At 40.6% G+C, this 144,179-nt stretch overlaps 7 protein-coding genes and 2 long non-coding RNA genes across 11 annotated transcripts in view; 4 read left to right on the forward strand and 5 right to left on the reverse strand.

Annotated features, from left to right (window-relative positions):
• Nucleotides 1–3,267: 3,267 nt before the first annotated feature.
• Nucleotides 3,268–13,625, reverse strand: LOC125018797 (cadherin-1-like). Its single transcript, XM_047603144.1, has 11 exons — nt 13,532–13,625; nt 9,318–9,429; nt 8,413–8,501; nt 7,833–8,045; nt 7,302–7,424; nt 6,310–6,465; nt 5,517–5,661; nt 4,681–4,853; nt 4,252–4,380; nt 3,716–3,901; nt 3,268–3,552 (listed from the first exon to the last, which is right to left on the reverse strand). Exons 1-11 carry the CDS (start codon nt 13,574–13,576, stop codon nt 3,283–3,285), a joined length of 1,641 nt encoding a protein of 546 aa, XP_047459100.1. The 5' UTR covers nt 13,577–13,625; the 3' UTR covers nt 3,268–3,282.
• Nucleotides 13,626–32,172: 18,547 nt separating this feature from the next.
• On the forward strand, nt 32,173–33,215 carry LOC125019198. Its single transcript, XR_007114043.1, has 7 exons — nt 32,173–32,187; nt 32,276–32,323; nt 32,463–32,510; nt 32,599–32,709; nt 32,782–32,901; nt 32,997–33,077; nt 33,168–33,215. It is a non-coding gene; the product is annotated as an uncharacterized LOC125019198 (long non-coding RNA).
• Nucleotides 33,216–59,459: 26,244 nt separating this feature from the next.
• fam98a (family with sequence similarity 98 member A) lies at nt 59,460–73,404 on the forward strand. Its single transcript, XM_047602782.1, has 8 exons — nt 59,460–59,615; nt 60,191–60,339; nt 60,550–60,684; nt 62,734–62,915; nt 65,999–66,079; nt 66,173–66,289; nt 68,074–68,241; nt 72,361–73,404. Exons 1-8 carry the CDS (start codon nt 59,578–59,580, stop codon nt 72,979–72,981), a joined length of 1,491 nt encoding a protein of 496 aa, XP_047458738.1. The 5' UTR covers nt 59,460–59,577; the 3' UTR covers nt 72,982–73,404.
• A 780-nt stretch (nt 73,405–74,184) lies between these two features.
• si:ch211-195b21.5 lies at nt 74,185–93,068 on the forward strand. Of its 3 annotated transcripts, none has more exons than XM_047602783.1 (8): nt 74,185–74,552; nt 83,662–83,807; nt 83,903–84,488; nt 85,415–85,994; nt 86,440–86,498; nt 86,580–86,676; nt 86,773–86,891; nt 90,589–93,068. In XM_047602783.1, exons 1-8 carry the CDS (start codon nt 74,358–74,360, stop codon nt 91,138–91,140), a joined length of 2,334 nt encoding a protein of 777 aa, XP_047458739.1. In that variant the 5' UTR covers nt 74,185–74,357; the 3' UTR covers nt 91,141–93,068. The 3 variants fall into 3 exon arrangements, with proteins under 3 accessions (XP_047458739.1, XP_047458740.1, XP_047458741.1); XM_047602784.1 differs by having other exon boundaries at nt 90,592–93,067; XM_047602785.1 differs by having other exon boundaries at nt 74,407–74,552; nt 82,310–83,807.
• Nucleotides 93,069–103,186: 10,118 nt separating this feature from the next.
• Nucleotides 103,187–104,119, reverse strand: LOC125018700. Its single transcript, XR_007113986.1, has 3 exons — nt 103,858–104,119; nt 103,661–103,754; nt 103,187–103,524 (listed from the first exon to the last, which is right to left on the reverse strand). It is a non-coding gene; the product is annotated as an uncharacterized LOC125018700 (long non-coding RNA).
• Nucleotides 104,120–124,161: 20,042 nt separating this feature from the next.
• Nucleotides 124,162–124,931, reverse strand: lhb (luteinizing hormone subunit beta; the record flags this gene model as incomplete). The annotated part of the gene is made up of 2 exons (XM_047603607.1): nt 124,162–124,470; nt 124,758–124,931. Coding segments are annotated over 2 exons (405 nt in total), but the record flags the coding sequence as incomplete, so codon positions are not given.
• Nucleotides 124,932–130,315: 5,384 nt separating this feature from the next.
• LOC125018399 lies at nt 130,316–131,926 on the reverse strand. Its single transcript, XM_047602232.1, has 2 exons — nt 130,765–131,926; nt 130,316–130,425 (listed from the first exon to the last, which is right to left on the reverse strand). Exons 1-2 carry the CDS (start codon nt 131,924–131,926, stop codon nt 130,316–130,318), a joined length of 1,272 nt encoding a protein of 423 aa, XP_047458188.1.
• Nucleotides 131,927–136,661: 4,735 nt separating this feature from the next.
• Nucleotides 136,662–138,567, forward strand: LOC125018680 (cytochrome c oxidase assembly protein COX20, mitochondrial-like). The gene is made up of 4 exons (XM_047602749.1): nt 136,662–136,824; nt 137,453–137,567; nt 137,660–137,723; nt 137,889–138,567. Exons 1-4 carry the CDS (start codon nt 136,792–136,794, stop codon nt 138,031–138,033), a joined length of 357 nt encoding a protein of 118 aa, XP_047458705.1. The 5' UTR covers nt 136,662–136,791; the 3' UTR covers nt 138,034–138,567.
• LOC125018679 (high-affinity choline transporter 1-like) overlaps nt 138,333–144,179 on the reverse strand; it is a 13,922-nt gene continuing 8,075 nt past the window's right edge. The window contains exons 6-8 of the mRNA XM_047602748.1: nt 143,680–143,833; nt 143,257–143,474; nt 138,333–143,133 (exon numbers count right to left, since the gene is read on the reverse strand). Coding sequence (XP_047458704.1) covers nt 142,582–143,133; nt 143,257–143,474; nt 143,680–143,833 — 924 coding nt within the window. The 3' untranslated portion in view covers nt 138,333–142,581. The remainder of the gene's footprint in view (nt 143,134–143,256; nt 143,475–143,679; nt 143,834–144,179) is intronic.

The following is a 144,179-nucleotide window of genomic DNA, read 5'->3' on the forward strand; positions in this document are numbered from 1 at the left end:
CTGAGGCCATGTTTCCTAATACCACAATGCAGTTTGTGTGCAATAGGTGCCTCAGGTGAGTCGATCAAATCCACCCGACTGTCATTTGAACTCCACTTCAGTGCATAGATACAACTAAAGGAAATGAGATTTTACTACAGCAATGTTTTTTCTTTTTTAAATTTTACATGACAGAACTTTGTGTTTTTAAATGTTTCTAAATATCTAATCTGTTCTGAGGATTTCATGATTATCATTAAAACCTTTTATTCAGACTTTTGGAACCAGCTTGGATAGGTTCTATGTGACAGTGAGTCCCAGACAGACCTACGCAAAGGGCAATAAAGTGTATGTTTTAGAATTTCAGCTTGTTGATACTCTGGTGCAGATGAACCAAAGGCTTGGCCGGTAGAAACAAGAACACTTTGACTAGAGTTAGAAACTGGTTTATCCTCTTCGTAGTGTTCAGAGCAATAATTTGTGTTCCTCAGCTGTATTCTTTACGTTGGTCAAGAAAGAAAAAAATTATTAATTTCAGCTGACTTGGAGCGGTTAAATAAATTGAAAGAATGAATGAATTCATTCATGCCTCCCATACCACAGACACTAAAAAACAACCTGAGAAAGAAAGACAACATAAACATTTTTGCAACCAAGAAGCTCCCTCTGGAAATCCCAAAAAAACAATCCGTACAGTTTAAAACCAACCCATCACAGCACAACAACATCAGTTAAACAGTTCCAACTTGCATTACAAATGCTCAGCACATGACAACGGTTCTTCTATTGGGAGCAAAATCACACCCTGGTCATGTGTTTCTCATTGTACCAGCTCTTGTTGGTAGGAAGTCACCTGGAGAAAAAACAGACACATACACATCAGAAGAGCAAAGATCAGTAAACAAAGCATGTTTACAAGTGTCATCACACTTATTCATCATTCATTGGAGCTGTACATGTGATAAGGCTGCAGCTCCCTCACCCTCAGTCCATTGTCCCTGTTTTAAAATTGTTTTTGTTTTGTTTTTTGACAAGCAAGTATAATTTTGCAGGAGGAGCAGCTCAGAGCTCCAGAGCATGAAACCCAAATAAACAAATGCTAGTATTTTATTTAACACACAAAAAATGGGTTGAGGAAATACAAACTTCACCAGACACGGCTCCTTATACATTAAAAAGATCACATGCTGGTGTATGAGGAGGTTCTCTTGGTTTTCTGTATGGCTTTTAAAGCTAGCTTGCAAAATTGCAAAACCTTGATTTGTTTGTGAAAATAACATATTCATGATAACATTTGGATAAATACAACCTTTTCAGTTTTGACCCAGACTACCTGTACTTGCAATTTTAAAATTACTCAGCACTAAAATTGCTCAAAAACATGCCAGGTATTTGGGAAAGTAGACACACCTTGACTGAAGGTTTCCTAATGGGGCACACTGACGTCTTCAAGTAGAATTATCAAAGTACCAGTTCCTGTTGCTGAGATTTCATCTGCTGGTAGACAGAGACATACAAACACCACAGGAGCAATTTATATTATTACATAAATACAATTTATGTATTGCAAGTTAAAGTCCATAATTAAGCTTTAGATACAGTTTATGGTGCTAAAACATTGCAGAAAACAAGATGAGCATGTGGCCTACTTACCATCATCATATGCACCAATGAGTGCTGTATATTTGTTGTCCTTGACAAAGGGGGACTCCCTGTCCATGAGGCTTTTCAGTGTAATCAAACCTGTTTCCATGGTCACACTCAGCCAGCCAGCAGGGTCACTGATTATATTATACCTGGACATTGAAAGGACAATAAGAGAAAAAAGTAAACGCTATGCAAGCCAGTCACTACCATTTTTCAAGTCATTTTTCTGTGTGTCACTCCATGTATACCTTAGGTCTTCACAAGCTCTTGTTAAATTCTACCAGCCATGATGTTCTAGGACTGAGATTCATAGTTATTTAACATCTTCAACAATTTGGACCTTCTGTTCAGCTAGAACGGAAGGTCCAAGCCACATCTGTAGACTAAAGTCTCAATCCTGGTCTGAGCTGTAAAAGAGGCTAAGGATCACTTCAAGAATAAAGTGGAGACCTCCTGTTTTCACAGTGAAAGGTCCTTCAGATATTTTGAACTCTATTAACACAAACAATAACACTTTTAGCTCCAGCAAAATGACCTCTAAGTCATTTTGCAGTGTAACAGGGGGTGATGAAATCAATGTGATCCTCAGCCAGCCTTTTACATGTCCCTAGCCCTTTCCATAGTTCCAACATGCTTTAAAAGATCCACCATTACAACAAGGAAGACCAACCCAGTCTGCTTAAATGGCTATCTACCTGTGGCACAGACATTAGTGGGGATGATGTGCTTCAAAAGACTGGTAAAAGACTTTATCTGCACATCACTGCCCAGTTCTTTTGATCTTGTTCAGTTTTTCTACTACTGACAATGCAATCAAATACATCCTCCACACCACACTTCCCTATCTGGACAAAGTCAAGGGCCATTATGCACTACTCTCCTTCTGGATCTTGAGCTCCTGTCTGACAGATGGTGAAGATTGTTCAACATACACTATATTGCCACCCATCCATTAACTGAATTCAGTTGTTCTAATGGTTTCCATGGTCACAGGTGTATAAAACCAAGCACCTAGGCATGCAGACTGCTTCTTCTGAGTCTTCTGAGTTGGTGTGTTCACTGTGTGGCCTCAAAAAGGAGATCTCTCTCAAACTCCACTGGAGTTTTCAATAATCCGTTACATGGTTTTACAGACTTTTACAGGCTGTTATGGCTTCATTACTGGCTTTACTTCATGGTTAGTGAGGCCCTAGTGGCTAGTGATCGCTGCGAAGGTATCAAGTGGCAATTTGTCGCCCTCTGTGAGTTTGCATTGTTCTACATCTGTTCCTTTCTGCCTCAGATGTGCTTATTTGAGCTGCTGCTGGGTCTGGGCTGCTAACTCATCTGCTTCTCATCATCCAAGAAAGCCTGGAACCATACTAGACTTTCAGCTGCCCCACTCTTTACCAATTCTTCCATTTACCCCTGTGGTGCAGCCCAAGCTCCAGTATTTGCCAGCCAGCTTCTCTACAGTAGATTCCTTTGTTTCTTTATAGAATGCAGTTTCAGCTTCCAGTTTCAGGCAAAAAAAAAGAAAAAAAAACTACTTTTCTCCACAGTCAGTACTCAGCCACCTTCCCAGCCCCCATCAACAGCTGCCTGTGATTGGCCTATTTGGCCAATCTTGAGCCTTTCCAAGGAGTCCTGGAGCAGTGTTGTGGATTTATGCAGTGCTCAAATATCTTTGCTTTCAAGCCACAAACCTTCCACACAGATAAGTCTAGAGTCCCGTCTCTTGTGGGGTTTGATCACCTCACTGTCGACAGCAAGGTCTTCCCGTTTTGCCACAAGCTTCTCTGTTGAATCAAATACTGGAGCTTCATTGACATCCTGCACATTCACCACCACTGTGGCAGTGGAAGTGGGCAGTGGAGTAGCAAAAGGAACCTCATTTTCCACTGCAACTAACAGAGTGTACTTGCTGGTCCTCTCAAAGTCAAGACCCTGGTAGGATGGAAGCAAAAACATCACAGCTCATTCTGCTGCACTACTAAAACTCAAATTCATTCACTTTTATTTGCAGTGAATTTTCAGAATATTTAATAAAAAAAATACATAAATACCTCTTAACGTTAATATTGTGGCTTATTTGTGATTTACTGCTTACCTTGGCAGTAGTAATGATTCCTTCATGTCCTTCACTTCCTGTTTTCACAGTGAAAAAACCTTGAGGATCACCACTAACAATCACGAACTTGGCTTTCCAGGCTGGGGTATTTGGCTCATCTTTATCTTCTACAGATAATTTCACAACCAAGGTGTCCACTTTATTTTCTTCAACTGTTGCCTCATACTGGAAAAATGGAAAGAACGAGATAAGGTGTTAGAGCAAAAAGATTAGAAAGTGGTTATTGTTCCCTTAATGAGGATTAAAAGAGTACATCTAAACAGAGCTGATTCTCAACTCTGTCATCATAAAGCTTAGTTCATCATTTCCCGCTAATGCTGTGGAATTGTGTTATTATGGTTCATGAACATATCTGATAAACATCCAGAGTGAAAACCCAACATCCAATCCCAACATCCAATCCCAACATCCAATCCCTCCCCCTCCCCCCCGATACACACACATGCACACTGTTTGTCAGCCAGTTTGCCAGACAGGGAATGTTTTTGGCCACGGTCTGTGGTGTATATACTTACAGAGGACTGAGTGAAGGTTGGAGCATTGTCGTTGCTATCAGTGACATCCAGGATTACTTTTGTTAGTCCAATTAAGCCATCTCCCTTCATATCTGCTGCTTGGATCCTTAGAGTGTATTGTGGGTATTTCTGCATTGGAAAAGACACAAAAGGAGCTTAAACTGAACATAGGTTGGAACATATGAGGCTTGAACATTCTTCCTAAATTTTATAGTGAGCATGTAGCAGATGATGAAACATTGATAAAATCCCATTGACAAGATTTTTTTTTTTTTTAAATCTGATATTAAACATTTGCACTGGCCTAACCATAACCTAAATAAGGAAAAACTATAACTGTTTGATTGCGTCATCGACAATGGAAATCGTGTGAATAATCAATTAATTACTCATTTATTTACAGATGTAATTTTAGCATTTTATCCTCACCTCTCTGTCCAGGCCACCAGCATTTACTCTTATGACTCCAGTTAATGGGTTGATCGCAAACAGGTTGTCAGCAGGCTGCTTTGGCTCCTGGTCCAAAATAATGTAGCGAATGTCTGAGTTGGCATTATTTGGCTCATCAAGATCTATGGCCAGAGCCTGTAATACCTCAAAACCTGCAGAGGAGAAAGTGGAAATTAAGCACAGAGACTCCTCAAAGTTTGAAAGTAAGTTTCATTAAAGACGTAAATAATGTCAAAACTATACTAATTGTCTCTCAAACAATGTAGCTGGTGACTGAAATGTGTGTATGGTAAGTGTTTTCTTATCTGTGGAAATTTTCCTACTCCAGACTCACCTCAAGTTAATGTAAAATAAATAAATAAATAACATGAATCATATAAAAGCTATTGTCTATGAAATGTAGAGATTTGTAGAGAGACTGTAGAGAATGTAGAGACTGACAACCAAGAAATATCAACATAGAAAACACCCTAATTCAAAAAAACATGTCAAATATTGTGGTAATCTCCTTTGTATGGCTCTCCTCAAGTACCCCTCTCAGATTTCCTTTCTTTTCTAATGAAGTCCTGTCTGGATTCTGGCAGGGCTCTTCCATCTTTCCCTTTTTTTGTTTGATTGATTTCGACATTTGCTTTTGATCACGGCCATGCTTAATGGTAAAAGTTACGGGATTGTCACATGTAATAAGCAAGAGCTTGTCAGAAGGAGCTGCAGCTCTGTTAAGCCTCCCTAAATAAGTTTTTATTTATCTTGTTAAAACACCACAAACAGAGATATGATTTGAATAAAATGCATAAAATCATCAGTAACATTACCAATTGGCGAGGCCTCAGCAACTGCTCCAGTGAAGGTCTCTTGAGTGAAAGTAGGCTTGTTATCATTCTGGTCAATTACGTTGACTATAATATCCATAGGGTCCTCAGCTGTTCCCGAACCTTCTGCCACAGCATGCGCTTTTAACTGTAAATAAAATCAAATACAGTTGTGTTATACCATATATGAAAAATAGAAAGAAATGCAGCCAAGAGTGTTTGTCAGACATCAAAGATACATTTGAAGAAATCTTTATAAAAATGTTTTATATTGCATGTGCACTACCAGTCAAGTTTTGACACACCTTCGCGTTCAATTCAATGAGAAGGCGTGTACACACTTTTGACTGGTAGTGTATATACAAAAAGTGAATGGTTCTTTGTCTTGGACAAAGTTCTCCTTGTAGAGATAAGCACTGATCTTTCAAGTTACATACTGACTGAAGAAAACTTTACCAAAAAAGAATATGAAACATTTGCTGTGATTGCCTAAAAATGAACATTAAAGATATTCAAAATCAGGATTCACGACAGGCCTGTTTTAATGGTCGTTGGCTTACACATGTCCAATCGGCCTTTGTCAGTTACATGAATGACATGCCCCTGTCGCCATTTTTGATGGTCACCGGAGGAAAAACAAAACGTGAGCAGTCAACAGGGGAGGTTTAACAAATGATGGAAAAACAGAAGAAAAACAAGTGGATACCGAGACAAACTGAGCAAAGATGCCAGGAACATGGCAAAGAGCAAGATATAAACAAGATATAAAAATAAAACAACAAGAGAGGATGCTTACCATGTAGTTCGTCTGTGTCTCTCTGTCAAGTGGTTGTGTGAGATACAGAACACCACTGATTCTGTCCATAGTGAAAAGACCAATAGGAGTCTCATCAGCTCCTGGGCCAGTGATGCTGTAAAAGATCTTCTTTTTTGCATCTTCACTAGAACGGATCTGGATAAAACACACCAGGAACATGTTAAAGCACATTGACTACAACGACCATTACATTATAACACAGCTTCAATAAAGGTACAGTGCAGAGGTACTCATGCTGCATTTAAAGGGGAAATTAAACACTAAACATAGTTATGATAATTTTAAGAAGGTCTCTCACACTAAAAAGATCAGTTTTAACCAATGATGGCGTTAAAATAAACAACGTTACTAACGGTGTTATTTTTTTCAGTAACGGGTAATCTAACTAATTACTATTTCCATCATTATAACGTAATTTCGTTACAACTTGGTTCTCAGACAGATACTTAAATCAAACAAATGTGTTGTTACACGATCGTTAATGGAAGAGCATAGGTGAACAGCGACTGTGTTTATATACAGCTTGTACAGCAATCTCCCAAACTTTAACAATCATGGCAGCGCTCTGCATGCAAGAAAAGGGGGGATTGGGCGGCAGATATCGGGCTCTGTGCAGGACACAGTGATTTATTCTAATATTAGCAGCCTTTTGAGAAAGCAGGGGTTTGACCTGTCCATTCTTCAGGTCGTCCATTATTTCAGAAAAACAACCTTTTGACTTCTTATGTTAACAACTATTCAGCTCTTGTTATAAGATATCAAGTACAGTGACCAAAGAATAAAGGTAATTAACGTTGACAATCTCTAATTAACTAGATTAATAAAAACAGTGAGTGTAGCTTTAAGGGGGTCGGAACACACAAGAAAACAAACAAACAAAAAATAAAACTGTCTTGGAATATAGATTCATTAGAAAGACAAATTTAATCCAATAATAAAACTGTAGTGAGACCAACATGGAGACATGTTACCTGAGACACATATAAAGGATAGGGTCCTCCAGCATTCTCAGAAACAGAGATTGGAGGAATAACCCAGTCTCTCTTTCTCCTCCTTAGTCCTTCACCAGACTTCGGGAAATACAGAATGGGTACCTGAGGAAAACATGTAAACACTTCTTCAGTAAGGGCATGAAGAGTAGGACACCACTAGACAAAGTCTGATACAAGTTCCTTCCCAGGGACCCTGAAGATTTCCCTTGTATTGTGAAATGTCTTGTGCCGTCTGTGCAGGCAGCTGTTCACAACACATACGTGGAGACTGAGTCACAAAATTATTTTCAATAGTGTTTTCAGAGTCAGAGTCCTTTTCACAATATTTAACTTGTATTTGTTCATACATTTCATATTTTTTAAACAATAAATATTTTCTATAGTCCTGGGCCTTGATAAACAAAAATATGAAATATTTTATAAATTCAAACAGAAATAATAAATAAATAAGTAGAACTATAAACTTGTTTATCACATTCAACAGTCTCTAAAAGTTGCCTCTAAATCCACCTCTGTGTTACTAGCAGAGCCTGTTTCAGTAAGGTGGTGCTGATGGTTGTGACGTGTGTGGTCCCCATGTTGATGTTCAACCTCTTGGGGGTAGTTCACGTGATGCCCATCGTATAATACCCTGACAGGAACAGTCATTTTGCGACCTTGTGAGTCCCAGGACTGGATGAAGAAGTCTCTATGCCCTTCATGGAGAACAACCTGTCTCTTTACCTGAAGGAAGAAAAATAAAATAAAATGACTCATCAGGAGAAGGGAACATGCTGCTAAACATGATGATACCCTGGTGATACTGATCATCCTCAGTGGCCAACAGTGATCACATCTCCTTTTGTTGCTGTTCTACTAACTCTGTAGTATCTAGGTGGGTTCAGGTCAGCATGTTGTATGCATAACATAACCAGACATGTAGATGTTTCTCAACATAAATATCACCCACATTTGCCCTTTCTAAGAGTCCCGTGTTACATGTTAATGTTTACACTTGCACATTGCAGTGGTTACCAAATCAGCATAATAACATTAACATACAAGCATTAAATCCTTGGGGTTTAGTCACCCCAAACCCTACTCTACTCACCGTTAGTGTTCCATCAGGCTGGACCATAAAACGGCTGTCATAACTTCTGAACAGGAATCTCGTGCGGTCTGTGCAGTCAGTGAAACTCACTGTTAATAACCAGAGAAAGAGTAAAGTTATAAACCACCTCTTGCAACACCAAACTTAACAAGTCCTATCATAAGTAGTTCTTCAAAGCAGTGCTTTCAGCAAATGGATACAAGTGGTTATTAGATGACTTGTTTCTTGTTTCTGGTCCCACTTATAGTTGGTAGGTAAGGTGTACTCTCACTGGAATAAGATCTTTATCTGGTTGTCTGTGAAGCTGGTTGTGTCAGGTCCCAATTGTAGCATAAAGAGGCAAAGAATCGGTGTGAATTCATTCATTTATTCAAGATGATGCTGGCAAACAGGAACCAGGAGAGCAAAGGCAAAACTCTTGGTCAGGAACAGAAGGCTGACACTGTTTAGCCTTCTGGCAGGTGAATCAGGAACAGGCAGAGTCAGTACCTGGAAGTCGGGTCTCACATGGCAGTGAACAATGTGGTAGAGGAGTAAGTGTGGAATTGAAGCCTGATCAGAGGATGGGGAGCAGTTGTGTGCAGAAGTAAATTGAGTTTACTGATGAGGTGGGAGTGGCTGACAGTGTGTCAGTGGAAAAGTACTCAGGATGAGATGGATGACTGAACTGTGTGGGGCACTACACCACACCAGTGGATAGCTTGTAACACATGAAGATGAACTGTTTATCTTGTTGAAGATATAATTCTGACTCATCTGCCAGGTACCCAAGTTCTTTATGTACAGTCTACACTTGTAGTAAAATGGTGAGAGGGTGTCTTCTCCCATCAGTGTGAGGTAGCCTATGGGCCAGTAAACAAAAAGACCAATTCCCTGCTCGCTGAACATATGTGGATTGTTTTCACCTTTGCCAATATTCATGCCCAGCCAAAGGTGTTTTCTGGTCACGTTGAAAATCAGCATGTCTGACTCAAATCCAGGTGCACATGGCTCCTCAGCAGTCACTAAATGTGAAGCCTATGAGAAGAAAAAAAAATATTTTAATATAGTATAGAGATCTGTACCACAGGACAACATTTGCAGATAATTGTTGGCTTAAAAATGTATTTGCCTTGGCCCGTTCTAAGACAGTCACACCCAGCTGGAGGTAAACTACCTCAGTAGTCACAGTTGCCCTGGGACAGACTGTCAGCCTGATCACCAAACAACACTCAATCACAATCATACACAGGAGCACACACGTGGGGGCTAGGTGGGGTAAGTGTCTTGCCCAAGTACACAACAGACAGACTAGGGATAGGGTGGACCTGAACCGCCAACCTTTTGGTTAATGGACGACCCCTACCTCCTGCACTACTGCCACCCGAATTCATTAGTAATTCGTCTCTCAGTATTTCTTTCATTTGTGAAAAAGTGCACCTTGTGGCGATTTCACATACTCACCAAAGTATTCACTAAATATTGGACTGTGCATTCCTTTTGTTTTTTACTTTCTGAAGGCTTGGTACCTCAACACAAGAAGGGCATCTGACTTATATGTTCTTTTGATTCACGATGAACCTTGGACTATCAAAATCATGATAAATGTGTCACTGTTGGACTTTGCCATAAATTGGCTAAATATATTTCAACTGGCTTATAAACTGATTTATGTGGTAGTGCCTTTGGATGCTTCAGCGTGAAAGCAAAGCTGTTCCCTACAATGGATTTGAGGAAGGAACTTCGTGAAACATTTTGAGCAAAGTAACATCTGTAACATTCAGCTTTATTCTGTTAACAATACTGCAGCTCTACACATAACACAACACAGATTACAAGCCATATCCCATATTCTCAGGGTAGAACGCTGCCTCCACAGATAGCAGCAGAACAACTATTATTATACGCAGGTAGACCTGGGTTTTGTGAAAATACAGTTCACTCTGAGTTAAATGAAACTCTGGTTTTTCGGTTTCAGAAAGCCGGTTCAAGCCGACACTGAGTCAGTTGACATTATAGCACAGATACTCCGTAGGATATTTAGACCTTGATTGGATGTTTTATCATTTCCTGATGAGTACCTGTCTGAGCGTTACCGTTTCACTGTCCAATCAGTAATTTTTATTAACAATATTCTCAGAAGACTTGACACATCATGGAAATGCTTCTGAGGAAATTCTATTAACATATATTTGTTGAAAATCTTGTATCAGAATACACAGATAGAAAGTGAACATAAACATACAATATGAACCCCAATCCCAACCTACTACCCCACTTTATTACAAAATTACAATATTAAATGTGTAGTGTATTGTCATTCAAATGTCTCCAGACAACAGAGCAACACTACTTAAGGGACTGTTAAGCCAATGTAGAACATTGCATAGAAGTCCAATACACCCAATTGCAGAAACGTTTATGGCACAAAAAAGTATTCATAATGAAAGAGTTGTTCAAGTTAACACTGAGTACCCTTACAGAATGGGTTGGCAGGTAGAAGGTCCCAGATTTCATAAAATTCACTAAGGTTATGTTTAAGACTGTAAGTCAACTTTTGTAATGGCAGACATGAGGATAAATCTTTAAACCAGTGACTAATAAGTGGAGATAATATATTCTTCCAGTACATGACAATGAGGAAGAAAGATTTATCAATTTGATTACATACTGTTTTAGGGAAAGCTTTTAAGATACAGCTAGCCCTAAAGATGCCCTCACTAATAGGTCGCCCACTGTTCTGACTGAGGGGCATCGCTTCAGCCCCTGTGAATGCTGCTGGTGGTGGACCGCCACCTGCTTTGCGGGCCTTTGCCTTTTTCTGTTAGCTATAATGAAGGTCAGATTTGAGCATATCCATAAAACACTAATTTGGAGACATGCATGTATGACAGTCATATTTAAGAAATTTGGAAAATCCCCGAAACTAACATGTTAAATACAACCACTAAATGCTGTTTAATGAGGCTAAACAATATCACGATTGCTTGCAATTGCTTACAATACCTTACCTGTTTGGACTATATGCTTGTATATATTACATATTTAGTTGCTGCCAAGTCTGTTTTGTACCTGTTGCATTACACCTGTGAGCTCACACACATACATACAATATAAATGTGGAATCAGTGGAACACTCAAAATGAAACATTTCTTTTTCTGCTCTAGTTCTTTTGCTGCACGTGTATAAACAATGTTGTTATAATGTGTATGTTTAGTATGTATATCAGCACTTATGTTATGATGTTCAAAAAGTGTGTTTTAATGTTATAAAATACATGTACAAGCCATGTGTTTTTCTTGTATTTCTTATACATAAACTTTTGGTCTTAATCTTACCAATGCACTTTCTTCTACAGTGTTGTTTTTTTTTTTCTTTTTTTCCAAAAATATGTTTGCCTTCCACATATGCTGCCATCAATATTTCCACCTCAAGTCAACCCAGAGTTCATGTTAAACAGTTTGTTAAACCTGCTTTCTGAAGGACCCATTGGTGCAGGCCTCAAAGAAGTGGTGCTGGGCACAGAGCCCTGGTTTTTACCACTGCATATGCCCAAGGAGATAAATCTGTTGAAACAGCTCTCGGAGGGCAATGCCTATACTTGTAGAATCTGGGGTTACTTCGTTGGCCAAGAGAGATCAATGTACTCTACTTAAGAAAAACACAAGCAAACAGCAAATATACACAACACAACCAAAAACAAAAACACATTTAAAAAATCACAACACCAGCAAACTCTCACAACATCTGCCAACACTCACAATGTTTCTTCATTACTTATCACATCAATCCATTTTTTATTGTTATTATCAGTTAAATAAGTTTAAGTTTCAATTCTTACAGTCACTAATTTCCAGGTATAAGTGTTTGCTGGTGTTTTTGTAGCACATTTCTGTTTTCGGATGTGTTTGTTGCAGAATGTGCGCATTTCTGACTGAAAGATACAGTAACATCCTCTGCTTCCATTTATCCATTCACCATGATATGTTATATTAATATTAATGTGTACTTTGAGGCATTTAAATTTGAAAATATATATAACATACAATTGAAAACTGTCTAATCAACCAAAAATTTCACAACTTCCTGCAACCCCCTACCTGTGTGGACTCCTGTTTTGGGGCTATGGTAATATATGCAAATATCTTTCCACATATCAATTATCAAAAGTAACAAGTTACATATCCCATTTAAGTTGATATAAAACTGGAGTCTACCCCAGCTGTCATCTACGAGATGCGGGGAACACACTGGACCGGTCTCCAGTCTATCACAGGGACCAATCACACACCTACGGCCAATTTAGAATCACCAATAACCTAACAAGCATGTCTTTGGACTATGGGTGGAAGACCCGGAGAGAGAGGCCCCAGTTAATCGAACCCAGACCTTCTTGCTGTGAGGCTACCATTTTTCCTAAAATAAATAAATCTTTCTCTTTAGCTCTGAAAACTTCTAACTCCCACATATTGTAATACACTTATCATCGTAGAATCAAAAATTTTATTTTCATGTTATTACGATATAACCTTTATGAAGCAATGGTATAACAATGAAGATCAAGAATTAAGAAAAAAGTAAGTACATCACAACATTTACCATACGTTCAAATCTGTAGGTAAAGTAAAGGTATAGGTAAAGTGGCAATGATTAAAACCTCTATCAAAAGTGTGACAAGTGGAACTTGACTTATATAAACCTCTGAAGTCTTTTCCTTTGCTGCTGAAGTGCATGGTGTCATCATGCTAAAATTGAAAGAATCCGCTACGTCTTCAGAAAAAAGGGTATGGAGAAATCTAATGGCCAGCAGCTATATTGATATCTTGTCAGAGAGCCAGTGCCATCAGTAACAGACTAACTTTATATTTTATAATAAGTGATAAGTGATTATACCCACAAGTGCATTTTATTTATTTCTAAAAGATATTTTCCATTTCCTTACATACTTAGATACATAGTGTGTTGTGAAGTAGTTAAACCTCACAGTCAACTTTGATAATGTATAAACACTGTCACACATTACATTTTACAGTCTTTTCTCTGGAGTGCAGTCACATTTTCCTTAAATTTAAGCTCTGAATATTGAGAGAAATGAGTGCATGCTGTTTGTGGAATTGGATAAACAAAAAGAAGTCTCACCTGTAACAGGAAGATGCCCCAAACTGCAACCCAAGTGGTCGCCATCTGTCTGTAAGTCTTCTCTTCTTAAGCAATATTGTGAAATTCTCAAACAATTCCCTCTAGTCTTCGAAAAGAAGTTTCAACAAGGGAGTCTGTTCAGATGGGCAAGTTGCTGCAAATATTTATATGTAGCTGCATATGACATCACCTCAAGGGTGCTTCTGTACTCCTGATATGGTAATACAAGCTCAACACACCTGAAGAGACGAGCTGAAGTCATTTGTGTTACCTTTTGCTCATGAACAGTAATGAACTGTAAAGCATAGCAGCAGTTAATAATCAGCAATGAGCTTTATCCGAGCTTAGTGGACTGCAGTAACCTACTTTGTAATGCCATATACTTAAAAGTCTCTATACAAAAACCAACATCTGTCACACATATGCACAGAGATATTAAAAAAAAAAAAAAAAAAAGTTTAACCCAAGAATCACATTACAGTCTTTACTCACAAAGCTCTGCACACAGATTTTTGCAAAATAAACCAATTCAAGTCCCAAAGCAATAGAAGGCCAATTAGTGTTTATCAGTGAAACCTTGACTACCTCCTTATAGGCACACTTGCCTTTTTTCTGAGTGGTTACTTTTGTCATACTTAGCTTTCTATTTATTTATTTTGCTGGTCCAGTTAGGGTTACACACTAGCATTAATGATTAAGCTGATGATTTTTAACAAAATAGATACGGGCTGTGAGCCACACTAGCAAATCAGTCAAATATGTCTTCCTGATTGTTTTTTGTCATTTATGAAAGTGTATAAAACAGGTGTGATTGAGATGTGCTCTTAATTAAACAATAAAAGTATTTCTGTTCAGGAATTGTACATACGATTTCTAGAAATGTATGTCTCATTAACAGTGTGATGTGTTGATCTCTATTTCAAAGCACAAAATGAGCTTAACCTTTACATTGTGTTAGGGTCAAAAGTTAAAATATGTAAAAAGTATACCTTTTCTTTGTTTTGTTTTTTATTGGAGCAAGGCTTTGTGATATCCTCAGGAACAGCTATTTTAATACAACAAAATAATTGTTCACTATTTAACTAATTTGAAAGTACACTTATGGCCAATTCACCAGCATTAGATCAACAACACAGTAAGTAGCCCCAGTGTTCTGCTTTCACAGCACTGTGATTTCCCCACACAAGCATGTAATCTCTGAAGACAAATGAATAAGTGTTTGTTGCTTGAAGTATATCCACTTCATAAAAGGTGTCTCTATCCTATTTCTTTAAACAAATTATTGCCAACATGGGTTCATGTTTCTGTAGTCAGAATAAATTCCACATCTGGAAACAAATTAAAATTTTCACTAAAATCAAGCTAAATGAGTGATGTGTTAAACAGGGGTTTAGGGCTGGTTTGAGATTTGTGACAAGATGAACAGGATCCACAAACAGCTGTCATTAGCTTCTAGCAAGCTGACTGCAACAGATTCACAATGTTTCTTTATCTTTCATTTCATTGTGCTCTGATTGATAAGTAGTGTTAACCAAACAAGCATGGGCATTTTTCTGAAATATGACTAATATTTAAGCCTGTTAAGTCATGTATGACTTTATAACTCACAAAGGTTTTAGTTGCTCCACATGCATGTCTCTGGTCTGTAGCACAGTATGACGAGGCAGCGGCATGCTCGCTGTACGTACATGTGAGAGAGCCATGGAGTATATACAGTTAATGGGATGTATGGAGAGAGCATGCAGCGCGGTGAGCAAGGGACAGCCCCGCCCCTCAGTGAGAGACAGAGGAGCAGCAGCGGCGTTCAGTGTGGAAGAGTCACCATCACAAATCGGTCAGTGAGAATTAGAACAGGACTGAGTACGTCCCGGTACGCCTAAAAAGTCCCGGTACACCAGTAGTCAAAATATAGAAGTGCCATAGAAGATATAGAAGTCCATACCAAAGTCAAGGCATGACAAGTGCCATACATTGCCATACCCAAACGATACCACTGCATGATAGTGAAGACAGAAACCAAAGTGACATGGAGGGAGATGTGTGTGAGGATGAGGTTGGATGGTTGGATGAGATCAACAAAACACACCTGGTTACTTAAATAGGTCTGTTACTTCTTGCTGGAGCTACAGCCAGCTTGTGGGATGCTGGGACAGGCTGAAGTATTTTCCATGCTACTGTGTCACTTTACATCTTTCTCTATAACAAATATAATGAGTGAACTTAAATAATTTTTTAGATTAAAATGAGTTGTAAGATTGTAAAATCAAATGTCTGTTTGGCCAAAAAATAACTAATATAATTTTGGGATGTCTCTTTTTTGTGCGAACGCAAAAGACATGGGTAACTTTCTAAAACAATACAAGGGTTGCAGTGAATACACTATGAACTACACTGCCTGGCTAAAAAAGTCCACTGATGGAATAATCGGGTCATTCAGTATATTCAGGTAGTCGTCTGACCTCACTATCTGGGCACATAATGTTGCTGCACTTAGACCTGGCAAACTTCAGCAACCCCAGATTATAGCACTGCCCCAAAAGGCGTGGGTCGTTGGCTTTGGCATTTGGCGGAGCAGCCATTGTGGTGTGTTAATTTACACCACAATAGTTACGCTGTTCGAGTCCCCTGAGCTGCTCGGAGTGAGGCTTGAGATTCCAAGTGAACTTCAGAAGAAGTGCTGGGGATGTCAGGCTGGAGCTGGAGGTGGAGTGGAGAAGGAGGTTCAGGTTGGCGGTGCCATCTGTCCTCATGGGGAATGTGAGGTCTTTGGCGGCAGAATGAATGGACTGTGTGCGCCTGATGGGACCCACAGGGAGTGTGTCATGAGAAGTGCATGGATACCTGGTTACATCTGTGTCCGGCTACTCATTGCATCAGTTGGGGTTAAATAAATTGTTGCTTATCGCCCATGCAGTTATTATCCAATAGGAGGCTCGTACCTACTTCTGTAGTTGAATCCAGACGGCCACTTTTGTTTCTTTTTGGTCAGGCACTGTAATAAACAGAGGGACCTAAAGGACCTTTGTAGTAATGCAGTAAATGATCATAATGCTACAGCTTGTAAGCTAAATGTACAACTAATCTAGCAATTACTAATCATTTATATAGAAAATAACCACTCTGTGCGTCAAAACTGATCTGACTGGGAAACATGAAGTTCAGGTGTGCCCAGAAATGGGCACACAAGAGGCGGGACCTAAGTTTTTGCATCTCAACCCCATGGTCACCACTGCACAGCCTCATTGTAGTAAAATTACATCTATCTGTATACACAGTCTGTGTAAATTAGCAAATTAGCAATAAGCCCAACTAACAAACTGATCATCAGTAGATATTGTCTACTGGATAAAAGTGTAAATAATTTACCGTTTTAAAATGTGATCTGTCATTTGAAATAGTAATCCAATGAGGTTGGTTAACTAAAAGTTAGTAAAAGAGTACAGCAAGGACTCAGGTTCCCCTTAGAGTTGTAACTTATCACCACTGCGTTTCTTTGGAAATAATTAACAACCTGTATCACAACATTAACTAATATCTCTTTAAATAAAGGCTAGATAACTATACCCACATTGCTGAGCAGTGTTACGGAAGAACTGGGCTCCCAGATTCTGCTTACCAAATTCTCATCCCAGTGGGGTTAAAGGAAAAGACACACAGAAACAATGGTGGCACTTAGCTGACAACAACATAAAAGCACTTGGCTACACCTCGTCATGCTGCACATTAATATTTAATTCCCATCATGTCTTCATGGGAAAGAAGCCACTACACTTCATAATTAGAGCTTCACATTAATCTAGTCATATGAAACCTGCACTTAAGGTGTAAACAACTGCGGCTCTCCTGTGTAGTGCAACAAGTTGAGGCATCTCAGACCTCAGATCTCGTTCCAAGTTCAGATGATATCAGTGTGTGTGGGAGTTGAACAGGCTGTAACGTTCAATATTAAATTAAATTGATGATGTGATATAGTGCAGGGGAGGGCTATTTATTTATTTTTTGACATGGTCTACTTCTTAGTAAGAAGGTATACTATTACCTGCTATTCTTACACAGCCTTTTTTTTACCAACAGTTACAGCAAACAGCTGTACATGTAAAGTTGTGCCAAAAGATAACTCATCCAACCCTATGCTACATTAGACCAGTACAGAATGCTAGGTGGGAGATGTTCACTGTTGGTAAACATTGTGAACCATTCATTGCTGCTTCAGCAAAGAGCTTCATATGTTGCATTTTCTCCCCCCTGTACAGACATACACTTATCCTAGTTAATTGTTGTTGCTGTTTAATTTTTTCATATTGGAGTAAGTACTTACTCAAACTGATTCAGGATTATGTTCACACAGAGGTGGAAGAGGAACCCCACAGCAAGACAGTGGCCATGCACCAGCAAGGCGCTTGGACAAAATGGGACTATGCATCTACCCAGAAGATCCCCTGGACAGAACTGTGGAAGTCAGAACCAGCTAGACTCAAGTTCTTGATGCAGGCAGTGTATGATGTACTCCCAAGCCCGTCCAACCTTCCCCTGGGAAGAACAGATGGACAAGACCAATGAGTGAAAGAAGGCCAAATACCTGGAGCTGGTGGAAGCCTGTCAGGAACGGGCTGAAGGGCCCGTTGTGAGCCTTTTGAGGTGGGTTACAGGGGTTTCCCAGGGCGATCTCTGGACCTACAGCCTCCAACTGCTGCAAATTGAAGTCTTTTTTCAGGTTAGCCTCACTGATTAGTGGTATTCTTAAAGCCACACAGCTGTTCAGTCACAATCCCTTGAGTTTCCTTTGCATTGTACACATGGAAATGCATTTACTTTCACTACTAAATACTCATATATCTATTTCTTCCTTGAAGACTATGGTTGCTCACTATCCCTCCAGTTTTTAATGATGTGTTAGGCAGTCCTTAACCTAATTGTAGTAGTTTTTGCTTCAATCTCCTTAGATGTTTCCTTTGCTCGATGCATGCCAATGACGTGTCCTTTGACACAATTGTTTTAGAAATGAGAAGCTACTCATTGCATCAGTTGGGGTTAAATAACCTGTTGCCAGCTGAAAGATAATCGCCCATGCAGTTATTATCCAATAGGAGGCTTGTACCCACTTCTGTAGTTGAATCCAGACGGCCACATTTGTTTCCAGGCACTGTAATAAACAGAGGGACCTAAGGGACCTTTGTAGTTAATGCAGTAAATGATCCAAATGCTACAGCGAGTAAGCTAAATGCGCAACCAATCTAGCAATTACTAACCATTTATATAGAAAATAACCACTATGTGAATCAAAACTAATGTGACTGTGATACATGAAGTTCAAGTGTGTACAGAAATAGGCACACAGTTTTGCATCTCAACCCCATGGTCACCACTGCACAGCCTCATTGTAGTGACACTATGTCTATCTGTCTACACAGTCTGTGTAAATTAGCAAATTACCAATAAGCCCAACTAACAAACAAACTTAGTGATCATCAGTAGATATTGTCTACTGGATACAAGTGTAAATAATTTACCGTTTTAAAATGTATACATCTGATCTGTCATTTGAAATGGCAATTCAATGAAGTGTGATTAACTAATAGTTAGTAAAAAAGTATAATAAGGACTCAGGTTCCCTTTATAGTTATAATGGGATCATCCCTATGTTCCCTGGGTCCTATGTTCCTCGGGTCCTATGTTCCCAGCTTTGTATGTGACCGGGGAACATAGGACCCTTTTTTAAAATATAGGGTTAGGAGGAGGGTAAGGGTTGTGGACACACTAAGATCTCTTTAAATGAAGGCTAGATAACTATACCCACATCGCTGAGCAGTGTTACGGAAGAACTGGGCTCCCAGATTCTGCTTATCAAATTCTCATCCCAGTGGGGTTAAAGGAAAAGACACACAGAAACAATGGTGGCACTTAGCTGACAACAACATAAAAGCACTTGGCTACACCTCGTCATGCTGCACATTAATATTTAGTTCCCATCATGTCTTCATGGGAAAGAAGCCACTACACTTCATAATTAGAGCTTCACATTAATCTAGTCATATGAAACCTGCACTTAAGGTGTAAACAACTGCGGCTCTCCTGTGTAGTGCAACAAGTTGAGGCATCTCAGACCTCAGATCTCGTTCCGAGTTCAGATGATATCAGTGTGCGTGGGAGTTGAACAGGCTGTTTGTCCTGGAACATTCAATATTCAGTTAAATAGATGGTGTGACAGAATACAGGGTAGGCTGCTATTTTCACTTCTTAGTAAGAAGGTATACTATTACCTGCTATTCTTACACAGCCATTTTTTACCAACAGTTACAGCCAACAGCTGTAAATGTAAAGTTATGCAAAAAGATAACTCATCTTTCCCTAGGCTACATTAGACCAGTACAGAATGCTAGGTGAGAGATGTTCACTGTTGGTAAACATGGTGAACCATTCATCACTCAGTGTGTTTACATAAAGAGCTTAATCGAGCTACTGTATGCTCAAAATTTAACTTTCTGACTACAGTCCTTGTCCCAGTTTACATGCAGCACAAGAAAATCGAATAACTGTTCTCTTCTTCCACACTAGGTGGCGATACGTGTCTTTTCAGCGGGATAATACCACGTTAATACGGCCTGGTTGACCTATTGCGTGATATAATAAACAAGAGTCGTTCATGCAGTGGACCGGCATTTCAAACAACAACCAGACGGATAATAGTTCATTTTTTAATCTTATGCGTAATGTTCGCACTACTTCTGATGCAGGTACGATCCACGCTATCCCTCAGACAGCTCCGTTTCTCTTCTTCTTCTTCTGCGACTGGCTTTCTTGGACATGTTTGTTCCGGGGTCACACGCCAGCGCAGCAGTGGTGGCGCATGCGCACACGCACACGCACACGCATTATCCGATGAAAACTCCGATTCCAATCGCATTATCTGGGTGTCTAAATTGGACAATGAGAACTCCAATTTTAATCGGAGTAATGTGTTTACGTGCACTTAAGTTCTCCTGTTATTGTCAGATTAAGGCAATAATTCTTTTTTTTTCATGTGCATGTAAACACACTGATAGAGGCATACTCTTATCCTAGTTAATTGCTGTTGCTGTCGAACACGTCCTGAGCTGATGCACCAAGGCACTGAGTGAGGGGAGGCACACCTAGCATCATGACCAGGACCTGAGGCTGACACTATCTGTACAGCAATCCAGCAGAGCAACTATCAGTTCCCAGCAAAGCGCAACATCATCTTTCTCAGGGCAGGAGAGAAACCTCAAGTAGTGTGCAAGGTTTCAACCAGGTTCCTAGCTTCAGCTTGCGACTGCCAACTGAAAGCGGACCTGGGGATTAAGCTGGTTTCCACAGTACATTGCTAGGATGTCACTTAGGCCAGACCTGGTTTTAACATCTGACTACATGAAGAGTCAACGATCTTTATCAGGGCAGGAGCAGAGACTTACTTGAGACTTCCACCAACAGTGGGCCCTTTTCTGGGCCCTCCCCTGTGAGTCTCCTTTCCTTGTTGTTTATCTGCTCCCCACCGCTGTGGGCTCCAGGTTGGAGCCCTAGCGTGTAAGTGTCCTACAAGGCACAGGAAGGATCTCCACAGTCTACCAGATCCAAGAAGCTGAAAAGCTCCTGGACACCATCATCTTCATAACACCACACCCTGACTACAACGGCACATCAGAGCCTGATACCATTGCTCCCTGATACCACTACTGCAACCACCTCTCCTCTGGAGCCTGCCGTCACCACTCACTGTCCCATCGGGAGACCTCCTTCACACCCTGTGTCTGACTCTGTTCACCATCCTCTGATGGCTGCTCCTTCTTCCTACGTCTCCAATGTCTCCAGGCTGCGGCTCGGAGCTAAACTTAAGGCTCCAATAAGTTCTAATCCATCCCAACAGGAGGAATGGTCACAGCTTAGTGCCTGCACCATTAAAAGCATAATTTCACCACAGGCACCACTTTCATCTTCACCTGGTGAACAAGTATCATATCCTCGACCTGCACGATTTTGTCCCATGGATCCCGTAACTCTCCATCATCACTTCCTTATCCATCTGCTGCAACAGAACACAACAGCACCAGGACCTACCGATTCATGCCGTGCTTTACATGTGCCCCCCGGCTGGCCCGTGACCCACCCCCCTCTCATTCCTGGAAAAGTCCCCTCCATCAACTTCTCCCCCTCCATGCAGACCCCACGCCCATTTTTCCCTGCGACAACTTAGCGACTCCATCGCAAGAAACATCTAGTTTTTCAATGCAGTTACACAGTTTTTCCCTGGTGCGAAGGTCCTCGACATCTTATCTCAGCTCCCCACTCTGCTAAAAGCCCTGCCTCCATCCAGAAAATTATATCCACGTTGGCTCTAACGATACATCCCTTTGATAGCCTGAGCTCACTAAGATCCACTCTAACCATCTTTTTGATTTCTTGACAACCTGTGTACTGCCTGCATTTATCAGTGGTCCTATTGCTACTGCTGTACATAGAAGTGGCCATATCCTCAGCCTGCACACCTGGCTTCAGTCCGCCTGCCGACCTCACAGCGTCACCTTTGTGTACAACTTCAATCAATTTTGGAACCGCTTCTACTTCTTTAAATTGGATGGAATACACCCTAATAGTCTAGGTAGCCGCATGCTAGCAGCTAACTTGCAGCACACTGTACACTCCCTCCCGTTTGACTGACTGTTCACTATTGCCTCACACACACACCCCTCTCCGTCTGAGCTACACTTACTATCAACGGTTCATCCTAACAGCTCTTCCTGCTGGCCTCACCTGTCATCATCATCAGTTCCTTCAACCGCTGGTCTCCCCAGCCGTCCCATCACAGTATTATTTAGCCGCTTCATATTCCTGTCCATTATTTAACATGGTATTATCCAGCCTATCCACCAAACCTCTCTGTCAACTTTGGACTCCTTAACATCCACTCACACACAAATAATTCAATTCCATTCAAGTTTGTTTATATAGCATCAATAACAATACAAATTGTCTCATGACGCTTTACAAAAACTGACCTGAAACTTCCAGAGCAAGCCTGAAGCCGGTGACAAGGAAGAAACCTTGAGCAGAACCCAGCTCATATGAAGGGACCCATCTGCTGAAGGCGAGCCAGGTAGAAACAGAGAAGATAAAGAGAAAGGAAGAGCAGGAGAAACAAGATAAACAAACTTCTGTCATAGATACTTTGGCCTGGAGTGCCGTGACGCTCCATAAACTACATCTGCCCCAGTCTTCATGGCCTCCTGCAGTTGTCCACTCCTAACTAGATGAACAATTCACCAAACTGCTGTATAACTGATTCTGTTATACTCACACACTGTCACATAAGATCATCAGCTATGTGTTATATTATTAGATTCTACGTGTTTCCTTCAGCTTCCCTTAGCCAGGCCAAAGACAGAAGACAGACGTTTGTTTGTCTGTTTCTCCTGTTTTCTTTTCTCTACATTGACAACATTAATCTACCTGACACCAGAGATTTTTTTTCATGCCCTAAGTAAATTGTGTTCAAACATTTAGTAATCGTGTATGTTTTATTTGGTCGACTTGAAGGCGTTTTGTAAATTGTTTCCGGTCCAGGCTGGGGCGTGCGGTTTGCCTGCTTGCTGCCTTTGTTGGTGTTTTCCCGTGCGGTAAAACATTTTCCTCTCCTTCAGCTCAGGATCTTTATACCTTTTGGAAAGGATAGTCCATCTATGCACAAATCACGTGACAATTTCTCATGTTTAGGTTATTTATTTGGTACACAGAGAATAGGTATTGATTCACTGCTGAGACTTCAGCCTAATCACCTTAAGGGTAGGAGAGGGCCAAAAAGCCACAAAGCTTACACAATGATCTTCTCTAGCTTGGCTTCACCTGTAGAGAAGGGAGGAGCGCTGCCTCTCATGTGTCTGTGAATTTCCATGTCTAGCCTTATCTGGTTTCCACCTAGTGAAATATTGCGGTGCGATGTACCCTAGTCTGTGAACAAGCTGCAGCAAAGCGGAAAACAACTCCTTATATGGTGAGATAGCAGAAGTAACATTCTTCTTGTTTTTCCCAGTGTTATACACAGGCTGAAGGCCTTACTTAACCCCTTAAACCCCAACAGTAATGACTGAAGGTCATTTTGCAGTGCGTTTGTCTGACTGGTCAGAGTGATTATTTATGTTGATTGATGTGAAGACTTTTGTGTATTGTTTGTTTTGATGTATCGTGAGTGTGAGTTTAATTCTGGTTTAATCCAGTCTCTGTTGTAGGTTCCAGGGTCAGGTGGCCAGGTGGCAGGTGTGGTTCCTCCAGGTGTGTGGAGGTGAGTAACGGTGTGGGGTTCCCCTTGTAGGCTTAGCGGCGTTCCCCTTTGGGTTCGTGATAGTGTTGTGGTGACATAGTGGTTGAAGCTTTGTCTTGGGGGCTTGTCCAAGGCTTTGGGACAGTTACTAGCTTGCTAGTAGCTCCCCTATGTGTGACTGGTCTTCAAGATAGTTGAAATGGCTGATTGCGAGACATTAATTGCTGCTCCGTCAAAGGTGTTAGAAAAATTTACAAAGGAGAAATTGGTTAAATTGGCTCAGCGTCATGCAGTGGCTGGGGGAGACCACAAACATAAGGATGAAATTAACAGTGCACTTAAGTTAAGTCTGATTCGGCCCCGTTGTCTGCATCTGCCATGTCCGTGCCTGCCCATGCGCAGGGGCTAACTTTTTAACAACAAGGGGAGCGCAGGGGCCCAAAACGGTCTTTAGAAAAAGTGCCCCCCCCCCCAAATTACATCCGTGCTTCACACTATATCACTCCCATCCTATAGGAACTTCACTGGCTCCCCATCAGACAAAGAATTTGTTCAAAACCCTTCTGTACACCTTCAAAGCTATCCACAACCTCACTCCCTCAGATCCTCCTCCTCCCTCCACCTCACTGTCCCCTCTGTCCCCCCGTTTTCAATTTCCACTTCGTTCGTCCGCTGAGGCCAATCGGAATCAGCGGCAAAGGCGCCATAGGCTTTAATTATCTTTATATTTATTTCTACATTTCATAGAAAACATAAAAACAAATAAATTAAACAACACACTTCTGTAGATGGTTGGTGACAATGGTGACAATTGTTCCAACCATTGTCAGCTTTCTTTTGAAAAGCTCCTGTCCCAGGCTGTACAATGTAAAAACATTGTCACAGGTAATGTTGTGGCCACTGAGGCCTTGTGACGTATCTAGCACCACTCTTGTCCCCTGGTTTCTTTCAGCAGCTCCTCCTTCCAGTTTCCCTGTATAAATTTGCATGTTCCATGCATAAGATGAAACAGTATCACAGGCAGCCCAGATTTTGATGCCATACCTTGCTGGTTTTGAGGGCATATACTGCCTGAAAGGGCAGCGGCCTCTAAACCCCACAGGCCGTTCATCCAGTTACACTGGGCCCAGGGTTATAAAGACAGGGATGTCAGTCCACTCACTGGTCCCACACATTGCGGATTGCTGCCAACTTGTCCCCCCACCGACTAACAGGTCTTGATTCCCGGTTGTCAAATCTGAATACATGGAAGCTCTTCAGAGACATTGTGGCTCTAAAAATTGCTCTGTGTGGTGTGTGTGTATGTGTGTTTGTGTGTGTGTGTTTGTGTCTCTGTGTAAGACCATATGAAGGATGTAAATGTGTGGGGTATAGTAGCATGTGTGCTATTTTGCTTTTGTTTCTTTATACATGTTTATCACCGAAAATAAGCTAAGGCCATTGAGTTTCAGGTAGAATAAATGTGTACTTGTACCATTCTACTTCTTGTAAAAATCTGAAACAGGTCAATTTGACTGAAAACCATATAATGGTTATGTAGCTGTGTGATGTTGCTGATATTATATGAACACGGCATTATACATTTTGGAAGAATTGATATGGATCGAAGGCAAGACTTTATATGCTGGATTCGGGTTAGCATTTCGGCTTCGCTATTGCGAAAATACGTACAATGGGTTTTATGTTAACATAAAACCCATTGTACTTATGTTAACATAAAACCCGATGGACAAGATGGCGGCGCATGTAGTTGCAGCGGCTCATTGCTCTCTCGGTCGGTGCTATGTTTGGGTGTTAGTGTACGTGTTGATTTGTGTTCCGTACTCTTCATGTTGGACAAACAACATATACAGTCGGGACTATCTCCTGACGATCGGAGCCCGCTACGAACAAGATGTTACAGCTGATTTTCAACGCTTGTTCAACATACCGGGGGACATAGCGAGGACCCCCGGCGCGCCGTAGATTACCTTCCCAGCAGGGAGGAAGCGTCGGCGGCGTAGAGAGAGAAGGCAGAAGCGGGGCTGCAGGGCCGGCGCGCTAGCAAGGCTACGGAGACAACCACACAAACCACCGCTCCCCAGCCTGTTTGTCTCCAACGCCAGATCCCTTGCAAACAAGATGGATGAACTGAGACTACGGGCTGCATCTCACAGCGCAGTGAAGGACAGCTGTATTCTTCTGATCACGGAGACCTGGCTGCATCCAGATGTACCGGACTCTGCCATCGAGCTAGCAGGCTACACAGTACAGCGCCACGACAGAACGGAAGACTGCGGTAAGAGCAGAGGAGGGGGGCTCTGTGTGTACGTGAACAACACCTGGTGTACCAACACAGCGACTGCCATCAGCCACTGCTCCCCAGACCTGGAGTATGTGACTGTTAGATGCAGACCAACATACCTCCCCAGAGAGTTCACCGTAGTCATGGTAACCGCTGTTTACATACCACCGGATGCTAATGCTAAAACAGCTATTGGACTTTTGCATGGCAGCATTAGCCATCTGCAGAGCATCTATCCAGATGCTGTGCACATCATAGCGGGGGACTTCAACCATGCAGACTTGAAGACAGCGCTCCCCAAATTCCACCAGCATGTAAAGTGTGCTACAAGAGAGGCTAACACCCTGGACAAAGTCTACTCCAACATCAAGCTAGGCTACAGGGCTAGACCACTCCCACACCTGGGTCAGTCCGATCACTTGTCCCTGCATTTAATTCCTGCTTATGCCCCCCTCAGGAAAACTGCTCCAACCATCACCAAAACCATCAAATCCTGGCCCGAGGATGCGACACAGCAGCTGCAGGACTGTTTCCACAGGACAAACTGGGATGTTTTTGAACATCAGGACTTGGAGGTTTTTACAGACAGTGTAATGTGCTACATCAAGAACTGTATAGACACTGTAGCTGTGGATAAACGCATCCGGGTCTTCCCAAACCAGAAGCCCTGGATGACTCGGGAGGTCCAACAACTGCTAAAGATCAGGAACACCGCCTTCAGGTCTGGGGACTGGACCGTCTACAGCACAGCCTGAGCTAACCTGAAGAGAGGCATCAGAATGGCTAAGTCTGACTACAGGAGGAGGATAGAGGGCTATCTTGACAGCAACAACAGCAGGCAGGTGTGGCAGGGAATCCAGCATCTCACCAACTACAGGACCAACCTCGCAGCTGCGGAAGACAACGCCACGCTGGCAGAGGAGCTGAACCTCTTCTTTGCCCGCTTTGAGGTGAAACCAACACAGGCAGCCACACTACATCAAGCGACCCATAACACCATACTCCTCGTTGTAGAGGAACACGAGGTGAGGCGCACACTGCGGGCCGTCAACCCAAGGAAGGCTGCTGGACCTGATGGCGTCCCTGGACGTGTCCTGAAAGACTGCGCCGATCAGCTGGCTGGGGTCTTTACCAGGATCTTCAACCAGTCCCTAGCCCTGTCTACAGTCCCATCCTGCCTGAAATCTTCCACCATAGTCCCCATACCCAAGAAACCACACATTTCTTGCCTCAACGATTACCGGCCAGTGGCACTAACCCCTGTGGTGATGAAGTGTTTTGAAAAACTGGTCCGGGGTCACATCACAGCACTTCTTCCTCCTGGCTCTGACCCCCATCAGTTTGCCTACAGAGCTAACAGATCCACAGAAGACGCCGTGACCACAGCCCTCCATGCTGCTCTGTCACATCTGGAGCAGCAGGGGAGCCACGTGCGGATGCTCTTTGTGGACTACAGCTCTGCTTTTAATACCATTCTCCCTCACAGACTGGTGGACAAATTGGGGGACCTGGGTCTCCCTCACTCCACCTGCATGTGGATTCTGAGCTTCCTGACCAACCGACAGCAGAGAGTTAGGGTGGGAAAACATACATCCACTGCCCTCAGCCTTAGTACTGGCTCTCCACAGGGCTGTGTGCTGAGTCCCCTGCTCTATTGTCTGTACACATACGACTGCACCTCTGCCCACCACAGCAACACCATCATCAAGTTTGCTGATGACACCACAGTGGTGGGGCTCATCTCAGGAGGCGACGAGTCCGCCTACAGAGATGAGGTGGAGCGGCTGTCAGTGTGGTGCAGGGAGAACAATCTGCTCCTCAACAACTCAAAGACAAAAGAACTCATAATAGACTACAGGAGGAAAAAAACGGACATTACATCACTAACCATCGGGGGAAAATGTGTGGAGAGGGTAGTTGACTTCCGTTTCCTGGGGGTCCACATTGAACAGGGCCTCACATGGAACGCAAACACCTTTGAGCTGATAAAAAAGGCCCAGCAAAGACTGTACTTCCTGAGGGTTCTCAGGAAGAACAATATCAAGGAGAAACTGCTGGTGTCCTTTTACAAGTGCTCCATAGAGAGCATACTGACTTACTGCATCTGTGTATGGTACAACAGCAGCACTGTGGCTCAAAGGAAAGCTCTCCAAAGGGTCGTGAATACAGCCCAAAAAATCATTGGCTGCCCTCTCCCCTCACTGGAGGACTTGTACAGCGACCGCTGTTTCAAAAAAGCACAACACATCACAAAGGACACTTCTCACCCCGGACACTCTCTGTTTGCACTGCTGCCTTCAGGCAGACGATACAGAGCAATAAGAACAAGAACTAACCGTCTCAGAGACAGTTTTTACCCAACAGCTATAACAAAACTCAATGCAATCAAAACAACCCTCAATCAATATGAATGATGTGATGTGTGAGAATGTGGCTATTCTTATTTATTAGTTTTGTTTGTTTATTTATTTATTTATTTTATTATTTTTATTTTGCACTGGCTGATGGCACTTTTAATTTCGTTGTACTCGTGACAATGACAATAAAGATCTATCTATCTATCTATCTATCTATCTATCTATCTATCTATCTATCTATCTATCTATCTATCTATCTATCTATCTATCTATCTATCTATCTATCTATCTATCTAAACCCGTCAAATTTTTGGACAATCAGAAGTTCTGTTCAAACTTTTGACCATACAACTCCTAATACATACATGTACATACATGCAAATTTTATATTTTAAATTCACTTTCCAGTGATATGGAGAACAACTTTAAACTAAAATCCAGCTGCAATATTCCTGAGACTCTCATCAAAAACCTGCAGCTATATAGAACTTTATACATGTTTTCAGTGTTTTCTTCAAGTCCACTTACAGACTTTGCGGTTGACAGTTCCACAAAAAAGACATGAACCTGAAAGTATAATCTTCAAACAACAAGATCAGACAGGTTGACACTAAAGTAAAAATGAAGTAAACAAGTTGTCAGTGAAAGGAGTTGAGCAACTGGCAAGCTGTGAAAACTCCCAGGATATTGTTATTGTTGTGTCTCCAAATAAAGTAGTGTGAAACCATCTACAGAAGTGTGTTGTTTAATTTATTTGTTTTTATGTTTTCTATGAAATGTAGAAATAAATATAAAGATAATTAAAGCCTATGGCGCCTTTGCCGCTGATTCCGATTGGCCTCAGCGGACGAACGAAGTGGAAATTGAAAACAGGTAGAGAGTCAATATTACGGACATCAGAGGGTAAAGAGTTCCAGAGCTTGGGAGCAGAGTGGCTGAATGCTCTGCTCCCCATGGTGCTGAGGTGAACAGAGGGGACAGTGAGGTGGAGGGAGGAGGAGGATCTGAGGGAGTGAGGTTGTGGATAGCTTTGAAGGTGTACAGAAGGGTTTTGAACAAATTCTTTGTCTGATGGGGAGCCAGTGAAGTTCCTATAGGATGGGAGTGATATAGTGTGAAGCACGGACGTAATTTGTGGGGGGGGCACTTTTTCTAAAGACCGTTTTGGGCCCCTGCAGTTTTTACCGTCCAAAAACAATGTTACACTACGGGTCCCCCCCACTTCTGAAATCAAAATTTCATCCTTGGTGTGAAGAAAGGGTTTTGGTGATGATTTGAGCAGCAGTTTCTCAGTCTGCTGGCGGACCATTGCTCAACTTGTGTTGTGGCCTGTATCTCACATTTAAATTTCTCATGCTCCATTTGCAACAATAGAAGCTCCCCTTGTTGTTAAAAAGTTAGCCCCTGCGCATGGGCAGGCACGGACATGGCAGATGCAGACAACGGGGCCGGAACAGACTTAACCCTAACCCAGACTTAACTGACCTTCAGTCATTACTGTTGGGGCTTAAGGGGTTAAGTAAGGCCTTCAGCCTGTGTATAATACTGGGAAGGTGGGGGTAGGGCCAGAGATGTGGAAGTTGCAGTGGAACTGTTTAATTGAGTGGAAAAGAAGAAGGAAGTCCTGTTTTAATATTTCAGACTGTTGTTTTGAGATATCGTTTGTGCCAACATGTATAATTATTTTATGGGCTTCGAGATGAGATTGTATGATGTCCGGGAGTTTGTCCAAGATGTCCAGAACGGTCGCACCTTAAAATGATAATATGAGCCCTCCCCTCAATCTTACATTCCTCACGATGGAGTCTCCAATTAACAGTGTAGTTGGAGGGGGCCTGATCAGCGGTGGAGACGTTACCAGAGGTGGTGGAGATGATGGAAAGACGCGGACAGGACGGAAGCAACTTGATGACATTTTTAAAATAAAGTAACGATAGGAGCCACTGTTTGATTCGACAACTATGTCGTGGGTAAATGTGCAGTTAAATATAATGCAAAAATACAAATTTAAATGACTAGCTAACAATCCGTTCATCAGTCAACTTTTTATGTCAAATGGCCATTTTTCCAGTTTTTCGGCGGCCGGCTCACAAAACTCCAACTATCAAACTTAACACCGCTAAATAGATAGGAAACAGTAAACTTCTTTAAAACTGTACTTTTTAGCTGTAAAAGGAGAAAGTTTGTGCCATGTGTTTCTCTTTTCTACAAAGCACATTCTGTTTTATTCTGTATGGAACCTCATGAAGCAGTTGCTGGTGGATGTGATGGATGTGGTTTTGTTCCAAAACATGTGGGTGCCTGGTAATCCAAACAACGACATGTACACTGCTGTACCCATGAATTGCTCCAGTTCTTTAGTAGTGAGGTTAAGGGGCTTGTTGGTGTCACACTAAATGGCATATAAATTTGACTACTCTACAACTACTTCTAGAATGTCTTCAGAAAAAAACATCTTGAAGTATTCATAGGGGGACTTGATATGGTCTGATTTTGGAAAGCTGGCCTGCCATTCTGGGTAATCAGTGATGTTGGCACTGTGGAGTGTTCTCCAATGGGGTGAGCGTAGAACATCTCCCTGTGATACTTCATCATCTTCATTTTCCTCTTCATCCACAGAAGAAACCAGTTAGCATCAAAAGAAGCTAGTAAGCATAAAAATAGAATAGGTCATATATACCTCTCTTCACCCACTGATGCACGCATGCACAAGAAAAATAAAGAAAAACACCATCTGTCACTTTTTAATCGAATGAATTTGATGGATCAAAGTGGGCGTGACCGATCAAGTGGGCGTGACCGATCAAGTGGGCGTGACTGAGGAAGTGGGCGTGACTGAGGAAGTGGGCGTGGCTGAGGAAGTGTGCGTCACCAACTTTCAAGGTGGGCGTGACTGAGGAAGTAGGCGTCAGCAACTTTCAAGGTGGGCGTAACCAACGTTGATTGGATGTTGTGGCATTTCACTTTCCTTGGGGGTAGGAAGTCGGGGTCTGTGTGAGAATCTTTTTAAGATGAGTCAGCGGGGTCACGACCCCCGAGGTAGGAAGTCGGGGGGTATGTGAAAGCATTTTTATTACCTGAAACAGCGGTGCCACGACCCCCGAGGTAGGAAGTCGGGGATTATGCGAGAATCTTTTTATTAGGTGAAAAAGCGGTGTCACGACCCCCGAGGTAGGAAGTCGGGGATTATGTGCAAGTATTTTGATCAGGTAAACACAGCGGTGTCAAGACCCCCGAGGTAGAAAGTTGGGGGGTATGTGAAAGTATTTTTATTACCTGAAACAGCGGTTTCAAGACCCCCCGAGGTAGAAAGTCGGGGGGTATGTGAAAGTATTTTTGTTAGGTGAAACAGCGGTGTCGCGTATAATACCGCTGGTCAGTCGATGTCATACGCGCATTTCATCACGGCCTGCCGCTGAAGACATCACATCAGTCCTGCCTGAGAGTCTCCAAAGAAGCTAATTATCTTTTTTCTGGGGAGGGTAAGTAATCTCTGTACCTTTATTAGCGGGTGATTCCTTTTACTACACCTAACATAGTTTTTCCGAACCTGTTTTTCAGAATAAAGATATCTTTTCGTGAAAGCATCAAAAATGGATTCTTGTATGTAACATTTTAAGACTTACATGATTTTATACATGTTTCATTGTTACGGTATAAGGATAACACAGGGCCTTTCTTCCAGACACTGAGAAAGCGGCCTTCTTTTGCCGTGCATATGATGAGGACAGCCAGGGCATCTTATGTAAGGCAGTTATTTCATTCAAATGAGGCTATACATTTTACAGAAATTTACAAGAATTACTCTTGTATTTTTTTTTTTTTTTTTGTAGGCACCCCTGAAGTAGTCCCATCCACCGCATCTGTATCAGTTCAGAATGGTTAGTTACTTTCCTTTAACAAAAAAAAAACAAAACAAAAAAAAAAAACAAAAACAAAACTGCATGTGTGAATATATTTATATGTGTGTGTGTGTGTTTCACTAAAGTATTATAATAATAAATTGTTTTCTGGTTATAGTATATCCTTCTCAGACCGTAATCTGGCCAGGGAGCGGACTGTTTGAAGGTAGAAGCACTAACACTCTTCCGCTTTCCTTTGACTGTGTATCCCAGAATGTATGTGATAGATTCTATTGACTTGTATTATACTTTAGCAGGTGACGAAGCAATACTAGACAGCGTTTTGGATTACGAGAACGAGAGTGGACTTCTATCTCTATCTGAAATTCATGCAACAGACAGGCCCGAGACACCTCCGACTAACGGTAAGAAGAAGAAATATAAATTTTAAATAAATAAGTAAAATAAATCTAAACCCGTCTCTCTCCATTTTGTAGAGTGCAGACCAGAACCCGCTCACAAGGTGGACAAGGCTACTTGTACCAACGAAGACGGTGTCTACCCGCTACTCGTCATACCCGACACGCCAGAAAAGCAAGTCAGACAACCGGCTAACAGTAAGAATTATTATTTATTTATTTTTTTTTAAGAAACTAAATGATTATAAGTAAGCCATGTCACTCATTGTGATATTTTAACATGATTCTGATAGCTAAAGAAGCTGACACTGACGGAGGACCATCTGGATCCGAAATTAGCATACCAGAAGCGCCAGAGAAAGCCGTGACTGACGGTAAAAATAAAATACAAATTTTATACAAACTTAAAATAAATAATAGCTAATCAGCTAAATAAAATAAATACTTCTTTATCTATTCTGTAGACTCCAGGCCATACCCCAGACTGAAGCATTCCACTAGAAGAAGCGGCAGGAGGAATACGAGGAGATCAGCTTCAGGACGTCGGGGTCTATCGAGAGGGAAGGTTGTGAAAACTTTTTGGAAAATACTGACTTCTGTTTGTGAACTGACCTCAGCGTTGACTAGGTAGAGTCGTGTGTGTTGTAATGATGAATGATCAAGGGGAAAATTCGGTCTCGCAGTCAGCTCTGTTATCTTTACAGTCTTCGGTCTCGCAGTCAGCTCTGTTATCTTTACAGTCTATGGTTGAAGTGTTAAGCGATATCCCTCACCCGCAAACTTTACCTCCACTGGTTGAAATACAACAACAATTAGAGATTTCAAACGAGCCTCAGGCTCGCCACGAACCTTCGGATTTACAGAATTTGGAAAGTATCGATGTAGCCCTTCAGCGTTTAAGAGAAGCTCCGTCCAGTCCTCCATCCCCCGAGCTTTTACCTCCGCCGCTTGAATTACAGCCTTTAGAGATTTCAAACGAGCCTCAGGCTCGCAACGAACCTTCTGATTTTCAAAATTTGGAAAGTATCGATGTAGCCCTTCAACGTTTAAGAGAAGCTTTGTCCAGTCCTCCACTCCCGGAGCTCTTACCTCCTCCCTCCCAACCCCGCGTCGTTTGTCCGTCTAATGTACCATTACCTCGGCCGACGCAGGTTCCCTCTGTTCGTCCAACCGAAGATTCCGTGCCTGGTCCGTCTAACCTTTTACCCGTAAACGATCCGTTACCCGGTCCGTCCTCGTACTTCCCACCTACAACACCAGCCGCTCAGAGGGGTGCGGGTCAAAATCCTGAATCCCCCGGGAGGGTCTCCAGAGATAGGTTTAATAACATTGAAATAAGACAGATGCTAAATTTCAACTTTCCCAATCCTGTGAGTAATTACGCAGAGTTTTATCTTAATGTGATGGAGACTCTCCAAGCAGCGGTTGAACGGGCTGTATCCTATGCCAGACAGGGGGATGTGCTGCAACTAGAATTAAGGGGGGAAAGATCAAACAGCGCCTCTGTCATAGTCACACACAACGGCAGTCTACCTCTAAACCATGTTCAAGAGGCTCTCGACCGCCTTGTGCAATCAAACATGGCCATTATGCCGGAAGATGAGATGGAGTTACTTGTGCAGGTGGTACGTAGTCCTAGAGGGGGTGTTAAAAGAAAACTGCAAACCATTTTTGACGATGAAATCTGCAGGAAAAAAGCCCATTGCCTGAACATTGTCATCAATCCTGGCAACCAGCTCTGCTTTGCCATTAACCTCGCTCAGCTTTTAAACCGTGAATTAACCACGCGTCAGGCCACTGAGCACGCTAAAGTGCTACAGAATCATGCGGGGTTAGCGGACGACACGCCTGTGACTTTTAATGATATTATCAAATTTGAACAGGCTTTAGATTGCAAAATCGTCGTCTTCTTCAGAGCAGACGGTGAGCGGGCCCTGTCTAAATTCCAAACATCTGAAGGAATGCATCCTAAAACCCTCTATCTCTTCCTCCATCAGAACCATTACTATGGTATCACCAACCTGAAAACATTTCTAGGTGCACGGTACGTCTGCGGTTACTGCCACACAGGTTTTACTAACTTATGGCAGCATCAGTGCCCGGGCCGTTGTTCTGTATGCTTCACCTCAGACTGCACAAAAACCGAGACTAAACTGATTAATTGCCCCGATTGTAATATGACGTGTCGATCCGACACGTGTTATTTAAAACATAAAATACCTCGTCACCGCCCCACCGCCGGTACAGCCGCCAGCAACTGCGGTACAATTAAAAAGTGCAATACCTGCAAAGTGGTGTATTACTCAGCCATCAGCGGCAGCACCCAGCACAAATGTCGAGCTAAGACATGTCCGGTCTGTTCCGTAAAGGACCCGGGCGAGGATCATCTGTGTTACATGACTCCTTTGAAGGTCGAGACTGATTATTCGAACCGCATAGTGTTTTATGATTTTGAAACATTTGTAGATGGAACAGGCAGACACATCCCATTTTACATCAGTACACAGTCTATGCTTGGAAAGAAGTGGGGTTCCTGGGGCATGAGTTGCACAGCTAGCTTCTTTAAACACTTCAGAAAACAGAAATACAGAGGCTGCATCTTCATAGCTCACAACGCTAAGGGTTTCGACAGTTACCTGCTTCTCAATCATATAATTCAGCAAGGTATGGCACCCCGTATAATCATGCAGGGCAGCAAGGTGTTGCAGATGGTGGATGAGGCGTTCCGTCAAACATACATTGACTCGCTTTCCTTTTTAACCATGCGCCTAGCAGATATGCCCGCAGCCATGGGCCTCGATGCTGTGAATGCTCCACGCGACCAGGAACTAAGCAAAGGTTTCTTCCCCCACCTTTTCAGTTCAGAGGCTCACTTAAATTATGTAGGCCCTTACCCTCCCCCAGACACTTACGGCGTAGACAGGATGCCTTCGGACACGCTGAAAAAGTTCAATGCCTGGTACGCCACCAAAGCTGGCTGTACATTTGATTTCAAAAAAGAGGCGGTGCTTTACTGCAATCTCGATACTGAAATCCTGGCAGCATCATGCTTAAAGTTTCGCGAAGAATTCATTCGAGAGACACGCGTTGACCCCTTTACGTGCATTACAATCGCTTCCGCCTGTATGAAAGTCTTTAAGACAAATTTCCTCCCTCCAAACACTCTGGCTCTACCGCCCGCCGATAACTACAACCGGCAATTCAAAAACTACTCCGACTCTGGCATCCAGTGGTTAGAGTGGGTCTCGCAGAACGAAAACGTCGCTATTCGACACGCTCTGAACGGAGGAGAGAAAAAACTGGGGAAATACTTTGTGGACGGCTATGCAGAGACTGACGGTGTTAAAAAAAGCATGGGAGTTTCTCGGGTGTTTTTTTCACGGCTGTCCAAAGTGTTACTCGCCTACTGAAGTGAATCGTTTGTTGCAGACTCCCTTTGAGCAGCTCCACTCAGCCTGGCAGGCCAAGCTGCTGACCCTGCGATCGGAGCTACACGTCTCGGTACAGTTCATATGGGAGCATGACTGGATCCGAATGAAAAAATCTCATGACGGAGTGAAACAGTTCCTCCTTCAGTATAGTGCACCGCAGCCCTTAAAACCTCGCGATGCGCTGTTTGGAGGTAGAACTTGTCCCATCCGTCTGAGGTACACGACAAGTGACACAGAGCAGGTTCGTTACGTCGATGTTACATCCTTGTATCCGTACGTTAACGCGCACTTTCACTACCCCCTTGGCCACCCCGAAATTATCCGTCAGGGTTTTAAAGATCCGCGTGAGTACTTCGCCTGATTAAAGCTGTCGTGTATCCCCCTCGGAAGCTATTTCTACCTGTTCTACCGCATAAAACTGAGCGAGGTAAACTGGTGTTTACTCTCTGCCGCGTGTGCGCTGAGATCAACCATCAAGCCGGTTCGTGCATGCATAGTGACGGAGAAAGAGCTCTATCCGGTACCTGGACGACGCCTGAATTCACGAAAGCCCTAGACAGTGGATACCGTGTAGCCCAGATAACAGAAGTCTGGCATTTCAAGCAAAAGAGTGACTCCATTTTTAGGGGCTACATCAACACCTTTCTGAAGGGTAAACAGGAGGCTTCTGGTTTCCCCCCGAAGCATCGGATGAGGCTAGCAGAGATAATTACATCAGAGACTACGCAGCCAACCAAGGTATTGAATTAGACCCCAGTAAAAATCGCACCTAATCCTGCAAAAAGACAGATTGCCAAACTTTGTCTCAACAGCTTTTGGGGAAAGTTTGCCCAGAGAACCAACTTAGGTCAGACCACCCTCGTCAGAAAACCTGAAGAGTTTTTCAAGTTTCTGTTTTCAGAGCAGTACGATGTAAAGTATTTTGGCTTTCTGAACGATGAGGTGGCTATGGTGCAGTGGCAGTACGGTAACGGGTACATCCTCCCTCCCGGGAAAAGCAATAACATCTTTATCGCAGCGTTTACCACATCCTATGCTCGACTGACTCTTTACAGGTATATGGAGATGGTACATGATCCCGAAAGGATTCTGTACTATGACACTGACAGCTTGATTTATGTCGTCAGAGAGGGGGAGATGCCTCTTCCCACAGGTAACTACCTGGGGCAGCTGACGGACGAGCTGGGCGGGGACTACATTCAAGAGTTTGCAGCAGCAGGTCCTAAAAGTTATGCATATCAGACCAGAGGGGGTAAAGTGTCACTGCGCGTGAAGGGTATCACACTGAACCGTCAGAGTGGTGAAGAAATTAACTTCAACAGTATTAAACAGTTGGTAGAGGGTTACATTGAGAATCCTCTCAGCGACGCCGTCATTACAGTGTCTCAGCAGAACATCGTGCGAGATAAAAAAGGCTTCACCCTGAAAAATTCTTCATTCCAAAAGAGGTTCAGGGTGGTGTATGACAAAAGGCGTCTTTTAGCTGGCGGGCGAACCGAACCCTTTGGTTATTAATCAGAAAATGTCACACTCTCTAGGAGAAGAGATTGAGTTTGACCCCAGATTGCAGCTTCCTTTTTCGTGTCTGGTGGTGGGTCCGAGTGGATGTGGAAAAACTGTTTTTGTAAAAAATGTTCTGGAAAACTGTGAACATGTCATGAATGATGTACCTAATAATATTGTATGGATTTATACTTCTTTTCAACCTTTGTATACTGAACTGCAAAAGAAAAATAAAAAGATAAGATTTATTAAAGGTTTACCGGATTCTTTTGAAGATGAGTCTCTTTTTCCAGCCGACCAAACACACTTGGTTATTTTGGATGATGTCATCTTTCAAGCGTCTGATCACCCAGAGGTGGTAAGGATTTTTACCCAATACCGGCATCACCGAAATATGAGCGTCATAATGCTCACTCAGAATGTGTTTCATCAAGGGAAATTCAGTCGAACCATCGGTCTAAACACCAATTATCTGGTGCTGTTCAAAAATCCCAGAGACAAACTGCAGATGAATATACTAGCTCAACAGATGTTTCCCTCCAGAAAAAAATATTTTTTAGAAAGCCTCGAAGATGCCACTAGTCAACCGCACTCCTATTTATTACTGGATTTAACTCACCGTTGTCCAGACAGGTTCAGACTGAGAACGGGGCTACTACCCTATGAGTGGCCTGTTGTGTACATTCAGAAAGAATCATGACCAGCGCTCGTCTGAAAAGAAACGCACCCTTGCTTAAAGTTCTGGCCAAGGCCACACCAAAGAGACGGAAGGATATATTAAGGGGGTGCTCCCCAGATCTTCTCCAGACGTTGTGTGAGATCGCGCTGAATCTTTTGAAGGGGAATATACCCCTTTCACCGCAACAATATCAGAAGTTAAAAAGATATAAGAAAAATATCAGACTCATTGCCGATAAGAAAGCCAGCGTGAAGAGTAAACGCAGGGTGTTACAAACAGGAGGCTTCCTTTTCCCTCTGCTTACAGCGGCCATTCCTATTATCGGGGAATTAATAGGAGGACTCGCTAGACGATAATCCTCCCTCCTACTCCCATGGCTCTGAAGACGACGCAGAAAATGTTTTTGGTGTCCCCGCATCAGTTAAACCGCCTGAGTCAACCCACGGCTGCTACAGGTAGCACCATCAGGCAAACAGCCCAGCAAGATTTGGATGTAAAGATGCGTGAGATATTAGAGGAGAGAGGTTTAAATCCTTATGAAAAAATTAAAAAGTACAACGCTTTGCTCCAACGCTATCTCAGCCTCAGCAGACAAGGGGAGAATGAACTTCAACCCATAACTCTGAGTCTACCGCAAGAAGAGGTACATCAGGCAGAGAACGCAGAGGTGAAAGGTCGGGAAGTGGGGGAGGAGGAAGATGTTTTAAAAAGTCTTCCGACACGCAGTCGAAAAAACGCAGAGTATGTGATGAAAAAACTATCCAAGAGCCCCAGTAGCTGGACGCCGAGAGGTGAATTTATCTACAGGGGTAAAGCCGTGAGAGGCTCTCATATGCTTGATCTGGTAAAACATCTGACCTCTTCCTATAAGAAAGTGAATGATCAGCCACCGGAAGGATGGATAGAATTTCTAAGTACTCTGTCAGAGCTCAATATTCCCGAGAGCTCTGTGACTAACCCCCAGGCCCGTGAGCAGTTCAGGAGACTCAAAAACTCTGGCCCCCTGCAGACGCACGCTGCTGCTGCTGCTGCTGTTGCAGAGTCCCCCTCTGTTCATCGAATGAGGGGGAGAAAAAAGAAAAAACGTCCGACTATGGAGTGGACGGATTTCTCTCCTTAAGATCACCAAAAAAATAAATAAATGATTGCGATAATTGTACGACAATAAAGACTCTGTAAATCAGTCATTGAATAATAATAAAGCTTTATTGAATCCGTTCAACGCTGCAGACTTTTTCCTTTCACAAACGGTAACAATCTTTAAACATTTGCAGAGAACAGGCTAGCTGGTTAGAATTCCCGCCGCAGGGGTATGCTAGACATTTTTGATATTTTTTAACAAATTCAGATACCATGGCATCGTTGCGGACAGGATCGTCTTTATAGTGAGATAGCACGTCGGCGTACGATAGGCCGCTTCCTCTCAGACACAAATAATATGCACAGTGCTGACCACAGACATCCGATAATTCATGCTGGAGCTGACGATTGTGATGCAGGATCTGTTTTATTCCACGTTGACGTTCCAGGAAACGCAGGATGCTTGTAGGATAATATTCAAATTCAGGGCTGAGTCCGAAAGAGTCAAAGAATGTGGCTTTTCCATGTTTTTCCACAGTGAGCGCTAGCCAGTGCTCTCCTGGCAGATGACGAGGGTGGGTGTTCACGATATAGTATGCGGGCAGCGAGGGTTGTAGGGAGGGTAATTCATCCGAAGCCCAGACACCACGGAATACGTTACCCAGTAGTCCGCTCAGGAGTGTTTCCAGCTCAGTAGAATTCATTGTTTCAATAATAATCCACCAGCACCTGGCGTTTTGAATTGATCTCCAGAATGGAGTCGTAGCAGGCGTAGACAACCAGGGTCAGAGTGTGAGGTAAGGGGACTCGAAATCTCATTTCCAGCCTCAAACTCCCGCTGGATACTGGGGAAAGAGCCGCCACATCTTCGTCGGGGCTCAGGTTGAAAACAAATAAAGTATATCCCTTTTCGAAATCTTCGCGGTCGATGGTCAGAGGTAAATCTTTCAAATGTCTCCCAGTGGCAGTAAACATGTTATAATATTCTCTCACGGAAATGCCGTTGTTAAATTGGGGCTGGAAAGCTTTGGCCGGTACTTGTCGGCCGTTATGACACAGAGCCAAGTACTCCACGTCATTGTGAGTAAAGTTGAAAGGCGAGAGATCTCTTCTTCCCGTGAAAGCGTGATGGTTCACCATCCCCAGAACAACGTATTTAGGCATGACACCCAGAAACAGGTTCTCCTGATTGCATAGTCTGGAGTTTTGAGGAATGGAATAGGTTTTCACATTAATTCTCGACATGGGGTAGAGGGCGTTGCCTTTCATCAGAGCCGCTGAATGACCTAATCGCACTGCGGGGGACACGGTTACTTTTTCATAAACAGAGAAGCTCCCAGTATTTTGAGGCGGAAGTTGGCGTTGGCCTGACTCATCAGACAGAAAGCGTCACTCGCCCGAGTTAGTTTAATCCGCAAGTCGACGCTGTTCAAAAGAAGTCTCTCGCTAAAGAAGATGTCCCCGTGCAGGGGGCCCATCACGTGAAACTCGCTCGAGGCAGCACTAAACTGAGCTCTTTTAACCAGACCCCGATTCGGACCGTCAGCCGCCACCACGGTTGAATCCATAAATCCGGCTGTGTCTTTATAAAACAGACCGGCTGAACACTGACTAGCAAGTGTTTCATGACTGTAGTTCAATAAAGCTCTATCAAAGCTCTGTAGGGGTGTGTAGCGCTGGACTGAGAGATTAATCTATCTCCCAGGGTCACGTCGACCTGTGAGAAAATGGTGTTGAGGGGATAGTTGATCAGGCCCACACGAGCGTCCTGTGCCAAGTTTTGTCCCATCCTCGTTAGTAATTTGTAGACGCAGGAATAGCAGAGTGTTGGCTAGATCCAGATATTTCTCTCCATCTCCCGGGATGAAAAATTCTATGGGACCGGTGTCCGTGAGAGCCGATAAAGGGGAAATCTCTGTATACTGACTCTGCTCGATAGACATCTGCGTCACCGGAGCAGCAAATAAGTCCAGTTCCGTCATGCTGCATTCTGGTGATTTGTGATGTAATAGAGCCATTTTCAGGAGAAAATATCTTCGGCCTTCCTTCCTCTGGACCTTCTTCTCTGCACTGAATTACTATTAGCGGTTGACTTGCGCTTTTTATGAGCTGCTACGCGACGCCCGGGGGGTCTCTTCCCGGCTCGTCGAGCGAGAAGCATAAGTCCTGATCCTTCTTGGTTCTCTTCCTCTGAACCTCTCACGCGCCGAACAACCCTGCTGACCACGTCAGATGCTATGTTCTTAGCGGCGTTTTGAAGATGAGGTTTTGCAATGGTAAAACCTTTTTTAACCATCGGCGTCACAAACCTAAATAGTTTTGAAAATATGGATCCCAGCCCCCTACCGTACATCATGGGGGCTCCATGAAATCCTGGCAGGCCACTTCCCACTTGATCTTCATAATAACTTACAAATCGATAAAGATCAGGGTGAGGCTCCACCACCATCATTTTCAGCTCACTGTTTTACACGGTTTAAAATGTAACGTCGCAACCACTTTCCCGAACTTGAAATCTACCGGCCGGTTCTGATCGGTCTTGAGCTCGACGCTGATGTTTTCAATATGTCTTTTTGCTACCGGTAAGTAATAGGCGGGGCTGAAGGTGTGTGAAATAACATCTCCAAATTTACCCTCAATTTGAACCGTTCTTAAGAGCGGGGCATAAGCGTCGCCCACCGCCTGATGCTGAACCACGTCGCTATAACAGAACATATGATAAAACCCCGCTTTTATATCAGCGGTCTGAGGAGACTGTCTGAGTAACCCGCTCGTAAACCACTCACCGGGTTTTAATCCTAACATATAGGCCATGGGAGGGAAAAAACGTAGTCTATAACGGCCGCTACCTAGCCACTGAAACTTATGTTTACACTCGTGATATAGTAGAGTAACATCGCTGCTAATTTCCCTCATACAGGCGTTTATCTGTTTCATGATCTGCTCTTTGTCATCATAATATCCGCTTTCAAAACGTTTGACGTGCAGGGTAAATCTTTTCTCGTCCAATTCGATAACGGGTTCAGTCGCCTCCGGGGCGCCATGTTCCCACGCGTCAATCCAATGAAAGAAAGAGTTGTCTTTAGGAGTATTATACCACGTGTGTGGATAGGAAATTTCCGTCAGTGCCACCTGCCATGGGCCCTCCAGGTGGAGATGTTGTGCTAAATCCACTCGGTAGCTGGCTATAGTGTTTTCAGTAAACACATTGAGACTGGCGTTAGAGGGTAAAGTCACGTAAAAACCCTCTTCTGTTCTCGCGTCCATGACTGTTTGTGATACGGAGACTGTCGCGAGCAATGACTTTATACATCAATCAGCTGACCTGCGGCTACCCAGCTATTAAATTTCTCAGGCCAGTTTTTCCAACGCACCAGAACCTGTTTTCTACCACGACTAGTGCGCTCATCCAGAACGGCTTCCACTTGGTACGGTTTATCCTCGGTGACGGTTACTTTTTGTAGTTCGGCCTCATAAAAGGTTCCGTCGATAGGTTCCCCATCATAATCTTTTATTTTGTACACCGGTGGAAGGCGGGGAATACATTCTGATACGGTGAAAAGCTCGTCCGTGTAACTCTGCTCATACTTTTTGTCAAACACACCCCTCAGCTTGGAAATCCTCACTACATCACCCTCTTTTAAATTAATTTTCCACGTGTTTTTGTGACGAAGAGGAAATTTACCGTACAAGTTTTGAAATACCGCAGGAGAGTTCTCAGCTGTGACGTCGTTCGGTTTCATTTTTATAATCGTATGATAGCGCTCGTTATAACTTTTAAGCAGATCCTGCAAAACATCTACATATCGACGCGTGTTTCTGGCCGTAAAGTATTGCCACATTCTAGTCTTTAGCGTACGGTTGAACCGCTCGACGACGCAAGCTTTGAGGTCGCTAGCGGTGGAGAAGTGAGTAATACCGTGCTTCTTCATCAGAGCATTAAAAGTCTTGTTATAGAATTCTTTACCCGCGTCCGTCTGTAACTTTTCAGGCACTTTGCTCTCCTTTAACACCGAGGCAAAAGCCCTGCTCACTTCACTTCCCGTTTTTGTCTTCAGTGCTCTAGCGTATGCCTTCTTTGAAAAAATATCGATGACCGTTAATAAATACTTATACCCGTCATTGAACTCTGCTAAAGCTTGCATATCACATAGATCCGCTTGAAACTGGTTCAGGGGCCGTGATACAAATACTCTGTTTCTAGCAAAATGTATCCTGGCCGGTTTGTGTAAAGTGTAGGCATCCTGCTTCGATAAAAAATCTTTTACTCGATCAATTTTTACTTTAGCCCCGCCTTCGTCCTGTACAGCTCTCTGAAGCCGTTCTACCCCTCCAAAACTTCCCGGATGTGAAGGTGTATAATATAGCTTTTTCATCAGGCGTTCTTCCTTTTTCTCCATCTTTCACCCTCGTACGTTAAAGAATGACGAGACCTCTTTACTGTTTTCGACTTTATAGTTTATTAACAAAAGGCATAAAAGAAATCATTATTATTATTATTTCAACATTTTCCAGGTTTGGATGAGAACAGCGGCTGTGAATTTCCGATGTATAATAACATGCAATGTTTGCAGCATTTGTAAGATATCATCGCTCGGCCGATCTTGAACGTAATGGGACAATGCATCGACGATCAGAGCGTAAACTGCCAACAGGTGAAACACATTCATTTCAACAGTTTCATCATCATTGATTATACCACAGAATGTATCCATCACAGAGCTTTCAAAGAATGATGTTACAGCCTTTTGCACAAACACTTCCCATTCAACATTTGTAGCCCGAGCACGTACTAAATCCAAAAACATTTCTAATTTTTTAACTTCGTCAGGTTTCGGGCTACCGCTGATTTTAAATTTTTTATCATCGTTCACTTTGTTGGCAACAGCTTGCTCTAGTATAGCAGATAGCTCCCACACGATGTACCTCAGCCTCACAGCCCTGAACACTATTCTCAAACAATTCCCCATGGTAAAGAACAAAAAAAAAAAAACAACAACGACAAAGATGTAGATAAATGCACATACAAACTCAAAAAAGTAATCTAAAGATAAATGTGTTCTAAATAAGAAATTTATTCTGGCGGTTTTCAGGCTCCTCTCCAGGTATCGGCGACCATACGAAGTAGAGCTATTTTCATGATGTCCTCTCCAACCAGCGAATCGTACAGCTCACCGATTGTCTCAAAGATATTCTCACAGGACCTCAGGTCATGTAGCATGGCTTCAGCCGCACCTTGAATTCTGGATTTATCAACGGAGATACGAAGGCTAGTCAGCAGCTGCTGCAGGGCCGGTATAAAACTTCGGTGTCCAGAGTCTCCTCATCAGCCGGTGAAAGTGACTCCTGTAGAAGAAGCTGGGGACCTCAAAGAGGCACTCATGGTTCGTCTGGCTAGGGTGGTCTACCTGACAACCGAAGCAGATCTCACGACGAAACTCCTGCAGGACAATGTTCAGCAGATGGATGATCCCGGCTTTAATATTTTCTTGGAGGGTGGAAGACAGCAGCCCAGCATCCAGCTGGTCTTCAGTAGTAGGCTTGGGGAGGCACACCGCAGAGCTCTCCTCTTCTTCCATGCCTGACCCAGGAGATGAAGGCGGAGTGGATGGTGGAGTCTCCTCTTCCTCTTCCTCTTCCTCTACGAAAGGAGATGAAGGAGGAGTGGGTGGTAGAGTCACCTCTTCCTCTACGAGAGGAGACGGAGGTGGAGTTGAGTCAAAGGCGAGAGACATGATGCTCAAAGTTGAAGTTGGTGTCTTCTTCGGACCTGGGGCTCGGGTGTTCAAATTTATGCTGTGGTCAGGGAAGTGGGCGGGTTGGGGGGGGGGGGGGGGGGAGTGGCCTTGTAGTCCTAAAACAGATGAGAAATGTCTTTTCTCACCAGCGTCACATCTTTCCAGAGGCGACTGTTTTGGAATAGAGCGGTGATGCGATCGGCCGATTCATCCAGCATCTTCATCCACTCAACAACCGGCACACTCAGGCACCTGAGAAATACCCCATTTTCAGAGCTGAAACGGTCCAGCACCAGGTGGCCGCCTGGACTTTTCTTCCCGTGCATCTCCAATTTTACTCGGTAAAACCATTTACTGGAGCTGTCAGATTTGGTCTCCCATATTATCTTGATGAATTTTTTGATTTCTTCTTCTCCCTCATGGAACTCAAAGGCATCCCCCTCCTCCTCCTTCAAATGGGCTTCTCCCTCTTCGTTTAGCATGACACAAGATGGAATGCTCTCGCCTCTCATGCATCTGGCCACCAAGCCGTTCAGTACTCCCCAGTCATTGGAAGTGATTATGGCATTCGTGTGTGTCAGGACTGAAGGTTTGTCCCGGATAGAGATGATACATACAGACTTCAGCGGTGTGATAGTTGAAAGAATAGCCAAATTTCTCACCCGTCTCCAAACGCCACTCTTCCTGGAGAGGGCCCGTTGGCGGCTGCTGGAATCTGCACTTAAACACCATCAGTTTTCTCGGCGCCATCCCTGGCAAGGCTTCCTGAATGACGCTCACAGGCGTCTCACTAATGATACCGGATGTGTAAGTTCTCTTGCTCATTTTTATTTTTCAAGTCAGGCGCGGACTGGAGAATGGACTGCAACGATCTTCAGTTATCATTAGCTTTTCACTTGGCCGGAAGCATGGGCGGGGTCGGGTGGCATCACGTGACTTTCATAGAAACATGTCTGTGTGTGTGTGTGTGTGTGTGTGTGTGTGTGTGTGTGTGACTGGGGTCTGCGCGCGTGTGTATCTGCCTGTGTGTGTGACTGGGGGGTCGTGACCCCGCTGACTCATCTTAAAAAGATTCTCACACAGACCCCGACTTCCTACCCCCAAGGAAAGTGAAATGCCACAACATCCAATCAACGTTGGTTACGCCCACCTTGAAAGTTGCTGACGCCTACTTCCTCAGTCACGCCCACCTTGAAAGTTGGTGACGCACACTTCCTCAGCCACGCCCACTTCCTCAGTCACGCCCACTTCCTCAGTCACGCCCACTTGATCGGTCACGCCCACTTGATCGGTCACGCCCACTTTGATCCATCAAATTCATTCGATTAAAAAGTGACAGATGGTGTTTTTCTTTATTTTTCACAAGCGCACACACACAATCAAATATGTTTTACTTATTCATGCGCATCACAGATATTATTTATACGAAGTTATTTCAATTTAAACATGTTAAAAAGTGAAAATTATCTTACCTTCTGGTAGCAGTGTGTCCATATCGGCTGCGGTCCCAAAAAGGAGTTTCTCCCCCAGAGTCAAAGCCACGCCCAGCTCGGATTTCATTGCTCACAGATTTATCATCAGACTTTTAATGTGATGTTTTACTTTAAAAATTTTAAAGAGGTGGTGTGTGGGCCAAAATAGTGGCTTGTTGCCTGAGGGCAACCTCATGCCATAGAGGGTTAAACACTTTCAGTGACTTTACAACTGATATAGTTAGTTAGCTAAACTACATCAAAATCGTGTTTGCCTCCTTAATGTATTACCGTTAAGGTTTTTAGTTATTTACGGATTGAAACGTGAAAAAAACAAAAAAAGACAAACAAACATTTTATGCATTATTTATTAACTTTAGTTTCTTAGCCTACCTGCAGTCCCACTAGGCTGTTGAGGTAGACTTCGGTTAGTGTTGTGGTTGCACTCCCGCAAGACGAAGGCTAAGAACATGCGACTGGATTCAACCAATGAGAGGGCGTGGAGCGCTGATGACGAAATCCAAACCTAACTCTTGGTGCCGCCAGGAAAGACTCAATCAAGAAATGGACTCTGGGGCAGTCTATTATTGTAAAATAAGCACTACAATCACCAAAATCAACACTATACATAGAAAGAACACCAGAAAGAGTTTATGGTGCAACCCAAAAAGTGTGTAAAAATAGTGCCCAATTTGACACCAAAGTGTGTTCTCGTCATCAAAACTCTGGGATTGTAACACTCTGGCATTTGCTGTGTACTTGTGAACTTTGTTTGTCTAATGTTTTTTAACTAAAAAAAAAAAAAAAAAGAATATATATAGTGATGGGCATAACGGCGTTAAACGGCTTTTTTACTTTTTTCAGTAACGCGGTAATCTAACTAATGACTATTCCCATCGTTGTAGCGCCGTTTCCTTTACTGACAATTAAATGGGGTGCGTTACAAATTAAAGCTGTCTGTTATTGTTGTATATTGATGTGCTGAAGAAAGAAGTGATCACCGCTGACAAGTCTTATCTTGCATTTAAAGAGGTTTATTCACAAGAAAGAACAATGTCAAAAATCACAGCCGAATCTGAGAGAGCTTCTGGCCAATCGTCGAATCCTCTCTGCCATTCAGCTCCTACAGACCCCTTATATATGGTTCTTATCCCCAAGAACCCCCATTCACAAACAAAACTTGTCTCCTTACAAGGTCTAACAGTTTTATGGACTGACAACTGGTACATCACCTTTTAACCTTAAAACTTTATATAGACATCCCCAAAAAAGGAAACAAATACTGAGAACGAATGGAGAGGACCATATACTACATATTTCCCCCCTTCGAGGCTCCTAGAGTCTCGACCAACAAAAAACAGCACAAACATATTCACTGTTACAACATAAATACATGTTCCTCCTACATGTGCCAACTATAGCACAACTCTTAACAATACAACAAATTCATGGAGTGTGAGAGAGCGAAAACCTATCAGACAGTCATCTTTCTTAAAATGTTCATCTGTGAAACAAGACAGGAAATTCTCTCACGGCCCCTCTGCCTTAGGCGACCACACAGTAGTACTCCAAGCCTACTAAAAAAGAAGGATTTCTAAAATTTATATAGGGAAATATCTTAAGCAGAGTGTATATATATGGATACCTTAGAAAATAAATCAAAACCATATCCAACATCAGGCTGGTCGACCCATCGGACCCTCCATTGGACCTCTCCCTTCCTAGCATTACTTTCCTTAAACACCCCGAAAACAAAAAGAAAACAACTGAGGTTCCAATACATCCACTTTCTTAACAAACACACAACTCAATTACATTCATTACAACATTGACAAAACAAAAGTATGTTGCACTGTGATTCTTTTCCACTTAGCTCCATTCGTTTCCCACTGGCACTGCAAAGCTTCATCACAGTGTCCTAGTTCAGGGTCCTTCAGTCCCCGAACACCCAGCTTCTTGCAGTGATTCTCCTTCAATATCCTTCTGAGTGGAGAAAAGACAGCACACCAGTATCTTTGCAAACATTAAAACAAATAGACACAATATATTTAAAAACAAACATCAACACACACACATTTCTCCCCTGACTCTGTGGATGATAAATTGCCCCTGACGCTGTTTAATCCCCAATTTCTGTAAGATCAGTTTCACAGTCTTATCCACAAACTCCTTCCCGTTATCCGAAGATATTCGATTAGGAAGTCCCCACCTGCTTATGACCTCCCTGCACAGAAACTTTGCAACTGACTGAACATCCTTCCGCTTAGTTGGACAAGCCTCAGGCCATCGTGAAAATCTATCCACGACAACCAACATATATCTTTTTTACCTGCAACTGGTTTTATCATATCAACAAAATCCACCACCAATTCACGCATTGGACCCCTCGGTATTGGAATATGACCTGGAGGAACCATCACACCCCTCCGAACATTATTTTTCAGACAGATAGTGCACCTGCTTATAACATAATCAATTTGCTCAAGCAAATATGGTGCCCAAAATCCATACTCTTTTATAATCTTCCTCCTAACTTCCCCCCTTGCAACATGGGCTAAGCCATGTGCTTCCTGAATCATCAATCCCAACAGGTCTGGAGGTGCTACTATCAGTCCCTCATGATTTCTCCAAAGACCAGTAGAATCCTGTGTTGCCCCTCGATCTACCCACAACTGTTTATCCACCTCAGAGACAGCTTCCTGCATTAAGACCACATCTCTCACTGTAATCTTATCCTCCAAATCTACTTCATGTGTGACCAAGAAAACTTTACCCAACTTCTCAGCTCCTGTCACTGCTTTTGCAGCCTCATCAGCCGCTTTATTACCCTGAGTGACTCTTGACACATCCTTCTTATGTGCTGCACATTTAGCTATTGCTATTTCTTTAGGTTTCATCATAGCATGGAGAAGTTTCATTATCTGAGTGTGATGCTGTATTGGGGAACCATCTGTTTTCTTAAACCCTCGATTTTTCCCTACCGATCCAAACAAATGACACACATTATGAGCATATGCAGAATCTGTGTAGACCGTCACACGCTTGCCTTCCGCTAAAAGACATGCTTCAGTTAACCCCACCAATTCAGCAAGCTGCGCTGATGCAGGCTGCGGTACCACTTCCGCTTTCTCAACAACAAATCCTGTTCCCTGGGCTTTTACCACCGCATAACCAGCACTCAAATTATCTCCCACACGATAACAGGACCCATCAGTCCAATACTCTAAATCTGCCTCACGCAGTGGGAGAGCTTGCAAATCTGACCTCAGTCTCGAATATTTCTCTGCTTCTTGAACACAATCATGTGGTTCACCATCTTCTGGAGTTGGCAAATTCTCAGCTGGATTTATCGTAACACATCTGACTAATGTGACATCCTCTTGTTCTAAAAGCCTATTATAGTCTCTAAGTCTAGGCATGGTCAACATATACCTGCCATAGTTCAAAAGATTTCTGAGACTATGATGAGTAAGAATTGTCACTGGATATCCCCTTGTGACCAAAGATGCTTTGTCATACATTAAATAGACTCCCACCATTGCTCTATAACACAGTGGTAGTCCAAGTTCAACATCTGAGTAAGCAGTAGAATAATATGAAATAGGTTGAGGACTTGTCCCTGTACCTGTTGACTGACAAAGAACTGCACATGCATATTTTCCTCTAGCTGAGGTAGATACATACAACAGAAAATTCTTAGAATAGTCTGGAAGGGCTAACGCTGGAGCTTCTTGTAACCTCTGTTTAATTGTTTCAAAGGCTAATAAACCATCCTGTGTCCAGAGAAGATTACAATGAAGTTGAGTACTCCCAGTATCTTTAATCATAGCCCTTAAAGGTCCTGTCAAACTTGCATAATCTTCAATCCATGCTGAAGAGTAACCAGTGATATCGAGGAATGTCATCATCTCCCTTACTGTTCGGGGCTTTGGAGCCTTTCGAATAGCCTCTAAATGACTGTCAGAAATACTTTTGTGGCCCTGTGTTATTGTTTGACCCAAATAAACTACCTTCTCCTGACAATATTGCAACTTCTTCTGTGAAACCTTGTGACCATTTTCTGCCAAAATCTGCAACAGCTTAATTGAGTCTTCATGACATGTTTCCTTATCTGGTGAACAAATGATAATGTCATCTACATATTGAACCACTGTACTTTTTAATTTTTGATCTAGTCCTGCCAAATCATCTTTCAATACTTTATTGAAAATATGAGGACTATGTTTAAATCCCTGTGGCAACCTTTGGTACTCATAAAACTGTCCCTTGTATGTGAACCCAAACAAACCCTGACTTTCTACGCTCAGTGGAACACTGAAAAATGCATCACATAAATCCAATACTGTAAAATGTGTAGCATTTGGGGGAATTTGAGCTAACAAAGTATGCGGATCCGGCACTTCTGCTGGAAAATCGGCTACTACTTCATTCACAAATCTTAAATCATGAACCATGCGATAGGAGTCGTCTGGTTTCTGTAAAGGCAACAATGGCGTATTGCTTATAGGATTTTGACTTATCTTCAAAACTCCCGCTTTCAAAAGTCCTTCAATTTGTGTTTCAATCCCTCGAATTACCTCTTCTTTTAGTGGATACTGATTCTTCCAAGGAGGTCTGGCTCCAGGTCTGAGTTCCACTTTCACCGGTTGAGCTGATTTAACAAGACCAATATCAGTACTGTATCGAGACCACAAACATTCAGGTACTTGCTGTAACATTTCTCTCCTCAAAACGTCTGCGTCCATTTCAACCCCACATATCGCTTCATGTGTCATTTGGACAACTTGTGGTTGCCCATGTCCTTGAGCAGATATCATAATCTTGAGAAACCGCTGATCCTCACTCTTCCAGATGGCAGAATTCCCCTCTACTGGTGCAAAAACAGCTATTACTGCTTCCGCCATCATTTCTCCTATATCTTTCTGTTCATATTCTTCAGACACCCTCAAGGTCACATGTGGTACACTCTCTTTGATTTTATATTCTTCGCTCACATATTCCTTCATATCAACCATCATTGCTGCTCCTTGTGGTCCCCAAATTATACAAGACGAGGTGAGTTCAACTTCTTTTGGTTGATGACTTATCCACTCCTCACAATTTGACTGGGCAGCGTCCTTAAAATACTTGAGCGTACAATGAAGCGAATAGTCTGGAAGTCTTGCATCAGGCATATTTGCTACAATGAACTTCTCCCACAATTTAACAGGTTCCAAAAACTCTGCACTAAGATCTCCAATCCAGTATACTGAAGATGCCTCAACATCTGTTGTCATCAATAGTTGGTAAGCAGTATCAGATGGCATCTCCACCAAACAGCCGTCGGGTGTACACTTTATAACACACTTCAATCTGCATAAAGCATCTCTTCCTAACAGTGCAATCGGTGTGTGTTCTGAAACCAATATAGGTATTGTAGTCTTTTGATTTTTGTAACAGAGCTCAATTGGTTTTGTAAGAGGTACCAGCTGTTTCACTCCCTCAAACCCCGACCAGACATAGGGAGGTGTATAGCATCTTCAGGCCGAATACAGGTGAAAGCCGCTCCGCTATCTACCATCACTTCTAATGGTCTATTATTTACTTTCACCATTATTGTTGGATCTTGTTCTGGCCCTGACACTACCAGCTGACACCCCCCTTTCGAATTCTCAGGGCACCCCTAAAATCCTTGGGATTAAATGGGATTAATCCTTGCTCTGAAGTTCCCTCCTGGTCTAGTGCATTCTCAAGCAAAGTGTCCAAACTGTCCACTTGATGTGCTACATGGTCTGTATATACACCCTTTGCCATATTTCCAAGACCAACCACTTCTTCCAATTTGCTCCGCACTGGTAGAGGTAGCCCCTTCTGTATCTTGGCTCGCAAAATTGATTGCTCCATTTGGCTCTCCTCTGGATCGTTTCCTGTGACATTTCTCCACACCTGATAGGCTCTTGACACATAGGCTCTCGGGTTTTCTTCCTGTCCCAGTGGCTCAGTGAGAATGTTATCAGGGTGTATATTTGTTGGAAATGTATCTTTCAATGCTCTCCATACTCGACCTCTATTTGCTGCAAACAGCTCTGAATCATTTACAGCAGTTTCCACATAACGGTTTAATCCAGCTCTTTGCAAAATCTCCCCCATGGCTGGGACCCCAAGTATATTTGCCAGCAATCTCTTAATGTCTCCTACTGCAGCTTGCGTCCCCACCATGATCTCTTCCAACTTTGAGATCCAAGGGTGTGCTCCATCTTGAAGAGTAGGTAACTTTTCAAGTATATCTGACATGTCAGTACTCTGCCAAGGTTTATACTCCAAGTTCTGACCTCTGATGACTACTGGACACAAGCACCTGTATTGTTTTTATCACTTTTGGATTAAAAATTCCTGCCACTGGCCATGGTTGATCAATTTCAGGCCAACGCTTACCCCACTTCTGTGACATCTTTCAATACCTTTAATCAAAGGGTTGTTCTTCTGAACTACCTCAACAGGAGTAGTTACTTTTGAGTTATCCATTTTTGATATAATAGTAACACCCCCTTTTTATCTGTAATCAAATTCAACCTAATTAAAAATTACCTTAACTCTATTCTATTATCCTATAATTATGTTTATTTTAATTGATACACTATTATTATTACCTATATTCCCCCTTTTTATCACAATCAACAAACAAATGAATAAATCTGCCAACTTCAGAGGATGAAAAAACAACCCTACAGATGTAAGAGCAAACAAAGCCAGGTCCACACACAATATCAACCTTATACAAACAACCGATCAAATTGCAAGGTACAGCTTCCCCAACTCAGCAGAAATTAACTCTGTTATTTGAACGGTCAGTCATTGCCAAGCCTCAACTGCAACATACATGTTATGTGCAAACAAATGAATATACTGTTGTTGTCCCAAATCTGATTACCAATCAAACAATATATGTATCATCAATATCAACCATTAACAAATGCATAGAGGTCAAAAAGCAGGTAGATTAGAAAGAGTCTGTGGATAAAATCACACTGGCCTTATTGCTGGGTTCAGATGCGTGTGCTGTCGTCTGCGAGCCTCAAGTTTCCTGTGAGGTAGACCAGCTGTTCTCTCCTCTGCCCCCAGACACCCCCCTTGTCCTTTTGCTTCCTTCTTGAACTCTCACCCCATAAAAAGAGACAACAGACAAACACTTTAACATTGTAAAAAACCACTAAGTACAATACACTCTTCAATGTGACTAACGCATTCCTGCCAACACTTTCCTTTGTTATTTCTTTAAATATAAAGTCCTTTTTCTGGGGCTCATATATTTTAACAGTTTCCGAAGTCCTCCAAGCAGAGGCTCCTAGTATTTCAACCAAAAAAGTCCCCACAAAAGGCTCATACTATATTTATCAAACGTCCTTTACAGGCTCATAATATTCTAGCACATACTAATATGTAAGTGTATTATTATTTTTATCGCCTTAATCTCCTATTTCCTAATTTTATTCGTTTTATTAAAACATAAAATCTAACATATTACTTCATAAAACCGGTTGACACTCACATAACAAGGATCCACAAACTACAAATACAGAACATACAACTTTAAAGTGATCACACATTTCTTTTCCAAATAACTAGGCCTCTAACTTCTCTCTAACTTCTACCTCTAACTTTAACTTCTAACTAACTTCTTCTTTTAACTAACTAATATCTTCTATTTCACTGTTAACCTTTCACTATTAAGAAAAATTCCTATTTTCTTCTCTTTTTTAGGCGATTCTTTCTAGCGGTCCACAGACCTGCCCTAGTAGCCTCAAGCTATAGAACCCCTTTTTCTCTATTCCTATTTAACTCTTATATACTCTATTCCTATTTTCCTCTAAATTTACCTCTTTTTTTTTGAAAAATTCAAATGTTCCTAATTTCCCCTGGGCCCAGGAGTTCTCTCTCTCTATATATTTTTATCCTATTTTATACTTTAAGCCAATTCCTTTAAAGCCAATAAAGCCAATTTTCACACTGCTACCAAAGACCATGTGTCTTACTAGTTACAGCGGTAAAGGGCCCGTCCACTTAACTTTGCACGATGTGAGTTCAGCGCCTCATGCTACTAATTAGGCTTTTCTACTCTTATTTCTTCTATTCCTTTTCTATTCTCTTCTTCACTTTTTCTCTATTTGTAGGCCTACTCTTATTTCCTTTTATTCCTTAATCCTAAATTCTCTTTTTTATTATCTTCTTATTTCCTTTAAATCTATATCGTCCTTTCCCCCCTTTTGCGTTGCCAGCAACGCAAAGAAAACCTCAAATTTAGAAATTTAGAACGACGAATAACTTCCAACAGCAGCACAACAACCTCCCCACAAAGAGTCTTTAACGGTGTGTCCCCACAGCAACACTGCACAGTCCCCACGAGCAAACCAGCGCACTATATTGTGAAAAACTCACCCTGTATATAAGCCGGCTGAGTCAGCTCCTCAGGACTGAAAGCAGATGCTGAGAGGCCACAAACGCGTCCAAGTTCTTGACGCCAAAATTGTTGTATATTGATGTGCTGAAGAAAGAAGTGATCACCGCTGACAAGTCTTATCTTGCATTTAAAGAGGTTTATTCACAAGAAAGAACAATGTCAAAAATCACAGCCGAATCTGAGAGAGCTTCTGGCCAATCGTCGAATCCTCTCTGCCATTCAGTTCCTACAGACCCCTTATATATGGTTCTTATCCCCAAGAACCCCCATTCACAAACAAAACTTGTCTCCTTACAAGGTCTAACAGTTTTATGGACTGACAACTGGTACATCACCTTTTAACCTTAAAACTTTATATAGACATCCCCAAAAAAGGAAACAAATACTGAGAACGAATGGAGAGGACCATATACTACATTATCATCCGACTTTGTTCTCAGCCACGGGAGCCGCAAAGTTTTTTTTTTGTTTTGTTTTGTTTTGTTTTGTTTTTGAGGAGAGGACGGAGGGGCGAAACAACCGTTGCGAGCCGTCACTGGCTTGGCCGGGTTCACCCGGGTTTTTCCGCTCTGATGCTGATATATCTGCCCGTTACATTCTGACTCGACGGTCTGACAGACTGTATTATTGTAGAAGCTTCAGCTCAAAAACAAGTTTTGGTCTACTCTCATAAAGACTGATCTGTGAAGGGGAGAGATTTTTATTCCTTTTTTCAATCAAATAAATCAAATGTGTTGTTACACGATCGTTAATGGAAGCGCATAGGTGAATGGCGACTGTCTTTATATACAGCTTGTATAGCGATATCTCCCACCTTTTTAACGATCATGGCAGCGCTCTGGGGGATTTGGTGGCAGATATCGGGCACGGGGATTTATTGTAATATCAGCAGCCTTTTAAAAGAGCGGGGTTGACTGGTCCATTCTTCAGGAGGAAAAACCGGGCACGCAGCTGTCACAGCGGGAGGTCCGATTTGCCACTTTTGCCGATGTGAAGGCGATACCCGGGTCGACCTGCAGTATATATCCACCATTTCGGGTCTGAGGTGCAATAAATATAAAAACTTCTGTGTAAGTACGCGTCTATGCAGTCCTACTCCATGCAACTGGCTTGTGAAACCTGCTAAGAAAAAAATTATTAGATATATTTAAACTTAAAAAAAGAAGAAGAGTAACGCAGTACTTACTTTCCCGGGTAACTAGTAACTATGGCTAATTACTTTTTAAAAGTAATGTGCCCAACGCTATTTACACACACACACACACACACACACACACAGATATATATATATATATATATATATATATATATATATATATATATATATATATAATATAATATAATAAAATGCTTGAGGGGCTTAACTGGGGCTACACAGATTTTTGACGGGGATAGCACCCCCTAGACACGGTGTAGCGCCGTCGGTGCCCAGTGGGTGCTCAACCTTTTCAGTGGGTGCTCGAGTACCGGAGCACCCACGGGATCGGCGCCTATGCTGCCGCGCCTCTATTCTCTATATAAGGACATCCGTTTAGTCAACGGAGAAGCTGAGAGAACTTGAAAGATGGCAAAAAGTAAGAAAATTGTCACGTCTGCAGAAACTGAGATTACTGTGGCAGAGGTGGACGCCAGAAAAAGTATACTCTTGCGTAGTGTGTCCACGGAACAGAACACATTGTAGCATGAACAGAATAAATGACTTACACTTAAGATAAATTATTTTAAAGAGCATGGGTGCAGTCTATCGCTCCAATAGTATCTGGCATTCCAGCAATGCCTTGAAAACACTTCACCCCAGCTTTGTTCGTCATAAGGGAATGTTGCGAAGACTGGCATTTGTTTTATGATGTCATTTAACACCTTCGGGATAACACGGCTCAGAGTAGGTTGTGAAATCCCAGCCCAATCCGCTATTTCCCTCTGGAATGTACCTGTAGCCAGGAAACCGAGGGCGGACAGGACTTGCACCTGAGGGGGTGAGAACAGTGTGTCGGGTGATGGTGATGTGCTCTTTCATGAATGCACGGGCAGCGATATCTTCCAGCAAGGCTAGATCTCTCCGCTTTGTTGGAGGTAAATTAGACTCCTTTATATATCTTCCATGCCAATTAATCAATGAAATCAACTACAGATGCGCACAGCCATAGTAATGCAAATCTTTCGGAATCACCTATCAATTATAGGCCAATAAACTGTTTGAACATTTTCATATACTCTATTGTAAAATTAATAAAGTATAACTAAATTGCTATGATTGACGAAATTATGAGGATGACACAGAATTTACTTTTGGTCCATACATTAGTAAATTCAATTATTGTTATGATTAAAGCCTTTTTTCCCGATAAATGAAGTTTTAATATAGTATGTATTTATTTCAAAGGGTGTGTGTTAACATTTCCAAGGAAATTTCTTTAATTAATTGTGAGTAGCATGGTCTGAGGGAGTTCTAAATATGTTCGCGGAGTAGGAAAAAATTTAGGTAAGAAGAAATTGCTGAATCCCAGAGTTGTGCATCAAACGTGCCAGCGCACAGTTCGTAAATGAGGCCCATTGTCATTTTCTTTCTCCGCTGACTCCGCTGGTAAATACATAAGAAATGTCCCGCTTTCTGCCCCCTGGCTGCGCGCGCACATGTGCGATGACGTTGCACAGAAACCAGTCGATGTTTATGACAGACGGCTGTGACGTCGACCCCGACGTCGGCCCCATGGCGGGAAGGTGGATACGCAAATCAAGCTGCATTCAGCTGTGGGCGCAGGAAAGTTGCGCCCCGGCATGGTCCTATTTCTTGTATTGAAGAGGAGTTAATGTGCATGTGCAACTTTTAATCAGAGTTAAGTAAGTTAAGATTAAGATATATATACAGTCAGTAGTCAAGAGTTATGGAAAGATTTTTGCCCCCAGAGCGGAAATACGTCACCAAACAGACAATATCTTGTGATTTTATTATTTTTGTTATTTTATTCTCTTGCTCTTATTTTACATATCGCTCTTCGCCTTCCTAAATGACCTTCATGGATATATATATATATATGTATATTCTGATTCTTATTTTGCAAGTTATTATTATTATTATTATTATTATTATTATTATTATTATTATTATTATTATTATTATTATTTGTATTTCTATCAATCACCCGAAAGCATATGTCTAAACATACAATATTATATGAAGGCACAAGCATATTGTAGATCCTTTATTGTTAATCAGTGACTCACGGTTTCACGACCCTTTGCCCCGTTTCCAGCGAATGCTATGTATACCTTTATCCAGTAGATGTCGCCACATTTAATCGTATCAAATGCTTCGAAACACTGAACCACATCAACACAATTGCTTCAGATTGATTCAGTGTTTCAGAAAGCTTCGGTTTCTCCATCACTACTGCATACCACACGGGACATTGGGGTTCAAGTTCTGGTGAGGATCTTTAGAATTAGAATTTTTTTGTTTTTTGTCTTTTTTCTGTCTGTAGTGCATAGTGGTTGTCATAGTTTCAGTAAGTGAAGATTCTCAACTAAAGCTACATAATTGAAGTTATTTAATTTTCTTTAATATTTCCCAGAAGTTGCACTTTTTTATTTCATATATTTTGCATGAAAACACCAACTGAATCTGTTGAAAATGGCTGTTAGTGAAATGTTGTGATTGTCTTGTCAGCCTTAAGATTAATGCTTAAAAAAGTGACTGAATAGAACAACACTTGCAGCAAATTGAGTGTTAAAGGGAATAGTTCCCACTCGAACATTGCCACTTGCTGTCGTTTTAGTTCATCATTTAATTATTTTTTTTATACTAAAGACACTAAAGAAGTATAGTGTAGCTGTAACTGATTTAACTGTATATTGAAGGGGATGTTCCTTTTTTCTGCTGTGTTAACTATTTAATTGGCATTATGGGTTTATTAAGCCACCCACCAAATTCCACCGCCACTGTTTAATACTCCTGCCATTAGCACACAGTTGAGATCTAATCCTGTTTAACATATTTCCCATGAGCCTTTCACGCTGTGGGGTAATCTTGTCCCATTTTTCTTGAATTACTTCTATTAATTGTTCTACATTCTTTGGTTTGCACTTTGAAACAGACAGGAAGATGAAGCTGTAAACTGACCCCCCATCTGAAACTGGACTCATCTCTCCCTGCACATGTGGATCAGAATGCAGCCATTTCTTGCTGAAGAAACCCTTGGATGCCCAGATCTTGGTTTGTCTTCCAAGCTGTTGGTTCGTACTGCAGAGTGTCTCCAACTGATGAAGGACTGCATCTGCACTTCCTGGCAATCTTACAGGAGGACTGTTAGAATGTTGCATTGCATTTTACTTGTGTAGCTATTAGCAAGTCAATGAAGGCAGTCAATGGTAATTCCTGCTGCTTTACACTCCCGTCCAGCAGGTGCCGATAAAGTGCTACCAAATTCAGCCCAAAGAAGAAAAAGAAATTAAAACGTGGATCAGCTGAGCTAGCTGAAAGTGAAAATCCTATTTCATAGTGCGCTGCTTCTGGATATATCTATAGAGTTTTGGGATGGAGAATGACATCCTCGTCTCTCTGGAAGATTTAGGGTAAGTTGAAGAACTTACCCGCCGCTGCCTGAGCATTGTAGGCACATTTGCATTCCAGTGATGGCCAGCCTCGATCTGTATTTCCTATTTTAGACAGCACAATGCAAGATCGCTCACTTCGGCAAAACGACTTGCTTACTGTTGTAGCTAACATCAGTCTAATGGTGGTGGATTTGTATTTGCTACTTGTCAGATCCGGCTGGTTTTACACACCGTGTCGGCAGCAGCAACTCCTGTCATGATTCACATTGAGCTTGTGAGAATGTTTTAGGTTTACTGGGATGCTGAAATATCTAGAAGCTTCTGAAACGTTACTCGAGCCCTAGAACCACAATCCCTGTATGTACGCCTGACTGTTAGCAAGGCTCAAAATAATATTAGTGTGGTTTTGCGCTGTTGACGAAGGCTGTTTGATGTGCTAAAAAGGCTTGGGTGTGCCTAGTAAACTTCAGAAATGGTGACACGTACTGAATCACGAGACAAGAGTTGTGGCTTGAGTTTGAAAAAGATTTAATGCATTTTCTAATCAACTGAATTTGCTCTTTCTATTTTTTTTTTTTTTTGTGTCAATGCAGGTACCAGGGCCCTCTTTTAGAGGATGGAGCTCTGGATGCTGCTGTGAGCAAAGGAGCAGCTTCTCCCGAGTTCACTAAGCTCTGTGCCTGGATTGTCTCAGAACTTAGACTTTACTGCAAAATGGAGGAAAATGTCCATGCCACTAACTGTAAGAACCATTCCAGTCCCAGACCCCTGGCCAGGAATTCAAATTAAATGGTTGAATAACTGATTATGTCTCAATAGAATTCAGCACAAAAGAAGGTTGGGAGGTGTAAGAGCTTGTTGCACTTTAGGGAGGACATCATACTTCAGTGTTGCCATGTGTGAGATAACCAGCTTATTCGTTTGTTGTCATGGGTGTTTGTCCTTGTGCCAGGTCCCAGTGAAGCAGAGGGCTTCCAGCTGGAGATGAGTGGTCTGCTGTCAGAGCTCACCTGTCCTTACTCTGTTCTCACCAGCGGAGACATCACCCAGAGGCTACTCAACAGGACAGACTGTCTGCTGCTTCTCAGTATGATGACAACTTCAAATCTAAAGGGAAACTGGGAATTAAGTCTTTTGCGCTGCATTGTCCTTTAGACTTATAAATTAAAGTCTGTGGTACTTTCTGCAGACTGTTGCGCCACACCCAGCTGTGATATATATCCACCTGGAATTACCATGTGATCTATGACCAGATAACTTGTCTGCATAAAGAAAAACATGTTAGTGCAAGTTGCCAGGGCATGCAAGTGAGTGATGTTGGTGGTGCTTGGAGAGGCTGTAACATTAGCACGCTAGCCATAATAACTTGGGTAAAGTTATGTATCAATTAAATTTCTCTATCTACATGGACATAAATTACATGTACACATGGGTTTCACAGTATATATGACGGTAGCTGCTGTTTTATGAAGCATTTAGATAACTAGCTAGCATAAGACTTGGTGAACTTTAAACTTCATTTGTAAAGCGGTGTTAGGCGTTTTTGAGATCAAGGTACACATCCCATAACTTTCTCCGTTTTTGTTCACTGGAGGAAGCGGAGTTTTTTAGGAAAACATGGAGTTTCCTCCATGTTTTCCTAATCCTGCGTTGCAGCCAAAGGCTGAGCACTGAGGCATATTTTAACTTTTAATCCAATTTTATTCTCTGTTATTGCCACTTCTCTATGGGTGAATATTAGTTATATTTAGCCAACTTGGCGTCAATGAAACACGTGACCGACTCAAAACCAATCAGCGGGATAGCTCAGACGGTCCATTCCCTAGTTGGTCAGACTCTCTCTAATATGCGGCTCTGATTACAATGTGTTGTGCCTGGCACCCTGAACATACCTGCCACTAGGAGGCAGTGTATGGGGCTTGTTGGTAGTGGTTCAGGTGGACTTTGGATGGCATTACACAAGGTCATCAAACTACATGAGTTTCCAAAAAAATTAATTTAACAGCGTTTCATTTTCAAGTGCCTAATGTCCGTTTAGGAGCTTTAAGGTCTCTCTCCTGTAGCAGGTATTTGTTTTACGTTATGCTATTTGTTCTGTTTGCTTTGGCTGTTGCTTTGGTTTGGGAGGGGCACATTTGATGTGCTACATTTGTCATTATTCTGTCATGTATGTACCATCACATAGTTTTACATCTTATACTCTTTATAGGCTGTTAACAGTTTATTTTTCTGATCTGTCAGCAGACCACCTCCTTGTCATGTCCTGATGTGATTAAATGCTTCAGCGTACACCACACATTTCTCAGGCAGCTATCCCAGCTTGTCACAAACCCAAGAAACAAAAAACAAGTGTGCTAGTTCAACGGTCTTGCATTGTGCAGGGTGCTTTACTTCGCAAACCTTTAAGCTGGGCTCGCCCTGTATTTTTATCATCTTCCAAAATGTGGACCAAAAAAATTAAAGCAAGAAAGACATAATTATCCAATGAATTCTGCTTTGAATGGAAAATAAGAACAATAAGGAGCTGAAGATGATTGGAAGCAAAGGTATTTAGAATCGACTTGACAATTTTGCATAAAGTTTTAGTTGTTTTCTTACTCCTGCCATGCCAGGAGGCAACAATATACATGTAACAATATGAATAACGGCAACAATGAGGGTGATCTGGCCCAGAATGCTGATAGCTGACCAGCAGTTTAGACCTGCCAGAAAATCCACACGATGTGCTGTGAGCCAAAACCAGGCTTGTTCCTGTTGCTCCCACTTATACTAGATCAGTTTGGGATCTAGGGAATTTGGAGGCCAGGTCAACACCTTGTGCTGTTCTTCATGTTTTTTTGATACCGTGGCAGACACACTGAACTGATTTTGTGTGTGTGTCTGCTGTGCCATACTGCTGGGGATGGCTGCTGCCATCAATGAGTGTCATTGATATGGGGGTGCTTGATCTGGTCTTGGTGCGTGGGACCTGTCTAAGGAACATCCACTTGAATGCCAATTTCCCACCAGATCATTGCATTATCACAACATGGTCAATGTTACTCACTTCACCTATAAGTGACCATGATGTTATACCTGAGCTGTGTGTGTGTGTGAAAAGAAAATCTTCCTGAGAATCACATTTTTGTTTGTGTAGCTTTTCTGGTGTCAGAGTTGGAGGCGTCGAGAATGATCCTGGTTAACAAGCCTCAGAAGAAGGCCCATGAGGCTGGCAGTCCTGCATTCCAGGAACTGAAGACGATCTGCATGACACTGGGAATGTCCAAACCTCCAGCCAACATCACCATGTTCCAGTTCTTCAGTGGAATTGAGAAGAAGGTCAGTTGGCCTGGCAGTTCAAGTATAGTTATGATTTATCAAATCAACTTTATTTATATAGCACCTTTCATACAAATGAATTGCAATCCAGGGTGCTTTACACATAGAACAAACATATAAACAAGTCCGCAGAACCCTCCCACTTCCCACACACACGCATGCATGCACACACACACACAAACACATGCACACACCCAAAGGAGCACAGGGATATAAAGAGCGCAGATAAAATGAGAGACATGGCTGAGCACAGACAGACTAATGAGGAGACACCATCACAGAGGACCGTCCACACTGGGAGCCGTTCACAGCCCCCACCTGTAGGGACAACACGGCAGGGACCACCCCAGCCCAGGCTGACGGAGGAGTCCATGCCACAAACATAGGCAGTGACTGGGCCCCTCCACCCCACTGAGCCAGGACCATCCCCACAGCGTCATCACAGCTCCCAGAGAGGACGGTCCTCAGTGAGGAAACACTAGAGCTGGAGTAAAAGATTAAAAAAACAACAACAATAATATATATAAAAAGAGTAGGCAAATAACATTAAATAAGTAAGTAAATAAAAATATATGCTGGATAGGCCAATATAAACATTAAATACATGAATAAACTAAATAAATAGAGTGTTAGTTCAGCGTATGTAAATCAAGCTAAAACAGACATTTAAGACATTTAAGCTAAGGTGAGTCTTGAGTCTCTTTTTAAAAATATCAACACCCTGTGCAGGCTGTTCCATAGACGTGGGTCATAACACTGAAAAGATGCCTCACCATACTTTGTCTTGACTCTAGGAACCACTAAAAGGAGTCACATCACAGTATGTCTGGAGTCACATCATCCAGGTTTTTACCAAATCTCTTAAAAATAATTTTTAATCTCCATGGTCCAAAAAATGAAGATCACAAACTGCGGCATTTCAAATCAAACTACTTGGCTGGCTGTGAAAAGCAAGGCATGTACAGTCAATCCGTGGACTCGTCAGTCAACCAATAGCCTCAGGCACTGCACACCTGTCGAACAATTCTTGAGCGAGGTCACCATATCACTTTCTGTTTTCTTGGGTTGCCATATCCCCCTGTCTCCGTCCCTCTGCTTACTTGGCAACACCTCTGCAACAAACCTGACAAACCCAAACAAACTCCTACAGATGGCCCTAACCATTGCCAAGAAAACTATCCTCATGTACTGGAAGTCCAAACACAACATAAACATTACTCACTGAAAAAAATCTCTTATCCGACTACATGTCAATGGAAGACTTCAGTCACCAGCTTGCAAAAGAATCTCTATTTGGTCACCACTCATTTTCTCTTCATAAAACAGTCCCTTTCCTTTTTTTTTCTGTCCTCCACTGCCCCTCTCCAATAATTTCTTGCTGTTGTTATTGATAATGTTATTTCCATTATTATTGTTATCATTATTATTATTACTATAACCAACTAACCCTATATCAAATGAGGGGCAGGAGGAACGACAGATATAAATAAAATGATGGTTTCTATTACAATGATTATTTTTGCTACTTGCTAATATTAAGGCCTCGGGTCCCTTTGTGGCCGCAGCCGGTGGACCTTCATCTGGGGTCTCTACGCTCCTCCCGGCCTCTTGACCCTCCCATTTCTGCCCTGGGCCGCTCTTGTGTGGCAAACTGCACATCAGTGTTATTTTTCTTGTATTTCTTGTATTTAACATAAAAAACAAACAAACAAAAAACAATAGGCGAGAAGTTCAGCCAGTGTGGACAGCCCTCTCACCTGAACAACATTTGGCTGCGCATGCTGAAGTGCGTACATCAATAGATAAATAAATAGCATTTATGATACATATTTAGATATTTATTTATTTATTTAATTAATTAATTATGTCTGGCACATATTTAGGTATTTATTTATTTATTTATGGCATATATCTGTAGGTATTTTGTTTTTTCTGCATTACGTTGAGATTTTAATCCATGCTTTTATCACAACTTGTTAGACTACTGCAATGCGCTTTATGTTGGGCTTAGCCAGATGTCACTTTCTTGACTAGAGCTGGTTCAAAATGCTGCTGCTTGACTTTTAACTGGTGCCAAAAGCATTTTACCCCAATTCTGGCAGCACTTTGCACATGATTCATTTTCTGATTCATTTTAAAATTTATTTTGTTTTTAAATGTGTTCATGACTTTGCCCCACAGTATCTGTCTGACCTGCTTCAGCCAGATGCTCCCTCATGCTCTCAGGTTGGCAGATTAGTCACTAAGGCAGGTACCCAGCTGCTTACCATTTTGGTCTCGTAGCCCTCATTTGGAAGTTCTCGCAATTCATTCTTGGCACATTAACCAGTCAGAACAGTTTCTCGTGTGGTGTCTGGCAGCTATTGTGTGCTTGGTCAGAAATTGGAAGTGGGTACGGTTAATGGGAAAAAGTGGAATGCTAGCGGGCTCTGTGAGCTCCCAGATGCTAATATTCACAGTGTGACCACTAATCTCTCCTGGGTAGAGATCGGCATACTGTGTATGTGTGCATGCTCAATGAATGGCATGAGCAGATGGATGCATCGTTTGGACAATTGGTCGATATCTGTAATAAGAAAAGTGCCTCTCATCGTCAGTTTCATGCGTTTTGCGAGTTTTCACATCTCCCACAATGCGTAGCGCATGTGACGTACACTGTAGTGGGACGGCCCTATGATGACTTCCTTGGAGTTAGGCCCTTGAGCTTCTCATGAAGTATAAATTACCTGTGCCAAAGAAACTTTTTTGCAGCTCCGGGAGAGAGAGCAATATTCCTCACTTCTCACGTCTGTGCAGGGTCTGGGCTGTCTACCGTAGCTATAGGGTCATATTGACGCAGAGGCCTTAACTGGCTATAAAGTTAAATTCAGTGCAGGGCAGGTGAGCAGACGTGGTGTGTAGAGGGGGATCTTGGGGGATGAGCCTCTGGAGATACAGAGATAATCTAACTAATGGGGGGGAATGATTTTGGGAGCAACAGGAAAAATGCAACACACGCACGACACATACAACCTTGTTTGAGACATGCCACTGTCCTTTCATATATTCATACATCTGAGTGTTATCTCTTTTTTTTTTTTCAGCTGAAAGAAGCTATTAGTCGAGTTCCACCAAATCATGTGGGAGAGCCTTTGATGAAGAAAGTCCTTGGTCCTGTGCACTTGGTAAATGTTGAAGAACTGTCAAGACCAGTACAGTCATGGAACACTATACAAATTAATGGCTGTTTTGTTTTTCTCATTTTTTCACATTGCTAGGAAAAAATCGAAGCAATAAATCAAGCACTAGTAAATGAGTATGACGTTAGGAGGAAGATGTTGTTGAAACGTCTCGATGTCACAGTGCAGTCCTTCGGTTGGTCTGATAGAGCAAAGGTAGGAAAATCCATAATGTGTTTTTTGTTTTTCTCAATTTACAAGTTTTTTTTTCTCATCAACACAAACAATCAATACATGATTGAAAATGGTTCATGTTATTGTAATGTAATGATTAACAGATAAGAACAATAATAAAAATGCAGCAAAAGGGTCTCAATGTACTGTAATTGTTTTTTAAGATAGTAATATTTTTTCAATAAAATAAAATGCTATTACAAGGCCATGAATAGAGAAACATTCATTGTGAATGTACAGAATACAACAGAGTTGAACCTTAAATTTGTGATCATCAAAATGGTCTCCAGTATGCTCTCTTTCACTACAAAGTGCCTGTTTGTAGCTGTGGACCACCACTTTAAGTGAACATTTGTCAATAACACATTACCTCAATTTTGGCAGCAATTCATTGGTGCACAGTTCATTTTCTGATTCATTTTAAAATTCTAAATGTGTTCATGGCTTTGCTCCCACTGCAAAAGGAGACACAATTGGCCTTTTCAGTTTTATTGTCAGAAATCATTTGGAAATATGAATTTAACATTTGCCTTCTTTGTTTTATCTGGAATGGCAGATTTCACTGACCTATTTCAAATGAAAATGTTTGTTTTTTTTCCTCACAAATGCAGCAGATTTAAAGGGGATTGTGCAAGGACAAGCTAGAATGTCACTATTTGAGCTTTTTCTGGCATGTCTGCCAGCTCAGAAAAGCTGATGTGATATGCTTTTTTCATAAGACATTGTAAGGTTAATGTGTTGCTAATAGGGGTGTAACGATTCGTTTTAAAAACCATTCGATTCACGATTCGTGGTACGATTCAAGGTCGATTTTGGTTCATTTAGAACGATGCAATCGGAAACAATTCAGTAACTTTTTAGCCAAAAATCAAACCAGTGTGACTGAAATAAATACCTACTCAGTGTTTCCTCTACATTCATTTACGAGTTAGATAACTATCTTGCTCAGTATCTACTCTTTAGGGTTCTTAATCTACAGTCACTTTTTAAACTTCCTCAAGTGTCTCGATCTGCTGGACGGCGCTCGGTTTATCAATACAGAACGAGGTTATTATGGCCCAGAAGTTTAACACCACACGTCCGTTTCTCTTTATTATCTCCTCTTTTGAGTGCTGACGTTCTCACCACACGCTTCAAGGAGACATGAAGGCGAATTAGCTCTCTCGTTTATTACCTCTTGAGCGCGACCCGTTCTTTCACAAATGTTTGTAGAAGCAGTCGGCATGTCTAGGTACTTGATTTTATACAACTGTGGTCATGGAAGTGATTGGAACCTCTGAATTCAGTTATTTGGATGGGTGAGTGAATACTTTTGGCAATATAGTGTATGTTGAATTTGGTTAACAACTACCCAGCCTCTAGTTGTTTGCTAGATGAAGCATAATCCTTTATTTTGTTTTGTTGTCAACACAGTTTTGCTCACACTGTTGTCTCTAAAGCAGCAGTGACAGTAATGGACATAAAACACTGTTCAGTGTAAGCAAAGCCCCCTGCTTTTTTCCACCATTTTCCACCAAGTAAGGTGAACAATTTAGAATAAGAAATTTAAAAAATAATTGATTATTTTATGTCCATTGATTATCAAATTGTTACGTCTCTACATTTGATCGGTGCAGACACGTCAACGCTTGTCAGTCTTTCTTCTTGTTCATATATATATTTCTATTTTAATCCTTATGCGTGTTTGCCAGATTTTATCGTAATAAATCAAAGGTATACTTGCTTTAATGGATAAGTGCATTCAATTTTGGTATGTCTTACTACAGAGACATGCTGATAAGCTGGGGAAAGTTTACCAACCTCTGCGTTCTGCCCTTGGAGCCAAAAGTAGAATTTCTGTGTCTCACCTTCTTGCTGCTCGACAAGACTTCTCAAAAATCCTCCGCACAAGCAGCGGCAAGATAAGAGAGAAGACCGCTTGTGCTATAAATAAGGTGGGTGAATCACAATACACTAATGTCATATTTCCTCTTAATGTTTTTATACTGTGCAAACACTCTCTGTTTTTATGTGTGTTTGTGTGTCATATAAACTTGCAGGCTGTATATTTCATTGTATATTTCAGCAATGGAGGCAGTGATTGTATACATTTATGTGTCTCTCTATAACAAAGACATGATATTTTGCTTGTAGCCAGCTGCTCAAATACATTAACAAGATGGGACATTTCACCAGTTAACCACTGACTCTGACAGCCCAGAATAGGGACTTGTGAAGCTGGTCGCCCGGGTTTTCCGCTCAATGTGAGAGGGGCTTTAGAATCACCAATCGACCTAACGAGCACGTCTTTGGACAGTGGGAGGAAGCTGGAGGACCCAGAGAGAACCCACACAGATTCAGGGAGAACACTGCACACATAAATATTTTATGTGCAACAAACTTGATTCATATCGAAGTTAACTGTTTCTTTGTTACCAAGTTTTAGGGTATCGTTTGTGTTTTTATTTTCAAATATTTAAAAAGAAACCACTACAGATGGACAATGTTTTGTAGAGTTACAGTTTAGTTTAATAAGCTGTTGCTACAGGGCTGTGTTTAACATCTTATTTTTCAAACTGAAATGCTTTTCTCTGGTTAGGGGGTACTTTGCTGAAAAAGTATTTCACAGAGGGTATCACTGAAAAAGGGTCACGCTACCATGACCTAGATCAGAGGTTAGATCCGTAGCTCAAAAGTACCGGGTGGAAAAAAGTTTTTGGACAGCCCATGCATTTGTGAAATATTGCATTAAGAATCACTTTTAGGTCTTCAAGTGTAATTTCTTTTAGTACAGGCACAGACAAAATACTAAGCATATCCTAAAACACCCATTTGTGACCCAAGCCTGACGCCTAAACAGGCCTAAACGCATGATAGCATGCACCATTCCAAACATGTAATACACCAAATTCATCTAAAAGCCTCTATCAGGCACTGCCACCTAAACGAAACACAAATAAAACCCCAAGCAACTGTATAGGAACATGACGAAACTACGAATACAGCAAACATCTCATTTAGTGCTTCTACTAATCTCACAACTTCAACATAGACACAGAAACGCAAAATCATAGCGTATGTCTTACCTGTGCTGTGTGTGATTAGAAGTTATATTCCTGTTCCAAAAAACGCTGCTAATGGCTTCTCATATGACTCTGCATCATTTTGAAATTAATCAGGAAGCTCCTGTTTGTTCACATGAAAAGTAAGAGGTTTCTAAGTTGGAGTGTAGGGTCGCAGACCATCTAGATTCTGATTGTATTGGTTTATAGTATTATCATCAGTATATATTATCAGTCATTAAAATTGACCAATCGGTTGTCGAGATATTCTCCTTTGAGTTTCACCTAAGGTCTCCTTTTACACACGGTCAGGGTGAATGAGTCAAAACTGTTGTATTTATATTTAGTGATATATCAGTGAAACAAAATTAGTTTTTCAGACTGGTACCTGAGAAAGGTCAAATGGCACATATTGTGCCAAAATGTGACCAAAAATTATAATTTGTGATTCTGCCTGGACATAAATAGGCTAAACAAAACATCTCTAAAAGTGTTCAGATTGTTCAGTTGGATACACTCTGCAGAAACAAAGACAAACCAACAGCTTGGAAGACAAACCATGATCTGGGCATTCAAGGGTTTCTTCAGCAAGAAATGGCTGCATCCTGATCCACATGTGAAAGGAAAACCACCGATTGACATCACAGCAATGGTCACCAAACTGGTGTCCAGTGCTTGTGGCTTGGGGATGCATGAGTGCTGCTGGTGTTGATCATCTCACTGTCTGTGATGACACACTGAACTCTGCCAAATATTGAGCCATTCTCCAAACCCTCATGCTCCCTTCTACATGTGCTCTGTTCTGTTAAGGTCAAAACTAGATGTTTCAACAAGATAATGCTCCTTGCCACACATCCAGGGTCAGTAGAAGTTGGCTGCGGGAGTACAATATCCAGGTCTTAGAGTGACCAGCTCAATCCCTGGACATGAGCCCCATTGAAAATCTGTGGTGGATTATCAAAAGGTCCGTTTAAAAGTGCAAACCAAAGAATTTAGAAGAATTAAAAGTAGTAATTCAAGAAGGATAGGACAAGATTAGCCCTCAACAGTGTGTTTTCTCTTCACCCTCTACACCACGGACTTCAACCACTGCACGGAGACCTGTCATCTCCAGAACTTTTCTGATGACTCTGCAGTAGCTGGATGCATCAGCAAGGGTGATGAGGTGGAGTACAGGGCTGTTGTGGACAACTTTGTCACATGGTGTGAGGAGAACCATCTACAGCTCAATGTGACAAAGGAACTGGTGGTGGACCTGAGGATGACCAAAGTGCCGGTGACCCCTGTTTCCATCCAGGGGGTCAATGTGGACATAGTGGAGAATTATGAGTATCTGGGGGTTCACATTGATAACAGACTGGACTGGGAAAATAACACAGATGCCCTGTACAGGAAGGGCCAGAGTCGCTTCTGTTTTTTGAGGCGGTTGAGGTCTTTTAACATCTGCAGGACTATGCTCAGGATGTTCTATGAGTCTGTGGTGGCCAGTGCCATCTTCTATGCTGTTGTGTGCTGGGGCAGCAGGCTGAGGGTAGCGGACTCCAACAGGTTGAACAGACTGATACGCAAGGCCAGTGACGTTGTGGGAGTGAAGCTGGACCCTCTGATGGTGGTGTCAGACAGGAGAATGCTTCACAAGGTGAAAGCCATCTTGGACAATGAGTCGAACCCACTCCAGGACGTACTGGCCAGACACAGGAGCTCTTTCAGCACCAGACTGATCACACCACGATGCACCACAGAGAATCACAGGAAATCATTCCTGCTGGTGGACATTAACCGGTACAACTCCTCACTCTGAGGGTGTAGAACCCATATTATTTATTTAATGTGCAATAATTCATTAATGTGCAATAATTCATGTTCACCTCATCTCATATACCAGTACACATTCCCTGTATAATAGGGGACTCTGGTCTTACTATGTGCAATAATGTTTATAACTATAATCCATGTTTATAAATATACTGACCCTGAGATTGTGCAATAACACACGTATAACTTCATTATTTTCATACACTTGTATATATTTCCTTATATATTCTCACCATGTGCAATAATTTTTTCTCTGTAGAGCAATAACTATGAACACATGTTCACTTCACTTATACTTGTTATATATATATATTTCCTATATTTTTTACATTCCCTTACTTATTCTTATTGTCTCTTACTTATTCTGATTGCTCTTTGTTCTAAACACTGGTTCACTTTGGGTTGGAGCTGCTGTAAAAAAAATAAAAAAGTAATTTCCTCCTGGGATCAGTAGAGTAATCCTGATTCTGATCGTGTGGAATATTCCAGCCAGGATTAGAGCTCTACTGCTGCCAATGTCAGGAGTGCTAAATATTAACTTGATGATGTCATGGTTTATTTATGTTTTGTTCAGTTTTGAACACATTCTCTGTTATTTGTTGACTCTTGATACCAACAATGTTGAGAACTGACATAGTGAAACTGTCAAGAATTTAGTTTTGTTAATTGGTTTTGTTAATAGAATTTGTATTTGTTTGTGTCTGTCTAATGGAGTCACACCTTTGAAACACAAAAAATATTTTTCCACAAATATATCATCATAATATTTGAGATCGTGTAAAATTTTTTTAAAACTTTTTTTCACCACTGTATAATACCAAGACGGATCTTTACTGTGACTCCAGAGTAAACAGCCCTACTATTAAGTGTCTGTCTCCAGGATTTCCATTTAAATGAGCGTCAAGTATATAAATGCTTAGTCATTGGACCGTAACTCATTAAGTAATGGTGATCACAGTGTAGACTGATGGCCTGCTGATGAAGTACAAGTTGGCATTATAACAAACTAGTTGTCTCTGAAATTATTCCAGTGTAATCTCCAGAATGTAGTCAGAATGCAAACCTAACACTGCCACAGCTTCATATTAGTATTTAACTAACTTTTCAAATTTTATTATGAAGCAGTCACAGGGAATGTGCTGTGTGCTGTCTTCACTTGGGAGAGCTATCTTATTTCAATATGTGTCTGTTCTTCAGGTTCTGATGGGCCGGGTGCCAGACAGGGGAGGCCGTCCCTGTGAAATTGAGCCTCCACCTCCAGAGATGCCATCCTGGCAGAAGCGTCAGGATGCTCCCCAAGGTGGAGGGCACTATGGTGGGGGACACGGAGGCGGCAGGGGAGGCTATGACCATTACTCCCAAGGTGGCCGCAGTGGCTATGAGAGAGGAGGTAGAGGAGGGGGTGGCAGAGGGGGTAAGGTGCAAGGAGGCTGGGGTGACGGAGGTGGGAAAGGAAGTTATAGTCAGGGCCACTATCAAGATGCAGGAGGGCATCAGGGAGGAGGGAGAGGAGGTTATGGAGGAAACAACCTCCAGGACCCTTGCTACCATGGAGGAGTAGGAGGTGGTTTCCACGAGGGTTATCACCAAGATGGAGGCTGGCATCAGGAGAGAGGTGGAGGAAGGGGAGGTCGAGGGGGTAGGGGAAGAGGTGGAAGAGGAGGGGGAGGGGGAGGAGGAGGAGGAGGGGGAGGGGGCTGGGGAGGGAGAGGGGGGCAACATTTTAACCAAGGAGGACAATTTGAACAGTTCTTCCAGCATGGCGGGCAGCACTACAACCAAGCTGGCTTTAATCAAGGCAGACACTACACTAGTTGAAAGCACAGTGTGGTGTAAAGCTGCACAGTCAAGATCAACTACTTCCCATCACAAACTGATGCCTTTCCATATGATCGTAAACACGCAGCATGGTTAAAAGATTTTTTTTTCTTGTTGTCTTACTAGTCTTATAAAAGATTCCTAAGATTTCAGTGTTAGTGCATCTGTTGAATCTGGCAATGGAGTGCACATCATTATCACACATAGGATTCTTGAAATTCTGATTTGGTGGTTACTTGAAAGCAGCTTTATTTTCTGGTCTTTATTTTGTGTCAGTAGATTTGACTGGAATCTCCTGTGTTACTTATTTAAGATTAAATAAAAATCTTATCTTGTACATGCTCATGTACGATTGTGTGCACACGGCTATGGATGTTGGAAGGTTTGCATGGATGTGTGAATGATTAATAAAGATGAAACAAGGATAATGTCCTTTTGTTTTCTCCTGTGTGGTTATCCAAGTTACAGATCTATGAAATATTATGTTTATGTTAAATTTAATATGCGTAAATGTCTCATTTGAATTTTTATTGTACAAAAGATACAGATGTTGGTATTTGACAGTGGTGGGTTCGGGTCAGACTTTGTGTGGAGTTTGCACGTTCTCCAGGTCACGTGTATAGCCTCAGCCAATGAAACCATGACGTCATTCAGTGGAGTTTTAAACTTGGTCATTTGACAAAGGCAAATAAAGCGCATAAAAACACAATAATAGAGCTGTAACTGAACAGAACCCGAGACAGTAGAAATATTTTTCACTTGGGAAAAAAAATGAAAATGGTATTCTCAGTGCATTATATATATATTATATATATATATATATATATATATATATATATATATATATGATATATATATATGCATAGTTGTAGTAATATTTGATTCTGATTATACCTGAATTTGGCACATTGCAAAGCTGAATGAAAAACTAAATGGTAAAATAAATAAACATTTGTCAGTCCAGACAGACTATAAAACAAAACAAGGTCTATGCGGAGTGCCTTTTACGGCCTGAAACACTGTAGGAGCTGCCTTCCATTTTAATTCAGTTCCATTCTTGTATGCTGTGTCACAACTTAGGGTTACCCCAGATTTTTTTTTAATTGATATAATAAACAATGAAACAAACACATTTTTAGTATCTTTTAAAACATCCGACCAAACCTAGACATTTATTTTGGAACATATCATCCGGATGTTTTAGCATTGTATTTCCGGTGCAGCGGCATTCAGTGTACCCAATGAATATAACATGCATGGAAGTCAGAAACAGCCAATTTTGTGGCAGGAATAGCACCGTGGCGGCGGATTTTTTTCTTTTCTGTCAACCTGATTTGTAAGCTTACCAAAGAGAGCATATCCTACTAAATACCAATATGTACCGCCCGGATAAACCAGCAAACGCTCCGCCGCCATTCGGTTATCCACCACCACAAAGCTTCAGACTCAGAGGGCCATATTCTGTTCCTCCTCCTGGACACGTATCTTCCGCACCCTGTGGACCGTACCCGTCCCCTGCATCTGATGGGCATTACCTTTCCAGCAGGCCAACAAGAGGGCATTTCATCCGTGTACGTATCCAAAACTAGCAGAACTAGCTTAGCTGGCCAAGTTACAGCATTGGAATAATTCAATTCAATTCAATTTTAGGGTCAATAACAAGTGTCTCAAGAAGCTTTACAAAATACGGAAGATAATGTGGTTGAGGAGAGGGAAAACCATTTCATAGACCAATGTGAGATGTAGCTCGTCGTCATAATTCTATCTTTTTTTACTTTTATTGCTTTATATTAAGAACTCCTCCGCCGGTTTTAGCCATTTTGGTGCCCAAGTGGAGATAATGGTTTGGTGCCCCCATCACCCACCGCTATCTAGTCCCCAGTGTCTTCGTGTCCCTCACTCAGTGCGTTTACATGCAGAGCTAAATCGAGCTATTCTCGAAATTGGACTTCTGACTACAGTCCCTGTCCCAGTTTACATGCAGTGGAGAAAATCGAATAACTGACGCGAACATGTCCCCTTCTTCCACACTAGGTGGCGATATGTATCTTTTCAGCGGGATAATACCACGTTAATACTTTTATTTTATCGAGAACAGTCGGGATGAACATACAGATCAGCACAAACAGAGAATATAGATTAATGTATAGACATATACACATAACAAAACATTAACTACAGTATACAGAGAAGAAAATATGAGTACAGAAGGTAACTTAAAAGGATAAAAGAAACAGTGGGACAGGAATGATATTAAGAAGCGGGGGAAAAGGGTATCAATTTTGGACAGCAGTTTTTAATTTTTCTTATTTTTCACAAATTTTACAGATCTGAGAAACAGTCTGAATTCCAAAACAAAGTGTGTAAAGATCAGGGTTGATTTTGAGAATTTTTGTTTGTGTACAAAGAATTTAGTGAAGAGTATTATAAAATTAATAAAAAATTCTAGGGTGCTGTTTTGTGGAAAATTGCAATAAAAGATAATATCATTCAAATTGAGTTCAAAGTGTGTTACATTAAGGGTAAGAAGGAGATGCAAACTCAAATCCGCCCAGAACATATGGGAAACAGAGCACTCAAAAAACATATGGGGAGCACTGCAGTTTCAGTTCCATGATTACAAAATGAGCAAGAGGAGTTAATATCAGAAAACTTAACAGAACCCGTTGAGGGCGGCTATGGCTCAGTAGGTAGAGCGGATTGTCCATGAACCGAAGGGTTAGTGGTTCAATCCCCTGAATGTGCCATATGCCGAAGTGTCCTTGAGCAAGATACTGAACCCCCAGTTGCTCCCAGTGGTGTGTGAATGTGTGCGTGCTTGTGTGAGCAAATGGGTGGATGTGTCTCTGACTGTAAAAGCACTTTGAGTACCTTTGAGTAGGTAGAAAAGCGCTATATAAGAGCAAGACCATTTACCATTTACTATAAGGATAGTAGTAAATCTCTTATGTAATGTGCATGCTACTTCTGGTGCAGATAAGCTGTGCACTATCCCTCAAGCGGTTCTACCAGTGTGGGTACCAGATCTGCTCGCACTGATTAGCCAGCGCTTCTGGATAACGTCACGATGTAGGGTCGTTGACGTTGCGTCTTATAATTGGTTGGACAACAGGAAGAAGTGGAAGAGAGGTTAGCAGCTAGTGGTTGTTATGGATGCAGAGCAACTTATCGGTTTTGTTTTGTCCTCTTATTCTTTGAATACATTGATAAAAGCTATATTTTTATATAATCATTTTCAGGATAAAACTTTTTAAAAACTTTTGTGCCTATTATCCAAATAAAAGGACTAATCTCAAAGTATTTTGACATTTCATTACTTTATTTTTTTATGAATTATATGCTATTATCGTATTTTTTGTTATGTGCAAAATTAAAAAATTATAAATAAAAACTTTATTGAGCTTTCTCTTTCAAACATACTGTGAAAACTAAATTAAACTTGTGTTGTTTAACCACGAACCGATCTTGCAGTCCAAGCCAGGTGGAGATGAACAAACAGGCCGAACATATATGTGTACAATTGGAATTTGGTTTCCTCCGGCATGTATACACTTAATCAGACTACTAACAGGATAATGCGTGTGTGCATGCTCTGCAACTGCTGCACTGGGGTGAGGCCCCGGAACAAAAACATCGAATAAAGCCGGAAGAAGTTAAAGAGAGCTGGTAGAACTGTCTGAGGGATAGCCTGCATCTTATCTGCACCAGAAGTAGCGCAAACTTTACATACGAGATAAAAAAAAAAAAAGTACTGTTGTTTGAAATGCCAGTATGCCGGATGAATGACTCTTGTTTATTATATGACGTAATAGGTCAACCGGGCCGCAATACGTCAAATAGGCCATATTATTATGGTGTTAACCCGCTGAAAAGACACATATCACCACCTAGTGTGTAGCATAGTTCGATTAAGCTGTGCATGTGAACGCACTGTATGATATAAATGTCACATGCTTAGAAACCTCACTGTTCATGCTTATTAAAAGCAAGTCCATTGGAATACCCTGGACACGTTTTGGATCTCGGGTACATTTTTAGCTTCAGTCTTGAGAAGTTCCTCTCTGCAGCAGCTTCTAGAGGCCTCAGCAATTATTTTCTCAGTGCATCTGGATAGATGTAGTTCCTCACTCATAAGTGGTTATTTTATGGTTATACAGCTGTTCAGTCCCAATCCCTTGAGTTCCCTTCGCATTCTACATGTGGAAATTCTCTTACTTGCACCATTAAACATAGCCCTGAGTTCTACTGTTTGTTTTCGTTTTTTCAATATGATTTCACCAAACGTGATAGTGCTTGCCAATTGCGATCAATCAGGACTTTTTTTTCAACCACATCTCTTCCTGGAAGATGATGGTTCTCCAGTATCCTTCCACTTTTTAATAATTAGTTGGACAGTTCTTAACTCAGTTTTAGTAGTTTCTGCCTCAACCTCCTTAGATGTTTTCTCTGTTTGATGCATGTCAATGATCTGACGCTTCTCAAACAGACTAACATCTTTTCCACCACCATGGGATGTGTCTTTCCACATGGTTGTTTAAGAAATGAGAAGCTACTCATTGCATCAGTTGGGATTAAATAACTTGTTGCCCGCTGAAAGATAATCACGCATGCAGTAATTATCCAATAGGAGGTACCTATTTGCTTAGTTAAATCCAGGTGGCAACTTATTTTTGGCCAGGCAGTGTAGTTTGTGCTGTAGTTTTGTCAGGCATCCAGAACCAATTTTTAGAGCCTGTGGAGACATCTTATTAGGGGTGGGTATTGGCTTCACGATACAATACGTATCACTAGGGCTGGACGATTAATTTTGATTTCAATTTTGGCGTCTCACGATCATAAAAACACTGTAATCGAAGAAAAACGATGAATGTGCCGCACAGTGTGTATGCAAGTTCCTGCGCTGTAAAAGCTAGGTGAACGCATCTCTGTTGCGTGCAGCAGCAGCAAGCATGTAATGTGTGTGGATCACTTGTGGAATGAGCGGTTGAAAACATGGCAGAAAGCCAGGCTGAGCCTTTAGTTGAAAAGAAAGGTAGGACAACTTCTGTCATTTGGAGACATTTTGGATTCAAATTGTCGTAGGTGGAGCAGAAGGAGATTGTTTGCAAAGTTTGTTGCGCTGTCGTGTCTGCACCCCAAAGCAACATGACAAATTTATTTAACCATTTAAAGTTCTGCCATAAAGTGGACTATGACAAAGTATTGAAGGAACAAAAGATGCAAAAAAGCAGCAGCCACCGCAACACAGTCCTCCATTGAGGGCACTCTTTACAATGCTCCATACTCCATATCCCACCGGCTGTGATGTTTATGCTATGAAAAGTTATAGTAAAGTTGAGTTTTGGTGGTTCAGTAAATACATTTTTTTAATCAATGAATAATCGTTTTTATTATTCATGATTTCAATATCAATAAAAATAATCGTGATTATTATTTTTTCCAAATCGTCCAGCCCTTCGAATCACAATACTTGATGCATTATGATGTGATATTATGATATTGCAATATATTGTAACATTCTACATAGTTCACTGAGAAATGTTAAGTGCAGCTTAAAATACAAGTTGTATATATGTACATTAGTTTGACAAATTGAGTGAAAAATCAATATTAATTCAAATTATCCATTTCCAATTTATTGCACTTGTATTGCACTTGTCAGCTGAATTGTCCTCTGCTGCCATGCTTTGCTACTTGTCTGTCCACTTCTTCGACTTCTTCCACTTCAAGGTGGGACATTTGGCCAAAAGGGGTTCCTTGAACGTCACTGGTCATTGACTGCATTCATTAGCTCATTTACTTCTAGGACAGGGTTCCTCAATGTTTTGCAGGCCAGGGACCCTCTACTATATGTGTTCTATATTAAACTTTAGTTTAATATAGCACTATATTAAAGTAGTGCTATTTACAAATATACCTTATTGTTGTGTTATTATCTTGCATTCAATATTACCCTATTTAAATAATACACAGGCTCAAATTTTTTTTTTTTTTTTTTACGTGCGGAGTTACATGTTTACATGCACTTAAGTTCTCCAGTCAGAGTCTGATTAAGGTAATAATAAATTTTTTTTCATGTGTATGTAAACCCACTGACTGTGTCATGGAGATGGCTCATCAAATTAGAGGTGCTACCTGCGTAATGCAAGTGCCCTCTGACATGTTTTCAGAGCGAACTGCTTTTTAATGGCCTTTTATCAACAAGTGTTCATCTAGATGTCTACTCATGCATGTAGACAGGGTTTTATGATGAAATAAAACAAATATGAATCATGTCAGAACTTGGACATCTCCTAATCTACATTTTCATATAAAAGCAACAGAAAGGTTGATATATTATGTAAGACAGTGTCATTTATGTGTCATCAGTTGGCAAAAATATGTCACAACACTTGACTGTCAAGAAGTTGACAGCAATGTGAAAGTATAATTTATTGTATTACATAATTTAAAAACATCTAAGAATGCTGGTCACAGAAAAAGAAGGCAAACAGAGCTGGTAGAAGCACCACCTGAGGGATAGCGCGCATCTTATCTGCACCAGAAATAGCGCGTACATTACGCACAAGACTTTAAAAAAAGTGCTATGACCCATCCGGTTGTTGTTTGAAATGCCGGTCCGCCGCATGAACGTCTTTTGTTTATTTTATGAGTAATAGGTCAACTGGAAAAGGGACCGTATTAACATGGTATTATCCTACTGAAAAGACACATATCGCCACCTAGTGTGGAGGAGGAGAACGTTTTCCTGTCAGTTATTCTGCTGCATGTAAACTGGGACAGAGACCGCATTTGAATTTTAAGCATAGCTCGATTAAGCTGTGCATGTAAACGCAGTGAGTGAGACAAACGACTCCAACTCCCTATCACATGTCCAGCCTTCCAGATCAGTTTGTTGATCTAACTGATGTCTTTTTTGCTGGTACTACTCCCCCAACCAACCACAGCAAAGTACAGGACACTCACTACAACAGACCGGTAGAAAAACTCCAGTAAGTCACTGCACGCATTGAAAGACCTGAGCTTCCTGAGAAAGTAGAGTCTACTCAGGCCCTTCTTTTACACAGCATTACTGTTGTCCAGTCAAGTTCAGTCTGTTGTTCATGTAGACTCCGGAGTACTTGTAGCGATCCACTACTTTCACCTCTAGGCCCTGGATGGTGATGGGCTCCACTGGTGTCCTCTTCCTCCTGAAGTCAGTGACCAGCTCCTTGGTCTGGCCCACATTCAGGATTAGATGGTTTGTCTGAGAACACTCCACAAAGTCTGTGAGTCTGTGTCCTATACTCCACCTCCTGTCCATCTCTAATACACCCACTGCAGAATCATCAGATAACTTCTGCAGGTGGTAGGACCCAGAGCTCTATTGGAGATCAGAGGTGTAAAGAGAGAACAGAAATGGAGATAGGACAGTCTCCTGTGGTGCCCGCACATTACTGACAACAGTATCTGACAGGGAGAAAGTCCAGCCGCACAAACTGGGTCCTATCAGAAGAGTAATCAGCAATCCAGGAGACAGTGGAGGAGCTGAGGAGAGCCAGCAGAAGGTCCATTGCTTAATCTATTAAAAAAGAAATTTATTCAACCTTACGCTCAGCTCAGTTTGACTTTGAGTTGCTGCTTTATCCTCTTCAACTCATCCCTATCTCCATATCTGAAGGACTTCTACTTTGTGTTCAACAAATCCTCCAGCTGGCTGGTGATCCAGGGCTTGTTGTTAGGATAACAGCGGACGCTCCAAGTAGGGATTACTGTATCTTCACAGAAATGTATGTATTCCGTGATACAGTCCATCATGCCATCTATATTATTCCCATGGGTCTGGCAGGGCACATCCCAATTGGTGGTCTTGAAGCAATTCTGCAATCCTGCAACCTCACTAGCCTGACTCCACCTCCACCAGAACTGTCCTTTTGGAGACTGGCTGTCTCTTTACTGCAGGAACATACACACGTGTTAACAGGAAAGGGTGCGTGCGCTCACATTTATTTCCCTGCACAAACTTGGACAATTTATGCGGCTCCGTTACCGTTATTCATGCTGCTGGTTATCATTTTTATTTTTATCTTATTTCATTTATCTTGTTTAGTCACTGTTTTCTAGTATCTATATATTGTTTGCTAGTGTCTATATTATAGTTACTTACTATCTATATATTAAAGTTACTATTGTAACAGTCCGGGACCTGAGTGCATAATTTCGTTCCATCTCATGCTTCTGTATGGTTGTGAATGACAAATTAAAAACCTTGAATCCTTGAAATGTTGCATGTGATCTTTTTTCACGGCAAAATTCCGATGACTCAAGAGTGAAATGACTGTGGAAATGTGCATGGCCTCACGTTCAAAGGGTGCGTACGCCAAATCATGTGGCGTAAGTTCTTCCCCACTGCAGAGTTCAGCCGTATCAACAGTGAAATGACCGTGGAAATGTGTGGTGCCTCATACAGACTTCATTGGCTGTGTACGTGCCTGTCTACAGATGTTGATCATTTGGCGACACTGGGAAACTGATGATGCTGGGAAACTGTCATAATACTGTATTGGTAACACTTTAGGGGTGGTAGCCTTCTTTCCGCTTCATATCCACCTTGATATCGGACCACTTCTTTTTCAATTTCATCCAAGGTTGTATTTCCTGGGTCTTACAATGAACAAACTGATGAAAACTTGGCAAAACAGTGTCCAAAGTGTTATGATTTAAATCCCCAAAATTGATAACAAGAGCATCTGGGTGTTTGGACTATTGCCTGGCAATAGTGGCACAGGTCATTTTACATGCTGCTGCCTTGGCTGCTGAGGGACGGATGTAAACTCCTGCGAGTTTACATCGACAACTGACAAAGATGACATCGGTGTGCAATTTTAAGCCACAACAATTTGAGCTTGTTTTGTTTCTAGTACATTTGACATCTATGCATCCTGTCCACCATGTTGTCGCTAAAGAGAGCAGACACCACGGCTCAGTTGGTCAGCATGCATTTGTCGGACACTTTTATGCAATTCATGTCTACACTACATTATTAGGGTAAGTTATTGGTTATGTTTGTTCTTTATTTATTTAAGAAAAATAGCCTAGGTGAAGTTGCTTGTAAGTAGTGTGCCACGTGGGGTTGACCTGTTATGCAGCTTAATAGAATTTTGTAATTGCTGAATAAATGTTTTATTATACTTAGCATAATGTAAAGTCTTGGTATTTTAACATTAGTTTATTTCGCTGGTTTGTTTAATTTCAAGATTTTATGCATTTTAATTAATATTAAATCTGTGGCTTCAGTATAATTACGTTTAACATGGATTGTCCTCACAATATTTCTTATATTTTACAGGGTAAAATATAAATGAATCAAGGATTGGCAGACCATTGAACAATGCAGTGTTTTGGAAACTGGAAAGAGCCGTTCACAGAAGCACGCTCACTGCTCATTTTCTGGTGTTTATTCAAATGAATAAATGTAAAAGGTGTAGGTCTACTCATTTTGAGTGGTGAGGACCAACATCAGGACATTCACTTTGCTGTTACATGGTTGTGACTTTGCTTGAGTTTTTCAGAAATGTTAAAAAACAGTATCAGATCCACTTTGTGTGTAAAACCTCTGTCTGACTGAAACTGAAAGTGACCACTAATCTCACCAAAACCAGCATTTGACATATTTGCTTGAAAATGATGATACTATTACTAAAATAGTAATTATATAATAACATAACCTGCAAGTACTTTTTTATAATCTGCTTGTCAATTGAATAATTTTCTTTGTATTTGTCTTTTGTTTTTATTTTAACTGTGTCATTTTGTAACTGTTTCGTAATGGTAAATAAAAAAAGTGTATTTCATGGACCATTGTCACATAGTTATAATATTTTATAATGGTTAAATTGTTTTCTTTTTTATAATTGTGTTTTCTGACTTTCATAGCTCTCTTTCCAATTTTAAATGGTGTGAAATCAGACAAAATATAAAACACTTATATATAAACATAGGTGTCAAAAATTAGTAAAGGAGCATATGTGGAGCTGAGATGGGTGGGTAATACCAAGGCTAATAGCACCCACCTATCAAGTTGCCACAGCTTTGCTACAGTTTAAACAAATGAGCTATATGCAAAGACGTACGGAAATATATCTTGCCAGTTGGCATGAATTGGTAAATTACAATTAACATATATGAAAAACTTTTACCCACTCCAAAGATTTCATCTGGGCAGGTCGGATAGGACATCTACTCCATAAGAGACATCATTTGTGTTTAAGAATTGCTAACAGATAGTACAATCTAAACAACCACTCAGTTTTAATGTAAGAGCATGTAACCTTTTGGTCTCAGCTGTAGATGATTGAGACCAAATCTGCTTTGGGAAACGGCTGTAAATAAGTTTATTTATACTGTGAATTTGGGCATTCTGTAGGTGTTGAGTTTGCAGTCCTGGATATTGTTGCTCAGTTTCAGCCAATCTATTTAAAAACAAATAAACAAAACATGAAGGTTACATAAATGGCCAATTTGTAAATGTGAAGTTTAGCAGTTATTACTCAATAACCCAAATCATTTGCACTCATACAACTGTCCCAATGCCTTTTTTATATTCTTATAAACCTTACCACACAGAGTAGAACTAAATAAATAGGCTATTTGCAGTTTACTCTTATACAGCACTGTAACATGAATTTTAAATACTCTCAGCCCCACTGTAGCAGCTTCTCCATAGACCGTAGTACAGTGATTACTCTGGGAGGCAACCAGCAGATCATCCATCCTTCAGAACCACCGCATCTTCAAGTCTCACCCTGGAATTCCACTCCTGTGGAACATCACGCTGCAGACAACAGGTATATGTTTGTGTGTTCATTGAATGTTTAAGTCAAAGCTGGAGCACAAATGTCATTTAAGTTGATGTTTGAAACACATGCTTTTTAATCATCAGTGACCGGGCAGGTGAGGAGTTCTTGAGATGCATTGCAGCCAACAAACCTCTCCCAGACTACCTCAAAGGCAACATGGCATACAACCTGGTTGATGCATTCAAGTCAGCTAAAGTCCTGCAAGAAGGTGTCAAAGCTGACCATGAGTTCCACAAGCAACTGGCCAGGAGCAAGAGCCGAAGTCGCGGCCGAAGTCGTGGGAGAAGCCGCAGCAGATCCCGAGCCAAGGACTGTGTGCAGAGTAAAAGTCGAGCACGTACCCGAAGTAGAGGACGAAGCAAAAGTCGTGCTTGTGGGAAGAGTCGAGCTAGAAGCAAAAGCAGGGCCCGTAGTAGGAGCCGGAGCAAGAAGAGTAGTCATGTACGAAGCAAGAGCAGAGTCAGAAGGTCCAAGTCACGAAGTAGCAGTAGTGAAAATAACCATGGTAAAGACAAGAAGAGAAAGAGGAGCCCTGGCTGCAGCAGCAGTGTTAACAGCAGTAATAAACTGATAGGGAATAGCCTGTTGGAAGGACTAAAGTTGGTCATCAACAGCAAAGAAATGGAAGAGCGGATGCCCACTCTCAAAGATGCCATCCTCACTATTCAGGTAGAGCTGGGTTTGTGTGAATTCAAATGAAAAACATACTTGTTTTAGCTAGATAGTTGATAGGTTGATAGTTGAAAGCAGAGCAACGTACACATTTGTAACATATAATAAAATAAATGTAGCCATCCTTTTCTCTCAAATAAAGTAAATACATTTTATAATTAAGAAAAATACAGACAGAACGCAAAGTTTGAAAATCAATAAAATTATACTGAAGCCACAAAAATAAACCCTTTTATTAAAAAGCATGGCCTTCATTAGTGGATCACCAAAATCACAGAATACTCAGCCAATTTTAAGTTTTAGGATTTGTTTAGTATTTTGTTTGTGATTGTACTAAAACAAATTGCACTTGAAGACCTAAGAGTGATTCTTAATGCAGTATTTCACAAATGCATGGGCTGTCCAAAAACTTTTTCCACCACTGTATAATATGCTTGATTCCATTTTGGGTGCTACCTGGAAATGGTCTTACTTGGTAGACAATGATTGATGGCAGATTAAATGTCTCATATCATTTACTATTCAGGATTAACATGCATTTAAAGGATAAGACTAATCAAAGGGTTTTAATGTTGTAAACAGTTTAAAGTGGTATTTTATGCAAGGATAAAATTTAATTTAAGTGGTCAAATATAAACAGCTCCCACTGTAGACAAGTTTCAGAAACATCAGGACTACTGCATATCTAAGTTTTCAAATACCTTATCCAAATACTAGGTAAAGTATTTCTAAGTTCTAAGAACTTAGGAGTTCGCGATTACAGCAATCAAAATGCTTCTGAACAGAAGAATTAGAAAGAAAAAAATATTTGACCTACAATGGGAAAATTACAGCTCATTACTAGCCAAACAGCATAATGGAAGTGATGGAGCTTGTAGTCCTTGTAGTCATTGTACATAATTCTTGTGATTTCTTCTGCACAGGCCTCAGATGTAAGCAGAAAATCGGAGCGTGTGTCTGATGAGGACACACATCAACAACATTCAAGTCTGGAGTATCCATCATTACAGGACAATGACAGCATGCTGCTTCCCCATGACAGAGTAGGAAGTGATTTCTCTTGGCTTCAGGGAAAGAGTCAAGAAGACTCAGTCCAGAAAGTTGATGAGCTTGAAGATGAAGAGTCATTTTTGTATGGTAATGAAGCATCTACCTTGACTGAAGAACACACTCATCTACAGAAAATAGTTTGTCCTGCTCTTGGCAGTCAGCAGCATCACCAGAGAAATTGCCTGTTGACTAGCTTCAGGGATGTGCTTTGTCCAAAGCAGCCCTTTCAGATGGACAGCACAGAGTGTGAGAAAACTAAGGTCATATCAAAAACCATGGGTACATCATCAGAGATCGGTGAGGTCATGGCAAATATGCAGGACCACAAAGCGGGGAAGGAGCTGTCTTCTGCAATTTTCAGTTCAGACAAAACAACAGCAAACTTTGCATTGCCAGCACTGAGTAACCCCAATGTACGCCAAGCTTTGGAGTCTCTGCAGACTCTGATTAAAGGTGAGAATCCAAATTAAATAGTCAGCTTAATCACAATTCTTTTACTATTTTGCGAGAATACATTCACTTGTGCTTGTATGCACTTAAAAATGTCCCCTAAAGGACAGTGCATTTACAGACACTGTAGAAACTCTCCTTTAGGAAAAGCATGTTGTTGTCTGAGGATGGCCATGGTTATTTTAAGAAACATCTTAAAAACAGCCATTTGAATTTATTTCAGCATGTGTCTATTGGTATCGCTTCAAATGATACAATGTAGACGTTTCAGGCTATTTTTTGTTTTGTTTTTTCTGTCAAGTTGATTCGGGCATGACTTATGAGTTTGAAACTGATAACACCTGGCCTGATGACCTCTGTTTTTATTATTCATTTTGATGGAGAACAAGCATTGCAAATAAGAATTTAAAATCAACACTGTTAGATAGCATATGCTTTTTCCCTTAAGTGACGAAGGAGAAGAGGACAAAAGGTGGCACACCTCAGACATCAACTGATAATCAGAAGGTGAAGAATTTCTTAGTAACATCACTAATACATAAAAAGGGTAGCTGAACTAACTTTCCAATTCTAACTTGTGATTTGCAGGTCTGTGACAATGAGGAAAGGAAGAGAGAGAAACACATCAGAATAACTAAAATGGAATCCCTGGCAAAAGAACTGGAGGAATTGTTAAAACAGGATGGTAATGTAGATATCTTTCTGTGCTTTTGTCCTTTTTATTGTTTTCCACACTCTTTAAATACCCCATATGTTTTATTGTCTGTCTTGAATGTCCCAGGACTTGGTTTCCTTACTCCGGTGGTTGGGTTTTACTGCCAGAAATGTGAAGAGTTCATTGGAGATTTGAGTTCTGCTGAAGATCATGCAGCCGTCCACCACCACAGTAACCCTAGCAGTGTAAGTGCCTTCTGTACATAGCTGGCAGTACTGTTTTTTCTTGTTTCCCTTGAAAGAGCCAAACAATTAATTTAACCCTTTTACTAAGGTATATACTATATACACTCACTGGCCACTTTACACTACCACACCTGTTCAGTTGCTTGTTAACAGCTAATCAGCTGCATCCAGCTGCAATGCATTTAGACATGTAGAGGTGATCAAGACAATCAGAATGGGGAAGAAAGGGGATTTAAGTGACTCTGAACGTGGTCTGGTTGTTGAGTACTTCAGAAACTGCTGATCTACTGGGATTTTCACACAGCCATCTCTAGGGTTTACAGAGAATGGTCCGAAAAAGAGAAAATATCCAGTGAGCAGCAGTTGTGTGGACCGAAATGACTTGTTGATGTGAGAGGTCACAGGAGAATGGGCAGACTGGTTCAAGGTGATGGAAAGGCAACAATAACTCAAATAACCACTGGTTACAACCAAGGAATGCAGAATACACAGGCTATTACCAAATCTGGCAAATTGAGGATCTGGAAATATTGCCTGGTCTGACGAGTCTCGATTTCAGCTGCGACATTCGGATGGCAGGGTCAGAATTTGGCGTAAACAACATGAAAGCATGGATCCATCCCACCTTGTATTAACGGTTCAGGCTGGTGTTGGTGGTGTAACGGTGTGGGGGATATTTTCTTGGCACAATTTGGGGCCCTTATTATGAATTGGCCACAGCCTACCTGAGTGTTGTTGCTGACAATGTCCATCCCTTTGTGACCACAGTGTCCCGATCTGCTGATGGTGACTTCCAACAGGATAATGCACCATGTCACAAAGCTCATATCATCTCAAACTGGTTTCTTGAACATGACAATGTGTTCACTGTACTCCAGTCACCAGATCTTAATCCAATAGAGCAACTTTGGGATGTGATGGAATGGGAGATTCTCTTCATAGATGTGGAGCCGACAAATCTGCCGCAACTGTGTGATGCTATTATGTCAATATGGACCAAAATCTCTGAGGAATGTTTCCAACACCTTGTTGAAAGTGTGCCATCAAGAAGGCAGTATTGAAGGCGTAAGGGGTCCAACCTTTTACTAGCAAAGGGTACCTAATAATGGGGCCGGTGAGTGTATGTACTATATCACTGGTGTGAAAAGGTGTGGGCCCTTTCCTGATTTCTTTTTTTTTTTTGCATGTCTGTCACACTTAAATGTTTTATATCATCAAACAAATATTAGTCAAAGATAACACAAGCAAACACAAAATGCAGTTTTTAAATAAAGGTTTTTGTATTAAGAGAAAACAAAATCCAAGCCGACACGGCCCTATGTGAAACAGTGATTGCCCCCTAAACCTGATAACTGGTTGGGCCACCCTTGGCAGCAACAATTGCAATCAAGCGTTTGTGATCACTTTTACACTAAGTCTTACAGCGCTGTGGAGGAATTTTGGCCCACTCATCTTTGCAGAATTGTTGTAATTCAGCCACAATGGAGGGTTTTCAAGAATGGACTGCCTTTTTAAGGTCATGCCACAGCATCTCAATAGGATTAAAGTCAGGACATTCACTAGGCCTTTCCAGTCTTCATTTTGTTTTTCTTCAGCCATTCACTTGCTGTTGTGTTTTGGATCATTGTCCTGCTGCAGAACTCAAGTTTCAGCTTGAAGTCATGAACAGATGGCTAGACATTCTCCTTCAGAATCTTTTGGTAGACAGCAGTATTCATGGTAGTCTGGGCTGTCTTTATCAAGGAAAGGCTCTCCTACAAAGATATAGCAAGAAGTAAGTGGAACCACGTGGAGGGTAACGTAGCAAATGCAACTTGTACTTGGACACCTCTGAAACACGCAATGAATGGAGCCGAACGTACAGTTGACGTCATCTAGAAGCATCGGATATTAGTATTTTTGCTTTTTCAGTTTTTTCACCCAAAAATGCATCAAGACAGCATTTTCCTGGTTGACGATGACAGTGTTCACCTCAAGCTTGCCTCTGTTTTGTCTCCAGTTAAAGTCGTGACGTCACAGTGACATTGACAATGAAGCGGTCTATTTGTACATACAAGGGTTTTTCTTTGGTATTTGTTGCTTAAAAAATATAAAATGAAAAAAGGTAAGATAATAATAAAATGTGGGTTTACAATTTGTAAACATATACGCACTCAAATACACAAAAATATACAAAAAATATATTCATAACCCTCGGGTTTGCAGCACACACTGATGAGGTCAGATTAATATGTAATGCATCATCAGTTTCAGCCTGGATATCATTATTAGAATAAATTGTATGTGAAATTACATTTCAATCATTATCAAGGGGATTCTTGTTACATGTTAATGCTAACTGCTAGGTAACACAACATTAGTTGTATGTTTCAGGGGTGTCCAAGCAGAAGTTGGTTACCCTCAACAGTGGTTCCTACAAATAATTTTGGAGAACCTTCACTTGAAAAAAGGCAGCCCCTCTGCATTCATACGGACAAATGTCATTGTTCAACTTCTTCTATTGTAAATCTTGCACATGTCCATTCAAGACATTGTTATAGGCGTCTAATTTGTATGCCTTCTGTTTTTCTTTGTGTAAATGCTCAGTTTTACAGTTAGGTACGTGTAAATGTCTGGCCATTACACAGTGCGCAGTCCTGTCAAACCCATGCAGTGAGTGAGTGGACGATTTGACAATTTATGTCAAGTTTATCACTATTTGGGGGATTCTTGTTACATGTATGCTAATGCTAACCGCAAGCTAACACAGCATTAGTTATGTGTTTCAGGAGTGTCCAAGCAGAAGTTGCATTTGCTACGATACCCTCCACAGTTTTCCAAAGTTCCACTTCTTGTAATATCTTTGTTAGAGAGGCCTCGTCCTCTCTGTGTCCTCCTTTGGTCAAATCGTCCATCTAATGAGTGAGAGTGTAGGGATCAGAGAATATGTAGAAATTGTGCGTTTGTAGAATTTTAAATTCAGCAAAGGCCTGTCTATGAAACTATCTCAATAATTCACAAAAACCCCTCAGTAAGGATGACCAACTGATGAGTAATTTATTCAATTAACGTGTTTGTTTTCTTTGGTGTGACTGTCAGTACTTTTTACTATTACTATTTTACTATTTACTAAAGCTGGATAAACTGCCCAGTGATATCTGCAGCAGAGTCCAGATGACCTATGTCAGTAAACACAGGAACCAGAACTAACATTATCCATCATTTGGTTCAAAACCTTTAACATATTAAGTATTCAAGCTTGCTAACAGGCATCTTGTGATAATGTTAGTGTATGTGTGATTTATTTGGGATTAATTCTTTAATTGAAGGGTGATGTATTTCAAATTAAATGACTGAATGGAATTTTGCTATGAGCAGTCTATGTTTACATGCATTGTTGCACAACTAAAAGCATTGTTTTCCTTGGTATTATATATATACTATATAATTATCCATATCAATTGATGTGCACATATATTGTGATTGGCCAGCCCTACAACATTATTTGCTAACATCATCCATCATGAACTAAGGTGCAGTTACAAAATAATTTTATTTATGGCACGTATTCTCTTCTTCTACTACTACTGGTGTGGCCTTTGGGAAAACAAAATCTTCAATCATATTACTTGTGTAATGCGAGGTTTAATGAGCACCTCAGTTTTTTAAGTAACTCAATTTTTTGGTGTATTTTCATGATTTTTCCATGTGTCTTTAGCAGAAAGTGTATATGGACAAGCATGCTAAAGAAAACAAAGGACACTCACACCATGGCAGCACCACTGGTCACCAGCAACAACAGCACAAAGATTACAGGGACTACAGTTACCGTAGAGAATCAGGAGTCCACGGGAATAGCAGAGACAGCCAACACAAATGGAAAGATGAAAGAGATCACAGAAGCAAACATGGCGATAATGACCATAGAAGACACAGGGCAGGGCAGGAAAACATCTTGAAAGAGGAAATGAGAAAGGAGAGGATGCTTATAACAGTGTCCTGTGGACTGGCACCTCCTCCTTCAACCATCAAGGTCAAGGAGGAGAGGAGCAAGGAGCAGGCCATTGGTCAAGGCCAAATCAAATTGGAAGATGTACACAGCAAAGATAAATCATCGAAGGACGGTAGAGAAATAGACAGCAAAGAAAAAGGTGAAAGCAGTGACAGTAGTGATGATGACAAAGGAAAATTGCCTAAAACAAAGCTGTCTAAAAAGAAAAAGAAGAAGGACAAAAAGAAGAAGAAGAAGGCCAAGGGAGATAAGCCTTAAAAACAAATTGATCCCCTGGCATGTTGTTAGCAGCTTGCTACAGCCCAGCCTTTAATAGTTTATAGTTACTGGAAACCACATTTTTCTGTTTCCCACGCCAGTGCTAAGCTCTGTTCAAAACAACGGTCTAACATGTTGGGAGGTGCTCTTGTTTGCTATCAACCATAGAGAAGTGTCAGTTTAATGTGTCCTGTACAGAGATCAGTGTTTAAGGTTAACTATACTGTGAACTGGGCAGACACAGATGCAACTGATTTAAATGTTCTAATTTTGCCTCTGGTAAGTAGGCATTTAAGTGAATATTCAAAAATGTCGATGTGGACCTCTTTCCCAAAAGCTACCCACAAATTATGATATGATAATTAATATATAGGTGCATGACGTGTTTCAAGTTAGCTCATACATCATTGTTTCATCTGTTAAATTGTTGAAAAAAGAACCAGTGTGTTTCCTCATTAAACATTTATTATATAAGCCACTGGCGCAGTAGAAATTTGTTTTTTGTATTTTGAGTTGCTGCTCTTCACTGTCTTTGTGTATACCTTTTTAACTGGAGTACAAGATAATACACACGTTTATTTCTTGTGGTGACACTGAAGTTAAAAAAAATGTATACAGTTTAATAAAAAGTTATAGTCAAATGCTTTGTATAATTGAAGTTCTTTTTCTTTTAATCCATTTCCAAAAAAGGCGGTATTTGCCCATATTTACATATTTAATTAGTTCTCAATCCATGTATATTGTGGTGACGAGTCACTGTTCCGATTCTGTTGTATTTTTTATTTTTTTTTTTAAATGCTCAGGGTTACATCGTACATTCATCTTTAGACCTCTTAACCTTTTGCACAATTAGTGGGAGAGAATTCATTTTATTTTCAGTTTGATTATTTGTCCCTATCACTCTAGAGTGATAGGGACAAATAATCAAACTGAAAACCAGAGTCTAGACTCAATCTAGAGTCTAACCCATAATGACAAAATGAAGCTATTAATTTTAAGTAGTCTGAAAACTTAATTATGAAATTTTCAAAAACCCAAATTCTTATCTATGAAACTTTTAAGACCTGGTGCCATCATCAATATCCTTCCATAAAAGGATGCTACAAGCAGATTATGTCACTGACTTTTGTAAAGCAGAGGATGCACTTGACAATGATTTAAGTTCTGCCCCTTCCCATCCATACTGTTGAACAGACGTGAGGTAAAAACTTGTGTTTTCTGAGCCATGCTTTGCTGCAAACACAAGAAAGGGGATTGTCTCAGATCTTTGTCCTCTTATTTTATATGAGGTGATGAACTGACATAAAATAAATGTGGTCTATAAGGTTGTTTAATTACATAGGGCAGCTATTGAAACAGGACCTCAAAAGCTACTGGATAGAACATATCTAAGACAAGTTTATGGCGCAAGAAAATTAATTTCAACATTAGAAATTCCACATGTTTATGTTTGAAAATATGTTTCATTAAAACGATGTGAAGACAACCCTCATTGTGGCCTGGTTCTTTATCTGTGCTGTTAGTCCTGCTAGAGAGAACAAGAGAGTTAGAGAAAGTTTGTAATGCAGTAATGAGTAATGAGGGTTTTATGTGTGTTGGGGTTTTTATTGAAAATTGTTACTAATCTTCTAGATGAGCAACACTATCACGCTTCTTACTAGTGTGTATATATATCTATATATATATACACACCTATACAATATATATATCGTATAGGTATAATAAATGCATATAAGTACTTACTTTATATATGTATATATATATATACACGCATTAATACATGTTTACATAATATATATTGTAGTTATGTACGTATGCTCACCTTGCACATGACACATTTCCATGTGTATATTATTATTATTATTATTACTACATACTGATGCTGCTGCCATTATTAGTACTATATACTGTTATTACTATTATACACTGTTATTATACTGGTATTATTATGCATTCTTATTATTATATGTTATATTATTATGTTATATATTATACTATTATATACTGTTTAGTTACAATAACACTACCATCATATCATCAGTACTACTGCCATCTTCTTGCCACTGCACCTTATCTACCTATGTATCTTGTGTTTTTAAGTGTCCTTGTCCTATTCTGTGTTTTTATTTTTGTTTTGATTTTTATACTTTGGTATTTTATTCTATTGTATTATATTGTATTCAAATACCGGACTGCTATGACCATCTAATTTCCCTTCAGGGATAAATAAAGTAATCAATCAGTCAGTCTGTCAGTTTGTCTGTCCATCCGTCCGTCCATCAGTCCATCCGTCCACAAGAAGCATTTAATCACCATTGCTCTGGAAGTGGAGCAGACTTAACTTCATGACACTAGATTGTTTAATATAGAGCTTCATATTTTGCACAGTAACTGTAGTGGCTCATAATAGAAATACTTCACTAATCAAGTAATCACAGTGTTTGAATAAATGTACTAATAGATTTCATACTGGAGTTACATGATTAGCATTGGCTTTCACAATAAGTGATCATCTCAGTAACCTGTTACATATACAACCAGATTAAATAGTATACTTGTCACAGTGTAGAAGGGAAAGGTCCCAAATGCAACATGTAGTTGCTAGTTTCTCTAACTTAACATGCCACAAAATAGAGTCGCCAATTACCAGAGTTGGTTTCTCAGCAGGTGTGTCGCTGAGTGGGGAAAATCGGTTTAAAACGTGAAGCAGTTGTTGGTGCTCTGTGGGCCAGGTTTCCCCACTCAGCGACCCACCCGCTGTCATCTCTGGCAAGTAACGACTCTGTTTTGCCAAACATGAAGTTAAAGAAACCAGTGACCATAGTTAGATGCATTCCAGGGGCCAGAGTGGGCGACACCAAATCTTACCTGAAACTACTGGCTAAGGCTAAGGCTAAATATGGTGCAGTTGTTATTCACATCGGCAGTAATGACCAATGGTTACGCCAATCAGAGGTCACTAAACTTAATGTGGAATCGGTGTGTAAATTTGCAAAAACTATGTCAGAAACCGTAGTTTTTTAAATCTCTTTTAGTGACTTATCATCAGATTGATATATTTAGTTTGACTGAAACGTGGCTGCAGGATGATGAATATGTCAGTTAAATTAGTTCACACCACCCAGTCATAGCAACTATAACATTTCTCAAAGCGCAGGCCGAGGAGGAGGAGTGGCAGCAATTTTCCATTCTGATTTATAGATAGAATGCCTTTATTGTCCCATAAGGGAAATTCATTTTCACACTCTTTCATGAGCAACATATAAAGCAACATAGAGACCACCAACACTGAACCACATGAATACATAATCAAAAACAGAAACATCACCAACACTGAGCCAAAATACCACTGGACACTAAGCATCATCAGGGGTGTTGCTAGGCCTGCATCTTTACAGGGGCACAGGCACCCACCCAGACTCATACACACATACACACGCATGTGTGGATAAATTAGATAATGCAAATACTGTGGAATAATTTTATTATTATCTGGTATAGGCCATTTTGTTCATTGATCTGGTTTGATGTTAAAAGACTATTCATAATAAGTTTTCAAAAACTCTGTGTTAAATTATTGGTGAGAAACAGGGGTGGTATTAAATAAATGAATGACCTCTATACACTGAACACTGAAGAGTGTAAATATTATTCTTAGTAGAGTTGATAATTTAATCTTCTATGGTTTCAAATCAATTGTGATTGAGTTCCATTCCGGTACAGATTACTGGAGCATACAATAACTCTGATAAGTGTTGATGTTAAACCCTAGTGTGTTGATAATTTACTCTCTTGCAGTGAAAAACAAGCTCATAAAATTCTAACACTGTGTAGTGTGAATGTAATTTGACACCATTTCTGAAAATAAATCTTAGCCGTGTTAATTTTACACTTATTTTACCTTTTTAGTGTCAACTTACATGCAAATAAATTAACACCATTAAGTGAGTAAAAATCACAAGTTTCCACAAAATAATGCATTTAAGAACTTTATTAGCAGCTCTCAACTATAGGTATGTCAGGCTAAAATATCATTTCATCAAAACATCTCATGTAGAATGCAAATCTACATTCAAAACACTGTTGTTGAGTCTGCATAAAATAACAATATGGAACAACATAAAAAGATGAACTTGTACATCAAATGGTCTGATTTTTTCCAGGTATGTAACCGTGAACTAATCGTAAATGCCTAACAAGAATATTTGAACTCGTTTAGTCAGCCTGACAAACAAAACACTGCATGATAGAGGAGAAACTTCGAGCACTAATGAAGAAACCTCGCCCTAACTTCGGAGACATGAGGACTTTCCCTGACCTTGCCCTTTATCAATGTTGTACACTGTGGTTTGGATGAAAGTGTACATGTTGTGGAGCATGCTTGTAGAATGTGCCAAACACAAAATTAGCCTTAAACGGTTCATCAAAGGCACCAAAAGAAGAGGTTGACCTGCAAGGTATGGCATTCTTGTCAAGAATGATGAAGAACGGATGGATTGCATTCTTCTTAACTCCAACACCCAGGAGATAGGGTTAAGCTTTGGTGGTGATGGCATCGAGATGCTCTTGATTATTTGTTCCAGTCTGCAAAGACTAACACATGAAGATATGATTACAATTAGACAGTTGTTACATAAAATCAAAACAAAAAGAACAGAAAAACTACATAATAACACTTTAAGTTAGACATATTCACCACCAACTAGTTGCTTATTAGAACACACGTTAGCATCATATTGGCTGTCAGTACTCATTAAAAAGCACTTTATTAATGCCTTATTGTGCATGGCCATATTCTACAACTATTTGTTGTGTACACTGTTGCAGCCGAGCACGAACTAATGTTACCTGAACTAACTCGCTACCTAAAACCGCTAACAGCATGGACAAACTTCATGACGCCATGGTATAGACTTAAAGAGATAATGTAGTCAAATATACATTTTGAATGTAGTTACTGTTTTATTTTTATGCCATGACTCTGAATTCTGAACTGATTTTAATGAAATCGGTTTTAATATAAATTGGGTAAATTGAGCATGATACTGGTTACTTGTTTCAATTAAATCCAGTTACTGGGTTGGATCTACTCAATTCTGTACTAAAACATTAACCTTCTAAATAGCCACAACTTAAAATGTAAATTATTTAGAATTTATGCTTTTATGAGTTTCTCCAAAATTGTAGATTTCTGTAAACATCGCTTCAGAATTAAGAGAATTACAATGTTTAATTCATCACCCTGATATGGTGATGCATAGTCCACTGAGGTACGTAATTTCTTTTTCTATTGTTAATGCACTAACTAGTCTGCGCTAGCCAGCTGTTTCATACAGTTTGTTCTATGGCACTAATTCATCGTGCAATATGTGTCTTATATTATGTCACAGCTGCAAACATCAGGGAAGAAATGATCAGCACTCTGTCTCATGAAAACAGGACCCTTTCCCAGGCCCAGAGAACTTCTTGTGAAAGTGAAGAGAGCTCAGATACAGTCAGTTAAATGCACATGAACTGAGATGATTTATGGTTATTATTACTACACTTGAAATAAATGTTGTTAATAATATTCTCTGTGTATTATTTTAAATGTATTGATTAAGATGAAAGCGAACCATAACTCTTGAATTAAGAAGAATCATCTTATTAAGTTGCTCTGGATTTAGTTTTTTTTTTCACTCAATTTGAGTAAGAAACAAAGAAATAAGAATTGAAAAGCTAGTTTTGAGATTATTTGACTTGCATACAGTACTTGGAGTGTTTCACCACTTATTTTAAGTTATTTCTCACTTGCCTAATATGTATTTATTTTTTCTTATTTTAAGAAATCTTACCAAGTGTGATTATCTTACTGCACTGGCAGATTATTTCACTTAATTTTAGTCTGTATCCGCTCAAACCAAGTATTTATTTCTTATATTAAGACTATTCATTTTTGCAGTGAACCATAGGACAAACATGCTTTTGGAAGTTTTGCTCAATATACTGCATACATAATGTCCTCTTACATATATCACAGATCCAGCTTTAAATATTATACTGATGCATAAGTGTTTAGACATGATAATTATATATTCCAAGTATATGAGAGCAGCAGAAGAACAAGAACAATCATCTTACCAAAGTCAACATCAACTTCAGTGCCATCCTCAGGAGTCTCAGCTGCCAGCAAGAGTTCTTCAACCTCACTTGTGGATAGAAGCTTTCTACATTGTTGGATTATCTTTTTCTTGAACATGACTGGCCACCTCTCCAGAAGCTTGCTTTAGGTATCCTCTCCAAACATCAGAATGAAATCCTGTTCAGCCTGATGTGTGGTGGTGACGGGTGACAATTTCAATTATCTGACAGGCAACCAAAGTTAACACGTGATAGTTATAATAACTTCAAAATAATGATAGATACAGTATATACCAAGCCTTTGAGGTCTTTAAAACATGGAAAGTCGGACAGTATGTTGTTCGACTGCTGGGGGTCAAGGACCATGTTGCGGCGATACACAAACGTCAGTTTCATTTTCTTCTTGACAGTGTCCTCATCAGCTTTCACATGCACTTGTGAAAAATGAATTATTGCCTTAATCAGACTATAACAGGAGAACTTAAGTGCATGTAAACACGGTACTCTGATTCTCATTATCTGAATGAGACACCCAGATAATGCGATTGGAATTCGATTTTCTCCGGCATGTATACAGTAACCGCAGTTTTCAATCAGATAATGTGTGTGCGCATGCTCAACAACCTATGCGCTGGTGTGTGACCTCGGAACAAAAACGTCCAAGAAAGCAGGTCGCAGAAGAAAAGGAAGATGAAGAAGAAGAAGAAGAAGAAGAAGAAGGTAAACGGATGCATCTTATCTGCACCAGAAGTAGCGCGAACATTATGTACAAGATTAAAATATGTACTATTGTCCCTATGTTGTTGTTTGAAATGCCTGTCAGCTGGCTCTTGTTTATTATATGACGTAATAGGTCAATGAACCGTATTCATAGGGTTCTTACTCTATGAATAGAGCTCTAACGAGGCTATTGTCAGCGCCACAGTCTCAAAGTGTAAATGGTGTTGAAACTTCCTGGGGACAGAAATCAAAACTGAATTGTAAATAGATGGTAAATTAAATCTCAGTCCACCTCCTCTGTTTAGAGAAGGTTTTTCCACTTTGACATAGATGGCTTCCTTTACTCCTCTCTCAAACCATCTGTCCTCTCTGGCCAGGACTTTGACGTTGTTATCTTCAAAGCAGTGTCCTTTGTCCTTCAAGTGGAGGTGGACTGCTGAGTCGTTTCCTGATGAGCTGGCTCTCCTGTGTTGGGACATGCGTTTGTGGATGGGTTGTGTAGTTTCCCCAATGTACAAGTCTGTGCATTCCTCACTACACTGAACAGCATACACTACATTACTCTGTTTTTGTCTGGGTGTTTTGTCTTTGGGGTAGACCAGTTTCTGTCTTAGTGTGTTTCCAGGTTTGAAATAAACTGGGATGTGGTGTTTTCCGAAAATTCTCCTCAGTTTCTCTGATACACCAGCTATGTAGGGTATGGCGATGTTCTTCCTTCTGCTGTGCTCCTCTTCTCTGTCCTTCCTGGGACATCTTTTTGAGCCTTTGACAAAGGCCCAGTTGGGATATCCACATGTTTTGAAGGTTTCTTTGATGTGCTGTCCCTCCTTGTCTTTGCCATCCTGTCTTGTGGGTACAGTCTGTGCTCGGTACTGGAGGGTTCTGATGACTCCTAGTTTGTGTTCCAGGGGGGATGTGAATCAGTGCTGGTCTGTGCGTGTGAGTTTTCTATATACTTCGATGTTGAGGCTTCGGTCTTCTTCAGACTTCGCCAGACTTCAAGGAATTCTACAAGTCCAGTTGCCTTTATTCTCACCATCATAATAGTGCTCCTTGGAGGATGAAAGGACAACAAAAAAAGACATTCATTAATAACATTTAAAACTGAAAACAACAGTCTCTGATAGGATACAGCATTTAACATTACTACAACCATTACTGTGTGCAACTCACATGACCGGTCTTAGAGAATGGGTCACTAAGGTGGGGGAATAAGGTCAGTTATACTTATCACCTCTGGCATACATTTCTTTCACTTGTCTGAGTGGGGATGTACTGCAAGGAGAAAGGTGTTTGCCGTCATGTTCAGTGGATTTAATTTTGATTTCAAATTAACCTCTAAGCTTGATTCAGAACAAAAGGACTGTGAACAAATTACCCATTCTTTTCTGTCATGTCAGCTGCCAGTATGTTCACCATTTTTCGTCTGGTTTCATCCATCAAGGGTTTGGTTCGGTTGCATTAATTTATTATACATTCCCCACCAGGTTTGTTGGTAAGAACGGATTCCACGGACTGAAAACACAGTACAAAACTATTCAGCACATTAGGACTATATCCAATGAGTTCACTTAAATGCTGGGAATAAATTAATACCATGGCCAAGGATGTCCTGATCTCAAAGATACTATAGATACACTATACCAAGTGAACAGACAACACCCGTTTCATCCTTGGTCACACAACTGATGGTTGGATATGCCAGTATTACACCTCCACATGCTCAGTCCCACTCCTCTGGATTCCCATCAAGATCACAAAACTCTTGGATCAGACACTTTGCAATTCCTTGGAACAAGATGCCTGCATCAATGTTGCAGATGACATTAAGACAGAAGAGGGCTAAACCTCAAGACAGAAGAGCCTGGATTATAACTGTGATGAGCGCTATGTAGCAACACTGCCCAAATCCCAACAAGGATGCCTGTGATGAAATAGGAAAACTTATTGTGGCAAAATATCCTTCAACCTTTGCAGACACAAGTGAGGAAGTAGAAGAGTTTGGAGTGGGATACTATTCACTTGCAAAACAGCTGAAGACAAGAGTTGAACATGTAAATTGAAATAATGTCACTGAAAAAATACGGAGACCATGGAGATCAGTAACAATGACAGAAACTTTGGATGATGATAGCACACCCACCAAAACAGTGTGGTGCAAAGTAGACAGCTATGGCTGCATTAACTGGCAGCACAAATGTCTCCCAGAAGGAGACTGCTGACTCTTTAGAAAAGAGAAGAAAAGATGTAGCCGATATATTCCAGTCCACTGGCCCCAGAGCTCTGGCGAGGCCAGTTGTTGACGAGTCAATGAGGTTGACATACATTTATCAGCGTCACCTGATTAATGCCTGACTCTGTGACCATTTTAAGACTCTCACAGGTATTGGTATCTGTGATCGATTCGGGGAGCCTCTTCAGTCCAAGGGCACAAGGATCATAAACTTTTTCATAAGACAGACCCAGAACACAGATATCCAGCATTTTTTACAAGCTATTGAGAACGACACAACAGCCAGGCCGGCATAGCAGCAGTGCTTCTTCTAATGAAGCACTTCATGGAACAACAGGATTCCATCTTTCTTTTGTCAGATGTGAGCAGGCACATATATTGTTGTGAATTACGCGAAATGGCATCAAATATATAGTGGGCCAAGTGGATTCACTCTTATGGACTGCACTGAATTGTTGTCTTTAAGATGCTTTTTACACATGTTGTAATCCCAGGCTTCTTCTGTGTTTTAAAGACAACCGCAACAAAACTATCAATTGAGAGAGACATGACACTGCCAACCACACAGAGACTGATAATTCTTGGTAAGAGAAGACTTCTCTATAATTTTGAAGAAGGCTAGTGTATCCCTTTTAGAGTATGCCTTTTCAAGATGTGGAATGTCTTTTTGTCTTTCAGGGAACACATTTCTCTCTGCAACAAAGTGGATGGTGAGCATCAATGGAAGGGTGGCCTACGTTTTGGAGCCTGCTTGTGCAACATTGGAGCTCATACAACAGTAAATGCTTATTCTCTTCTGTGCTGTGGATTCAAAGTTGATCTTTTTCACCCTCTCTGAGCTGTAACAAGCCATGTAAACATGTATTAATGTATACATTCCATGTTTTTGTTTTTTTTCCCATCAATCTTCTCTTGCCTAAAGATTCTTTGAGAGGATCAATCTGGACGAAGGAACGAAATGCACTGCACAGGAGCAGTGGTAAAGAGGAAGGCAGAAGTCATCAACAGTACACAGTAAATTTTGCAGTGTTAAAGTAACACTTAAAGAGTTAAATTTAACACCATTTCCGAGTGTACTTGGTCCCACTCGGAATTAGTGTTAAATTAACTCTTACTGTAGTGTTTAGAATTTCAGAGTTAAATTAACTCTAAATAGAGTAAAAATTTAACACTCGCTTAAACTGAATAGTGTTACTGAAATTTTACACCAAAGGTTAAATAACACTTAAGAGTGTAAACATTATTCTTGGTAGAGTACATCATTGGCTCTTCTATGGTGTCAAATCAATTCTGATTGAGTTCCATTCCAGTACAGATTAACACTGCGTGGAGTTATTAAAAGTTAACACTGGAGGGTACAACAACTCTGCTAAGTGTTGATATTACACACCACTGTGTTGATAATTTACTCTCTTGCAGTGAAAAACAAGCTCATATAGAGTAAAATTCTAACACTGTGTAGTGTGAATCAAATTTGATACTATTTCTGAAAATAAATCTTAGCAGTGTTAATTTTACACCTAATTTACTCTTTTGTAGTGTCAACTTGCATGTAAAAATCACAAGTTTCCACAAAATAATGCATTTAAGAACTTTATTAGCAGCTCTCAACTATGTCAGGCATAGTAAAATATCAACTCATCAAAGCAGCTCATGTAGAATACAAACCTACATTCAAAACATTGACCTTAAGTCTGCATAAAATGACAATATGGAACAACATACAAAGAGGAATCTGTCGTTCCATACTTCAATTGTACATCAAATGGTCTGAAGTAATGCAGCTCATTTATGGTAAATGGTAAATGGTCTTGCTGTTATATAGCGCTTTTCTACCTACTCACATTCACACACCAGCGCCAGTTGCACTGGGAGCAACTGGGGGTTCAGTATCTTGCTCTCACACTTCGGCATATGGCACACTCAGGGGATCAAACCGCAAACCCTTCGGTTCATGGACAATCTGCTCTACCTACTGAGCCATAGCCACCCCTTTATGTTCATGCTTGCTGTTGTAGGATGTGCCAAACACAAAATTAGCCTTAAACAGTTCATCAAAGGCACCAAAAGAAGAGGTTGACCTGCAAGGTATGGCATTCTTGTCAAGAATGATGAAGAACTGGTGGATTGCATTCTTCTTAACTTCAACACCCAGGAGATAGGGTTGAGCTCTGGTGGTGATAGCATCAAGATGCTCTTGAATGTTTGTTCCAGTCTGCGAAGTCAAACACATGAAGATATGATTACAACTGGACAGTTCTAATACATAAAACCAAAACAAAAACACTTTAAGTTAGACATATTCGCCACCAACTAGTTGCTTATTAGAATACACGCTAGCCTCATATTGGCTGTCAGTACTCATTAAAAAGCACTTTATTAATGCCTTATTGTGCATGACTATATTCTACAACTATTAGGCAATTATATACGATTTGTTCCTCAATTCCCAAAAATACAAACCTTCTTGAAGACCACAAGATGCTTCTCTGCTTGGGATGCCGAAACCTTTCCTGGTCTCTTCCGACCCTGAACAGAGGGTGGAATCAGGTGTAGCAGCAATAAAACCGACGAAAGGTCAGTGTCTCAACCTGTAACAACAATCGTGTGTTCAATCTCAACACACTGCAGTTATGCAGGCTGTCAACAAAATTCAGTGACTCTGCGATGGAAGCAACACTTAAAATATATATTTTTTAAAACAATAACGGAAAGATAGCAGTTTTATATCATTACAAGAAGTTATCCAATTCAAACCATAAGACCTACACTTCAGCGCTTTTGAAGTTTTGTTCAATATGTGATTCTTTGGCTGATTCTACATCACATGGGAAAATACAGTATTATAAATACTGATATCAAAAAAAGTTTTAGAAACCTGGACAACTTTTAAAGAGGTACTCTAACCAAAAGTATAAACTTAATTACTGACTGTACTGTGATGAAAAATATCAGTGCTGGTGTAAATATTGTCATTTTTTTCTTCACAATTTATGATAATTACTATTATTTTGTGCCTTGAAAATGGCTCAAAATGTCTGCTGTTTTGAATCACCCTAAAATTTGCCGTGCCAGCCTGTAGACAAAGTCAGAGGAATTGAAGGGTGTAGCTAGACTTCAAGGAAAATTATTTTACTGAAAAACATTATGCACAACAAATGCAATAACTGATCTTGCGACTGTTTTGTTCCATACATTTTTTCAGTATTACCTCCAAACAACGATCGCCTGTCTTTAGCGGTGCCTCTCTGAATAGTTTTAATCCTTCAGGCCAAGTGCCCAGTTCCACTCTCACCATCATAATAGTGCTCCTTGGAGGATGAAAGGATAACAAAACATGACATTCATTAATAACATTTAAAAGTAAAAACAACAGGCTCCAATAGGGTTCAAAATTCTTCAATACAGCATTTAACATTACTACAACCATTACTGTGTGCAACTCACATAGCCATTCTTAGAGAATGGGTCACTGAGGTAGGGGAATAAGGTCACTATTCCTCTGGCGTACTTTTCTTTCACTTGTCTGGGTGGGGATGTACTGCAAGGATTAAGGAGTTTGCAGTTATAATCACTGGATTTAATTTCAATTTCAAATTAATATCTAAGTAAGATTCAGAACACAAGGACTGTTAACAAATTACCCATTCTTTTCTGTCATGTCAGCTGCCAGTATGTTCACCATTTTTCGTCTGGTTTCATCCATCAAGGATTTGGTTCGGTTGTATTCATTTATTACACGTTCCCCACCAGGTATGTTGGTAAGAACGGATTCCACCAACTTGAAACACAATACAAAACAATTCAGCACATTAGGACAATATCCACTGCAAATCAGAGTTCACTTAAATATTGGAAATAAATTAATATCATGGCTAAGGATGTCCCGATCTCACAGACATCGGCGTAGAACAATCAGCAGACTACAGACAGTATCTTAATTCAGGTAAAGGCTGCACCAAAGTGACTGTCTCCGTCCAGACAGTGACAAGGTTATAAGGATTACAGAGAGGATTTGTTAATTTATACTTTATTGTAAAAGATAATAATAATAATAATAATAATAATAATAATAATAATAATAATAAAAACAAGCATTTAAATTTAATTGATTTGAATAACTTTGATGTACTTGAAGTGTACACTTTATTATAATAAAATTTAAAAAAAAAAAAAACTTCAAGACATAATCATGAGATCAACAATGTCTTCAAACCACGTAAATGTCATAAGAACTTATTTATAAGCACTTACTTGCTTAGCTTCTGCATCCAACCTCTGGCGTATCAGAAAAAGAAAGGACTATCAGAAATTATGTCTGTGTCCTCAGAGTCCAAGGAATTGAGGAATGATGGTTGGGACTGCTCAGGAGAGGCAACCGTGGGGACAGATTCTAATCATGAATTGAGAAATAGAAATAAGAACACATTATATAGAGTTTGCTGGTAACCCTAACCTGCCACTTCTAATAAACATAATAACATAATAGAAATTTAACAGAATCAAACCTGAGTCATACTTGATGGTTAACACCCCAGTTGAGGGATCCGTTACTACATCCTAAAAAAAGGGCTTCATCCAACTCAGTCCCTGAACTGGCGACAACTTTCACACCTTCTGTTACAGCTGGGACACCAAACTTGGCAAATGCTAGGAAACAGGCACAAAAGCTTGTGTAAACAGGAAAATCATTGCTTATCTAATCATAACATTTCACTCCTCACTTGAATGACTGAATCTGGATTACCTTTTACAGTAGGGCTCAAACAAACACTTAAAGTGAATTAAGTATTTTTTATGTTTTTGTACCAGAGTCGCCTCCTTCCTTCACCACCTGACAGAGTTTGAGTGGAAGAACTTGGACTAGGTGGGTTATCTCAGACTCTGAGCGGATAGCTCTCTGCTTCCTGCAGCCTCTGCCTATTGCAGAAGCATCTTCACAGAGCAGGCAGGACGATCAGACATTACACACATTATAATGTCAAGTTCATGTTCAAATTGTAGTAGAGGGGAGTTGATGCACTTGTATTTTTTTGTTTTATTGTTGATTGTGTTTTATTGTTCTGAGAATTGTGTCTATTCGGATTTCCGTTCCAGACTTAATGTTTGGTCAATGTTTGGTTAAGACAGTCATTCCCAGAGGATGTATGTCCTACTGATTTGGCACTCATGAGGTTCGGGAGGTTTACATTTATGGTTTTAAGTTAAATTACTCAACTATTGGATGGAAGTCAGTACAGTCAGACACATTCTCCACAGGATGAACTGTAAAAAATACATTTCTATTTAAATACATGTAAATGTAAATACATTTAAAAGTTAAAAGTTGTGTAAACTGTAAAAGTTTTTTGTAAAAGTTTAAAAGTTAAACACATTTATAAATAGCCAAGCTATTGTACAAGGATTGGGTATGGGTTATCTCTCCTCGGCGCAAATCTTTTAATTCATTGATGTGTAATACTGAGGTCTATTCTCGTATTTTTAGTAGTAGTTTTACATTTGCACATGTTCCAAAGGTTTAAATAAAGAATTTGCATTTTTTAAAATAATTGTTGCAATTTGTATTGATTTTCAGCAGTATATTTTGAAAAAAATAAATAAATAAATAAAATATAGAATTACAGTAGTGTACTGTTATTAGTTAATTTACAATATCCAACTCTATTTCACTTTTACAGTAACAAAGTGTTAGTAAGTTACTGTAAAAACCCTGTGAAATGTCTAACAATGTTCTATGTGTTTCCTTCCACCTAATGTAATAGGTCAACCAGAAAGGTGGCCGTGTTAACCCACTGAAAAGAGATATATCGCAGAGGATCAATAAATAATAATAAATAAATGATTATGGTCATACCATTTTCCACTCATCCCAAACTCAGTGTCTTCTTTCATGTTCACCTAAGGCAGCCTACTGAAAATTGATCCATTTTGCCCCTTGCATACACTGTAGTTTGCTAACCAGATGTTTATACTTTTTTTCAGGATTATTTTTTCTCCCCTGAAGTTCTCTGGCACCGACCAGGGAGGCGTGCCTCACACTTTGAAAACCTCATAGAGGGTATAGAGAAAGGGGCTAAGCATGCAACTCTAAGGGGAGCCAGTGTTGATGCTGAGAGCTGAGGACGGACATGGTCCTACTCTCACCCTCTCGGAGCGGTTTGTCAGAAAGCAGGTGCAAATGGATTGTCAGTAGTTTAGTGACCAGTCTGTTGGGTATGATGATCTTAAAGACAGAGTCAAAGTCTGTGAAGAGTAACCTGCCTTAGCTCCCTCTCTGTTCCACGTGAGTGAGTGTGGAGTGAAGAGCTGTAGCAATGGTGTGTTCTGTAGTTCTGTTTGTCCTGTATGCAAACTGGCAGGGATCGAATGTGGGTGGCAGGCTTGCTGTGATGCCACTTAAAGACCAGTTTCTCGAAACTTTTCATAATGATGGGCCCTGACTGGTAGTCATTGAGGCTGCTGGTGTAGGTCTACTTTGGTAGTTGAATGGTAGTGGAGGAGTTCAGGCAGGGTCAAATTAACTACTGGGACAGGGACTGGTTAATTATGCTGGTGAAGACACCAGCTGGTCAGCACAGTCTCTCAGCACCCTCCCAGTGACCCCATCTGGTCCAGCAGCTGGGATTCACAGCCCACAGAGTGCGCCGTACCTCCTGTGCCTGCACTGTGAGGATGTAGCTGCTGGGGGCTGGTGAATGTGGTCTTTCTGCTGCTAGTGACCCAGCTTTAAAGCAGACAAAGAAGTGGTTTAGCTTTGTCCAGAGTATTTGCTCCCCTGGTGACACATTTTATGTGTTGGTAAAATTTAGAGAGCACTACCTTTAAGTTGGCATGGTTTAAGTCTCCTGCCTCTGGATACACTTCTGTTGAAGGCTGATGGCATTGTACAGGTGGTTAAAGGCTAAGCCGATGGTAAACATTTTCGTGGGAGATATGTAGGTCTGCATTTGACAGTCAAATATTCTAGGTCAGGAGAGCAATAGCTAACAACTCACCAGTTCCTGCATGGGTGGAAGGAAGTGCTTTCACATCTGTTCTCTCTGTCTGACTGTCAGCAGGATCACACAATTTCTGCAAAATGTAGTGGAGCAATGACCAACTTAGATGCCATATACCTCTGCCCCCAGTACATATACATAACAAGGAAGAGAAGCGTAATTGGTCAATATTGCACAAAACGACAACAAAAATGCACTAGGGGAAGAGGTCTGTGTTTGACTATGATTTGTACATAGGTAGCGTGACAGTAACCAACTCAAAAGCAGAAGAAGAAGGTAAATTAATTTAAATTGCTACAATAAATGCAGGACACAATAATAAGTAAACACTATTTCCGTCAATGCCACCTGAATAAGACCTTCCAGTTTTTATTTTATTTATTTTTATTATTAATTTTATTGTTGGTCTTAATGCCAATTTAATAAAGACTTTTAAGCATTGTTTTCCTACTACTTACATTAAATATATGATAGTAGCCTGTCAGGCATGTGTGCAAACACAGACTGACATGACACCCAAGTAAAAACATAAGTCTGTGATGACCCACAATAGGGAACATAGTAAAGACATTCACCCAGGTACCAGAGGGCTTGTACCTTTAAGAGCTAGAGTTTACATGGTTGCTTAGCAACCTGAGAGTTTATGCAGGTTCCAGGTTCTACAGAGATATATGGTTTCTTAGCAACCGTTCGGTTTCAGTATTTTCATTGTGTGGAGAGTAAGCAAACTCAACTCACCTCAGTCTCCGGTCTGATCATTATTATTTACATCTCCACAAGTCCAGATAAATTTAACTAAACAATATGCATAAATAATACATGACCATAAACCATAAAATCAAGTCCAGGGGACTCATTTGTCAATGACTGTGTCAGTGTTCACTCAGATCAAGACTCAGTAAGTGAATGGGATTTTTTTATTATTATGATTATTTCTCTCCTCTGGGTACTCCAGTTTCCTTCCACCTTCCAAAGACATACTCGTTGATTGGTGATTCTAAATTGTTTGCCTCTGTGTATTAGCCCTGTGATGGACAGGTGACCTGTTTAGGGTGTACCCCGCCTCTCGCCCAATGACAACTGGGATAGGCTCCAGCAACCCCGCGACCCTAGTGAGGATAAGTGGCTGTAGAATGTAGATGATGTGACTTCTCTCCTCCTCAAACCATCACCTTACCACGGTAGACCCTATGGGCTATGCTTTCTGGGGAATTTTTCCCCTTACGTCTTCGCCCATGGGATTTGGCCAGGTCCAGCCTGAACTGGATGCATGGACTCACCTCCCAGAGCTTGTGGAAGAGGTGGAGCACTATTGGCTAGACATCACCTGGACACACAGTGTCGGCTCTGGAACCCAAGTCCTTGAGAAGGATGCGACCCTCTTCTTTGTTGGACTTGCTCCAGGTGAAAGGTGGAGGGACAGGGTGGGCTTTTTGCTTGCCCTAAGACTCTCCGCCTGTATGGTGGTGTTCTCCTGGGTGGATGAAAGGGTTGCTTCCGTGTGCCTTTCGGGTTGGGGAATAGAGCCTGAATGTTGTTTACGCTTCTGCGCCAAACTGCAGGTCAGAATACCCACACTTTTTGGAGGCCCTAAGACGGACACTGAATTGTGCCCCAACTGGGGACTCCATTGTCCTGCTGAGGGATTTCAACACCCACGTGACATTGTCGAGGCGGCTGTTGCAAGTTACAGCTGCAAGGTCACTGGTGCTGTTCGAGGCGATAAGGTGGTGGGAGGTGGGAGCCGTCAGGCTGAAGGAGGAGGCCTACAGGGCTTTATGAACCAGGGTGAACGAATGAATCCAGTGTAAAGGACTTTGGAGTGTATTTGATAATCTCTCTCACAATATCAACAATATGCAAAGCAGTTATTACGTTATGCGCTTGTGACTTTGTTACATTATGAGCTGATGAACTTTCAAATAAAGGCTAAAATGCCAAAAAATATTCTTAAAAAAACACTTTTATTAACAATTCACTTATGTGCTTTTGGCAAACATAAATGAAACATAAACATTCAATTTTAATTTGTACAAAAAAAACAGGACAGTAAAAAACATTTGTACTTGGAACCAATGACAATCGAAATGCCACTGACGTGGAGTCAAAATCAATGCCAACTTACAAATATTGCACTTTCAAATGTGCAATTCTCAAGCTCTCAGGTTTTAAATCTATTTTATAACATTTTATTTTCTTGTGAGCCTTGGTCTGTTCTTGTCCGTCTGTGATTGTATGACTGAAAGCAACAGTAACACAGAAACCACAGATGTGCTGTTAACCACCCAACAAAGGCATAATGATTTTAAAAATCCTAAAAGTTGGTAGTGGCAAAAAGGTGGCAGTTTTCTCTGCTCTAAGACTGTGTGGGTGTGTCCGCTGGAGGGGCCCAATAAAAATACTCAACTTAAAATAAGCCTTCAGGACAAATCTAATCAAATAAAATCAAACTTTATTTATATAGCATCTTTCATGCACACACACACACACACACACACACACACACACACACACACACACACACACACACACACACACAAACACACATTACACAGTTACACGCACACTCATACCCATATACAATGTAAGAGCTGTTGAGACATGGCAGGGCCCTGAAGCGAAGGGACCCACAGAACGGCGCCCCAAGCATGGCAGGCCCCCATGAGGAAACACTGAATAATTAAAAGACTAAAACAGTAAGATGTGGTAGGGAAAGAATAAATACATAGAATAATAAATAAATAAAATAAGTAAATAAAACGAAATAAGTAATACCAATATATCATAAAAGTAAATAAATGAGTAAGTACTAGGAAGAGTGGAGTAAAAGTATTAAAATACATGAAAAACACTAGTAAATAAATAAATAAAACAAAATCATGTAAAAGTTTGATTAAAGAGATGAGTCTTGAGCCTCTTTTTAAATGTATCAACAGTCTCTGCAGCCCTGAGGTTCTCTGGCGGGCTGTTCCACAGTCGGGGGCCATAATAACTGAATGCCACCTCCCCATGTGTCCTAGGTCTAACTTATTGTGCCAGAGGACCTCAGGGTTCTCGAGGGTTGATACGGTAAAAGCAAGTCAGACAGATAAGGAGGTCCAAGACATTTAAAAACTACTAAAAGAACCTTAAAATCGATCCTGAAACTCACAGAGAGCCAATGCATCGATTTTAAATCTGGTGTAATGTGCTCTCACCCTCTGGTTCTTGTCAGCAAACAAGCGGCTAGTAATTGTAAATTGTAAATGATCTTTTTAGGAAGACCAGAGAGCAGAGCTTTACAATAATCCAGAAGACAGGAGCTAAAAGCATGCATCAGCACCTCCGTGTTAGCCTGAGAGAGAAACGGGCCGCTATATTCTTAAGATGGTAAAAACCTATCTTTGTTACATTTTTGATGTGCGGAATAAAAGTTAGTCTAATCACACCCAGATTTTTAACAGATTGTGATATCTTAAAATCCTGTAGTTCCTGTAAACACAGTTTAAAAGGGCATCAATAGGCCCTGTGTCATCAGGAGACATGGCAATGTACAGCTGTGTATCATCAGCATAACTGTGAAAGTTGATGCCGTGCCTCCTGATGACGTCCCCAAGAGGAAATATATAGAGATTAAAAAGAGTTGGCCCTAAAATTGACCCATGGGGCACCCCACACTTAATGTTATGCCTTCTGGAGGAACAGATATTCATACTTACAAAGAAATGTCGCTCTGTGAGACAGGAATTGAACAGTACCAGAGATGCCGACAAGGTTACTGGGTCTGTTTAATAAAATGCAGTGGTCTACTGTATCAAATGCGGCACTAAGATCCAGTAAGACCAGAACTGTGACCTTTTGTGAGTCCATGTTACGCCTGATATCATTTAAAATCTTTAAAAGTGCTGTCTCGGTACTGTGGTTCATCCTAAAACCAGATTGAAATTTCTCTAGAATGTTGTTTCTAATCAAGAATTAGTTTACCTGATTAAAAACAATTTTTTTCTAAAATTTTACTTAAAAATAGTAAGTTGGATACAGGTGTGTAATTATTAAAAATCTTGGGGTCTAAATGGCTCTTCTTAAGAAGGGTTTTCCCTACCGCCATTTTGAAGGCAGTGGGGAAGACCATGTCTGAAGAGAGCAATTTACTATATTTAAAATGTGTTCCTCAAAAAAATCATAAAATGTTCTTAAAAGTGATGTGGGAATTGGGTCTAAAAGGCAGGTTGTGGGCTTTACTTAGGAGAAAACTCGACCAAGCGTCCTTGCATCAACCAAGGCAAAACTCTCCAGTGTTTCCTCAGGTAAAAGCAACGGTTCTGGTGTGTTAAGATGGATATTTTGAGAAGTTAAAAGACCGGATCTGATCTTATTGATTTTACTTCTGAAGTGGTCTGCAAAGTCCTCGCAGAGGATGTCTGTTGACATCATGGGAGGTTTATTAAAATTTGGGTTTGTTAAAATATCGATGGTGGAGAAAAGGGATTTGGGGTTATTTTTATTGTCTTAAAGTATGATACTCTGGCCTGTTTGACAGTATTGTTGTAGATTTTGAGTTCTGTAATATTTCATAATGAACAATTAGTTTTGTTTTCCTCCACTTCCTTTCTGCACTCCTGCATTTCTTTTTCAATTGTTTACAGACTTCATTTCTCCACGGTGGTGTAGGTTTTGTTCTTATTATTTTAGTTAAAAGTGGAGCCACTGAGTCTAGTGTTGACTTCAGTTTCATACTAAAATCGTCCACAATAAAGTCACATTGCTGGTAAAACTGCAGCAGGAGTGCTCTGTAAAATCTCAATAAAGCAGCCACTTCAGAAGTTAGGTAGCATTTCCTCACTGTTTTCACCGGGGGATCCTGGTGGCTAAAACTGGTGATGTTAAAATACACACGGTAGTGGTCAGACACAGCCAGGTCAACAACAGAGGACACATCAGTGGACAGGCCATAAGTTATGACCAGATCCTGGGTGTGTCCTCTGTTGTGAGATGGCTGTGTGTCCGAGGTTTTATCTGCATGCAAATTAAAATCACCAGTTATTAAAATTCTATTGTAAGCAGAGTGTATGATTGATACTAGCTCTGAGAATTCATTTATAAAACAGGAGGAATGATGGGGTGTCTGTATATTGTGATGCAAAGAATTTGAGGACTGGTAAAAACAAAAGCATGATACTCAAATGATGAATTTTTTTTAAAAGAGATTTCATTTGAGATAAGCGAGTTCTTAATGAATGATGCAGTTCCTCCTCCTCTCTTCACTCCCCTAGTTGTAAATTAAAAATTAAAATAAAGTGGGAAAGCCTCGGTGAGAACAACTGGTGCATCACTGCCAAGCCATGTCTCTGTTAGTAGTAAAATGTCAAGATTAACTAAAATCAGGTCGTTTATGATAAAAGTTTAGAACACACGTTCAGCACAGCCAACTTCAGTCCGGTTTAAGTGTGAGTGGAACTGAAGTGACAGGGACTAGTACCGGGGGGACGTCAAACATTGAGGGACGGAGTAGGAGTAAATGGATCGGATAGGCGTGGTTGAGTGTGTAGAGTGTGAAATGCTGGCGGACAGGTGACGACTACCGGACTTATTGAGGTGGAGACCGTCAGCGCTGAAAAGATGCCTTCTATCCCAGAAACGGTTAAAATTGTCAATAAAAGCGATGTGTTGAGGTTTAACAGCCTACTGAAACGACCCATCCCCCAGCCACATGTGGGGGTGGGGCGGGAGTTGTGGAAGTTGCAGTGGAACTGTTTAATTGAGTGGAAAAGAAGAAGGAAGTCCTGTTTTATTATTTCAGACTGTTGTTTTGAGATATCGTTTGTGCCAACATGTATAATTATTTTATGGGCTTCGAGATGAGATTGTATGATGTCCGGGAGTTTGTCCAAGATGTCCAGAACGGTCGCACCTGAAAATGATAATATGAGCCCTCCCCTCAATCTTACATTCCTCACGATGGAGTCTCCAATTAACAGTGTAGTTGGAGGGGGCCTGATCAGCGGTGGAGACGTTACCAGAGGTGGTGGAGATAATGGAAAATGGCGGACAGGACGGAAGCAACTTGATGACATTTTTAAAATAAAGTAACGACAGGAGCCACTGTTTGATTCGACAACTATGTCGTGGGTAAATGTGCAGTTAAATATAATGTAAAAATACAATTTAAATGACTAGCTAATGTGTCAAACTATATCAAATAAGAGACCCTTGTAAAATTTAGTTCTTGGCAGATGTTCAATTCATTCTGGTGGCATCTTCTCTTTGGAGTCTCAACAAATCATCAGAAGTCAGAGTCCATGTCATCAGAGTGATCTTTATTGCCAGCAAAAAAGGAGAGCAGCATCACAGTGCACAAAGGTCACCACGACCCTGCTCTGAGGTGCGAGGGCTACTGTTCTTATCTTTTATACCTTTGGGACCTCACAAGTCACACCCTTGTCCATCCCCTACATTGGGGCACACCCTCACCAGCCCCTTATTTTAACCAATTATATCATTAGAAATTTCTTCGTCACCGTTGCTGAGCCACGTGACCTTGGATGCAACGTGATCTGCTCCAAATACCTTTCTATTTTTTCCTCAGGTTCATCCACCTGCATTTACATCAGTAGCTTTGGAATTTCCATAGGCTCCCAGTTTCACAAAGTTACTCCCGCCCAATTTAGTCCACTCTTTAGCTCAATTTCTTTAAAATAACCAAGTTTATTGCAAACAAACTAAATTTTACCAAGTGTAATAAGTGCGACTATCTTCTATATACACAGGTGCTCTTGTGAGGAATACAGTAGATTTAATTTCAGTGCTCTCCCTTTGTGTTCTAGTAGTACATACCTGGTGAAGGCCCATCATATCAAACTTAATGTTGTAATCAGGCTAATGACATCATGATTGGACATATCATTGTAATTCAGTCATAACCTTATAATCAAACATGACATCATAGTCATTCTGCTTGCATCTATTTTCCATTTATCTTCTTTTTAGCACATCACAGACTTTAAAATTACACTACAAAACCTCACTCTCCCTCACTATAAATCGATGACATACGCAAAACTCTCAGAAATGTTGAGGAGCCAGTGAGAGTTGTTGGCAGCTACTGAATGTAACTAATAAAGTAACTTATAATCTAACTTCCAAAGTGGTTTAAAACAGCTGAACAGGAACAGGAAATTACATAACATTGTCAGGTTTTGTCATTTCTTGACTGGCTGTGAAACATTCAGTCACAAAAGCTTATATTTTAGCACGAAATCTGTCCAATCAGAAACCAGGAATGATGTCCCTATCCCTTCCATAATATGAAATATTGTGTTTTTTCAGTGTCTTTGTGTTTTGTGAAATGTTGTCGTGTTTTGACCTTCAGGGCCACCGTACACCCCCTTACAGAACTCTCACACATGCACCCTCCCCCGTCAGCCACGTACACTCACTCACTCCTGCTGACAATCAAACAGACTATCAGTCCTCAAGACAATCACACACACACACAGCATTTCATAGACTGGAACTTGCACTCAACTGCACTTTATGTCATTACATTATTTACATTTTCTTTGTATATATTTTGGTAGTGTTTTTTATTTGTAAGTGTTGTTCAAATGTCTGTGTATTTATGTGTAATTTTGTTATGTTTCCATAATGACAATAAAGACTCTTGATTCTTGATTCTTGATGTGGTGGGACACATACTCCCACATTAGTGAGATGTCTGACCCTGAGGAGATGCACACATCTTATCTAACCTTGGATGAATGGATGTTAATGGGAACAAGTGTTATGCTTCTCTTTGTTGTTCTGGATGAGGTTCTCACACTAGTGTTCGTTCTCTCCTCTACATCTGAACAGGCAGAATGCGACATGTAGGATGTGAATTAAAAGTGGAAGTAGGAGAAAAAATATATATAACAATATATATGTGTGTGTGTCCATTTGATGGATTGACATTGTCAAAGGTGTAACTATGTTTGCTAAACCACTCAAGATTCAGTGGAAGTAATGATCAACCATTTTATATGTTATGTACGAACACTAGGTGATGAGCAAATTAAATATTATCTTACAGGGACAGCTGTTGAATGGCAACCTCAAAAACATTTCTCTTTTCCTGCTTCTTACTACATGGAAAAATGGACAAAAGTGATCGTATACAATGCTGTGTGAAGGAATGAGTGGGTTAAATGTAGAGAAAGAATTTCCCACTGAGGATCAATAAAGATAAAGGAGAAAAAAATAATCAGATTACATAAACCTTATCGGATAAATTATGAACGGGCATTTTATTTAGTTCTTAATAAGCAAAGAAAAATTATGATAATCACATTCAGATATACTCTTCTAGTTTAGAAACTGTAACTCTGGAGAAAGTCCAGCCTTTTAAAGATTTACAGACCCATATTTTGAAATGCCACTTGTCACTTGTGTTGTGGAAATATGAGATTCGTGGAAATGACACTGAAGATTCAGATGGCTTGTGTTGAAATAAGGTTTACTAATATCAGGAGAAATAGTGACAGCTGTTCATGCATTTGGAGTCAGAACCATTCTGCCGAGCCAACCATGACAGGAGGAATATAAGATGTGACATTAGGTGTGAGGTCAGCCGCTGACTATCACCATCTGTGGCAGCAGTCAGTCTATCCAGCTAACCTTGTATACCCTGTTTTGTCTATGGAAGGAACACAAACAAGACTAGGTCAAAGAGACCTGTTTAACATATTTTTTTTTTCTTCACAAATACTCAGCAAAGTAACTCTCTAACTCTTTTTATTACACAGCTTCTTCAGTCAATAAATGAATTAGGGAAATTAGCTTTCCCAACTTTTAAGACTCAAATCACAGGGCAACATCCTAGAGATCTGCATAACAGCTTAGTAGCCTCTTTTGAGGGCCATGCTGTCTGCTGTCTGTACTTCTCTTATCAAAGGCACAAGGTAAGCTAAATAGCAAACACCCTGCAGAACAAAGTCAGCATACAGCTAGAAGCTTTATCCCGACAGACTAAATACACTCTCTCCAGGAGCGGAGCAACACGCACAACTGATAAACTATCGCTGGTGCCCAAATCAAGGTTGTAGCCCACACCCTAGAAACATAAGGAAACATTGTGCAAGGCATGAATCTTTATATGGGGAATATAATGTAAACAATCCCTCAACTGTGTTTTTCTCTGTTGAAATGGCAGCAGAACAGTTATGAATCATAATTTGTGCAACTCTAATAATACCTCAGTTAACACAGAGGGAGTGAAGGGCTGGGGTACACACTGTGGGCTCAAAGGAAATTCAGATCAGTTGGTTTGGGCTAAACTAAGGGAAATTTTATATCTAAATGCTCCATTACTGTCCAAAAAAAGTTTTCATACCTCCATTGCAGTGAAATATTGCATTAAGTATCACTCTCACGTCTTCAAGTGCAATTTCTTTTAGTATAGTAATAAACAAAATAAAAATATGTAAGAAATTTTGAGTATTGGGTAATTTTGGTTCCAATGGTCCACTAATGAAGGCTGTGTGTTTTATTAAAAGACACATTTTCTGCTGCTGTGCTTCATTTCTTTATAAAGCCAACACGTTTGAAAATTCTTCAGACAAAAATGGCGTGTTTCCTAACACAGGAAACACGCCTGAAGATATAGATTCTCAGCCAGGAAGGCTAAAGTTGCTGCCAGATGAACCAACAGCTTGGAAGACAAACCAAGATCTGGGCATTTAAGGGTTTCTTCAGCAAGAAATGCTAGCATCCTTATTTGCGCATGCAGAAAAAAAGGAGCTCCAATAGCAGTGGTCAAACCAGACTGGTATCCAGGTGTCTCCTATGGAAACAGCTCCCAGTTTGTATTCGGGAGGCAGACACAGTCTCTACTTTTAAGGTCAGGCTTAAGACTTTCCTTTTTGACAAAGCTTATAGTTAGCAAAGTTATAGCTAAAGCTTATAGTTCTATTACTAACCGCTGTGTCTCACTCTCTCCCCTCCCCTCCGCTCCCCCTCCATCTTCTTGTGAGGGTCTCTGGTCTGGAGTGCTGAATATCTGACCTGTGGAGTTCTAAGCTACATCTGCTGCTGTGGCCTCATCAACGAGCCCAGTCTTCATGGTCTGGAGTGCTGTGTATCAGACCTGTGGAGCTCCATAAACTACATCTGCCCCGGTCTTCATGGCCTCCTCTCATTGTCTGCTCCTACCTAGATGAACAATTCACCAACCTGCCCATGATTCCTGTCACATAAGATCATCAGCTATGTGTTACATTATTAGATTCTACGTGTTTCCTTCAGCTTGATATATGTATCTATGACAGAAGTTTGTTCTGTTTCTCCTGTTCTTCTTCTTTTCTTTTCTTCTTCTGTTTCTAGCGGCTGGCCTTCGGCAGATGGGTCCCTCCATATGAGCTGGGTTCTGCTCAAGGTTTCTTCCTGTTAAAAGGGAGTTTTTCCTTGCCACCGTTGCCCTCAGGCTTGCTCTGGAGGTTGCAGGCTGGTTTTTGTGAAGCGTCTTGAGACGATTTGTATTGTTATTGGTGCTATAAAAATAAAACTGAATTGAACTGAATTGAACTGAATTGAGAGGAAACCGGAGAACCCTGAGAAAACCCACACAGACACAAGGAGAACATACAAACTCCGCCCAGAAAGATCATCTAAAGAGCATCATACTAACAGTAAAATCTGCTGGTGGTAGTGTGATGGTCCAGGGCTGTTTTGTTGCTTCTGGACCTGGAAGACTTGCTGTGATAAATAGAAGCATGAATTCTGCTGTCTACCAAAAAATCCTGAAGGAGAATACCTGTTCATGACCTCAAGCTTGAAGCGCACTTGGGTTCTGCAGCAGAACAATGATCCAAAAAAATTTTTCTGACATGGCCATTTCGATTTTGTCTTCCCTTAATAATACTAACCTTCATTTAAAAATTGCATTTTGTGTTTATAATATTTAAATTGGTTTGATTATCTAAATCATTTCGAGTTGGAATCTGACTCGACCTTTCTGGAGTTTGCATGTTTGTTTGTCTCTGTGTTAGCCCTGTGATAGACTGGCGACCTGTCCTGTCCTCTCGCACGATCACAGCAACTTCCACAATCCTAGTGAGGATAAGTAACAAACATGCAAAAAAATCAGAAATGGTCTCCAATTTGGCCTCCCTGAACCTAAATTCACAGTGGGAATCTACAGAGGATTAGGGACACTACTTGTCCAGATGCAGAGTGTGTTGTGTTATAGTGTGGTTCATAAGTCAGTGAATTTTTTTTTCTCAAATCCACATTTTTTGAACATTATAGAGGAAAATCTTAGCATGGCTTAGTGAAACACTGTCATAAATGTCAGTCAATACCTGAGTTTTTGCTGTGGCAGCAGTGACTACATCCACAAACAATACGTTAGCTGTAACCAAATGAGCTAGCTCAGGCTCTTCCTGATGTCTCACACCAGTCTCTTCATTGCTCTGTCCATTATGTTGACATCCTCTCCAATATAAATGGAAATGACCTCGGTGCATCATGTCTTCAACAACACTATACATTGCAGAAACATATTGATTAGATTTGGTGCCATTTGTCCTACCACATCTCAGATTAGCAGCTATCTGACTATGGACTACGGCGACTGACTATTACACTTTGCTCTAGCGTCAGCTGCAAACTTCCGCTGGCTGTGACATTTCACAGTGTGCTCTGCGAACTGACTCACAGGTTTTTTATAGGTGGTAACTAGGCAATAAGATATTTTTTTGTGTGCTACGACACAAGACATGAACATGGACAGATATATGTAGTGTGAACAACATGATGACAATAACAATATGACAGTATATTTGACAATTATTACAATTATTGTAGCAACAGGAATAATAATAACCACAATAATACTGATACTGGATACTAATACTACAACTACTACTACTACCAACAACAACAACAATAACAATAATAATAATATGATGATGATAATGATGGCAATAAAGGGAAGATTGAGCAGGAGGGGGTGGAAGAGGCATGGGTATATTTACTTGAATTAAATACAGGGGTGCCGCCAGTCACATTGGACCCAGAGGACGCCAGACTGCAGCTCCCCAACACCTCCGCTCTTACCCCACCCCCACACACCCCAGAGTGCATGCAGCACAACACCTTTATATTTGTTTGTTTTTGTTTTGGTTCCAATAATATAAGTAATGCATTAAAATCATAGTGCGTGTGGTGTGTTAAAAACAGGCTGGGGCGTTGACTATTATGCTGTTTGTTTGCTCTATGTGTCCCCTTTCCTTATACTGGTGTGTAGTGCATTAAAAAAAGGGGATGTGCTACATGGAGACACTCCAGGGCAGAAAACCCTCCAGGGTGAGTAGATCAAAGGACAGGCCCACGCCAGCCACAGCAGGACCCGAGGCAGAGCCAGTATATAACAGAAAGAATGCATAATAATAATAAAAATGATAATAACAATAATAATAATAATAATAATAATAATAGCAGCATTATCACTATCATCTTTACAGTTGTATCTGTTCTCTCTTCCTCACACATTCCATGCCTTAGGAGTTATTTGATAATAAAAATGAAATTATTGATATTAATAATAATAATAATAATCATAATAGGAATACCAGCATCAATCACAACAAAGGTGTGTGTGTGTGTGTGTGTGTGTGTGTGTGTGTGTGTAAGTGGGTGGGTGGGTGGGTGTGTGTGTGTGTGTGTGTGTGTGTGTGTGTATAGGTAGGTGGGTGGGTGTGTGTGTAAGTGGGTGGGTGTGTGTGTGTGTGTGGGTGTGGGTGGGTGTGTGTGGGTGTAGGTGGGTGGGTGGGTGTGTGTGTGTGGTGCATGTATATGTGTGCGTGTAACACTGGTAAGTACTAATTATTTTATGTGAGGATAATGCTATCGATTGAGATAGTTAGATAACAGACAAGAAAAAGAAGTATTGAATGGAATTATGTTTGCAAAAATGTGATAGAATCTGACCAGACAGACCAAGTTTCTGTTTTGTTGTTTTCCAGAGAAATGTGGTTTGAAAGACGGTTCCTCCAATGAGCCAAATGTATGTTGTTTTTTGATTTCCAGTTCATGAGAATAGTTTTCATGGTGATGGTTAGGGCCTAGCTGTTTATTGTTTGCTTTGTCCAGGTCAAGAAATGTTGAGTCTCCTAAAAGGGGTAAAAGAATGTGGGATAGTGTCTCTGTGACCTCTTTCTAAAAGTAGTTGACAGGTGTGCAGAGCCATGTGGCGTGAAGGTATGTGTCAGGACAATTTTGTGTGCAGTGTGAACATATTTCAGACGTGCCTCCTATTCTAAACATCTTGCACCCGCTGTAGTGAGTTCTATTGTATGAGTCTTTAGTCACAGTACACATGTTTTTACAGATTTGGGTCCAGAAATCGGCATTGGGAGCAATGGGGAGGTTTGTTCCCATTTTATTGCTGGTAGAGAAATGGACCTGTCTGACTGTAGTATTATTTTACACATTTTGGAGAGGAGTCCTGGGGAAGGAATTTTAATCAATTCAGAGACTGTATCTGGAAGATATAGACTGATATTTCTGTTGTTAATCTTTGATCAGATGGCTGATTTTAATTGATACTATTCTAAAAATTGGTTGCTCCCAATGCTGTATTCCTGGACCAAATGAGAGAATGGAACCACGGTGTTAGTATGAAAAATGTGTCTGAGGTGTGTGATGCCCTTTATAGCCCATGTGTGAAAATTCAGTGTTTGTTTGTTGCCAAGGAAATCAGTATTATTCCAGATCAGTGTCAAAGTACATGGTGCAAGGGTGGAGTTTGTGATTCTGTGGAGTTTCTACCAGGATGTCAGAGATGAGGCTATTGTTATGGCCTTGAAACATGGGTGGTGTTTGATGAATTGACTGAGAAATGCAGTGTCTGAAATCTGAGTGGCCTTGCAGAGTGCTTGTTCTATGTCTAACTGGGTGTTATCTGAGTGACTGGGATGAATCCATATATATATATTGTGTAACTGATTTGCCAGAGAGTAGTGGTAGAAATGTGGGGCATCTAAGTCTCCTTGTAATTTTGGGTTCTGAAGAGTGGTGAGTTTGATCCGAGGTGTTTTATTTGTCAAGTAGAATTTGGTGATGATTGAGTCTAATGATTTGAACCAGGTGTGAGTGGGATGAATTGGAATCATTGAGAGCAGAAACTTTATTTAAGGAAGTATTGACATTTTTACCAGTGCTATCCTGTTCAGAATGGATATTCCTAATTTAGATTGTTGTCTATGGTTTTCAGTAGTGGGTCAAAGTTCAGTCCAATCAGCTCTGACAGCCTGGTTTGATGAAAATGGAAAATAGTGATGGGAGAATAGGCATCCTTGCCTAGTTCCCTTGTGCAGTGTGTAAGGTTGTGATGTCAATCCATTAGTACTGATGGTGACTTAAGGTGCAGTGTAGAATATCTCGATCCATTTAATCCAAAGTCAAACTTATGTAGTATGGTGAAAATAAATGTCCAGTTTACCCTGTCGAAAGCTAAGGTAGTTATGATGGTGTCTTCTTTTTTCAGTGATGAATAATGAATTGAATTAAACAATCTGCGTGTATTATTGGATGCCTGTCTACCTTTGATGAAGGTGGTCTGATCCAAATGAATTATGAATGGTGTGACTTTTTCTAACCTATGAGATAATGTTTTATTGATGATTTTGATGTCTCCATTGATCAGAGATATGGGACAGTAATTTGATGGCAAAGTTGGATCCTTATTGGGCTTGGGTAGAAGTGAGATTACGACTGTATTAGGCAATAAGATTGACTCACTGCGGTCACTGTTCTGTTCTAGCTTTGTGATCTTTTGTGCACAGGCTGTGTATTAAATATATTATTGCTGGTTTATCCATGCCTCTCCCTTTTAATTGTTATTTTCAATTATGTTATGTGACATGTGAATAATAATAATTCATAACATGATTAGTCTTTTTGTGAGTTTAATGCCCACAAGTAAAATGGTTCTCATTGAACGGTATGTTTGTTTACACTGTTGAAGTTAATGATGTTAATACCATGTCTGGGTCAAATAATACAGGACACAAGGTCATGTTTGGTCTGACAGGGGTATGCAGGTTGCTTCATTGGGAAGGAAAGTGATAAAAGCATTAAGAGCTACTAGCATTAACAGATGCATTTTCAGATGAGTGTCCATTTCGGCAGTACTTTTGTATAGTGGCATCTTTGCATTAGGAGCCCATTAGAAGGTGCTGCTGTGCCAAAAAAAAGTTTCCTGTGTCAAAAATGTGCATAAGTTAATAATAATAAACGTATATTAATATGATAATATACAGTATGTTAGAGTGGTACAACGTAATGGTTACCATTGATACTTCCCAGGGAGAAGGTTTTAAGATTTTCTTTCAATGACCCACCAGAATTTGCAAACCAAAATTGCCACTGCTTTTGTATTGTAGGTTTTGCTACACACTTGATAAACTGCTGCTGATTTGCTGCAATTACCTACTTGGTTTCTCTCCTGTCTTCTCAGAGGGGCTTGTGTTGTTTTTGTAACGTGATTAGCTACTAGGTGACTTCATGCCTATGAACAACTAGATACTGGTCACCCTGACATCCAGTGTCCAATGAAGACCATGGAGTAGCTGCCCCAGGTCCACTACAACCTACAATCTCGACCCACTGCAGTTTGTGTACCTGAAGAAGTTAGGGGTGGAGGACATGGGGAATGCTGCTCTGAGGTTCATGTTTTTTTGACTTCTCCAGTGCATTCAGCACCATCCAGCTCCTGTTACTGAGGGACAAGCTAACAGAGATGGGAGTGAACTCACACCTCACTTCCTGGATAGCGGATTATCTCACTGGGAGACCTCAGTATGTCTGAAGCTATTGTGAGCAGCACTGGAGCACCACAGGAAACTGTACTCTCCCCTGTCCAATTCGGCATGTTTTTTTCATTTTATATCAGCTGTATAAGTTGAAAGACTGAATGACTGTCTCTCATGCATCTAAACGTTATCATCCAAATAGTGTCTTTTGAACTAAACTATGTCATAAATTTGCTCTTAATTTTAATTGGACAAAAGATGGAGTGGCTTCACCTCTCATGCATCTGGCCACCAAGCTGTTCAATACTCCCCAGCCATTTAAAGTGATTATGGTTTTCAGTGTGTCAGGACCTAATGTTTGTCCTGGATAGAGATGATACATAGACAGTTAACCAGTCTGGTAGTTGAAAGAATATCCCCATTTCTAGCCTGTCTCCAAACACCACTCTTCTCTCACTCACCTCTTAAATGTTATCATCAATTTCCACTTAACCTCCTGATGACCCCTTAACCTAAAGGTCATTGGTGTCATCCATCAAACCTTTGACAGAAGATCTACACCTGGGGTGTCAAACTCATTTTGGTTCAGGGGCCACATTTACCCCAATTTAATCTGCAGTAGGCCGGACCAGCAATATCACAGAACAATAACCTGTAAAGTAACAACTACAGATTTTTTCTATTTGTTTTAGTGCAAAGAAGAACATGTAAACTTACACATTTAAAAAACTGCTTAAAAAAAAGAAAGGAGTTTCTTAAGAAAAATAAATGCAATTTGGGTACATTGCTGTCTGCTCTGTAGTCCTGGGTCTCAGTGTTGTGTTCTGTCCAGTTCTCTGACTAAACTTGAGGGAAGAAGTTATTTTCATTGAAAAAATGCCTTGTCTTGTATGTAATTTTGTCACTTTGCAAATTCATGTTGTGGGCCATATTAGACCCTCTGGTGGGCCGCTTTTGGTGGGTTTATGTACGTAATACTAAAGTCATGTGTGCATTTTCACAAGCACAAGCAACGGTGTCCCTTATTGTATATAGTACTCCCAAATAATAAAGTGAATATTTACACTGTTTCTTTTAAAGACCATGTTCAGATCTGACCTTACTATAGACCCATGTAAAACAGTGTTTGGCTGTAATGATAACAACTGGAAAAGGCATTCTTTGTATAGAAGTATTCATTGTGTCATTTCTTGACTTTAATTACACAAGGGACAGAAACACAATTATTTGCTCAGTTACAACAATATCCAGTTACTTCGGACTAGTAGTAGAAAGGTATGTCATTCATGCAGAAGTCTGGCTGCAGGCTCTCAAAGGTGCAGTCGGACGTGTCCATGGTACAAGGACCACAGTGGCAGCTCAAAGCTGCAGGATAGGTGACAATCGGATCCACTCCGTGCAGACAGTCAGGAAGCTCAAACGACTTGTAGTACCATTCCCTGTATGTGCACACATGCTGGTACACGTTTCTGTACGGTATCTTGACAGGGTCCTGGAGGGAAGCAGCCTAAGAATCAGTGTCCTGTTCATGGTCTCTTACAGGTCATAGGCCAGGTTAATAGAAATGGGCAAATTAAAGCAACATTTTGAGTGAGATCATACATGTATTTTGAGAATCTGCTGTCAGAAATGCTCTACTGCTTCAGTTGCAGTGCAGTGTAACAGGTCACACTCAGTGCTCAAGCATAAACCAAACAACCATGACCAGTTTGTCATCTAACCGACAGCCATAAGGTTGAAGTAATGTCCATTAAGCCATTCACTTATTATCCATAATACCTTGGTGGGGCAGAGTCCACTGCAGATAGTTGTTTCCACTGGATGACACCTGGGGCAGCCCTTCTTCTCCAGAAACACTGTCTGGTTTATGAGCTGGCAGGATGACAGCTGAAAAGGTGTTGGTGCTGTTAAAAGATCCAAAAGAGATATCAACCATAGTGTCTTCGGGAAAATGTTTTAGTTGTTTTAGATGTTTTAGTTTGTCAGACTTTCATTTGAGTTCAGGTCTTGCATATATTCCTCTCAATACTTCAAATGTGTCAGTTAGATGATTAAAACAAACAAATAACAAAATAAATGTTAAAAATTACCGCTTTGTCTGTGAAGGTTCTTATGCAGGTTATATGCAAAAAACAAAGCTGAACCAAGAACAAACTGACTTGTATATAGTCAGTATAGGGTATAGTGTTTTTTATTATGAACATCTGTGTGTCTGTTAAAGAAAAGATACTCACTTATGATTAGACAAGTTTGTTTTGATCCTCATCGCTTCCTTAATGCTATACTAATGACCCAGTAATGGTTACCAGTGTTTTAGAACTAAAGAAGCTAAATAGCAGAGTCTTCATATATCATATTGTTTTTATATATTCATATATAAAAGCAAGAGCATTTACCATGGTGCAAGCTGCTAAGTATGATGGACATAAACTGACACAGTCAAACCTTTTTTTATTTTATTTTACCTGCTGGACTAAAGGCCCAGATGAAAGATGAGGTGCCGAAAAACAAACTTAAAATCAGGGGAGACGTCGCTGTACTGACCTGTGCCATCATCCTGTAGGGGACAAGGTGAGCTGGTTGCTGTTGTATATTGATGTGCTGAAGAAAGAAGTGATCACCGCTGACAAGTCTTATCTTGCATTTAAAAAGGTTTATTTACAAGAAAGAACAATGTCAAACTCTTGCCGAATCTGAGAGAGCCTCTGGCCAATCGTCGAATCCCCTCTCCCATTCAGCTCCCACAGTCACCTTATATAGGATGGTCATCCCCGAGAACCCCCATACACAAACAAAGCTTTATATTGTATGTCCTGGTTCGTTTCACGAACTGGCATCTGGTAAATTACCTTTTTGACCTTTAACCATTAACCTTTAACTATTAACCTTTAACCATTAACTTTTAACTTTATACATCCTTCACAACCCCCAGGCACAGGAAAGGGACAGATAAGAAGAACAAGAAGTTAATATACTACATATTTCCCCCCTTCGAGGCTCCTAGAGTCTCGACCACCAAAAAACACATTCAAACACACATTCAAACACAAAAACATATTCATTGTTATAACAGAATGATATGTCCTTCTTACAGTGCCAGTTACAGCACAACCCTTAACGATACAACAAATTCATGGAGTGTGAGAGCGAAAACCTATCAGACAGTCATCTTTCTTAAAATGTCCACCTTTCAATCTAGACAGGAAATTCTCTCACGGCCCCTCTGTCTAAGGCGACCACACAGTAGTACTCCAAGCCTACTAAAAAGAAGGATTTCTAAAATGTATAGGGAAATATCTTAAGCAGAGTATATATATATGGATACCTCAGAAAATAAATCAAAACCATATCCAACATCAGGCTGGTCGACCCATCGGACCCTCCATTGGACCTTTCCCTTCCTAGCATTACTTTCCTTAAACACCCCGAAACAAAAAGAAAACAACTGAGGTTCCAATACATCCACTTTCTTAACAAGCACATAACTCAATTACATTTTTTACAACATTGATAAAACAAAAGTATGTTGCACTGTGATTCTTTTCCACTTTGCTCCATTCGTTTCCCACTGGCACTGCAAAGCTTCATCACAGTGTCCTAGTTCAGGGTCCTTCAGTCCCCGAACACCCAGCTTCTCACAATGATCCTCCTTCAACGTCCGTCTAGGAAGAGAGAGCACAGCAGTATCTTTGCAAACATTAAAACAAATAGACACAATATATTTAAAAACAAACATCAACACACACACATTTCTCCCTTGACTCTGTGGATGATAAACTGCCCCAAGACGCTGTTTAATACCCAGTTTCTGTAAAATCAATTTCACAGTCTTATCCACAAACTCCTTCCCGTTATCCGAAGATATTCGATCAGGAAGTCCCCACCTGCTTATGACCTCCCTGCACAGAAACTTTGCAACTGACTGAACATCCTTTCGCTTAGTTGGACAAGCTTCAGGCCATCGTGAAAATCTATCCACGACGACCAACATGTACCTCTTTTACCTGCAACCGGTTTTATCATATCGACAAAATCCACCACCAACTCACGCATTGGACCCCTTGGCGTTGGAATATGACCTGGAGGAACCATCACACCCCTCCGAACATTATTTTTCAGACAGATAGTGCACCTGCTTATAACATAATCAATTTGCTCAAGCAAATATGGTGCCCAAAATCCATACTCTTTTATAATCTTCCTCCTAACTTCCCCCCTTGCAACATGGGCTAAGCCATGTGCTTCCTGAATCATCAATCCCAACAGGTCTGGAGGTGCTACTATCAGTCCCTCATGATTTCTCCAAAGACCAGTAGAATCCTGTGTTGCCCCTCGATCTACCCACAACTGTTTATCCACCTCAGAGACAGCTTCCTGCATTAAGACCACATCTTTCACTGTAATCTTATCCTCCAAATCTACTTCATGTGTGACCAAGAAAACTTTACCCAACTTCTCAGCTCCTGTCACTGCTTTTGCAGCCTCATCAGCCGCTTTATTACCCTGAGTGACTCTTGACACATCCTTCTTATGTGCTGCACATTTAGCTATTGCTATTTCTTTAGGTTTCATCATAGCATGGAGAAGTTTCATTATCTGAGTGTGATGCTGTATTGGGGAACCATCTGTTTTCTTAAACCCTCGATTTTTCCATACCGATCCAAACAAATGACACACATTATGAGCATATGCAGAATCTGTATAGACCGTCACACGCTTGCCTTCCGCTAAAAGACATGCTTCAGTTAACCCCACCAATTCGGCAAGCTGCGCTGATGCAGGCTGCGGTACCACTTCCGCTTTCTCAACAACAAATCCTGTTCCCTGGGCTTTTACCACCGCATAACCAGCACTCAAATTATCTCCCACACGATAACAGGACCCATCTGTCCAATACTCTACATCTGCCTCACGCAGTGGGAGAGCTTTCAAATCTGACCTTAATCTTGAGTATTTCTCTGCTTCTTGAACACAATCATGTGGTTCACCATCTTCTGGAGTTGGCAAATTCTCAGCTGGATTTATCGTAACACATCTGACTAATGTGACATCCTCCTGTTCTAAAAGCCTATTATAGTCTCTAAGTCTAGGCATGGTCAACGTATACCTGCCATAGTTCAAAAGATTTCTGAGACTATGATGAGTAAGAATTGTCACTGGATATCCCCTCGTGACCGAAGATGCTTTGTCATACATTAAATAGACTCCCACCATTGCTCTATAACACAGTGGTAGTCCAAGTTCAACATCTGAGTAAGCAGTAGAATAATATGAAATAGGTTGAGGACTGGTCCCTGTACCGGTTGGCTGACAAAGAACTGCACATGCATATTTTCCTCCAGCTGAGGTAGATACGTACAACAGAAAATTCTTGGAATAGTCTGGAAGTGCTAACGCTGGAGCTTCTTGTAACCTCTGTTTAATCGTTTCAAAGGCTAATAAACCATCCTGTGTCCAGAGAAGATTACAATGAAGTTGAGTACTCCCAGTATCTTTAATCATAGCCCTTAAAGGTCCTGTCAAACTTGCATAATCTTCAATCCATGCTGAAGAGTAACCAGTGATACCGAGGAATGTCATCATCTCCCTGACTGTTCGGGGCTTTGGAGCCTTTCGAATAGCCTCTAAATGACTGTCAGAAATACTTCTGTGGCCCTGTGATATTGTTTGACCCAAATAAACTACCTTCTCCTGACAATATTGCAACTTCTTCTGTGAGACCTTGTGACCATTTTCTGCCAAAATCTGCAACAGCTTAATTGAGTCTTCATGACATGTTTTTTTATCTGGTGAACAAATAATAATGTCATCTACATATTGAACCACTGTACTTTTTAATTTTTGATCTAGTCCTGCCAAATCATCTTTCAATACTTTATTGAAAATATGAGGGCTATGTTTAAATCCCTGTGGCAACCTTTTGTACACATAAAACTGTCCCTTGTATGTGAACCCAAACAAACCCTGACTTTCTACGCTCAGTAGAACACTGAAAAATGCACCGCATAAATCCAATACTGTAAAATGTGTAGCATTTGGGGGAATTTGAGCTAACAAAGTATGCGGATCTGGCACTTCTGCTGGAAAATCGGCTACTACTTCGTTCACAAATCTCAAATCATGAACCAAGCGATAGGAATCATCTGGTTTCTGTAAAGGCAACAATGGCGTATTGCTTATAGGATTTTGAGTTATCTTCAGCACATCTGCTCTCAGAAGTCCTTCAAGCTGTGGTTCAATCCCTTAAACTGCCTCTTCTTTCAGTGGATACTGATTCTTCCAAGGAGGTCTGGCTCCAGGTCTAAGCTCCACTTTCACTGGTTGAGCTGATTTAACAAGACCAATATCAGTACTGTATCGAGACCACAAACATTCAGGTACTTGCTGTAACATTTCTCTCCTCAAAACGTCTGCGTCCATTTCAACCCCACATATCGTTTCATGTGTCATTTGGACAACTTGTGGTCGCCCATGTCCTTGAGCAGATATCATAATCTTGAGAAACCGCTGATCCTCACTCTTCCAGATGGCAGAATTCCCCTCTACTGGTGCAAAAACAGCTTTTACTGCTTCCGCCATCATTTCTCCTATATCTTTCTGTTCATATTCTTCAGACACCATCAAAGTCACATGTGGTACACTCTCTTTGATTTTATATTCTTCGCTCACATATTCATTCATATCAACCATCATTGCTGCTCCTTGTGGTCCCAAAATTATACAAGACGAGGTGAGTTCAACTTCTTTTGGTTGACGACTTATCCACTCCTCACAATTTGACTGGGCAGCGTCCTTAAAATACTTGAGCGTACAATGAAGCGAATAGTCTGGAAGTTTTGCATCAGGCATATTTGCTACAATGAACTTCTCCCACAATTTAACAGGTTCCAAAAACTCTGCACTAAGATCTCCAATCCAGCATACTGAAGAGGCCTCCACATCTGTTGTCATCAATAGTTGGTAAGCAGTATCAGATGGCATCTCCACCAAACAGCCGTCGGGTGTACACTTTATAACACACTTCAATCTGCATAAAGCATCTCTTCCTAACAGTGCAATAGGTGTGTGTTCTGAAACCAATATAGGTATTGTAGTCTTTTGATTTTTATAACAGAGCTCAATTGGTTTTGTAACAGGTACCAGCTGTTTCACTCCCTCAAACCCCGACCAGACATAGGGAGGTGTATAGCATCTTCAGGCCGAATACAGGTGAAAGCCGCTCCGCTATCTACCATCACTTCTAATGGTCTATTATTTACCTTCACCATTATTGTTGGATCTTGTTCCGGCCCTGACACCACCAGCTGACACCCCCCTTTCGAATTTTCCAGGCACCCCTAAAATCCTTGCTCTGGACCCCTATAAGGGTTCGCCGGTCCCCTGATTATCAATTGCTGACCTCTGAATCCTCCTCTTGCATTTCCCCTGAAGTTTCCTCTGAAATTTCCTCCTGGTCTATCACACTCACGAGCAAAGTGTCCAAACTGTCCACAGTTATAACACACTTCTGAGAACTGTTGGAAATTAAAGTTTCCTCTTCCTCTTCCAAAGGTTCCTCGACCTCTTCCTCTCCATATTTGCAGCTGGCCAAAAGTTGGTTGTGTGTTATAAACAACAGGGACCACTGGGGACGGTTGAGGTGATTGAAACTGAACCTGGTTTGGCTGCAATTGTGGTGGCGGCTGATTTTGTTCAGGCTGGCTCTGTAAAACTAAAGCCTGCTTCTTCTCCTTCTTCTTGTTATCCACCAATTGTATTTAATTGAGTTTCCGAAGAGTTTCTTGATCTTGTTCCTTCTGATCATACTCCTTCTTTCTATACAGGTCCACTTGATGTGCTACATGGTCTGTATATACACCCTTCGCCATATTTCCAAGACCAACCACTTCTGCCAATTTGCTCCGCACTGGTAGAGGTAGCCCCTTCTGTATCTTGGCTCGCAAAATTGATTGCTCCATTTGGCTCTCCTCTGGATCGTTTCCTGTGACATTTCTCCGCACTTGATAGGCTCTTGACACATAGGCTCTCGGATTTTCTTCCTGTCCCAGTGGCTCAATGAGAATGTTGTCGGGGTGTATATTTGTCGGAAATGTATCTTTCAATGCTCTCCATACTCGACCTCTATTTGCTGCAAACAGCTCTGAATCATTTACAGCAGTTTCCACATAACGGTTTAATCCAGCTCTCTGCAAAATCTCCCCCATGGCTGGAACCCCAAGTATATTAGCCAGCAATCTCTTAATGTCTCCTACTGCAGCTTGCGTCCCCACCATGATCTCTTTGAACTTTGAGATCCAAGGGTGTGCTCCATCTTGAAGAGTAGGTAACTTTTCAAGTATATCTGACATGTCAGTACTCTGCCAAGGTTTATACTCCAAGTTCTGACCTCTTATGACAACTGGACACATCTTACCAGGCTTCTTCTCTTTCCTTGAACGCAGTTCATATTCCTTGTCCTGTTTTTGGGAACCTGTTTTCCGCAACTCTTTCTTCTGAATCTGCAGTTCTTGTAATTGGTCTTCTAATGCCTTCCTTCCTTTTGGTGTAGTGCATTTGTCCAGACATCTACAGCATCGATCTATATTCTCTTCAACTTCTCTTAAAATCTGTCGTCTTTCTTCTTCTCTATAAGCAGTTTTTATCTTAGCAGACTTCAAAAGAGTAGGACTCTCACTTTCTTCATCACTTTCCTCATTCTCAATCTCATTTTCACTTCCACTTTCACCTTCAACTTCACTTTCATCTCTCAGTTCCATTCTTCTTCCTGTTGTACCTCCTCTTCTTTCCGCTCTGGCCAGTAGTCGTCTGACTGCTGGATCATATCCTCCCATGGCTTCTTCTTCATCACTCTGATCCTCCACTTCTCCAAAATCCATCCTTTTAATTCTCAATCGTCCTCCGGTCTCCAAACGTGTCGTTTTCTTTTTACTTTTTGTACTTGGATACATCCTAATAGTTGTCTCTGCTTTCCCCCACTTCTATAACCTGCTCAGCCTCATTCTTAATGTGGTAATTGCCCTCTTGACTAATTACCGGAAGCTGAGGATAAACTTCCCTGAGCTCCATCTCCTTCTTATACGGCGGAGGTCTCTGTACTGAAACTACATGTGAAAAGGGTGCATCAATCTCTGCCATTAACTTCTCTGTTTTCTTCACATTCTTTTTCATTTCATCTACCGTCTTCTCTTCACAGTCTTTCTTCATCTCCATCCATTTCTGTCCCTCCTTCTCAAACAACTGGAGAATGCCAAGCTCCGTTTGTCTCTTCTGTTTACGTCTTTCACCTTTTCTTCCTTTCTTTTCGTCTTATATGTGGTCACAAGCACCTGTATTGTTTTTATTACTTCTGGATTAAAGGTTCCTATCACTGGCCATGGTTGCTCAATTTCAGGCCAACGCTTACATTTCTGTGACATCTTTGCAATACCTTTAATTAAAGGGTTATTCTTCTGAACTACCTCAACAGGAGTAGTTACTTTTGAGTTATCCATTTTTGATATAATAGTAACACCCCCTTTTTATCTGTAATCAAATTCAACCTAATTAAAAATTACCTTAACTCTATTCTATTATCCTATTATTATGTTTATTTTAATTGATACACTATTATTATTACTACCTATATTCCCCTTTTTATCACAATCAACAAACAAATGAATCAATTTGCCAACTTCAGAGGATGCAAAAACAACCCTACAGATGTAAGAGCAAACAACGCCAGGTCCACACACAATATCAACCATATACAAACAACCGATCAAATTGCAAGGTACAGCTTCCCCAACTCAGCAGAAATTAAACTCTGTTTTCTGAATGGTCAGTCATTGCCAAGCCTCAAACTGCAACATACATGCTATGTGCAAACAAATGAATATACTGTAATTGTCCCAAATCTGATTACCAATCAAACAATATATGTATCATCAATATCAACTATTAACAAATGCATAGAGGTCAAAAAGCAGGTAGGTTAGAAAGAGTCTGTGGATAAAATCACACTGGCCTTATTGCTGGGTTCAGATGCGTGTGCTGTCGTCTGCAAGCCTCAGGTTTCCTGTGAGGTAGACCAGCTGTTCTCTCCTCTGCCTCCAGACACCCCCCTTGTCCTTTTGCTTCCTTCTTGAACTCTCACCCCATAAAAAGAGACAACAGGCAAACACTTTAACATTGTAGAAAACCACTAAGTACAATACACTCTTCAATGTGACTAACACATTCCTGCCAACACTTTCCTTTATTATTTCTTTAAATATAAAGTCCTTTTTCTGGGGCTCATATATTTTAACAGTTTCCAAAGTCCTCCAAGCAGAGGCTCATAGTATTTTAACCAAAAAAGTCCCCACAAAAGGCTCATACTATATTTATCAAACGTCCTTTACAGGCTCATATGTTTATCAAATGTCCTTAAAAAAGGCTCATAGTATTTTAGCAAATACTGAATATGTAAGTATATTATTATTATTTTCATCTCCTTAATCTCCTATTTCCTAATTTTATTTGTTTTATTCAACATAAAATCTAACATATTACTTCATAAAACCGGTTGCCACACACAACAAGGATCCACAGACAACACATACAGAACACACAAATTTAAAGTGATCACACATTTCTCTTCCAAATAACTAAGCCTCTAACTTCTCTCTAACTTCTAACTAACTTCTTTTCTTTTAACTACTATTTTCCCTTTCTCTATTAACTATTCCTATTTTCTTCTCTTTTCTTTTTTAGGCGATTCTTTCTAGCGGTCCTAGACCTGCCCTAGTAGCCTCAAGCTATAGAACCCCTTTTTCTCTATTCCTTTTTAACTCTTATATCCTCTTTTCTTATTTTCCTCTAAATTTACCTCTTTTTTTGAAAAATTCAAATGTTCCTAATTTCCCCTGGGCCCAGGAGTTCTCTCTCTCTCTTTTTTATCCTATTTTTACTTTAAGCCAATTCCTTTAAAGCCAATAAAGCCAATTTTCACACTGCTACCAAAGACCATGTGTCTTACTAGTTACAGCGGTAAAGGGCCCCTCCACTTAACTTTGCACGATGTGAGTTCAGCGCCTCATGCTACTAATTAAGCTTTTCTACTCTTATTTCTTCTATTCCTTTTCTATTCTCTTCTTCACTTTTTCTCTATTTGTAGGCCTACTCTTATTTCCCTTCATTCCTTAATCCTAACTTCTCTTTTTCTTATCTTCTTATTTCCTTTCAAAACTATATCATCCTTACCCCCCTTTTGCGTTGCCAGCAACGCAAAGAAACCTCAAATTTAGAAATTTAGAACGATGAACTACTCCCAACAGCAGCACAACAACCACCCCACAAAGAGCCTTAAACGGTGTGTCCCCACAGCAACACTGCACAGTCCCCACGAGCAAACCAGCGCACTATAATGTGAAAAACTCACCCTGTATATAAGTCGACTGATGCGGGAGTCAGCTCCTCAGGACTGAAAGCAGATGCTGAGAGGCCACAAACACGTCCAAGTTCGTGACGCCAAAATTGTTGTATATTGATGTGCTGAAGAAAGAAGTGATCACCGCTGACAAGTCTTATCTTGCATTTAAAAAGGTTTATTTACAAGAAAGAACAATGTCAAACTCTTGCCGAATCTGAGAGAGCCTCTGGCCAATCGTCGAATCCCCTCTCCCATTCAGCTCCCACAGTCACCTTATATAGGATGGTCATCCCCGAGAACCCCCATACACAAACAAAGCTTTATATTGTATGTCCTGGTTCGTTTCACGAACTGGCATCTGGTAAATTACCTTTTTGACCTTTAACCATTAACCTTTAACTATTAACCTTTAACCATTAACTTTTAACTTTATACATCCTTCACAACCCCCAGGCACAGGAAAGGGACAGATAAGAAGAACAAGAAGTTAATATACTACATTGCTAAGTTAATTAGTTATCAATTTACATTCTTTGGCTAACAAACCCACTAGCCTATGACTCAACTTCACCAATCATTTTGAACCTGTGTTAATAAAAAATAAATAAATAAATAAACTTTTTGATTAAGTAAAAATAATGTTTTTGCCGAGGTTTGAGCCCTAAGAATGATTATCCCATCAATAAAGTATTTATGGATATTTTTTTAGGAATTGACTTCTAGTCTACATAATCCTTAATTAATCCATAATTAATACAGTAGCTATAATTTATTTAAATTCCTATGCTATGATGTAACATCAATAAAAGAAAAAAGTGATAACAACAAATCCAGAACATTCAAATAAATCACATGTTTTCATTCAAAGCTGCCTTACTTACCTCTCCTGTGTTTGCAGGCAATGTGCTGAGCTCTGATATCCTGCTCAGTTTTATGGAGGATGCCTGACTTTGGCATCCAGGACAAAGCATGTTTAATGTCACTGCAGCTTTAACTCTGATTACTTTTTTTCCCGTGAAAGGAAGAAGCACAGTACGCTTAAAGTCTTTATTTATCCAGGGGATTATTCTCCCTGGATCCGTTGTGCTTATTTTAACAAGAAGGGGGAGTGCAAGGTCAGGGTCAGGTCATGTCATGGCCAAATATATGATTACACAAACACTAATAATGTATCACTGAGGCTTTATAATATTCACAAATTTAAATGGTAAATGGTCTTATTTTTATAAAGCGCTTTTACAGTAAGACACATCTGCCCATTCACACAAGCACACACACATTCACACACGGAGCAGCTCGGGGTTCAGTGGGTTTACATGCACGTGAAAAAACCGAATTATTGCCTTAATCGGACTATAACAGGAGAACTTAAGTGCATGTTAACACGTTACTCGTGTTAATTAATAAATGAGAGTTCTCATTATCCGATTGAGACACCCAGATAATGCGATTGGAATCGGAGTTTTCCATCGGATTATGCGTGTGCACATGCTCCACAACCACTGCGCTGGCGTGTGACCCCGAAACAAAAACGTCCAAGAAAGTCAGTCGCAGAAGAAGAGAAACGGAGCCGCTAGAACCGTCTGAGGGATAGCGCGGATCTTGCCCGTACCATAAGTAGTGCGAACATTACGTATAAGATTAAAAAAAAAGTACTATTATCCGTCTGGTTGTTGTTTGAAATGACGATCTGCCGCATGAATGACTCTTGTTTATTATATCACATAATAGGTCACCCGGAAATCGGGCCGTATTAACGTGGTATTATCCCGCTGAAAAGACACGTATCGCCACCTAGTGTGGAAGAGGAGAGCAGTTATTCGATTTTCTTGCATGTAAACTGGGACAAGGACTGTAGTCAGAAAGTCGAATTTTGGGCATAGCTCGATTAAGCGCTGCATGTAAACGCACTGCTGGCTTCCTGTTTGATACCGTTTATTTTAGATTTTAATCCGTTCGTTTAAGGGAGGGACTATCGAAGGGGAAATTGTTAAAGAGTTATTCGGCTTTTCTTATGTTTTGTTTTAGGAATTAACTATTCACGTCCACATCGTTCAGACAAGATAAGACAATATTAAACCGTGGACGGCTGGGTAGATCTCAAAGTGTGTCGACTACAAAAGTAGTAGTCTGTATTTAAAATATGTCTTGAGAACATATGTATGACATTTGAATTTTTTTTTTTTTTTTTTTTACCGTTTAATTAAATGTCCCTAAAAATTAGTACGGTGCGATAGTGATTTTTGTAAAGTGGGGCCACATTAACCGTATGTTCTTTTTGAAGACGGCGCTTAATAGAGTACGGACACATCCGGTAAGATACAGCGCACGCGCAGAGGCAGCGCGTTGCGTAAAGGTTCAGGTGATATTTTGTAAATTAAATTGGGCCTAAATTTTTCAGAACAAGTCAGACAAGGTGGGGCAATGGCAGTGGAAGACGAAGAGAGTCAGAACAAGGTGAGAACTTGAAAAAATGCTATGCTGCAAGATGAAAACAGTGAAAATGTCTGTTAGCTTCCAGTCTTCAGAACGTCGACAACAGTTTTTAATCAAGGGTTTAAATATTTAATACTACAATGGAGTTATGCATGCATGCCGTTGGTTTTATCACAAAGTTTAGATGAAACTCTCGACTACAGGTAACACGAGCTAAATTGATATAACCAGAGAGAAAGAGAGAGACAGAACGTTCATCATCATTCATCATCAGTCATGATCATGGTCATCGACCTGAGCGAAAATGTAACATTTAAAAATGACCAGGATGCGAAGACGAAATTCACAAGAGTCGCAGTGGTCAATGCAGCTTCAAAGTATTTAACCCTGACCAATTCGGCTTTGAAAATTTAGTAGGCTGCAGTATTCGCTACTGTTATATAGACGGAAATGTTTAAAGTTTTTTTTTTTAATTTGGCGTAGTTATTTCGTAACTTACGGCTCATGTTAAGTCTCACTGTGTTTATTATAATCTTTTATCTGGTTGCTAGAGGGACAACAAACACAAATGTGTGCAAAATCGACAAAACACGCACACAATTATAAAGAATGGAACCAAAAGTAATCTGATCCTGTTTTTGTCCTTCAGGGTTTTAAGCTTTTAGGAATCCTCGACGTCCAGAACACTCCTTGTTCCAGAGAGGCTATCCTGCATGGAGCTGGAGGCTCACTAGCTGGTGGCCTGCTTTATTTTCTTGCTACGAGTAAGTCTTATTTCTGGACTTTGCAAGTTTTATGTGTCCATCTTCTTGTGGCCCATTGTGTGATAGTTTATTGTCTGCCCTGTTGTCTGCAGGTCGGGTGAAAAGGTCTTTTGATGTGGGATTCGCTGGTTTTATGCTAACCACACTTGGGTCTTGGTATGCCTTCAAGTCCTTTTCTTCTTCGCCTTTCATATTTTGATCAGGACAAATGTTGGCATTTTTCAATAAACCTGCTATGAAAGAAAAACTTGTTTTCTGACCAATTTTCCCTCAACACTAGCATTTCTTACTATTGCTTCCCTTTCATGTCTCCATCTCCAGGTTTTATTGCAGGATGAACAATGCTAAACTACGTGTGCAGCAGAGGTTGATCCAGGAAGGCATAAAGAACAAGGTCGTGTATGAGGGAACTGTTTTAGACCCCACACATAAACCCAAAGCAGAAGCACCTTCAGGCCCTTCATGATCACCAGCACCAAAACTCATCTTCCTTCTCAGTAAGGATTTGGAGAACACTGATATTAGATATTATTATTAGCTAAAGATTATTTAAAAGTGATGTTTTTTGATGTTGTTTTAGTTTTGTTCAGCAGCAGAACAATGGAGTCTATAAAAAGCCTGCTTTATGAGCAGTTTGTTTTGGAAACATCAAGCCCTGAGCACTCAAGTCAAGCTCCACCTGAAACATTTCCAATGTTTTTTGACTGCTGCTCTCAGCGGTTATCTGAATCCTAAAACAAAATCTCTGGAATTTTCTTTATTTTAAATGTTCCATCCAAATATTGATAGTATAAATTCGGTCAAACCCTGTCATGCCTACATTGAGTCTGTTCTACTGCCTAAAAGTTTATTCAACTTCTAAATAATGTTAGACAGTTACCAGTGTGTTGATCTCAGTCTGTAATGTTCCCCTGAATCTGAACTGTTTGTCATACTGAACTGGCGTATGACATGTTTCTGTTTTTAAAGACTGTAATAAAGACGTCTGTTAAAAGGCAAATCTTCTCACAATCATCAAACTTGTGCTTAAGTTCTATGATAAAGGGTGAAAAAGTAATTAAGTACAGGGATAATCACTGTGATTTAGCATTGAATCAGCCCTTCAATTCACTTGTAAACACAACAAATTGATCAATAATTGTGAGAAATTAAATGTGTGCTAAAATAAATGGAGAAAATCTAATTTAATGATTTTATAAATGGGATGAGCAAGTTTAATAATGCTTTTTGATTTGTTATTTTGCAAATGCAAAACTCATCAGGTATTCAAAGCAAAGCTCAGCAAGATGAACTGAAATCAATGAAAGTCACTGAATCCACACAGACTCCTGGTAAGACAAAATAACTTTCATCATAATTTATGTAATCATTTTAAATATGCATCTGTTTGATTGTGATAGTGCACACATTCCTTTTGCTGCTAAACTTACAGTAATTTAGCTTTTCGGCTGTTTGGTTAGTTGATAAACTTTGTTATATTTGAACTCATATCACTAGAAGATCCAACGGCTAGATGAATGACTAAGTTCAAAATATTTCAGACTTGGTGTGCTGTTGTACCACCAGTTGGCCAGCTGGTGTCACTCCATCCATACTGTGAATATTTCCTGCTTGAATAGTCCCACCACTCCTGCAAGCTCTGTTATAACTGAAATAATTCCCACATTAAATCAAGACATAAAACCAGTTCAATCTGGTATAAAGTGGCTTGTACACATTTTATGGTTATTTGACAGTCATTTTTGTCTCTTTTCCTATAAGATGCACAAAGCTTTGGTGGTGATTCGGTTACTGCAGATTTTCTGTCAATAGTCAATTTAGTAGTGTGAATTGTGCATGTAACATTTCTGTAGTGCCATATTTTTTAATAGAAAAACACTAGATTGTGGTTTCGAGGACTATATGTTAACCCTCATAAAACACTGAAACTTTCCACCTTACATTGAAAACAACCTCACACGGTACACTAATAACACTGTCCTAGTGAAAAGGGCAGGCAGCAAAAACTGTAATTCTTGGCATCACTGAGGAAGCTGTACCTGTCCCTGGATCTGCTAATTTGCTTTACAGAAGCTCTGTGGAAAGCAAAATAACCTACGACGTGTTAGTATGGTTCAAAATTGTGGCTGACAGGAAGTCTCTGGATAGAGTCATCGAGTCAGCGCAGAACATTGTCACAACACAGCTTCCCACACTATCTGACTCATACAGAACAGATGTCTGCACAAAGTCACAGACATCACACAGGACTGCTCCCACCAAGCAACAGCCTCTTAATACTGCTTGCCTCTGGAAAACACATTAACAGATTTTACCCAAAAGCAATAAGCGAGCTAAATAATTGAGACTCTGGTGCACTTTCAATATGCAATATCTGATTAATACTTCACACTGGTACTGTGCATTATATGTCCATAAAAAAATCTACCTACTTACATTTGTCCTTCTTGTTTTGACCTATTTATTACTGTCGAGTTTTTGTTGTTGAGCGTTTTTTGTAGTATACTGTATACAATTCTGTGTTCGCTTACCTGCACCTTATTGTATTTATTTATTTATTTATTTTTTGTAATTTTTTATTAACTGTCTATTGCCGTGTTTTTTGATTGTCTTTGTTTGCTCTTGCACAAACTACATAGGAGATGAGTTTAAATGCTTGTTGTAGTACAAGGACATTAAAGGCATTCTTCTTTTAGATCCTTCATAATCTATAGTTCCACTTCCCTGGCACAGTATATTTCATTCTGAACTTGAAACCGTCAGAGGACACAGGAAGCAGTCTGTGTCCTTCTGAGAGCAACACTTGCTTGTAGTCTTATTTTAGCAGACCTTTATCTCAGTGCCATGTGTTTGTGTCCCCTGTGATTGTTCTACCGGAGCTGTTGTCACACGCACGAGTCAGGAGTGAGAAGCCACCTTGTGCTCCAACATTGCACTGTTGAGTTGTTGACATAGACAGGAGGAGGGAGGACAGTCCGGACATCCATCACTGACCCAACATGCCACACAGTCCCATACAGACTTACTGAGGGCAGTGGGGTTATTGCTGTGTGTCATATTACAGCTAGCAAGCTGGCAGGGCACATGAGGTCAGGCTGAATGTGGTGGGCTTTTAGCTAGTAGAAGGACTCAGTAACACTCATTACATTCTGCTGACATTGTAAATGTAATTCTTATTATTGTAATTATTAGAGTATTTAGGAGTAACTCAAAAAGTTATTATTTATGCAAGCAGTAGAGAGGTGTGGGTATTTTTTTTTAAATCTCTCTTTTTGTAAATGGCATTTTCTTAGCGATCTCAACACACCTAATTATTGTTCAAGTTTGTTAATCCTCAGTTAATAGAAAATACTTATTTTATTACTCAAATATGCTCAATGTCAGTTTTCAGAACAAATGGGGAATAAAGGAGTTGGCAGTTAGTAGACTGACATATCTGTGTGATCTTAAAAAGTGCCATAAAATAGATTTGTCCTTTTTCTGAAAATATGCTTTTATTAGAAACAAGGCTAATATAACCAGTTTATACTGAAATGTATAGCCTGATGATTATATAGAAATTCAATTACTATAATGTATAGAGAAATCAAAAGAAAAACTTGAATTGAAGTTTGTCGTATATATGAATAATAGCATTGTACGGCTGTGGCTCAGTAGAGTGGGTCGTTCACAAACCGGAGGGTTAGCGGCTTGATCTCCAGTAAGTGTCCTCGAGCAAGACACTTGACACCCGAGTTGCTCCCAGTGCTTGGTATGTGAATGTGTGTGAACTTGTGTGAACAAATGGGTAGATGTGTCACTGTGACTGTGCACTTTGAAGACCAATATGTAGAAATCACAAAATACAGAGTCAATAACCATACTGGATTATAAAGTCCAAATCCCCATAAAGTGGAATACATTGTCTTCTAAGGAGGAATAGGATATTTATGAGCACAGTCTCAGCCTAGGGTTACCCTAGTCCTACATAACTCAATAGTACAACAGGTGCTAAAAACATTATTATTAATTATATAGTATTTGAAGGAATACTTCCTAATAGGCAGACTTCACATCATGACCTACACTGTCAGTCACTTTTAGATGTTAAATACGTGAGGCAAACCGTATTTTACTTTGATTAAATATTTGTCCAAAGTAAAAGGCCTGTTTTCATAATTGAAAAGTAAGATCACGTATTTTACTACATTTAGTAAAATTAAGAAAGCAATGGCTGCCATATGTCAAAGAGAGACACAAGCAAATATACCAGACAAAAACAACAATAATGTGTTTGTGTTACATAAAAGGCAGAGATGATTTTAAATTGATCACATTACAACTCTTAGGTTAATGCAGATTTCATGTAATCTTCTTTGCCCAGTCTTGAGTACATCACAATTCAGTCAGTTGGCTTCACAGACATAAAAAGCCGGTCGTTGGGTTGCTGAAGCACCCCCATTCTTTTATTTGACAGTTTGCCGGATGTCAGCAGTATTCACCAAACCACAGGCCTTAGTTTCAACATTAACCACAATTTACTGTTTTTAAATGCTGAAGCCTGCAAAAATATCAGACTAAAGGAAAAATGTGGGTTCTCACATGAGCTGACCAGCCCTTGCACCAGTAACAGTAACAGTGTTCAAAATATGTCTTTGGAAATTCACAAGCTATGTTTCTAATGTAGCTGCTTTGGCTGCATCGAGTCTTTGATAATTGTAGTAACATAATTTAAATATGTTTGACACCCAAGAAACAGCATTAATGATGACGCCTGCACCAATAACTGTTGAAACAGTTAAAGAGATGTAAATTACTGGCTCAGAAGAGTTTCACTGTCTTGGCTGTCGGTGATTAAAAGTATCAGAGCTGCATAAAATTGCAGAAGATGTTGAGCTCTTAAAACAAAGAGCATAGGTGTGATGTTTTTCCATTTAGGCTAAAATATAGTCTACTATAATTAAATATGTCTGTTATCTGTTAATAAATCAGTCTAAATGAATGCAAAATGTGTAAAAAAAAATCTTACGTTTACTTAACATGTAGATTCTAACATTGGTTCACACACTTCTTTGTTCTCATTTTGCTCTTTCAAGATTGTGTCCTTGATTTCAGATGTGACACCACCTTGTGTTTTTGTTAAGCTCTGAGCTTTTACATTAAAAACGTCCCATTTCTCAGGAATCAGCCCTGTGTTGAAGAGCACAGAAGCCAGGTAGGAGAACGACACGATGGCCACCACCGCAGACACCATGCAGATGGTCCTGATTGGTGAACGTTGGATGTAGACACCATTTACCAGAGTGCATCCTGGGAAATGGATAACGGGTGGAATCCCCAGCTGTGGCTCCCCACACAGCACCCTCAGCAGGATGCCGACAGCACAGCCCAGAACAGCCCCAAAACCGTTGGAGATGTCGAAGAACAGGACACAGACAAGCTGAGGTAGCATGAGGGTGTAGGTGAGATCCGAGCGAAGAATCCAGATCATCAGAACACTGTTGTCCAAGAAAGTGAGAGATGTACCGGCCAGGCCCATCACCACCACTGAGACCCTGATGACCCACTGGATCTCCTGCTCTGATGCCTGCCCAGAAAAAACAGAATTGTTCCATTTCAAAGCAGTGGCCCAGTCAAATCCGCATTTCTTAAATTTACATGAATTTCTGTTTCCTAGTTATGAAGGAATTCACCTCCTCTTCTTCCTCACCTGTGTCCTTATTATGTTCTTGTAGATGTTGGAGGTGAAGATGGAGGCTGCAGAGAGTAAAGCTGAGTCTGTGGATGACATGACGGCTGCTGCAACCGCCCCAATACCAATGATGGAGATGTAGGTTGGGGTGAGATGCTGCAGGACGATTGGCAAGACGAGTCCCATTTCCCCACGTTCAGAAGGAGACGGAGAACCGTAAGAAGTCAAGTTCCAGTCTGAGGGACAGGAAGAACAGTTCAATTAAAGCTTCATTAGCAAGTAGTCACATATCTCAGTGACCAAGAAGAAGAACACACCAAGCATAAAATCTGTACAGACAATGGCTAAATCAGGCTTAAAGCAACACTTTTATTCTCACTAACGACATTTAATATCAATTTATATTTATGTTTAGTTTTATTCTCTGGTCCACAATCGTACTTGCGGATGCAGCCGCTGCTCCAAGGAGGATTGGAGGAATGCCAAGGGTGGGAACAATCAATGCAGCAGCAAAGCAGGTGATTTTGGCTGTGGTCGAGGAGGCGGCAGACAGCGTCCTTTGATGGAAATTCTGAAGACCCAAGTTCCCCAAACCCTTAGGGGAATAAGAGGATGAGAAGGAAAATAAGACAATGAATTGTAATGTACTGTTCCACAGCACGATAAGTCTTTCACAGTCCATGAACTGAAGCTTGATCAGCTCAAATATCTGAAAAAGCTGCACCTCCTGAAGAGCTCTCAGTCATGCTAGGAAATGCAAACCTAGGTATATTTCACCCAAACCTATTAACTAATTCTTTTAGAAGCCACACCAATACGAATTCTGTAATGACATTAGGGAGCAGTGTAAACATGAAACCTGAAAGGAATGTCAGTATAGATGGTGCAAGGATGTCCACCTAATTGCATAAGCAACAGTGGTCTAATATCACCTGCAAAAA

The sequence above is a fragment of the Mugil cephalus genome, chromosome 13 (assembly GCF_022458985.1).
Source record: "Mugil cephalus isolate CIBA_MC_2020 chromosome 13, CIBA_Mcephalus_1.1, whole genome shotgun sequence".
Lineage (NCBI taxonomy): Eukaryota > Metazoa > Chordata > Actinopteri > Mugiliformes > Mugilidae > Mugil > Mugil cephalus.

Bases quoted from the DNA above. Each gene is read 5' to 3' on its own strand.
- LOC125018797 (XM_047603144.1), bottom strand. From the start codon at position 13,576: ATGGCGACCACTTGGGTTGCAGTTTGGGGCATCTTCCTGTTACAG. The intron at 4,854-5,516 runs GTAATGTTACTG...TCTCCTCTGCAG, and splicing joins TGCTGAGGCCTCGCCAATTG to GTTTTGAGGTATTACAGGCT. The intron at 3,553-3,715 runs GTAAGCAGTAAA...CCATCCTACCAG, and splicing joins GAATCATTACTACTGCCAAG to GGTCTTGACTTTGAGAGGAC.
- fam98a (XM_047602782.1), top strand. From the start codon at position 59,578: ATGGAGAATGACATCCTCGTCTCTCTGGAAGATTTAGG. The intron at 60,685-62,733 runs GTATGATGACAA...TTGTTTGTGTAG, and splicing joins AGACTGTCTGCTGCTTCTCA to CTTTTCTGGTGTCAGAGTTG. The intron at 66,290-68,073 runs GTAGGAAAATCC...GTCTTACTACAG, and splicing joins GTTGGTCTGATAGAGCAAAG to AGACATGCTGATAAGCTGGG.
- si:ch211-195b21.5 (XM_047602783.1), top strand. From the start codon at position 74,358: ATGTACCGCCCGGATAAACCAGCAAACGCTCCGCCGCCATTCGGTTAT. The intron at 85,995-86,439 runs GTGAGAATCCAA...TTTTCCCTTAAG, and splicing joins TCTGCAGACTCTGATTAAAG to TGACGAAGGAGAAGAGGACA. The intron at 86,499-86,579 runs GTGAAGAATTTC...TGTGATTTGCAG, and splicing joins CATCAACTGATAATCAGAAG to GTCTGTGACAATGAGGAAAG.
- LOC125018399 (XM_047602232.1), bottom strand. From the start codon at position 131,926: ATGTATCCAAGTACAAAAAGTAAAAAGAAAACGACACGTTTGGAGACC. The intron at 130,426-130,764 runs ATCAAGAAACTC...ATAGACCAGGAG, and splicing joins GTATGATCAGAAGGAACAAG to GAAATTTCAGAGGAAACTTC.
- LOC125018680 (XM_047602749.1), top strand. From the start codon at position 136,792: ATGGCAGTGGAAGACGAAGAGAGTCAGAACAAG. The intron at 136,825-137,452 runs GTGAGAACTTGA...TTTGTCCTTCAG, and splicing joins ACGAAGAGAGTCAGAACAAG to GGTTTTAAGCTTTTAGGAAT. The intron at 137,568-137,659 runs GTAAGTCTTATT...TGTTGTCTGCAG, and splicing joins GCTTTATTTTCTTGCTACGA to GTCGGGTGAAAAGGTCTTTT.